Raw genomic sequence first — 120,594 nt, 5'->3', positions numbered from 1 at the left:
AATTATTCAATGTAATCGATTATCAGAAGGTTTACGCTGATGCGTTTTTCTTAAAACTCCTTGATATAGTGGCCATATTATAGTCGATTCTGTAAATTATCTGTGACTTGAAATTCGCCTACCTCCAGGGGCATAAAACACAAAACCCTTGTCACCCGACCTGACCCAGTGATCCACCGCAATAACTCCGGCCACAGGAACATTCCCGAGATTCTTTGACCACTTTTAGAAACTAGGTATGTTTACGAGTATACTGACGAAAAATAATTGAAATCCGTTAAGTATACGCTGAGCGGTGAAAATTTTAGTCATTTTTCTTTCACTCAAGCCTACACGGGTTAAAAGTTCACCTGCAATAATCCCATAAATCATTTTGAGCAGTGGCGCGGGAAGTGGGTAGGACAGGTAGGACGCACAAAAAAACCTGGGTAGGACAGTCAATAATCCTTCAACCAAATTCTCCAGTTGTTACTGCAGGAGATCTTACAAAGATTTCCACAGAATTTCTCCCGAAGAAATCCACAAAGGTTTAAACAAGAGTTTTAGGAATAATAGCTTAAGGATTTTTTTTTTCAAGAAATTCTGCAAAAAATTCTCCATTTGTCCATGTGGATTCCTTCAAAAATTTATCCATGTTTCCTCCCAAGGATTCCTGGAGGTTCTTCGAACATATCTTTTTATTTCTAGCAATTTTTCCTGCATTTTATTCATGTATTTTCCAGCATTCAATCCAAATATTAACCCCGCAGTTTTTCCAAAAATTTCTTAAATTGTTTCTTGAAACATTTCCATGCGATCTTCAAAAGTAAATTAAGGTTTTCTAACCAGTTAATACTACAGTAATTTTTCCAATAATTCCTCCAATCATTTCAGCAGAATTTCTTTCGAGATGCTGTCCAATGTAATTCCTTTAGAAAATCCTGCAAAATACTATCCCGAGATTTGATTGATGGTTTATTCCGATTATCTCAGACAGTTATCTATTAAATCTTCTTAAACTGCCAGGAATCTTGGAGGACATCCCAGGGAAATCTATGGATGAATCACTGGATAAAATCTTGGAGAAACTAAGACTTTGGAAAATTTCTCAAAGATTTTTTAGATGAATTTATATGAATTTGTAGAAATTCTATTTCTGTGGTACGTCTTGGAAAAATCCAGGCTGAATTCTTGAGATATCCTAAACTAAATTCTTGGAGAAATTCCCTAGGAATATTCGTGCAGGAATCCTTGTGCAATAATAACTAAACATACTCCTTTAGAAATTTCTGAAAATACCTGAAATAATTTCTGATGAAATTCCTAGAGAAGATCGTAAAAAAAAACACATACAGTAAATAGTACGAGCAGTAATACTTGCGGTAATGTCACGAGGAATTCACAAAAAGTCTTAGATCTTAGAGAAATATCTGATGGTGCAAAAGAATCAAACTCTTATTTCCTGGCTCATATTAGGTTTCGTTTTGTTTTCTTGCTTCCTGCTTGGTGTCTTTTTGGCCTTTTATGTGTCTTTTAGGTTTCTTTTTTTTTCAGGCCACAGATCTTAAATATCCTATTTTTAAGGTATTCAGTCGCCTTGTAAAGATGGAAAGCTTAGTCTTGTGGTAACGACTGACGCCCTTTGGGTTTGCGTGCCTTAAATTTAGTAACTTTCAATTTCCAGTTTATGAATCAATTGTTTATCTTAGTTTCACTGTGCACAAAATATTTGTCAAAGTTTGTCCTATCCATGGTTTGGAACGTGGACGCGCCTCTGATTTTGAGAGTAATCGTGAGGTTCATATCGAAACACCTGGATGACCTTTGTGAAAGTCTGAAATGCGTAATCGAATTGCTTGGTGTTTTATTCGAGTCGAGTGAAAAATAAGAGTATTATTTCGAATGATTGAATCTGGCAGCCATCTTGGATTTTGACGACATCTTGGTTTCAAGTAGTAGAATGAGTTTTCACCTTGTTAGCACTCAACATGTTGAATTTTAATGCTACCGTTACACTTTTCTTCTTATTTTTCTTTTTCCTAACTTTACGTCCCTACTGGAACAGAACTAGCCCCTCAGCTTAACTAGTTTTAGAAACAAATTATCAAATAGGATTTTTAACACTCATTTTCTACCTGAATGATTCTTCTGCATATCTTCGAGTTGAAAAATAGCATTAATTCTTTCATTTATTTGGTCTAAAACCATTGACACAAATGAACAATCAGTTTAACAGCTGAGATAAGATAAGAAAGATAAAATCTGATTGTTTTTTAAAAAAAGGTCTCATAATTTAACATGTTGAGCGCTGAGATGGTAAAAAATCATTCAACTGCTAAAAACCAGGATGGCGTCGAAATCCAAGATGGCCGCCAGATTTTCCAACCTCAAAATGATACATCTGCGTTTCGGCATTACGTCCACATTAGAACAAAGCCTGCTTCTCATTTTTCAATTTCGCTATTTTTCACATGCATGTTGTGTGGTACTTAGAACAAAAATCAAGGAAAATCAAGGATTTTTTTTACTTAAAAATTTAAGATTTCCATTCTAAATAAATGCACTTCTGTCAATGTTTTACTTTAAAACTACACATATTACCACAAGACTTAATAATGTCCCAGCGCGCAATCTATAAACTTCATTCAATGTACATGGTACCGCCGTGCGGGGTGACATTGGGCCTAGGGGGTGACTTTGACCGCCTCTTTCGATGCATGTCATGGCTAGTAGGAGCGCCAAAAAACTAATCTATGACCATCTATTGGCTATTTGTAACGTATTCTAGAAGCTTGATACACTGTTTTCATTATTTGGTTGTTAGCTTGCTGTAAAAATGTTGGCCCAAAGTCACCCTTATGGACCAATGTCACCCCGCACGACGGTAAAAAAATGTTTGTTTAATACAATCAATGTTTTTGGACGGTTTTCATTTATTGAATTTATTTATTTATGATTACTCAACTCAAAGATACGTCGAAGAATTATACTGTTGTCAAAAATCGCATTATAAAATAAAATTCCTGTTTAATACCCTGTATTTATAACTAATAAAGCTGAGTATCAGGCTCGGTTCCGATAGGGATATAACGTCAGGAAAATGAAGAATAATAAGGAGAAGACTATGCGTAACCTTTTTTTTTATTGATAGCCTCTAAATTCGCCATGCAGAGTGCTATCAAGCTAAAAATTCATTCAACATTCAGGATACCATCGGGTCCCGGTGCTCTGTTTGACGCGAATGATTTCACGACCTCTGCCAGCTCGTCACCCTTGCTACTTCTTCTCCTTCATCTGCCGCATACACCGCTGGGGGCCATGGACTTGTGAGATGATGCGGGAAAAGTACATCGATTATAGATCGCAGCAACTCGAGCGACTTCTCTATGGCACCTTTGGTCTTAGCCATTACCACTCTGTAGGCGCCACCAATAGAATTATTAGTAGTAGAACGCTAATGGCGTAGTTGTCACAAAACTGATTTCAATTTTTATTACCTTAAATTATGGTTTTTCATTGATTGTTCTATACCATGATGTTGTTTTGGTTCTTAAAATTAATCTGACACTTTGAAGCCCGGTACTTACGCTGTCAGGTCGTGGCAAACTAGATGTTGGTAACACGAACAGCAACGACATTAGCATTCTTAGGTTAATGCTTCTACTGCGCCACCCCCACTGACTCGAATTGGCACTCTCGCATAGGCTATCAAACATGCCCGTTTTCGACTTTTGATTCTCTTTTTGAGAGCCAACTTTGTCTCTCTGAATGCTTCACTGCGTTCTCCTCTCTGTGTTTCTATGTGTGCGCGTAGATTTGCAATGGATCATTGAAGGTAGTTTTTATTAGCGCTCACCGCTGTAGGAATTTCTCGGACTCCAAATAACTCGAACCACACATTTTCACAAAGCACAAAACACATTTATTATATTAGGTTTTTTTTTCACATCACCGCGTCAACAAAACACTACTATCTTCTAACTCGTCGTTCTTCAAACTGACTACCCACTCAATCCATCGGGAAGTCCACGATCTCTTTTCTCTTTCGCTCTTCGTCATTCATCTCCCATGCAAGCCACGCTTCTCGTCAAGCTCTGTTTTCGTTCCATTCGTTCCGAATGATGGAGTAGGATTTCCGTACGCATTTTATTCTTTAAGGCGGTAACTACACTGATGCAAGTTGTATAGATAAATTTGAGTCGAATATTTTTCCTTATACACCATCTTATTCCTATGGACTTACCTTATCTTATTCCATGGACGTACCAGCATTACAGCTGGACTTTCAATCTGCTCGACCCTCTCGAGCGGGACGCCCATACCATGGACGTACCAGCATTACAGCTGGACTTTCAATCTGCTCGACCCTCTCGAGCGGGACGCCCATACCATGGACGTACCAGCATTACAGCTGGGCTTTCTATCTGCTCGACCCTCTCGAGCGGGACGCCCATACCATGGACGTACCAGCATTACAGCTGGACTTTCAATCTGCTCAACCCTCTCGAGCGGGACGCCCATACCATGGACGTACCAGCATTACAGCTGGACTTTCAATCTGCTCGACCCTCTCGAGCGGGACGCCCATACCATGGACGTACCAGCATTACAGCTGGACTTTCAATCTGCTCGACCCTCTCGAGCGGGACGCCCATACCATGGACGTACCAGCATTACAGCTGGACTTTCAATCTGCTCGACCCTCTCGAGCGGGACGCCCATACCATGGACGTACCAGCATTACAGCTGGACTTTCAATCTGCTCGACCCTCTCGAGCGGGACGCCCATACCATGGACGTACCAGCATTACAGCTGGACTTTCAATCTGCTCGACCCTCTCGAGCGGGACGCCCATACCATGGACGTACCAGCATTGCAGCTGGACTTTCAATCTGCTCGACCCTCTCGAGCGGGACGCCCATACCATGGACGTACCAGCATTACAGCTGGACTTTCAATCTGCTCGACCCTCTCGAGCGGGACGCCCATACCATGGACGTACCAGCATTACAGCTGGACTTTCAATCTGCTCGACCCTCTCGAGCGGGACGCCCATACCATGGACGTACCAGCATTGCAGCTGGACTTTCAATCTGCTCGACCCTCTCGAGCGGGACGCCCATACCATGGACGTACCAGCATTACAGCTGGGCTTTCTATCTGCTCGACCCTCTCGAGCGGGACGCCCATAACATGGACGTACCAGCATTACAGCTGGACTTTCAATCTGCTCGACCCTCTCGAGCGGGACGCCCATACCATGGACGTACCAGCATTGCAGCTGGACTTTCAATCTGCTCGACCCTCTCGAGCGGGACGCCCATAACATGGACGTACCAGCATTACAGCTGGACTTTCAATCTGCTCGACCCTCTCGAGCGGGACGCCCATACCATGGACGTACCAGCATTACAGCTGGACTTTCAATCTGCTCGACCCTCTCGAGCGGGACGCATGGACGTACCAGCATTACAGCTGGACTTTCAATCTGCTCGACTCTCTCGAGTGGGACGCCCGTATACATGAACATGGCAGCGTTTCAGCTTCCGCACCATTCATTTTATCCATTTTATTCACTTTTCTCTACCAACAGGCAAACATTTGTACTGACATTTATTTTCAATTACGTACTGTGATCAAAGAATAATGCATTTCTTAACTATTTTTCTTAAAAAAAAAGGTGAATGCTTGTTGCAAATAGTGATTCGCTGCCAGTCCTGATACAACTTCTCCAATCTCAATTAATCAATGATTCGCTACCAGCCCTGATGTAACCTCTGCCAATTCTGCACCATTCATTCATTAAGTTTTCCATACCAAATAGGCAAACATTCGTACTAACATTATTTTTCATTTGCGTACTGAGATCAAAGAATAATGCTTTTCGTAACCACTTTTCTAAAAATAAGTGATTTTTTTTGCTGCAAATAGTGATTCGCTACCAGCCCTGATACAACTTCTCCAATTCCAAATCAAAAGTGATTCGATACCAGCCCTGTTGTGTACTCTTCCAATTCCGCATCATTTATTTTATCCATTTTACTCACTTTTCTCTACCACACAGGCAAACATTTGTACTGACTTTTTTTCAAATTGCGTACCGTGATCAATGAATAATGCTCTTCTTAACCATTTTTTTTTTAAATAAGAGAATTCTTGTTGCAAAATAGTGATTCGCTACCAACCCTGAAACAACTTATTCAATTCCAAATCAAAAGTGATTCGCTATCAGCCCTGATGTAACCTCTGCCAATTCTACACCATTCGTTTTATTCAGTTTTCCATACCAAATAGGCGAACATTTGTACTAACATTACTTTTCAATTGCGTACTGTGATCAAAACATAATGCTTTTCGTAACCACTTTTCTTAAAAAAAATCTTTTGTTGCTAATAGTGATTTTTTTGTTGTTGCAAATAGTGATTCGCTATCAGCCCTGGTACGACTTCTCCAATTCCAAACCAAAAGTAATTCGCTACCAGCCCTGATAAAACCTCTGCCAATTTCGCACCATTCAATTTATCCATTTAATTCATTTTTCTCTAACAAACAGGCAATCATTAGTTCTGACATTACTTTTCAATTGTGTACTGATTTCGCTCGAATCCACTTAATCACTCGCATAGGCATCCGATCGTAGCAATCGAAAGCAAACTTGTCGCATAACCTCGCCAAATTTTCCTCGACCAGAACCACATTAAATCACCATTCCGGAGCAATATTATGGTACTTACCGACTGCGCCATTGTAGGAATTTCTCGGACTCCAAATAACTCGAACCACACATTTTCACAAAGCACAAAACACATTTATTATATTAGGTTTTTTTTTCACATCACCGCGTCAACAAAACACTACTATCTTCTAACTCGTCATTCTTCAAACTGACTACCCACTCAATCCATCGGGAAGTCCACGATCTCTTTTCTCTTTCGCTCTTCGTCATTCATCTCCCATGCAAGCCACGCTTCTCGTCAAGCTCTGTTTTCGTTCCATTCGTTCCGAATGATGGAGTAGGATTTCCGTACGCATTTTATTCTTTAAGGCGGTAACTACACTGATGCAAGTTGTATAGATAAATTTGAGTCGAATATTTTTCCTTATACACCATCTTATTCCTACAACCGCTTCACAACAAAGGCGCCACTATATATGGGATTTAACATTGTGACAACATTGCTGTTCTGTCAAACACACAAAGTTACCGTGGCGCTATCTATGCTTTCCAAAGCGGCCGTTTTGGTTATTTTAATGATCCATTGATTTGCACCACCAGTACACCGGTGGCCTGTTCTCTCTAGGAGGAGCTCTTCTCGGCATGGAAGCATCATACACTCGTGATATCACGGCAACTACCTCTTCACCGTTTAGGTCTAGAGTGTTCCGTTCGCACCTCAGGGCTTCAGTGAATACTTCGCCGTCGAAGCGCGCTGTTTTCTATCCTCGGGCTTGGGTCGAGTTACATCGCGCCGCCTTCCGCCCGCATGGTATCATACTATAGCGAATCGATTGATGATCATTGTAAGTATAACCGTCATCAACGCGCCAGTTCATGGTACCTAAAAGGTTGGGACTACAAAGCGTCACGTCGATAATCGATTCTGCACCATTTCTGCGAAAGGTACTCACTGTACCCACATTTGCCAGCTCTACATTTAATACGGTCAGGGATTCCAACAATAGCTGGTCTCTCTGATTGGTGCAGCGGCTACCCCACTCCACTGCCCATGCATTAAAGTCGCCAGCTATCACTAATGGCTGCCGATTAGCTAGTTCGGCTATCATCCTGTCGACCATGTGGGAAAATTCCTCAATCGACCACCTTGGGGTGCGTAACAACTGCAATAGAACACGCCGTTGATTTTTGCTATCGCAAAACCGTCATTTGAGCTAGAGACTACTTCTTGGATTGGGTATCGTCCTGTCGTCCCTATAGCTGCTAGCTGTTGAGACCTATCCGCCACCCAGTTCCCGTTGTTGGCTGGTATGCGGTATGGGTCCGATAGTAACACCACGTCAGTCTTGGTTTCCGAAACTGACTGCCAAAGCAGCTGCTGGGCTGCATCACAGAGGTTTAAGTTTAACTGTGTTACTTCCCTTTTGGCTGCTTTGGTACTCCGCTTGTGCCCGGACATTTGCGTCCGCCCGTTAAGTGTCCGTTGTCTGCTCTGTTGACACATATTAGGCACTTAGCGATTTGCTTATGGCCTTCGGTGCCGCATTTTCTGCACATCTTACTTCTGTCGGGACCATTGCAATTCCACGACTTATGGCCTTTCCCGAAACACTTGAAGCAAACTTCAAGCGGCTGTTGAATTCTCAGCCGGCAAACCGACCAGCCTACCTTGAGTATGCCCAAGTTCTTCGCTTTGTTGGCTCTGCAACCGGCAGCCTGATCGCCGCCACCTGAATGCCCTGCGGGCCCTTTCTAAGGTGGAAGGCCTTACTGGCTACGTCGATGTCACACTGCTCTTTGACAGCAGCCGAGACCTCCGCTGCGTCGGTGACCTCATCCAGATTTGTACACTGGAGGGTCGCTTCAGCAGTAAGGGATCTTATATCAACCTGGTCACCAAGTACTTCTTGTGCCAGTTGCTTATAGACTGCACCCTTTTCCTTGGCGTCTTTTTTTAAGACTAGGATCATTTCACCAAGCCTAGTTCTCCTTATGCTCCGCACGTCTGCGCCCAATGGCGATAGCTTCTCCGTGCTTCGCATCCCCTTCAGAACCTCGGCGTATTTCGCTTCCTCCGTTTTGATAACGAGAGCTTCGCCTAAATTCCTACGTTTCGCTGTTTTCGGTTTAGCGCTCCCCTTGGGCTCTGGGCTCCGTTTTCAGTTTCCTCTGTTTTTTCTTATTTCCAACTCGTATCCACGGGTTGCTGTTGCCTTGCGCCCGTGGTTCCTGTGGATGCACTGCCTGGTTCGGGTTAACCCGTGGCTCCTTTTTCTTGGCTTTCTTGGCCTTAGGCTTGGTGTTGGCCTCTCCTTTGTTGCCATGTCCTCTTGATCGCGGGGCTTGGCTCGTGCCAGCTTTTCCGCACTGGAGGACGGCCGCGTAGGTCACTTTTCCCTTAGCAACCATACGTCTTTTCGCCACGTATTCATCCCCGGAAGGTCCCCTCGTCCGCATCGCGTATCGAATAATATCATTAGATATATTCGCATGCCTGTGAAGGAAGGCACTTCGGTCTGACACGACCTTTTTGGCTTTTTTGGCCTTCTACCTTGCCAAGTTGTTCCTTGGCTTTCTCGTAGTCCTGCTGTGCAGCTAAAACTGATTGTCGCAATTTCAGTAGACTTGTTTTCAAGTCTTTGCTGATATTGCTTTTGCTCTTAACAAATTCGTTGATGACATCAAGTTGCTCAGCAGCTACCTGCATTTTAGGGAGGTACTCCTTATTGCGATCCATGGCCTCGATTAGTTCCGGGCCATCGGTCACCTCACATGTTGCACTGGAGCGGCCAGTGCCTGCCAGTGTCACAGTATCTATTTTGCCCACACTGTTTTCACTAAAGTTGATGTTGGTCGCCTCCTTCCTTGGCGGGAACCTTAGCCGATTACTGATAGGTCCATAAGCCTCTCCTTCACATTCCGCTAGTTGTTTGTTTTGGTTGATAATCTCTTATGGGTCCCCCTAAGAGCCGCTATCCATCTCCGCTGGAATACTCGCCTTTATGATCCCATGGTTATCTATGCAAGCAGGGAGGCCATGCTAGGGTTGACATAGTCCTTTATGGGGTACTATGTTCAGAGCCGGATCGGCGGCAGGTCAGGTAATGGCATCTGAGCCTACTCCCGCCCAGTTGGAACAACCAGGCGACGGATTTGGAACGTACTCTAAGGTCTGCCACAGTTTTACGGGGGACGAAGGCAGCCTGCGCTATTAACCCACTCGCCGTTTTGGGCCAGTGTCACCCGACCCTACTAAGGTAGTAGAATGTCGCCGCTGTCAGCCTCAAAGCATATTATCCAGTACATATACTGTTACTTGTCCTTAGTCGAGCGCTGCCAGTATACATAATTGGGGCCCAATGGGCTCGAAGCACTCCTACTCGTAGTTCCATGCCTTGTCCGTTTGTATCGCGACCAGTATGCCATAATCAGGATCTCACTGGCATCAATCCTGATGTGCCGGTTGGCACTCCTGTTAGTTCGGGGCGCCTGTAAACCAAGAGTTATCCTCCAGGATTGCAGGACCGACTCTGGCCCTTGGCCGACCAACGTTGAGTAGGAGTAGGCTGAGTAATTTGCGAAACAGCATCGACAAATGACCTGTGAACCGGAATCAAGGAACGACATCGGCACTTCACCGGCTAGTATCGAAGCATGAAGAAACGCGTAGCGCAAACATCGGTTCGGGAGATATTGCTACGTTTGGGATTTCTGCCGCCGTAGTAGGCTACCTCCAACGTTGGAAACTAGGCCAAGGTTTCGACCAGCTTCCTGTTCAGGATTCAAACGGAATTCTCTGGAGGATTTGATCGGATTTTTATTCAGGATTCGAACGAAATTCCTTCGATGATTCAAACGTAATTTCATTAAAAATTCAGGATTTGCACGGAATACTTCCAAGTATCCAAACAGAATCTTGTTCTAAACTCAAACGGATTCGAACTGATCCCTATTCAAGATTCAAACGGAATACTTTTAAGAATACGGAGAATTCGAACGTAATTCTGTTCAAGATTCGAACAGAATCATGTTCAGAATTACCGTCAAGCTACCATTCACCGTGCATGTAAGAAAAATTTACACTTCAAAAAAATGTATAACTTTTCCAAATAATTTGAAGCGTACTAGAATACCACTACGTAGCGTGAAATTATATAATAATCCAGGGAAAAATCTAAAACTAGTGATGCATAACAAAAAATTACTCAAAAAATATGTTTGAAAATGTCATGTTAAGGTCGCCTCGTACCGTTCTATGTCACCATTCACCGTGCGTATGGTTTTCGTCATGATTTAATTTTGTATCTTGAAGAAACATTGTTGATAGAGAAACTATGTTGCTAGTAGTGTGCGCACTTATTTTTAAGAGTACTCAAATCTTCATTTACAATAAATATAAATAAAAATGGAATGATGTTTGTATGTCACGAAATGGCTAGAGAACGGGTGATTGGACTTACATGATTCTTTCACTGTTGAATTCGTCCAGAGCTCCGACGTGTTTGTGCGAAGAAAAAAAAGAAAGTCTCCGGAATAGTGGGGAAAACGGGAGAAAACTAATCTGACATTTTCATAGCGTTTTTCAACAGCCTACTTGATGTCGAGACGAAGTTTGCCGGGACCACTAGTTTACAATCGTTATTGGAGGTTTGACTGTCTTGTCCAAACCATTCCTTATTCACTCAAAAACTAATTATGAAGTAGTTCAATGACGACATAACAATAAATCTAATATTACCGAATAATTTCATGCCTTTTACACTAATGCACGGTAATAGGAACCATATATATTGAAAGGGATCCATTCACCGTGCATTTGGGTTTCGACTGAAACACAATAAAAAATTCTAATTTGCATAACATCTCATTGCTCATACATCTTACTAATACTATCCACAGTGAAAACTTGTTGGAATTTTAAAAAATTTCATACTCTGTCGATAAAATGAAAAATGTGAGTTTTTGGCGTTTCTACTAAGAGTGTTAAAAAATCTCATTATCAAATAGAATTTACATGATTTTGACTACATAAACTAGGTTTTTCAAAATGCTTTGTGACAAAAACTACTTCATTTCATCAGTTTTATCTTATTTTGCTGACAAAAGAATAATTTGTGAAAATTGTATGAATATTCTGTAGGAATTTGTATATGTGCACGCTGAATGGAGGCCGCACGGTGACTGGTGACTTAACGGTAGAACGGAATCATTCTGAAAATCTGAACGGAATCCTGTTCAAGATGCGTTTGGGATCGGAATTTTATTCAGAATTCGAATGGATTTCTGTTCAGGATTCAAACGGAGTTCTGTTGAGGATTCGAAAAAAATCTTGTTTAGGTATCGAGTGGAATCCTGTTAAAGATTCGCACGGAGTCCTGTTCTGGATTTAAATGTGATACTGTTTAGCATTCCAACGGAATTATATTCAAGATGAGAACGAAGTTCTGTGCAGTATTCGAATGAATTACTATTTAAGATTCGAACAGAATTCAGTTTAGAATTCGAATGGAATTCTATTCAGTATTCAAACATGTTCAAGATTCGAACGGAATCTCATCAAGGTTCGATTGAAAACATGATTCAAACGGAACTCTTTAATGGAGTGGAGCGGATTCCAGGCAAACGGAATTCTTTGAAAAATTCGAACGGAATTCTGTTCAGGATACGAATGGAATCTTGTTCAGGATTCGAATGGAATCTTGTTTACTTAGGATTGGAAACGATTTGTTTTCAGCAGTCTAGCGTAGGTAATCCAGTTTAGGATGCAAACAGAATCCTTTCGAGTATTCGAACGTAATTCGACAATCGAATACTTTCAATAATTTGAACAGAATTATGCTTACAGATTCGAACGGAACCTTGTTGCAGTATTCAAATGAATTCATGCACTAAATTCGAAAAAAAAATTCTTTTAGAATGTTTTAGAATTCGAACGGAATCCTGTTCATTATTCAAACAGAATCATGTTAAGGATTTGAACGAAATCCGGTTTAGGATACGATAGATTCGAGATTTGAATTCTGATGAAAATTCCGTCTGAAACCTGAACAGCATTCCATTCGAATCCCAAACAGCATTTCGTTGGAATCCTGCACATGATTCTGTCTGAATATTGAACAGGATTCGGTTCGCATTCTAAACCAAGGGGTCTATTTTGTAATTCGAGCGAATTCACGTGACTCGTCTGTAGTCATTGTCGATCAAAGTAAGCATGCGTATTTCAGATGTCACCCGTCGACTCCCATAGTAATCCAGTCACATAGAGTGACAACTGTCGATAAACTCGAGTGACAGAGCCAAGTCGAGCGAAATTTTTGGTCGACAGTGACTCCAGTCGAGTCGTTTTTGATCGACTCGACTTATAAAATAGGGCCTCAAATTTCGTTCGATTTTCAAACAATAATTCGTTCTTATCTTGAACAGGATTAAGTTCGTATCCTAAACAGGATTCAATTCAAATCCTAAATAACTTGGGTTTATTCTACGAGTGGCGTGAGGTGACAATTGTCGGTGTCGTATAGCGAGGTGACAATTCTCGACACGAGTGAAGTGACTCGCCGTGCAGATCAAATGGAGAGTCACTTCACTCGATTCGAGATTTGTCACCTCGCTATACGACACCGACAATTGTCACCTCAAGCCACTCGTAGAATAAACCCAAGTATTCAGTTCGAATCCTGCATGGATTCCGTTAAAATTCTGAGCAGGATTCAGTTAGAATCTTGAATAAAATTCCGTTTGAATCATTGGAAGGATTCCATTCCCATCCTGAAAATGATTCCGTTCGAAATTCTGTTCAGAATGCAAACGAAGAATATAATATAATATAATCTCCTAAAGCAATGCCTTGAAGTTTTTTACAGAACTTTTAACGTAAATCCAAGATGAATTATAAGTAGAACTTTTGTAGATGGTTTCCGTTTGGTTACCAAGCTCAAGCCTCATATCTACAAAAATCCTCAAGGACAAAATAAACCGAATATCACTGGAATAATCAATGTCCTTACCTTATTCAGAGATATTCCCATTCAAACATTTCATAAGAGAACATTGTTTTTCTCAGGCAAAATCAAAGACATAGACATAGGGCAAAAAGTTCTTTCAAATAATGAAAAAATGCCGCATTTTTCTTGCTATCGTTAAATCCCAAATCGGTTTGCTTAAAAGTTTATTCAGTAAAATACACAATCCACATAACTCTTTCCTGACGCTACTTTACCTGTCATCTTCACCTTTTTCTTCGTCCGCCGTATTCTTCTTTCCATCATTCTTACTTGGCTTACTCTAATCCAAAGTAAAGCAAACGCTTCTACTTTCAACGCTCCTATCCATCTTAGCTGTGCTCTTTTCAGGAAAATTTAAAATAGAATACCAAAATAACTTCACCAAAAGAACAAGAGAAAATTTTGGAAACGGGACAAAACAATTGCAACAAAAGCGAATGATCTCCATAAATAATTGAATTTGCTAAGGGTACTCTTTTTCGTCTGATTTATTTAAATGGTGTAAATGAGAAAAATCTTTTTTTAAAATGGCAAACTTAAGGTGAAACCGTTTGCTCCTATTTCGTGTATATATAAATTAAAAATATGTATAATTCATCAACTAAATATATATGTATTTTGCTCTAATCTTGACGAACACCGTTTTTTTTTATTCGATTGTTCTTTCGTGTTTGAATGTAAAAGTGAAAAATGTGCTTAAATAATGGTTCTTCTCGTGGGATCAGTGTTTTGCAAATTCTCATTTATTTCACAGATTAAAAATGAAACAGAGCGCGTAACTTTCTCTCATTTTTGTCTCCTACTCGATGGGAGATATTGCAATCATTTTAACATAACTAACACTAAAACAATAAAAAATGGTAGATGGTACATTCGTAATTTTCTCGAAAATAAAAGATAAATTTGGGAAAAACAATATCTCTCGATAGCAACGACCGCGAATGTTACTAAATTTAGCTTTTCGCATCCTCTGTCCATCTACATTGAATGATTAAAAATGGGTTTCTACTTCATTCTGCTTTAAATTCCATGAAACGTATTTCAAATTGGTTCGAAATAAAACCAAAAAAATAGAAAGTAGCATAACAAGTCCACCAATCGCCAATACTCCTACTAACGCTCACATCTACTTTTTGTCAATCTAAACCATTATCAGACAGCGTAAGACAAACATCAAACACACTTTGCTTCATCATCATCATCACCTTCAATCACATGATCGTTCACGGTTTCCACTTCTGGCTGTTTAAATATCAATATTGCAGAGCAAATAACTATTTGTTATTGTGTTTTTTGTTGCTGTTATCGGTTCTGTTTTTTGATTAGTTTGTTCTCTATTAGGTTTGGTTTTCCTTCTTATACAAGGTGGATGTGATTCTCTTACTTTTTTTTGTGTTGTTGTTGGTTGTATGCACTTTTACGAGGTGGTTCGATTATGATCGTTTTAGAGCATATTTCTTTTGCAGTTTTCATGTCGCTGTCTATGAGTGTGTTTGTGGTCTACTAATTTCATCCTGCGGATCTGATTTTATTGTTACGTTACAATATTGTGTTTCATTTTATCTTTCGTTTGAATTTTCTTACCTCTGCTCTCTTCATCGTTATATTACCGCTAAATTACTTTGCTAAATTTAGTGTTCACTTATATATTGTTGAACCGAATATAATAATAATGCTTAACACGTTCACTACTTGGGGAGGGGAAAAAAGCGGGTCCACGTGCTGCTGAATCTGAAAAGGGATATGAAACAAAATAAATTACACTATTAAACATTGATATATGCATGATTATTTCTGCTAATTAGAAAGTAGATTTCGCTTTCTGCACCATAGTAAAATCCCACTTGTTGGGGATCTTTTAGGATAGGAGTTTCTCGTGCTTGCCACAAGATATACACATGCAAATAGTTTTCAATGAATGAAAGTTCATAATTATGGAAAAGGCTCATAGAATACTAAGAAGCCGGCTTTGCCTCAAATGGGACGTAACGACAACAAGAAGAAGAACCATAGTGCAGTATCGATAGCCAAGTCGCTTTGGGAATTAGCACAGGGTAAAGTGGAGCAAAACTTCAAGTGAGTCAAGAGCTTTTTTTTAAGATTTCTAGCTCAAAATTATTATTATTTTGAAAATTGCTTTCCACAGAGTCAATGTTCCAAACATGTGGGTAAAATGAACATGTAACGGGGGTAATATGAACATAGACTTGGGGGTAAAATGAATATACAATGGGGGTAGTATGAACATATACTGGGGGTAAAATGAACATGTAGTGGGGGTAAAATGAACACCATTCAAATTGAACGGGTTGCGCGTGATTCTCGGCATCTGGTACATGATCAATGCATATCTCACAGACATTCCGGAATCGATGGAACGTTTAGCCGCGACTATTTGGATGGCTGTCCATGTCTGTTTTTCTATTTTCTGCGGAAAACTCTCGGCATCTGAAACAAAATCCGGTAGTATTCGCCCTGCCATGGTGTTCATATTACCCTCATCTTAAGTGGTTCATTTTACCCCCAAAGAATCAACATATTCAAATAATTTGTTATAAGAATTTATAAGATAAAAATACTTTCAATTTCCGTCTACTTATCATAAATACTTTAAAGATATGGTGTGCTACGAAGTTCAATAGATTTTTGATGATTTAAGTCATAAAAACCTTAAATTCCACAAGTGAAAATTTACATCATATAAGAAAATGGAGGGGCGTACTTTGTTTTTGTTTACTTATCCAGTTTTTGACAGTTCAAGATCGCTCTAGAGTTGTCGAAATAGTTCCTTAGTCTGAGGATTAGGGATGGTGCAATGTTTTGCATAGATTTATTGCATAATTACCGTAAAACACAAACCTGTTCATTTTACCCACAGTTCCCCTACTATCCCATACTGTCTAGTAGAAATGATTTTGAATAATTTATCATTTAAGTGTCCTTTTTAGTCAGGTTATTGTGATTACACATGTCTTTTAAGTAAGTCTTAAATTTTTATTGTCGTCAAGTCTTGATAAAAACAGCATAGATTTAGAAAAATTATGGCTATTTGTTGTGTTTGACGTGAAAATTCTAATTTTCAGTCAAACTTTTATTCCATTGAATAGGGTGCAAAGCTACTTGGGCACTTCCATGATTCACTTTGGCATGGGGGGTTTTTCTAGGCCGAATCGTCTGAAACTTTGCAATAATAAGCTCTTAAGTACGACGCATATTGTGGCGAAATATTAGCTTAGTGGCCTTAAAAAACCCCACTGCCGAAGTGAATCAAAAATGCCAAGAATAGGATGCGGCTCTCTACTTTCATTGGAACAAAATAAAATCTCATCTCATGAGAGCACTGTTGCTCGTAGGCACGCTTATGAGAGCCGGATTGGGCATCTCAGAAAACCGAAGGAGGTGTAGGCACTATGGGCGGTTTCCATATAGAATGGCGGCCAACAAAAAAATATGTTTGCCATCTCATGTCATATTTATGAGCTTTGTGATACAAATTTGATATTTTGTTTCCAATGAACAAGTTTTCGAGACCAACTTTTGAAAAGGGCTTATAGCGAAAAAATGCGTTTTTTTACTAATGATGCATATAGGCCACTAATGCAATTAACGATGTGAAAACCATTATAATTAATAAAGCTTACATAATAATGATGATATGAATCATTAAGCGATATTCAATTATCCCCTGAAATTATCTTAAGCTGAAAAAGGCAAAAATATTGAAAAAAGTCAATCAGCCCTAACTGAAAAAAATGCAAATATGTGCAGTTTGGTGGAATTCTCAGCGCAGCGGACACGGTAGACACCAGACCGAATTACCGTCGCGAGATTCGTGATACAGCGAAGAAAAATTATCAACACGGGATGCGGTTTTTCAACATGTTCATCTACAACGAACTAGTACGGACTAACAGAATACAATCAACTTTCTACACCTATCAGCGATTATGCTTCGTCTTATTTTATCAACACATACAAATACACGAACACCTGTCATCATCGACCAAGGAGGTGATACTACTGTCGTATTATTCGCTTGCAATGGGCTGTCACTACTATATTTCTACACTGTTAGCGGTAAACGCGCAGCTATTCAGCATGAACAAGCTGAGGGTCGTGGGTTCGAATCCCACCGGTCGAGGATCTTTTCGAGTTGGAAATTTTCTCGACTTCCCAGGGCACAGAGTATCGGCAGGTACAACGATACAAATGTAAAAATGGTCAATAGGATCCTAAAGCCCTGTTCCCATTTTTGTGCCAAACGCTTAAGTTTAGGCCAAAAACACATTTTTACTCAATTTTCTAATGTTTTCCGTTGGTTTAAGTCTAAAAAACATTTTTTTAATGTTTTTTAGATTTTGTCACACCCTTTGGCTTAAACTCAAATTTTGGGTGTGATTTGTTTTCCGTGTCCCTTCCAAAATGTCAGATAGGAACAACCCCAGTGTTAAAAATAAAAGCCCTGTGGTGTTTTTGTCGACTAAGCGAACGTCAAACATGCTCAAAAGTGTCAACGTTCATTTATGGACCCAATTTTTAAATTAAAGTTTAGACACGATATAGCCGTTATTTGAGCGGGAAAAATTGCTCAAGTAACATGCTCTTTCGTGTAATTAAATAAAAACAAGATTTTGTTTAAAATTTTAGGACCCAATTGGCAAAGAATATATACACTAGTAATCCTTTATATTAGAGATGAGCGGATGTAAAATGGAATGATTTGGCAAAAGACCAGCAGTGCTGAGTTTGCTCGGCGTCGAGAATAATATTGTAACACGGACACGACTTCCTCATTGCTAAAGAGTGTATTTTGTTTCGTTATAGATCTTTGAGCCTCATTTTCAAACAAAAAAACAGCAGAAAAAAATCAACTACTAAATATCGCATTGACAAAAACTCAAAAAAGAAAAATACCAATTACATATTATTTTTATCAATGCAAAAACAAAACAATTATCGAAATAATTTCAAGCGGATTACATTACTGCTCAAGAAAAGTTCAAAACAAACATAACGCATGTTCGTTTGGCTCACGCTTTGACAGTTCTCGCTGCTCGATTGGCTCACACTTTGACAGAAATGTCAGCTTCCGCATATCTCTCTTATAAAGGATCACTAAAGCTGTGATGTTAAAGTCACCAAAATAGCTTTGGTGAGCGAATTTGACGGATAGCGCCGACAATTTTTGTCGCATAGGATTCATCGAATGTAGCGCGGTTGTTGCACCATGGCCAGATTCATTTCCCGAGCGCGTGCACGGAAAGAAATAACAATTGTGATTTAAAAAAAAAAACAGTAGCGGAAAATCAACTGATGATCATTGTCAGCAATGGTAAATCGGTCTGATGTATTCTGCGCAGTTCATATGTATTTTCCACACGTTCTCCTATAATTGTTTTTAATCCACTTCGATACCGTCAATCCGCCCCCAAACTGGATGGCGTACACTCAGCTTAACGCAATTTATAATTAAGTATTGAGTTGTATATATTAGTATATATTAGTTGTGGTGCTAGAGGACATCTTGAAAATTCACTGAGATTCTTTCAGAAACCCTTCTGAAATTATTATATGTAGTTATTTCTCGCGAAACATTACTAAAGGACCTATGTACACCTATGTACACTACAGGTTGAATGGCAATTTCCTTGACTAGCGTTCCATACAAAAAACGCAACAAAAGAGGTTAATGTGACTCAGTTATTGATCAAAGAGAAAGTAAACAAAGAGAGCCTCTCATTTGTACATAGGTCCTTTAGTAATGTTTCGCGAGATTTCTTTAATCGCTCTGATTTTTCCAATAACCTCCTTGGGACTTCCTATTGGACTATCCCAGAAACCCATCTTGGGTTATTATGGAAATCCTTTCAGGATTCTGCTGTAAACTTCTGGAATTCTGCCGTAAAATTCTGGAATTCTGCCGAAAATGATTTAATGATTGCTTTCCAGTGTAATGGAATCTATTTTAAAAATCTGGGTTCGGGGATTCTCACAAAATTTCTCGGGATTTCTTCTGGAAATCCAATCGAAATTATTATTTAAATTCTGATATTTTCCTCGTAATTCTTCAGTATTTCTTCCGTGAAACTCTTTGAAAGTTCTTCAAAATCCCTTTGAGATTCTTTCCGAAAAATGTCTTAGATTATACCTATTATTCTAGAATACTTTCGGAAAGACGCCTGAGACTATAATCAAAAAAAATCTATTATTTCACTTCACTTTCTTCCGTGCAAATTCTTGGGATTCTTTCGGAAATTCCTCTGGAATTCTTTTGTAAATCCCAATGGAATTCTCCCAGAAATCCCTGTGGAATACTTCCGAAAATCCTGCTAAGAATCTTCCAGATGACGGGGATTTTTTTAAATCTTTATTTATGGAAATCATCCGAAAATTCCTCTGTAATTGTTTGTAAATCCTCCTTATATTCTTACAGAAATCCTTCTTATATTCTTACAGATTTATTGCTATTGATTTTATTGTTTCTGCCTGAGATAATTTTGTATATCCAGAATTTTTCCGAAAATTCCTTCGTGATTCTTTAGAATTTTTTTCTAAGATTTTTTGAGAAAAAAAAAAACTCTGAGATTCTTCTGGAAATTCATAAGGAAATGTTTTTGATTTTTTTCGTGATTTATCATTGATTTTCCTTGAAAATTTTCTTAAATCCTTGGCAGAATTTTCTGAAAATCCCTCTTGACTTCAAATGGAAATCCTCCAAGAAAACTACCGGACAGCCACTGGGACTTTAAAAAAAATACCTATGAGATTCTTTGATTACTGATTTCTTTTTCTGAGCATCTTTTGAAAGTGACTTTTAAATGGTTCTGGAAATTCCATTTGAAATTATTCCGTAAATCTTTCTGGAGCTCTTCTGGACATCGTAATTATTCTGGAAAATATTCATGAAATCGTCTGGATGTCTGTGACTTTTCATTGAATCTTCAGGGGTTCTTGCGAAATAACTTCTGGGATTCTTTTGGATATCACTTTAAAAAAAAAACATTCAAAATCCATTCGAAATTCTCCTGAGATTGTTTCAGGAATTTACGAGAATCCTTAAAATAATTCCTTTAGAAATCTCCCTGATTTCTCTGTGGTTCTTCTGTAAATCGACCTGGGGTTCTTCCGGAAACCCTCCTTTAATTCAAAGCAATTTCCAGAAAAATTTTCAGAAGGATATTTTTAGGAATCCTGTATATTTTTCCCTAAGAATCTCAATGTAATTAAACAAAATACCAGAACAATTTACGGTTGAATCCCACAAAAACTTCCGGTGGAATTCTTGAATGCTTATCATTCAAGCAGAATTCCAGTCGTATTTCCGGATGAATTTCGGCAGGTTTTACGGAAGAATCCCAGCGGAATTTCTTGAAAAATTCCAGTAAAATTTCTGGAAGAATATTTGAAAGATGTTTTGAAGTCCTCCAGCAGGATAACAGAAAGAAATCTGGGGGTATTGTAGAAGAATTTCCGAAAGAATCCTAGAGAGATAGTCGAAATAATAACAGTTTTCTTGAAAAATTCAGGAAACTCCCAGGGTCTAGAGGTAATTCGGGAAGAATTTCTGCAAGAATCCTTAACAGAAGCATTTGAAGGATCCTCAGAAAGATTTTCGAAAGTATCCCAGAAGGCTTCCCGAAAGAATGCTAGAATGATATATGGAAGATTTCCTACAGGATTTTTGGAAGAGTCCCAGACAAATTTGAAGAATATGGACGTAAAAATCTCAGTGGCATTTCTAGAACAATTTCAGAAAGATTTTCGGAAGCATCCTCGAAAGTATTCTAAAGGGATTCCGAAAGCATCTCAGGTGATTTCCGGAAGAATACCAGAGGTATTTTCATAATAATCCCAGAAGTATTTCCGGAAAAAGGCCAGAGTTATTTTCGGAGGAATTCTCGACGAATTTGTAGTAGAGTCGTAGTACATTTTTTGGCAAAATGATCTAAAAATATCCAGAAGAATTGCATCAGGATTTTTGTTAGAATCTTCCATTGAATTTCCGAATGAATCTTCGAAAATTTCGATTCGAATTTGATTTATAGGATTTCAAAAGTAATCCTTAAGGAGATAAACGCAAACTCACATACAGATTTATGCAAATATTCCAATAAAATGTCCAGAAGAATCACAAAGGATATCCGAAAGAATCTCAGATATAGTACCGGAATGCTAACGATTTTTTTTAGATGAGTCCAAAAGCGATATCTGGAAGTATTCTGTGATTTCCAGAAGAACTTAGAGAAAAATCAGAAATAATCTCAAGATTTCCAGAATAATCCCAGAGAGGTTTTGAAGGATTCATAAGTGATTTAAGGAAGAATCCCAGGAGGGAAATTCCATAGAATTCTGGAGTAATTTCTGGACCAATGTCTTTTTATATGCTGTATCAATATTTACAAGTAATTATAATAAACAAGTATTTATGGAACAGTAACAATTTTAATTTATCGCCATAATTGAACGACAATTTTAATTAGAATGTGCATCCACCACATCATCCCTCTCAGAAGGATTGTGATTCTCAATATTTTTTTTGCGGTGATTCAGAATTGTAATCACATACTAGTTTAATTGTATGTGGTGTCATTCAATATTTAAAATAAGATTCGTTAAGCCGACCATGTTGATCCTTCGACATGAACCAACGAGCATTGCTTGAAATAATGAGATTTTTTCGATTACTTTGATTACTGATTTCTTTTTCTGAGAATCTTCTAAAAGTTACTTTCAAATGATTCCGAAAATCCCGTTTGAAATTATTCTATGAATCTTTCTACAGTTCATCTGGACATCGGAATTATTCTGGAAAATATTCATGAAATCTTCTGGATGTCTGTGAATATCCTTTAAATCTTTCAGGGATTCTGGTGAAATAACTTCTGGGATTCTTTTGAATATCACTGTAATTTGGATTTAGAATTCTCATGGGATTATTTCAGATATTAACGAAAATCCTTCATACAGAAGTGATGTTTCTGTGAATCGCCTTGGAATTCTTCTGGAAATCCTTCTATAATCCCAAAACAATTCTCAGAAAATTTTTCAGAAGGATATTTTTAAGAATCTCAATGGAATTTCTGAAAAATACCAGAACGATTTACGGTTGAATCTCACGAAAACTTCCGGTGGAATTCTTGAATGATATCCGGAAGAATGACAGTCGTATTTTTGGATGAATCTTAGCAGGTTTTACAGCACAATCCCAGCAAAATTTATTGAAAAATTTAGAATAGAAAGATATCCGAAAAAAACTCCAACAGGATTCTTGTAAGAGTCCCAGGAGTATTTCAAAGATATTGGCGTAAAAATCTCAGTGGAATTTCTTGAAGAATTTCAGAAAGATTTCCGAAAGCATCTCAAGTCATTTTCGGAAGAATACCAGAGGCATTCTCATAAGAATACCAGAAGTATTTCCGGAAAAAAAAATCTAGAGTTATTTTCGGAGGAATTCTCGAAGAATTTCTAGTAGAGTCGTACATTTTTTGATAAAATCCTCTTTAAATATCCAAATGAATTGCATCAGGATTTATGGTAAAATCTTCCATAGTATTTCGAAAACAATTTTCAAGAATTTCAAAGAATTTAATTTCCTGGATTTCAAAAATAATCCTAAATCACATACAGAATTCTGCAAAAAAAATCCAAAAAGATGTCCAGAATAATCGCAATGGGATATCCGGAAGAATCTCAGAAGTAATACCGGAATGGTAACGTTTTTTTTGGATGAATCCCAAAGCGATATCTGGAAGAAAATTCGGAAATAATCTCTAGATTTTCAGAACAATCCCAGCGAGGATTTGAAGGATTCATGAGTGATTTAAGGAAGAATCCCGGGAGACGCTGCCAAAGAATTCTAGAGTAATTTCTGGAACAATTTTTTTTTCATATGATTTATATATAAAAATACTCTGATTCAAATATATTTCTTGTGTAGCATTAAGTTTCACTGCAGACACAGCTCGTAACATCAATAATACATTTAATTTATAAATCTTTTAAGCACATCCAAATTGAATAACAGTTCAAAGAGTACCATTCTCATGAGTTTTTGAGGATCATATGGTCGGTGTTTAGACAGACCAGACTAGATGAATTTTGGAGCTCTAAGGATACGTAAAAAACTCCATCAATTTTAAATCTGCCATGTTATTTTGATACAAATGTATCATCAAATAGATAAGTTTCATTATTACAGTAAATATCTATACTACTTTGATGTTTCACATGTTTGGGGTACATTTTTCTTACTCTATTAAAAAAAACACTTGATTCAGTCTGTCTGAACACTGACCATATCTATGTTTGCTATTTGATATTTAAATACTTGAAGTGTGCTGTATCAATATTTACAGGTAATTATAATAAGTAAGTATGTATAGAACAATAACAATTTTAATTTATCCCCATAATTGAACGACAATATTAATTAGAATAAGCCTCCACCACATCATCCTTCTCAGGAGAGTTTTGATTTCCAATATTTATTTTTGCGGTGGTTCAGAATTGAAAACATCAAAAGTCTATTGTAATCACATCCTTTTTGTTCAACTGCATGTGGTGTTATTCGATATTTAAAATAAGATTCGTTAAGCCGAACATGTTGATCCGTTCACAAGAACCAACAACGAGCATTGCTTATGTTAAGAGATTTTATCGTAATGCACAACCAGCCTAAACGTTCTTCCCCTTTTGTTTATGTACTTATTATAATTTCAAATTATTTTAATTAAATTAGTTGTGTTGTCTACTATTGTACACGGCAACATGTTTCAAAATAAGTGGAGCTGCTTTTAAAACAAACTTTAAAATCGATCAACCAAACCATAGAATATCCAAAAATAAAAATAATAATAATAATAACCGATCATTGCAAATCGAGCCGAACTGGCGCTTTTTCCGTGCGCACGCGCTTTCTGCAGAGCTGTCAAACAGACTTTTGTGCCTTCCTTCTTTCGCTCTCCTTCAACTCAACAACTCAGCACGATCCACCTCCTGGTGGATTGGTGAGCTGTCTGGTTGTTGCAGATGAACAATCATCGTGTAGCGCGACATCATCATTGACACTAAGCTTGCAACTCACCAGAAAATCGTGGTGCAATTAACAACGGCCCTTAATATACACGATATACACACATTAGCTGTGATGTTAAAGTCACCAAAATTGCTTTGGTGAGCGAATTTGACGGATAGCGCCGACAATTTTTGTCGCATAGGATTCATCGAATGTAGCGCGGTTGTTGCACCATGGCCAGATTCATTTCCCGAGCGCGTGCACGGAAAGAAATAACAATTGTGATTTAAAAAAAACAGTAGCGGAAAATCAGCTGATGATCATTGTCGTTCTACTATTATCAAACATTTTAATAAAAATAAAATGCTTTTAGAAGTGCGCAGCAATGCTAAATCGGTCTGATGTATTCTGCGCAGTTCATATGTATTTTCCACACGTTCTCCTATAATTGTTTTTAATCCACTTCGATACCGTCAATCCGCCCCCAAACTGGATGGCGTACACTCAGTTTAAGGTGATTATAAAACGAAGCCAAACAAGGGCACAAGACTGGAGAATCTGACAACAGTTTGCGTTGAAAACCAATCAATCTGCTTGCTTGCTGGTGGTGACTAATGGGATAAATTTTCAACGGTGAGAGCTGTTCGGTTCTCAAGTCTTGTGCTTTTGAAAATTTGAGGTGTGGCTTTGTTCTATAATCACCTTAACGCAATTTATAATTAAGTATTGAGTTGTAAATATTAGTATATATTAGTTGTGTTGCTAGAGGACATCTTGAAAATTCACTGAGATTCTTTCAGAAACCCTTCTGAAATTATTATATGTAGTTATTTCTTTGATCGCTCTGATTTTTCCAATAACCTCCTTGGGACTTCCTATTGGACTATCCCAGAAACCCATCTTGGGTTATTATGGAAATCCTTTCAGGATTCTGCTGTAAAATTCTGGAATTCTGCCGTAATTCTGGAATTCTGCCGAAAATGATTCAATGATTGCTTTCCAGTGTAATGGAATCTATTTTAAAAATCTGGGTTCGGGGATTCTCACAAAATTTCTCGGGATTTCTTCTGGAAATCCAATCGAAATTATTATTTAAATTCTGATATTTTCCTCGTAATTCTTCAGTATTTCTTCCGTGAAACTCTTTGAAAGTTCTTCAAAATCCCTTTGAGATTCTTTCCGAAAAATGTCTTAGATTATACCTATTATTCTAGAATACTCTCGGAAAGACGCCTGAGACTATAATCAAAAAAATCTATTATTTCACTTCACTTTCTTCCGTGCAAATTCTTGGGATTCTTTCGGAAATTCCTCTGGAATTCTTTTGTAAATCCCAATGGAATTCTCCCAGAAATCCATGTGGAATACTTCCGAAAATCCTGCTAAGAATCTTCCAGATGACGGGGATTTTTTTAAATCTTTATTTATGGAAATCATCCGAAAATTCCTCTGTAATTGTTTGTAAATCCTCCTTATATTCTTACAGAAATCCTTCTTATATTCTTACAGATTTATTGCTATTGATTTTATTGTTTCTGCCTGAGATAATTTTGTATATCCAGAATTATTCCGAAAATTCCTTCGTGATTCTTTAGAATTTTTTTCTAAGATTTTTTGAGAAAAAAAAAACTCTGTGATTCTTCTGGAAATTCATAAGGAAGTGTTTTTGATTTTTTTCGTGATTTATCATTGATTTTCCTTGAAAATGTTCTTAAATCCTTGGCAGAATTTTCTGAAAATCCCTCTTGAGTTCAAATGGAAATCCTTCAAGAAAACTACCGGACAGTCAGTGGGACTTTAAAAAAATATCTATGAGATTCTTTGATTACTGATTTCTTTTTCTGAGCATCTTTTGAAAGTGACTTTTAAATGGTTCTGGAAATTCCATTTTTTGAAATTATTCCGTAAATCTTTCTGGGGCTCTTCTGGACATCGTAATTATTCTGGAAAATATTCATGAAATCGTCTGGATGTCTGTGACTTTTCATTGAATCTTCAGGGGTTCTTGCGAAATAACTTCTGGGATTCTTTTGGATATCACTGTAAACAAACATTCAAAATCCATTCGAAATTCTCCTGAGATTTTTTCAGGAATTTACGAGAATCCTTAAAATAATTCCTTTAGAAATCTCCCAGATAATATTTTAGTGATTTCTCTGTGGTTCTTCTGTAAATCGACCTGGGATTCTTCCGGAAATCCTCCTTTAATTCCAAAGCAATTTCCAGAAGAATTTTCAGAAGGATATTTTTAAGAATCCTGTATATTTTTCCCTAAGAATCTCAATGTATTTAAACAAAATACCAGGACAATTTACGGTTGAATCCCACAAAAACTTCCGGTGGAATTCTTGAATGCTTATCATTCAAGCAGAATTCCAGTCGTATTTCCGGATGAATTTCGGCAGGTTTTACGGAAGAATCCCAGCAGAATTTCTTGAAAAATTCCACTAAATTTTCTGGAAGAATCTTTGAAAGATGTTTTGAAGTCCTCCAGCAGGATAACAAAAAGAAATCTGGGGATATTGTAGAAGAATTTCCGAAAGAATCCTAGAGAGATAGTCGAAATAATAACAGTTTTCTTGAAAAGTTCAGAAAACTCCCAGAGTCTAGAGGTAATTCGGGAAGAATTTCTGCAAGAATCCTTAACAGAAGGATTTGAAGGATCCTCAGAAAGATTTTCGAAAGTATCCCAGAAGGCTTCCCGAAAGAATGCTAGAAAGATATCTGGAAGATTTCCTACAGGATTTTTGGAAGAGTCCCAGACAAATTTCAAGAATATGGACGTAAAAATCTCAGTGGCATTTCTAGAATAATTTCAGAAAGATTTTCGGAAGCATCCTCGAAAGTATTCTAAAGGGATTCCGAAAGCATCTCAGGTGATTTCCGGAAGAATACCAGAGGTATTCTCATAATAATCCCAGAAATATTTCCGGAAAAAGGCCAGAGTTATTTTCGGAGGAATTCTCGACGAATTTGTAGTAGAGTCGTAGTACATTTTTTGGCAAAATCCTCTAAAAATATCCAGAAGAATTGCATCATTCCGAAAGAATCTTCGAGAATTTCGATTCAAATTTGATTTCCAGGATTTCAAAAGTAATCCTTAAGGAGATAAACGCAAACTCACATACACACGGGAAAAAATTCTGTGGTAAAAATTACTATTTTAGCTGACTACGCCCATTCTTGAAACTACCATGCCATTTCAGACCAATTTACTATGTTTACGGTACAACCCACCACATTACTGGTACATTTGACAGAAATAATTTACAACAATCTGATTTCGACTACAGACATGGTAAAATCAAGCGCATTTCTGGTCTGCTGAAAATTGCCGGTGCGAGCGCTTGAGTTAACCCCCTAAAATGGTAATTGTTACCGCACAATTTTTTTGCGTGCAGATTTATGCAAATATTCCAATAAGATGTCCAGAAGAATCACAAAGGATATCCGAAAGAATCTCAGATATAGTACCGGAATGCTAACGATGTTTTTTAGATGAGTTCAAAAGCGATATCTGTAAGTATTCTGTGATTTCCAGAAGAACTTAGAGAAAAATCAGAAATAATCTTTAGATTTCCAGAACAATCCCAGAGAGGTTTTGAAGGATTCATAAGTGATTTAAGGAAGAATCCCAGGAGGGAAATTCCATAGAATTCTGGAGTAATTTCTGGACCAATGTCTTTTTATATGCTGTATCAATATTTACAAGTAATTATAATAAACAAGTATTTATGGAACAATAACAATTTTAATTTATCGCCATAATTGAACGACAAATTTAATTAGAATGTGCATCCACGACATCATCCCTCTCAGAAGGATTGTGATTTTAAATATTTTTTTTGCGGTGATTCAGAATTGTAATCACATACTAGTTTAATTGTATGTGGTGTCATTCAATATTTAAAATAAGATTCGTTAAGCCGAACATGTTGATCCTTCGACATGAACCAACGAGCATTGCTTGAAATAATGAGATTTTTTCGATTACTTTGATTACTGATTTCTTTTTCTGAGGATCTTCTAAAAGTTACTTTCAAATGATTCCGAAAATCCCGTTTGAAATTATTCCATGAATCTTTCTGCAGTTCATCTGGACATCGGAATTATTCTGGAAAATATTCATGAAATCTTCTGGATGTCTGTGAATATCCTTTAAATCTTTCAGGGATTCTGGCGAAATAACTTCTGGGATTCTTTTGAATATCACTGTAATTTGGATTTAGATTTCTCATGGGATATTTCAGATATTAACGATAATCCTACATACAGAAGTGATGTTTCTGTGAATCGCCTTGGAATTCTTCTGGAAATCCTTCTATAATCCCAAAGCAATTCCCAGAAATTTTTTCAGAAGGATATTTTTAAGAATCTCAATGGAATTTCTGAAAAATACCAGAACGATTTACGGTTGAATCTCACGAAAACTTCCGGTGGAATTCTTGAATGATATCCGGAAGAATGACAGTCGTATTTTTGGATGAATCTTAGCAGGTTTTACAGCACAATCCCAGCAAAATTTATTGAAAATTTTAGAATAGAAAGAAATCCGAAAAAAAAACTCCAACAGGATTTTTGTAAGAGTCCCAGGAGTATTTCAAAGATATTGGCGTAAAAATCTCAGTGGAATTTCTTGAAGAATTTCAGAAAGATTTCCGAAAGCATCTCAAGTCATTTTTGGAAGAATACCAGAGGCATTCTCATAAGAATACCAGAAGTATTTCCGGATAAAAATCTAGAGTTATTTTCGGAGGAATTCTCGAAGAATTTCTAGTAGAGTCGTACATTTTTTGATAAAATCCTCTTTAAATATCCAAATGGATTGCATCAGGATTTATGGTAAAATCTTCCATAGTATTTCGAAAACAATTTTCAAGAATTTCAAAGAATTTAATTTCCTGGATTTCAAAAGTAATCCTTAAGGAGATACACGCAAAATCACATACAGAGTTCTGCAAAAAAATCCAAAAAGATGTCCAGAATAATGGCAATGGGATATCCGAAAGAATCTCAGAAGTAATACCGGAATGGTAACGTTTTTTTGGATGAATCCCAAAGCGATATCTGGAAGAAAATTCAGAAATAATCTCAAGATTTTCAGCAGAACAATATCAGAGAGGATTTGAAGGATTCATGAATGATTTAAGGAAGAATCCCGGGAGACGCTCCCAAAGAATTCTAGAGTACTTTCTGGAACATTTTTTTTTTCATATGATTTATATATAAAAATACTTTGATTCAAATATATTTCTTGTGTAGCATTAAGTTTAACTACAGACATAGCTCGTAACATCAATAATAAATTAAATTTATAAATCTTTTAAACACATCCAAATTAAATAACAGTTCAAAGAGTAAAATACCATTCTCATGAGTTTTTGAGAATCATATGGTCGGTGTTTAGACAGACCAGACTAGATGAATTTTGGAGCTCTAAGGATACGTAAAGAACTCCATCTATTTTAAATCTTCCATGTTATTTTGATACAAATGTATCATCAAATAGATAAGTTCCATTATTACAGTAAATATCTATAATATTTTGATGTTTCACATGTTTGGGGTACATTTTTCTTACTCGATTGAAAAAAACACTTGGTTCAGTCTGTCTGAACACCGACCCCATATCCCCATAATTGAACGACAATATTATTTAGAATGAACCTCCCCCACATCATCCCTCTCAGGAGAATTTTGATTCCCAATATTTTTTTTTTTGGGGTGGTTCAGAATTGAAAATATCAAAAGTCTATTGTAATCACATCCTTTTTGTTCAATTGCATGTGGTGTTATTCGATATTTAAAATAAGATTCGTTAAGCCGAACATGTTGATCCTTCCACAAGAACCAACAACAAGCATTGCTTATGTTAAGAGATTTTATCGTAATGCACAACCAGCCTAAACGTTCTTCCCCTTTTGTATATGTACTAATTATAATTTCAAATTATTTTAATTAAATTAGTTGTGTTGTCTACTATTGTACACGGCAATATGTTTCAAAATAAGTGGAGCTGCTTTTAAAACAAACTTTAACATCGATCAACCAAACCATAGAATATCCAATAGCGAAAAAATTATAATAATAACCGATCATTGCAAATCGAGCCGAACTGGCGCTCTTTCCGTGCGCACGCGCTCTTTCCGTGCGCACGCGCTCTGTCCGTGCGCACGCGCTCTGTCCGTGCGCACGCGCTTTCTGCAGAGCTGTCAAACAGACTTTTGTACCTTCCTTCTTTCGCTCTCCTTCAACTCAACAACTCAGCACGATCCACCTCGCGGTGGATTGGTGAGCTGTCTGGTTGTTGCAGATGAACACTTATCGTGTAGCGTGACATCATCATTGACAGTAAGCGTGCAACTCACCAGACAAACGATAGGTGTAATTAACAACTGGACTATTGGCAAAGTAAGCTCTCAGTAAATAACTGTGGAAATGCTCATAAGAACACTAAGCTGAGAAGCAGGCTCCTATCCTAGTGGGGACGTATCGCCAGAAAGAAGAAGAATGTGCAGCTAAATTCTTCACGATCCTCTAGTTTACATCTTTGAGTAACATTGGAAATGAATTTTAGCCTGGGACAATTTAAGACAAAAAAGTATGGGATGTGTTAAGTTTCGGTAAAAAATCGAATATGTTTTTTGCAGTGTAGTCCCCACATTTACCTAAACTAAATTACGAATTTTTATATGGTTTTATTTTTCTAAGATAGCTTTTTCAATTAGCTTTCGAACAGTGTACATATAAAGATATGTTATAAATATTACGATTCTTCAATATATTCCATCCATCCTTGTACCTTGTATTTGTACGGAATTCTTTGTGTTTGTGTTTACTATGTATTGATGTACCAGAAGAACCTATCAGAACAAGTCATTTTTTCGATTATTGGCCACCTGATCGTCCATAGTGGTAGGCTTGTCAAGGAGAATATGGGATCGTGACGGACTTTGATTTCAGGTTGGCCGATTGCGCTGCAGAATCGTTACCCGTTCTGTGGCGTAGGGTAACCAATATATTTTGGACCCCCTGGGCCATTTTCCTGCGAATTTCCCAGTTTAAATCGAAAGGCCAACTCAATTCGCATGCCATTTGGAAAGATAGGACTATTCCGCACTTGCATCAAACGTTTGTACATACAAAATGTGTTTATTTTATCTGAAATCAATTAAATGTAATCGGTTCATCCATGCAACCGTTACAACACGTTACACACAGAAGTTGAAGCCGTCAGAATTTTTTCAAATGTAAACAAAAACGTTTTTCAAATTTCTGCACTAAAAGCGTAGAATTTCTTCGGTTTTCCATTGTCAATCGATTGATTAGACTATGGGCAAGCATATTATACAACCAGTGTCGTGGACTTTGTCGCCAAACGATAAAAAATGCCGGTGGTCCAAGATATATACTTTGAGGGTCCAAAATGTGTTGGTGTGTCCAAAATAATGAAAAACAGTGTTTCACAATTCAATTATTTTCGACATTTTTTGGATCCTACATGATCGTAGGGGCATTTTTATCTCGTAGGGGAAGTTTTTCTCTACATTTTGGCATGTTCTTTGACTTGGTTGCGTTGTGCAATTAATTCATTGGGACAAAAAAATAAAATCACTTCCTTAGGGGGTCCAAAATACGACCGTTACCCTAGTTGGTTAACGCGCCTAGTCTAGCGTATTGGGAATCGTGGGATAGAAGCCCACCAGAACGATTTTTTTTATTGATGTGTGTGTTTGAAATGCAAATAGAACAAACAGAGAAGAACTAGCTCATATGTTAAAATTCTCGTTAATAAAGAAATAAAAAAAAAAAACAAGAACAAAATTTTTTAGTTGCCAAAATCGAAACCCAATTTTTTCATTAATTTTTATTTGTAGCTAATCATTTAAAAGGAAAATAAGCTGACTACACATAGTTTTTTAATGTTTTATTTCATATCATTCGATTTTATAAAATTAAATGTTGTGTATAAAAAAATCTTAATTATTTACACACTTGTCCAAAGCAATGCTTCTAATTTTACGTAAGTGTAAAATATCATTTAACTCAAATTCATTATCTTCGGCCCACTGGATAGCATAATTCAGACTATTTACAGCCTGGTGATGCTGAATATGCTAAGGACGCTCGGGCTCATTGACTGCATCAACCGTAGGGGTGTCTGATTGATTCAAATCCTCATCATCTTCATCACTATCGTCTTTATTTGGACTCTCTTCGTTATTAACGAAGGCCAAAATGTCTGCATCGGATTAGTCGTCGGTACACTGATCTTCTTCGGTTGAATTTGATGGTGCCACCGGTTGGGTGGCGCTGGATTTCCGGAACAACATGGATAACGGGACATCGTCTTCATGCATCAACTTTGAGCCCACAAATATACCAATATTCCTCCACGCCTGCCGCAGCACTTGTTCTGACACTTCTGTATATGCCTCGTGAAGCCAAAATGCACCATTTTTCAGGTTGATGGTCTTCAAATGTTTTGCACTATCCATAGACGAGGAATTTTTTCTCTATATTTCAGCTTAATCGTTTGGATTATATGCTGATCCATTGGCTGCATTACTGGTGTCACATTCGGCGGAAGAAATATTACAGATATCTGTCCATCGTCTGACATCAGCTCATCTTCAAAATGATGCGCTGTGCAATTGTCCAGCAGGAGCAAAGCTTTAGAATCAATTCCAACACGTGCTGAATATTGCCGAACACTTGGAACAAAAGTGTTATAGAACCATGATTCGAAAATGCCCCTGGTCATCTATGCATTCTTAGAAGAATCGTATTGCAATGGAAATTGAATATTCTTGAATGCCCTTGGATTTTTAGATTTTCCAATCATAAGCATAGGCAGTTTATGGGTCCCAGACGCATTAGCGCAAGGCATAAATGCGACTCTATCCTGGGCTACCTTATGTCCTGATGCCGAGGATTCGCTACTGTGCAACATTTTAAAAAACAGTCCGGATTCATCGGCATTGTAAAGCTGATCAATTGATAAGTTTTTTTTTCTTAACAAAGTCAAAAAACTGTTGCTTAAACGGCTCAATGTTGTCTCGATCACTTGACAGTTTCTCTCCGGATAATTTCAGCTTTCGGATGTTGAATCGCCTTTTGAAATTATGGATCCACTTCTTGCTGAACTTGAATGAGCTCGAAATTCGCAGCTTAGAAGCAAATTTCCGAGCTTGAAGCACAATCAAGCTTGATGTAACAGTTTCGTGGTTACTTCGCATTTTCAAAAACCAGTAAAATAGAGCCAGTTCAAGTTTTTTATGCTTGCCGGAAGAAACATATATTTTCTTGGAACATCTTCCCCCTATCGAAGACGACTTACGTAGAATTTTCGCTTCTTTGATTTCAATTTTCCTGATCATGGCTCTATCCACTCCAAATTCCCTCGCAAGTTCTGACTTGGTGCAGTTTTGCAACTTGAGGCGTTGCAAAATTTCAGTCCTTTGTTTTAGACTGAGGCTCCGTCTTTGCTTTTTCTTCGGAAAACTGTCCATTCTCGCGATAAGCTCTATAAATTGTTAGCCTAATTTGAGTTGAACGTGTTTAAAATAAAAACATTTATGTTATCTCTTGATACAATATCGAATAATTTCCTTTTCTTCACAAAATATTAATGCTTGTTTCCGAACTGCTCCATGTACATCCTTCCGTTTTGACGTTTAAAAGAGCTTTGAAGGTTTTATTTATGAACACTCAATATGAGTATGCAATGTGAGCATACATTGCCATGGCAACTAACCAAACAACTTGATCATTTTGAATCATTTTGGAAGGGTACGTACATTTTAGAAGTGCTTAAAAGGACAAAGGATAGACATACATTTTAATGTTATGTCGAAAGAACACATTCTCTTGGAAATCAAAATTGTTTTCTTTTCAAAAGTTTTGATAAAATAATAAGAATATATTTGATCTAATCACTGCTCTAACTTAAAAGCTTTTCCATATTACTTGTTGTCCTGTCTGCAGAGTACCTGATTCTAGAAAGCAATTATAGAGTAGTGATAGAACTTTCAAAGCTGCACGGCACGTCATCATAAACATCCTATTCATTTGAGGAAGCAAATCTCAAGTACCACTCCATATATCGATGCGAAAAATGTATCACTATAATTCTATAATGTAGTGCACAACCTATTCAATTTTCAGCATCGTCGGTTCATTTAAACTCGAGATTTGCTTCTGAAAAGTGTTGATGGTGATTGTTAGTGAGACAAAAGATAGGGACAATAACATGGTCTCCCGTGTCACCAAGGACATTATAAAGCAAGGCCAAAAATGGCGTCTAACATGACACCTACCGCACTTCCCCTCCTTTCCTCCCCTCATGCCATACATTTGGTTTGGACAAAAATATGCAAACTTGTGAATCGAATTTTACGGTTCTTACCTCTAGATTGTGATGCGAAACTGCTATAGCTGGCACACATGGTTATATTCTACCCACTGAAACTAAATTTGTTGCACAATTGTAGTTAGGAGACGTAACTCGTGCATTTTTCAAATTATGCAAAATTTCCATTTCTTTCAGCTTCTTCCTCCATTCTTGATGGCATCAATTTAGCAGCAAAGTTCTCACTGTATTTTTACGCATAATTTTAAGGTAAAAATCGATACAAATGTAATCACTACAACCGCGCACATCTAAATTTTCTATAACTTCGATTAAAATACTGAAAAAACCTTGCAAATCGCGTTGAACTGGCTTTTTTTTTTCAATTCCAATTTCACTTTTACGGAGAGTAAACACTCGCGACGGTAACTATAAGCAGTCATGTTGTGTGGTTGAATTGGTGACTTTTCCAGCAGTGGGGCCGGAATTGTTTCTAAACAATTTATACAAATTACATATTTTTGCCGTATTTCCGAGACATTGCGCTTCAAAATTAAAACAATGTGAAGAATGATTTTTTTTCCATTTCAATATATAGCAATAAATCCGGATAAAAATCAAGTTTGAATAACTTTCAAATAATTGAGAACATTCAGAATGAGCTTACCGCAACACTGCCATTTAGCTGGCTAATCAAAACAAACTTTGACAGTTTGTTCTTATGGTGGTATCTGTAACATGATTGTTGTTCTAACAAATACAATCAATATATGGAAAAAAGTTTACTTTACCAACACTCATGCATTTATTATGTGGCTTCCTTTTATAATGTCCTTAATGTGCAAGCATTGTATAGTTCTAATTCAAAAGACACGATATTACATGTACCTACGATCAACATGAAGCGTGCTACTGGGAAGGCTCCTGATATGCAACTGTCCATATAAATATAAATCGGTAAAGACATCATTTGCAGTCATCTTAAGTAATCTTTCTTTTAGTCGGTTGCCTTACTACTAAGCGAAGAAAAAAAACAGTAATCCCGTATAGTTGTTGCTAGTTCAAGTTTTACCGCACATTAGTGAGACATACTCTTAATTGTTTATAGCAATTTTATACTCAAAATTAAGTGTAAAAAAATTGTTGCCAAAAACGGATCCCTTTTGTTGCCAAAATCGGGGGGTGCCAAAAACGGAGCATGCGAAAAACGGAGCATGCCAAATACGGAATCCCACTGTATATACAACATAATACATAGATGACTCGATTTTGTCAGCCCCTTTTTGAAAACGTTTTTCAGCTCTTTTTAAAAATGTCAGTAATGTTTCAATATTTTTTCTTCTTTACTTGAAGCATATTCATGATAACTTCAACATGACTTGAAAAGATGTTGGAGAAAATTCTTTAATGAAATGACAGGAACAAAAAGTTTTCCTTCAAATGGGGCTGACAAATCGGGTCAGTACTGTATACCAATATATTTGCATACCAGTCCCATTTTGTTCGTCGGCTCGTTCGACAGCTAATAAAACACTGGTTGTTATTAAAACACAGGTTGTTCATTATTCTATTTATGTTATTTGGCCGTAAAAAATAGTTATTATAGTACAGTCAACTCTCGATATTAAGGCGACTATCGAGTCAGGGAAATAGCGTGTTAGTGAACACAAAATCAGGGCAACTTTGGTTCAAGGGACCATCGAAGTATCTATGAAAACCCACATTTACTACACATAACTCTATACCTGTATAACTGAATAACTCGATATCGAGATACGGATAGTTCACTGTATGTCCATGGATGAATCACCAGATAAAAAAAATCTTCGGGTTTAACGATTTCTCAAAACACACGTCATGATGTGGAATGCGCTTACAGTCATGAGTCTCAGTCATGAGAGACCTAGAAGGTCATCTTTTGGATAATGCGGAAATGGAATCCGACGGAAATGATTCAATGTTTCAGAACAACTGATTCAGGACGAAACATCCTAATCTGTGATATGGGAGATCCAGAATGATGAAACATTTTTTTAGGCAGCTTCTGTAAGCCTTGACCGTAGATCTAAAATACAGATGCCGAGCCAAAGTCTTTCTGTATTTTCCCAATAAGCAGATGAAGAAGACGATAACCGCTGATGGTTTTCATACGGAAATCTTGCTTTCGCGTTGAAAAGTTTGCATTTTCCACACTCCCAAGTAAGTCCATCAGTGCACCAGATTCCACTCATTTAAGGGAAGTTTTGTGTTCAAATGTTTATTATAAAACAACTATTGTGTCGATCAATAATATTTTTATGTCACAATGTAGCTCCAAGTATAGGTAGTCAGCGGCAAAGTAAATTGAATTTGAAAAACTTTCATAAAAAATATGTTAATGCATTGGTTACTGCATCTAAGTGTTCCTATTTCCGCTCTCCGTAAACAGATTTCGTAACGAACGTACTAAAAATATGCATTATTTCGAATTTCGTTACTTATCCTGATATTTTTTATGGTCAAACCATGGCTACTACTGCAATAAAGAAGGCTGTATACTAAAATCGACATTTCTTTAAAATTTTGTTTAATTTTTGATATGAGCGGTTATTGGAACATACAAAAATACCTAGTGGTCCAATAACCGCTCACGAGGTCTTGTGTTCTCAATATACAGAGTTATTTTATCAAATGAAAATAATGTCAGACGACTTCATTTGAAAGTTGTTAATATTGTTAGAATATATCCGTGCGAAAAATGTTGGTTTTTGACACGAAAAATCAATTTTTACACTAGTGAGCGGATATAGGGGCATGAGCACTGATGGTGCACTGATGGTACTCCGTGAGGCAATTTAACCAGTTACCGAAAAACACAAAATAAGTTTTAGTTCAATATTTCTGAGCCCCAGCAAAGTAGGTAGGTATACAAAATTTGAATACAAATTTGTAGAATTTTATTTTAATTTTGTTTGTTCCTCATTTATTTTCCCCCCTAGTGCCACCCAAATGGTTACGGATATAACAGAAGACATAGACCATCGACTCATGAAGGTTTCACTGTATAATTGATTTCTCTTTACTACGCTTCACGTCAGTGAATAACTAGTAGTACCGAGAGATTGAATGTAGTACTAGAAGTGGTTCCCATTCTGAGCCCGACCACTAAGTCTTTTTACGGACTTTGATGTGACTGTTGGGGCACACAAAGCTGAGAAGCAGGCTCTGTCCCAGTGGGGACGTAACGCCAGAAAGAAGAAGAAGATGTGACTGTTATGCGATTATTTCCAGGATGGGACAACACAAGTGGGGTTTGGTTTTGTACAAGTTAGGAACAAAGGCTATAATAAAGGCAGTATAATTCTGAGAATTATAAGTTTTATTATGTACTAGTGGTCCCGGCAAACTTCGTCTTGCCATCAGGTAGGCTGTTGAAAAGCGCCATGTGACGTCTCATACAAAAAGACAGTTATATTCACTCTCGTTTTTTCGACTTTCCCGGTGTATATTTTGAGTTTTTTAAACACACAAACACGTCGGAACACTTCAAGAACCTAACTGTGGAAGAATCAGGTAAATCCTTTGACTCGTTCTCAAGTTATTTCGTGATATACAAACACAATTCCATTTTTATTTATATAGATAGATATTTATACGGCCAGCAGCAATGATGTTTATTTAGAATGCAGTACGTTCCGGCTTCAGCACCACTGTTATAGTTAAAAGTTAGCTATAGCTCAAGTTGAAGCTTGAGTTGAGAAAGACAGCAATTAGTCGAGTTGTACAACTAGCCGCAATAGTTTTATAATATGTAATTTGTTCGATGAAAACAGAAAAGCTTAGTCTTTACTTACCTTCCCCTATCAAGTTATCAAACACCACTCACCTAATATTATGTGATATTCCACGAAGAGTTGGATATAAGATCGTTATTCGTGCCGGACGAGGCCGACGATGCCGTCGACGAGGACGAAGCCGTGGAGCTGGTGGACGCGATCGACGCGCTGTCTCCGTTGTTACTGCTGGCGGCCCAGGCCAGCTGGGGCTGCTTCGGTCCCCAAATGCGCACCGTACCGTCATCCGAGGCGGATGCCAACAAGGACGGATACACCGGGTTCCAACTCACGCAGTTCACGGTACGAGTGTGACCCACCAGTGTTGCCAGCGGTTCCTCCCGGCGGATGTGCCAGATATAGACTTTGTTGTCTTCACTGCCACTTGCCACGAAACTCTCGTTGACGCCTCCGAAGCAGGAATAGATGGTATAGTTGCCCTGGGTTACACCCTGGAAGCGACGGACCAAACACTTGTCCTGGAGATCCCATAAATGCAGTCCTTGAGAGGAAATGTTCAGCAGGGCAAGCCGATCCGCCGAGTTGACCGAGAACGTCATAATGGGACACTGCTCCTGGACGATGTTGTAGTCGGTTCGAGGATTGTCGAAACTGTAGCCTCGTATTCGGTAGTGTGTATCGGCAGCTAAAATAGTTTTGTTATCCGAACGGAACGCCAATCCGTTCACCCGAACGCCCTCCCAATTGTCGTGAACTGTCCCGTCGAGATCTACCAAATAGAACTGTCCACGGGTGCCTCCGGTTACGAATCGTGTTCCGTCCTTGTTAAAAGCGGCACACGTCAAACTATCATCCGTAGAGTGGGACACCTTTGTGATCAGCTTCTCCTGTTCGACATCCCAAATCCACAAATCCGGACAATCCTCCGGACCACATACGATGAAGTACTTAGAATCTGGGCTCCAGGCGATAAATGACACTCCGTAGGTGTGTCCGTCAAAGGTTCGCTTGTTCTTCAGGATCAACTTGACCGGATCCACTTCCCAAACGATGACTGTATTGTCCTTGGATCCCGTGGCCAACCGCAGGCCATTGGGTGAGAACTTACAGAACCAAACCTCGTCCGAGTGGTCATTCAGTACGTGCAGTGCCTGCATTGGGAAGCCCTCGGACGAGCAATTGTGATCGACCAGCAGCGACACGTTGTCTATGTTGGTACTCCAGGCCATATCGTGACATTGGCAGCGTTCGGTTTGCATCTCCACCGACTGGGCTAGGAGAGTGCGTAGGCGTCTTGGTGGCAGCATGACCGTTGCCGGGAGGTACGACTGAAGGCGATCCATCAGCCGGGTGCGGGACTTTACTCCCTTGCCGTCCCAGTTGGCGCGTTGATAGAGTTCCTGGAAGAGAGTAGATTGGACAATATGTATTGAAACTTTACAATATAACAAGTACAACAGCGTAACTCTCGTCGCCATTGGCACATATACAAAACCCACCTGATTGTTGGTACACATCATGTACGACGACAGCTGATGAACACGTGGCGTATTGTGCTGCAGCGGGGTCAGCTCGTTCCGGAGCACATGCAAAGCATCGATGGGACGTCCCTCCTCGAGAAACTCCAAGTACTTCTGCTCCAGCAGCAAAAACTTCATCTCACTCATCCCGGCACGGTCCGCTTTGGGATCGACCATAGTCTGCAGCTCTTGGAGATCGTGGTCAGCCTTAGTCCAATCGCCGGACAAAACGTGCTTGCGGAATTTCGTTGCCGACGGATGCTCCAGACAGCAACCAGATTCCTGCATCAGAGCCTCGGCGCTTCTCTCAAGTCCAATGTTTTTCAGGTGCTGTCCAATCAAGCGGACAATCTCCTGATTAGTCTTATCGAGTTTAACTACCTTACGGTGGGCAGAGGATTCCCCGTTGGTGGCCGCTACGACGTCATTGTTGACCTCACCGTCCTGTTGCTGGCCGTTGTTGTTGTGGCCATTCATGTCGTACGAGGTCGAATCCATTGGGGAGGCAGTGGACATTGTCCCGTTGAGATTATTGTTGTCGTTCAACATTTTTCGTCGTTTGCTCTGCGGACTAGCAAAGGATTCCTCCTCTTTGTCCTCGAGCCCTTCCCCTTTGTCGTCCCCTGGGCGGGTCTTGCCTGCTTCGTCCTCTGCGCTGAGAGACTGCTTCCTACGCCGCTGGGACTTTCTACGCTGCTGCTGGTGCTGGTGGTGAGATTTGTCCTTGTCTTGATCTTCTCGATGCTCTCGATGTCTCGGCCGCCGGCTCAGTTTGTCCTCTTTATGATCCACTTCCGAATCTGGTCTCACCACACCGGTCTGGGTACGGTGCTGAGTTACTCCAGCGGAAGAAGACGACGAGGACGACGATGGCGAAGAATGGGCACCGGATGAGGTCGAGGGCCGTAGACGCTTCGGAGATTGGTGGTGCCTGTCGGGTTGACGTTGACTCGGTTGATGCGGATGGTGCGGATGATGATTGTGGCTCGTGCTGCTCGTGCTCGTGCTCGGTACCGTTGCTCGTCGTTCATTGAGGTCTTCTTCTGAGGACGAGGAGGACCTTGCAGAAGAGCCGTGCTTCTCCCGAACGTAAGCAATTTTGAGTTCGTTTTAACATTCAAGCTGTTGAAAAGAAAAGCAATTAAAATAATTGATTAGTTTTCCTGTTGGTCTTATTAGGTTTGTGTTGGAATACATATAGGTACTGTGGTGGTTTGCGAGAAATTCAAATTAACAAAATCATAGCAGGCGTAGGGTGAAAAATGAGGACAAGAGTCAGTTAGTTTTTCTACCAGCAGTGGAATGCAATCAGTTTGTATTAGTGCAACATAAGTGATAATAAATTAATAACTACATTTAAATTGCATTGTGTTTTAAAGATTCGAGTAAAACACCACATATTGGCGACGAGAAATCCACGAGTGTACGAGAAAACAGCGTTAAAGTGAGTACTTTAAAAAAAAAAAAGAATCTCGCCTCGAAAGAGGGGGATGCCTTTGCGGTGGATGAAAATCCAACCGGTGCAGGCAAAAGAAAGTCTCGCCTCAAACGAGGAAGATGCCTTTGCGGAGGATGAAAGTCCTACCGGTGCAGGCAAGAATATCTCGCCTCGAAAGAGGGAGATGCTTTAGCGGTGGATAGAAATCCGACCGGTGCAAGCAAAAGAATTGGGTCGTGAAAAATAAAATGGAACTGCCGGCCAAATAAGAGATTCGTTATCTCAAGTGAAAATTTTCACTCGCCGAATTCGACCACCCCAAAAACGTGGTTGCTATGGCATCATTTGAAATTCGCGCAAAGATTGCTTTGCTTCAACTGAAAATAACACGGCGAGTGGTTACCATAGCAACAAAGGGTTGCATACCATAACATACCATACGTGTTAGTCAAAGGAATAATATAAGAAGAAATGTTTTGTGGATTTGTTTACAGAAAGGAAATTCAAAGCTAATTAAGTTATTTTTCTTTACAGTAGCAATGGAAGATCAACTATTCAAAATTCCACCATTCGAGTGCGAGACCGTTCCCCTATCTGAACTCCGGCAAGCATGGTTCGACTTTAAAAAGCAATTTGAATACGCTGCTGAGGCTGTCAGCAAAAAGAAGAGGAAGAAGCTGAAGAGTATCTTTCTTGCCGTGGGAGGCCGACAACTTCAACGAGTCTACGAAAGCCTTCCACCCACGATGTCGATGCCACAGAAGATGAGGACGAGTTCAGTACCGTGATCCGTAGGTTGGATGCATACTTCTCACCAAAGCGACATGACACGTTTGAGCGCTACTCATTTTGGAACTTACAACCATCGGCTGGTGAAACGCTCGATAAGTTCTTGTTGAGGGCAAAGACAATGGCCAACAAATGTCAGTTCGGGTCGACTGAACGCGAGAGTAAAGATGCTGCTGTGATTGATAAAGTGGTAATGTTGGCCCCACCAGATCTCCGGCGAAAAATTCTAGAGAAATCGAATATCAATCTGGATGATTTGACCAAGCTGGTAAACTCTCATTTGTCCATTCAACAACAAGTGCGTGAGCTGAACCAACATCCCCACGGTAACGTTATGAGTATTACCGGCGGAGGGACACTTGTGAACAAAATCAATGAGAAGTTCTCTAATGTGCAGACCATGCGTCAAACTCAGGGTCGGACGATCACCGAATGCGGCAGGTGTGGAAATAGTTTGCATAAAACAGAGGACCTTTGCCCAGCTAAGCATGAACAATGTCGGATTTGCAATTTCTTTGGTCATTTTGCGAAGAAGTGTAGGACAGATCCGAACAAATACAAGCCGTCATCATCAATTCCGAAGAAACGTAAAATTGGAGAATTTAACAAGCAACAAAATTCAAGTCGTCCGAAGATGCCCAGGACCTTCAATGACAAGGTGAAGAATGTGAACGAGATAACAAATGAACGCAAGATCGATTCTTTCGTCTACGCCATCAGCGACAACCACGATGAGATGATCTGGTGTAAGGTTGGTCAAGTACTTATTGAAATGATGATCGATTCAGGCTCGAAGTTTAACATTATTATCGAGTCCACATGGAACTATTTGAAAGGGAAAAATGCTGCTATAATCGATGTAAAACCATCCGATAAACAGTTATCCGCGTACGCTCAACGTGGCATGTTAGAAATTCTGTGCACTTTTGAGGCAGAAATTCGCATTGTCAATGGCACTCGTAAACCTTCGACTGCTCAGTTTTACGTCGTGAAGAGCAGCGAACAGAATCTTTTGGGACGCGAGTCTGCCAAAGAACTGGGAGTTCTCCTAATCGGTCTACCAAGCTCCATGGAAAAATCAGATACAATTCAGCACGTGGCTGACGGTTCGGTGGAGAAATTTCCTGTAATCAAAGGTATAGTTTAATATAAGAATTGTCATGATAATAAAGAACATTGGCTGAATTTATGTTTATCTAGGAGTTAAATTACGCATTGAAATCGACGACAGTGTGACTCCGGTGGTGCAACATGTCCGTCGCGTCCCTATTGCATTACGTAATCAAGTTGAAGATCAAATCAACCGTCTATTAAGGCGAAGTAGGCCGTCATTGCAATTTGTACGTGTCGTTGATGATTGTTGCTAATTCATCACTCGATTTCGAATCAAAGAAAAACAGTTGGTTTTGCACTGACACACCTGAAAAAGTATCAGCATACTTTATGCATGTTAGCGCGTACAGTGATACTTTTTCAAGTCAATATAAACTAACAAGGCTGAGTATTATCACTTTGAAATGCAAGCTAAAAAATCATCATTGTTGCCAAAACGAATGACGGGCTACTTTGCCTTAAGATTGGGTATAATCGAAAGGGTCGACCAACCGAGTCCGTGGGTGTCCCCAATGGTAATCGTTATTAAAGATGACGGCAATGTGCGGTTGTGTATCGACATGCGACGAGCGAACACAGCGATCAAACGACAATACCATGTGATTCCAACGTTAGATGACCTTCTGGCTAGATTAAATGGATCACAGTGGTTCTCCAGACTCGACATAAAAGATGCGTATTATCAAGTCGAGACCAGACTGCGAGATAGAGTGTGGTGGCCGGGAATCGATGGAGATGCACGAAAAACTGTAAAGAACTGTGAAGGATGTCGCTTGGTTAGTAAGCCTTCAGCTCCGGAACCGATGCAGCGTCGAAAGATGCCGAACGAACCATGGGTAGATGTCGCAATGGATTTCCTAGGTCCGTTACCATCCAATGAGTATCTGCTGGTAGTCGTGGACTATTACAGTCGATATAAGGAGATTTGTGTAATGAACAAAATCACATCAGAAGAAACCATCAAGCGTCTCGAGCCGATTTTTGTACGATTGGGGTATCCAAAATCAATAACACTGGATAATGGACGGTAGTTTATTAGTAAGGAATTTGAAGACTACTGTTTCACGAGAAACATTACTCTAAACCATACTTCCCCATACTGGCCACAAGCTAATGGAGAGGTGGAGCGACAAAACAGCTCACTGCTTAAGCGTCTCAAGATTAGCCACTCTCTCAATCGAGATAGGAAAGTAGACCTGCTCCAATATATGATGATGTACAACACCACCCCGCACTCGGTAACCGGGAAAGCTCCTACCGCACTTCTACAGAACCGAGTAATTCGCTCAAAGTTGCCATCTATAACCGACCTTGAAACAATGTTACCAGCAAGTACTGAGAGGAATGTGTCTCATGTTAAGAAAATTTCCACATCTGAAGAAATCTATCCTGAAACAGAAGAGCATCGTGCAGTCGAGGGTCAACAACCTGTTTCCAGATCTGATGCACCACGTCCAAGCCGTTGTGCAAATCGACCATCATGGCACCAAGACTACGTCATACATACCACTGATGATGCATAGATCCTCGCTTATGGAAAAAAAGAGATGTGGTGGTTTGCGAGAAATTCAAATTAACAAAATCATAGCAGGCGTAGGGTGAAAAATGAGGACGAGAGTCAGTTAGTTTTTCTACCAGCAGTGGAATGCAATCAGTTTGTATTAGTGCAACATAAGTGATAATAAATTAATAACTACCGTCAAACGGGGTGACTTGCAACGGCGGGGTGACTTGCAACACATTGTAATTTACAACTAAATTTCACTATAAAACACAATTTTCAATAGAAAATTCGTTTTAAATCGGTGCTTCAATACGTGTGACAGACAATTCAAGTAGGGGCCACGATTACAACTGTTATTATAAATATGTTTATACAATAAACATAATTTTTTTAAATGTCTAGAAAACTGATACTTGATGGAGGTTCAAAATCGTGACCTGAAAACATGAGATAGATTTAATGTACAAAAGTAATACTCTACATGTTGTTTCTATAACTAATAAGTGATAATATGACGAACTTTATTTTACGAAATTGTAGCAACAACTTTTTAATAAAAATAATGTTTATACACATGTACCTATGCGGGGTGACTTGCAACACTTTATTTCTAAGCAATTTAGAGTTTTATGAAAGTTAAAAACTTTTGTGTTAGGTCTACTTTATAATCAAAAGAGTAATAATTCATCAATCAACTACAAACACTCGTTAAAAATATTGTTCAGTTAAGATATTGGACCTTGATGATTTAACGCCTCTTTTTCCCATACAAAAATAGCTCAATTATTTTCTTACAAAAATGTATTCTAAATGTTCTTGTACTGGTTCGAATGCTTTAAATACATAAATAACAATACTTAACAAGTGTGACTAATAAAAAATATCAACATTTTGTTGGAAAAAAACTAAATTAGCAGTGAGTGTTGCAAGTCACCCCGCACAAGGACATTTAAAAAATTTCACCTTTTTGATGACTTTTGATATGACAAAATAATTTGATTCAATTTTCTATCATCTCATTCTGTAGGCGAGCCGGCCATTCAAGGTTCTACGAGGAATTTAGATTTTTTGATTACGTTTAGATCATGATTTTGGTTGATTGAAGTTGAAAAGTGTTGCAAGTCACCCCGTTTGACGGTACATTTAAATTGCATTGTGTTTTAAAGATTCGAGTAAAACACCACAGGTACAATATCCCACTTTACCAGGTAATAATTTTGTGATCAATTTGTTTACCTTTGTGTTCGTAGTTACAAAAATTATCCTGAATCTTGAATACATACAAAATTTATTCGTAGCACGTTTTAGGACAATTTTTTGTAAGATCCCTGACGAGATGTTTAATAGATTTCTAATGAGTTTATAGGTATTAACGGGGTTTGGTAGTCACATATTTATAAGCGGTAGACAATGGACTACCAAACTCCGTAGTATTTAACTATAAACTACCAAACTATAAAATTTAAACTATAATATATTTTGTGCCCGCTCAAAAATGTCACAATTCTTGGACCGCGTGAGCTCAGTTCATGGATGGATAAGTCAATTTGTCGGTTTTCCCGTTTTTCACTCTCTTCAAAATACCATCTTCTTCATTCGACGGCTAGAAAACATATATTTAGCTTTCAATAATCGGTGTCAAGGTTCATCTAAAAATGTAAGCAATACTCCAAAATAAGCTCGGTTTGGCTCGATAGTAAGTATCTATTGTTTTGATCTAGGCAGACCTATTCCTTATTGGTTGTTTTCTTGATGTTTCGCACATATAAGCAATTCTCAGCTAATAAGTTTTTTTTTTGGCAAAAATATCTCCTTTAGTTGATCATCTTTTTCTAAAGATACCATATTTTTCATCAGTGGACATCAATATAGACGTATAAAACATTTGCCGACTAGCGCCATCAAGAGAATCATTCCGAACTAAGAAGGTTCTAAGCGAAAAGCTTTCTTTCGATTTAATCAGTAGACTGATATATAAACGAATAAAATGTGTGCCCTCTAGTGCCATTTAGGCGATTCCCGAAAAGTTTCCAGGCGAGTAGGTCTCATTTAGTTCTCCAACTTTGTATTCAATCACTGGATTGCGATATAAGCAAATAAAATGTTTGTCTACTAGCGCCACCTTGGGAGAGTTTTCCAAACTGCTATGTTTTTGGGCGAATAGATCCTATTTAGTTAAACACTTTCGTCGAAGACACCAATTTCGAATCTCATCATTGGACTGATATATAAAAAAATGAAAATGTTTGACCATTAGCGCCATCTTGTGAGTGTTTTCCGAACTTCAATTTTGTCGAAAACAACTATTTTGTATCTCATAACTGGACTGAGATACAAGCAAATAAAAACTTCATAAATTCCCATATCAAGGCCAAAGAAGGGTACAGTACTGACCCGATTTTGTTAGCCCCCGATTTTGTTAGCCCCCGATTTTATCTGCCTCCGATTTTGTCAGCTTTTTGACCCGATTTTGTCAGCCTATTTTGAAGTTGTTAAAAAACTGTTTTCGTCATGTTTTACCACGTTTACATTAAGGCTAAGTAGCCCGTCATTCGTTTTGGCAACAATGATGACTTTTCAGCTTAGGTTTCAAAGTGATAAAACACAGCCTTGACATTTTATATTGGCTTGAAAAGGTATCACTGTACGCGCTAACATGCATAAAGTATGCTGATACTTTTTTAGGTGTGTCAGTGCGATTTTTAAGGCGACACGGGAGACCGTGTTATTTTCCCTATCTTTTGTCTCATTCTAACGATCATCATCAAAATTTTGTGGAAGCAAATCTCGAGTTTTAGTGATCCGATGGAGCTGAAAATTTATTGGGTTGTGCACTACATATATAGAATCATACTGATACATTTTTCACGTCGATGTATGGAGTGGTTCTTGGGATTTGCTTATTCAAATGGATAGGGTGATTATGACGACGTTTGTGCGGCCTTAACTGATTGTCTTCGATTCGAAATCGTGAGGTGAATTTGAAACAATCATCAACGATGCGTACAAATTTCAATGACGGCTTACTTCGCCTTAAAATTTATGATGATGTTTGATGTCATGGGCGTAGCCAGAGGGAGCAATGGCAATACCTCCTCCCCTCTAGAAGAAGAAAAAAAATACGGGAATTAATCTTGTTTTTGAATTATTCAAAGATTGTCTCTTGCGCTCGTATTTATACCATAATTACTTCATGATAGATTGGAATACCTATTGGGTTCACGAAACAATCAGTATTTTGAAAAACATGTTGCCATAAATTATTGGAAGGTTTTATCAAATCGGTTAGGAAACTCAAAAAGCTTCTGCCAAATATATTGTCAGCAAAATATTATCATTAAAGTAAATAGAGAAAGCTCCTCTTTTTTGGTAAGGAATACCTTTCGGGATTTGATTTTACTCATCTAGATATTTCATTAACGTGTTTCTCCAATTATTCCTGAAATTATTCCACAAATCATTCCTAGGCGTACATCTAATTTCTCCAGAAATTCCTCAACCAAATTTTAAGGTGTTTTTGGAGCTGCATCTTAGAATTCTTCCATAAAAACTTAATTTAGTATGCCAAATCTCGGCTTATATTAAACGAGATATGCACAGCGAATTACATGAGATCTTCAATATCATAAAATCGTGTTTCGTTACTAAGCAACCTGACAATTTGTTATTTAAATCATGCTTAAAATCGAAAACAAAAACTAGATTCACACAGCTGAGTTCATGACAAAAAAAATCAGGTTCATTCATGAATTCCTTCATTTTCTCTCAATAATATTTTCGAAATAAATCTTTGGAATCCTGCTGAATCTTTTTCTCAAAAATGTTCATGAAAAGATTTAATAAATTGTTCCAGAAACATACTGGGTACCAGTGCTGGGAATGGTAATAGTCTTCTTCTTTTCTGGCGTTACGTCCCCACTGGGACAGAGCCTGCTTCTCAGCTTAGTGTTCTTATGAGCACTTCCACAGTTATTAACTGAGAGCTTACTATGCCAATGACCATTTTTGCATGCGTATATCGTGTGGCAGGTACGAATATACTCTATGCCCTGGGAAGTCGAGAAAATTTCCAACCCGAAAAGATCCTCGACCGGTGGGATTCGAACCCACGACCCTCAACTTGGTCTTGCTGAATAGCTGCGCGTTTACCGCTACGGCTATCTGGGCCCCTGGGAATGGTAATAGTAGTAGGCTTGAATTTTCGAGAAAATCACGTGGCTCTCCCAGTACAGTAGTTCAAAAACGTGAATCTCATCAAGTAGCCTCTGTTAGGTGCACGAATTTTCTAAATCATGAGTGTCATTGAAGGCTCTAAATGCGGGAAATAGAACATTTTTCTACAGTAATTTTGGGTTGCCCTTAGCAATGGGTGTTTTGCAATTTTCAAGGCATTTTGCCTACAGCAGCGATGGGCGTGAGTTTCACTGGCTTCGCTGACTGTGATTGGCTTTGTTTGGCTACTGTAGAGTGAATTTCAGATTTTTTCCCAACCCTGCTGGGTACACTGACGGGGTTTTTCGTCTAAATTAAAATTTCTTCATACATTCTCCATTGAACTCGACCACAAACTACATCCAAAATTCGAATAGAATTACATATTTTATTTTTTGAATAATTATCTTCTTTTACACCTTGTTAAATTCAATTTGTTTCAGTATGTCTCGAGATATTCCTACAAAATTTGCTCCTTAAAATTTTATGGAGATTGTACCTACAATAACTTCATAAACTCTTTAATCCCTTCAAAAATACGTTTTGTTGAAGCTTTCTTACGATACTTTTTATAAAGTTTGACCTAGGACTAAAAAAAATCTATTCTTCTATAGTTCCGATATTCCTTTTGAAAATGTTATAAAGGTTCCGTCAGAAATTCATCCAATTTTCAATCTGAGTTTTTTTATGCTCTATCGAAGGATTTCTACAGAAATCATCTCACGAGATTTTCTGGAATTTGACCGGGAATTTTATCAAAAACATTTTGAAGCTTTTAATCATCCCATAGGAAAGGGAATAATTTCTGAGATTTATGCACGTCTTCATGTAATGTAATTTATGAATGTTTCTGCGCAAAGAACACACCAAAGGGAAATTTCTTGGTTTTCATTCTGTCAGAAATATTTCTACAAACATTCCAGATTAAATCCTTGACAAAATGTTCAAATCCCTTCTGGATGAGTTTTTAAATAATGTTTGGGATAATGTAAGTGGAAATCTCCGGATGAAACATTTTTGAATTATGCTTGTTGCAAATTGAACATTTCCCTTCCGTTAAAGTGCCCTACTTCCAGCAGCTTGACGTCCATGCACATCTATTCGTGCTCACATCTTCGACATACGAATTTTTCAAGCATGCGTAACCAAGCTGTAGATTCGATTCATCATCAAGCATCATCGTTAATCAAAACTGTATCAACGTTCCTCGAGCTACCGGGATGCACGCCTGCAAGTCGCAAGGAAGCCCTTAATCCTCTCGCCGCAGTCGAGCTTTTCCTGCCAGCGATCAACAGCCATCCCGGTCCTGTTGGCGAGTATGGAGAAGGGGTCTTCCGAACCTCAACCGCAGGCAAGTATACGTGCAATAAGGACATCTCTTCTCCGGTAACATCCATCGTTTCTAGCCAACCAATATCATCGTTCATGCGTACTACAAGCAACTTCTATGACTCACCGGTGCCAACCAGGACTATTTCAACATTTGACCAACTACCGGGATGCATGCCTGCAAGTCTGATGGAAGCCCCTGATCCTCTCATCACAGTCGAGAACTTCCCGCCAGCGTCCTGCAGTCATTCCGGTCCTGCGTATGAGTTCGGAGAGGGGGTCTTCCAGCCCGTTCTAGCAGGCAAGTACTTCCATGAATCAACAATTTCTCTGCCTGATGAGAATGCTTCTTCCAGCGTATTGATCCGAAATGACGACAACATATTGCTTCCCCGACCGACCGCCCACCCTGTTCCCGTTGGACCATCCCCCTCCAGCGTGTTCCCGATTGGAAACAGCACCGTACGAGTCCTCGAAGGTGCCGGTCATGAAAATGCAACAGAAACCTCGAAAATTCTGATGTACTATCAGAACCTTGGTGGAATGAACAGCTCTCTGGCTGAGTATCAGTTGGCCATTAGCGACGGGTGCTACGACATTTACGCCATTTCTGAGACTTGGCTTAATGGGAATACGTCATCAAATCAGCTGTTTGATAACCGCTACTCTGTTTTCCGTCAGGATCGATCGCCTTCTAACAGCGATAAGAGTTCTGGCGGCGGTGTACTGCTTGCTGTCCGTTCGAAATTTAAATCACGTAGGCTTGTTCATCCCAATATCGCGTCTGTCGAGCAACTTTGGGTCGCAGTTACCACTACTGATGCAACACTCTATTTGTGCGTTATAAAGCCTGTCCACGATAAATTTCGGACACGGATGGCGGGTGTACCACAGAAAGTTCGAGAATTTTACAGAAAGAAGGATTAACATCCTTGTCAACTGTTTATTTTGTAGATATAACTCTTTTATTCTGAAATAAACAATTGTTTTTGTTGAATTATGAGTAACTTTTTTTTGCTGCCATTTTTTGGGTGTCCGAAATTTAACGTGGACAGGCTTTATACTTCCCACCAGACCGAGTAAACGATAACCTGTTAATCGAGAATCATATTGATTCGCTTAACTGGATTGTTTCACAATTGGGACCAAGAGACAATATAATCGTTTTAGGCGATTTCAACTTGAGCGCAATTTCGTGGCAGCAGGACTCCAATGGTTCCTTTTTCCCGACAACCTCTCGGTCGTCCATTGGCTCGGCCTCTCGGGCCCTGCTTGATTCATACAGCACTGCTGGACTTAAGCAGAAAGTCGGAGTCGTAAACGAAAATAACCGCATGCTTGACCTGTGCTTTGTTAGCGAGGAACTTCAAAATGACTGCAAAATCATGCAAGCTCCATCACCGCTCATCAAAACCTGCAAACACCATCCAGCGTTACTAATGGAAATTGCAGTCAATCCACAATTATGTTTCCGCAACACTCTGGAAGATGTTCGATACAATTTCGGCAAAGCTGACTTCAATGGCATGAACAACTTTCTCACAAGCTTGGACTGGGATGACATTCTCCATAATAGCGATGCCAATCTCGCTGCTTCGACGTTGTCCGGTATCTTGTTGTATGCCATCGGCCAATTTGTCCCTATCAAGCCTAGTTTCAAGCCTCCGAAACCGATATGGTCAAATCCTGAACTTAAGCAACTAAAAAGGGCCAAACAGGCAGCTCTCCGGCGTCACAGCAAATATCGTACGGACTCTACAAGAGAAATGTACGTTCAAGCTAACACCGAATATAAACGGCTCAACGATCATCTGTATAATGCCCATCAGGACAATCTGCAAAGACGGCCCAAGCATAATCCCAAAAGTTTCTGGAATTATGTCAATGATCAACGGAAGGAATCCGGTTTGCCATCAACGATGTCCAACGAAACTTTTGAAGCAGATTCTACCGCGGGTATTGCCGATTTGTTCCGAACTCAATTTAGTAGCGTTTTTACAGACGAACTAGTTGACCCATGTGTAGTAGACGAAGCAACCAGGATTGTACCTCAACTTCCGATTTCCGTTCAGCGGTTCTACGTCACCGATGGCATGGTAAAATCAGCAGGAAAGAAATTGAAATCATCCACCGGAAGTGGGCCGGATGGAATCCCATCGCTTGTTTTAAAACGCTGCGTGGATTCACTAGCCTCACCTTTAGCATTGATATTTAACTTATCGTTATCTACTGGTATTTTTCCGAACTGCTGGAAAGAATCGTACGTCTTTCCAGTTTTTAAGAAAGGATGCAAGCGATTGGTTTCAAATTATCGTGGCATATAGCTGCACTCAGCGCCACCTCGAAACTGTTTGAGTTAATCGTATTGCGCGAGCTGGTTCACAGTTACGCGCATTATATTTCGCCACAACAGCATGGATTTATGGCCAAACGATCGACTACAACTAATTTGGCGTCATTCACCTCGTTCGTAATTCGGCAGATAGAAGATGGCCAACAGGTTGACGCTATATATACTGACCTTTCCGCTGCGTTTGACAAAATGAACCATCAAATCGCACTGGCAAAATTTGACAAGCTTGGAATGGATACTCAAATCCTTAGTTGGCTCCATTCTTATCTGGTCGATCGAAGCATGTCCGTCAAAATTGGAGACCATGTATCGCTACCATTTTCTGTTTGTTCCGGCGTTCCTCAAGGCAGCCATATCGGCCCATTTTTATTCTTGCTGTACATGAACGATGTTAATTTCGTGCTAAATTGCTTAAAACTCTCGTATGCCGATGACCTGAAGCTTTACTATACGATCAAGAAGGCCGAAGATGCCCTTTTCTTACAACAAGAACTGGAAGTTTTCGCTGAGTGGTGCCGCATTAATCGTATGGTACTCAATGTAACTAAATGCTCAGTAATCTCGTTCGGCCGCAAGCATGCACTCCATCATTTTGGCTATAATTTGAATGGTGTGCAGCTTCAGCGCGAAACAACAATCAAGGATTTGGGTATCCTGATTGATTCCAAATTAACATTTAAAGATCATGTCGCATATGTCGTTAGTAAAGCTTCGTCGCAACTGGGATTCTTGTTCCGATTTGCAAAAAAATTTAAAGACATATATTGCCTCAAAGCTCTTTACTGCTCCATTGTGCGACCCATTCTGGAGTATTCCTCTGCTGTCTGGTCGCCTTACTATCAGAACGAAATTCAACGGATCGAGGCTATCCAGCGCAAATTCATCCGCTTTTCGTTGCGTCATCTCAGATGGAACAATCCGCTCAACTTACCCAGCTACAGGAGCCGTTGCAAGCTGATAAATTTGGATTTACTGGAAGATAGACGCAATGTTGCAAAGTGCTGCTTTATTGGAGACCTCCTGCAAGGCAACATTGATTGTCCAACGCTGCTTAGTCTGGTGAATATCAACATACCCAGCCGCAACCTACGCTCGCACTCGTTTTTGACCATTTCTCCAGCCAGGACGAACTACGGATTGCATGAACCTATGCGTAGCATGTGCCGTATTTTCAATCAATGTTATCGTGTCTTTGACTTCAATATGTCCCGCGTAGCAAATAAGTGTAACTTCCGTAGAATTTTGTGTTAATTTTTTTTTCTCCTGTTCGTAATTTTATTATTTTACTTTTAATGTCGTGCTAAACTAGTCACTGGGGTAAATATTTTACCTGTTGGCATAAATAAATAAATAAATAAATAAATAAATAAGAATTCCAAGAGGCCTTCGGTGCAATTGTTCATGATATTTCGAAGGAGTTTCTACAAACATTAGATGAATTTCAATGTGATAAATTTCGGTTTTCTGAGAGAAATTTTTCGATAATTCAACGATCATATATAACTAGAAACTCAGGTTGATTCCGTTTGTCCTACTGGCCAGAGCAAATTGCCGATAAAGGGGACCACGACGAAACGATTCTTCAGAGTTTTTCCAATAGGTAAATTTCCAAGACTCATCCATCCATCCAAGACCCGTCATTCAAGACTGAAACGCGTTTAGGAATTCACTTTGCCCACTATGAAAAAATAGAATGGATATCTTGCATAGTTTTATGTTTCATGTAAAAAGGATGCGGAGGTAGTGTATAATGATCGTTTTGAGGTGAAAATCGTTATTGATATATTAAGAACCGATACTTTCCCCACCCTGATAAAAATTTTGGCTACGCCCATGTCCAAAGCCCCCTTTAAAGTTCATGTAGGTTATTGACGGGGTTCACAAGCAATTATTAACAGATCAAAATTAAAAAAAAAAAACAACAGGAACAAAATAAAATGACCCGATTTTGTCAGGTTCCCCATTTCGTCAGCCTAAAATTCATCGAGGGGCTGACAAAATCGGGTCCTCACTGTAATTCAAACGTTTTTGGATGGTTCTGAGTTAAATATTTACTCCGCAGAATAACCTTAAACTCGCAGATGAGTTTCTGTCAAGCCTGCAGATGGAAGAGTCAATATAGGAATTTATTAAATCTTAGGGGTCTATTTTGTAATTCGAGCGAATTGACGTGACTCGTCTGTAGTCATTGTCGATCAAAGCAGGCATGCATATTTTAGATGTCACCCGTCGACTCCCATAGTAATCCAGTCACATAGGGTGACAACTGTCGATAAACTCGAGTGGCAGAGCCAAGTCGAGCGAAATTTTTGTTCGACAGTGACTCCAGTCGAGTCTTTTTTGATCGCCTCGACTTATAAAATAGGGCCCTTAAAACTATATAATCTAACTTACTCATTCACTCTTTCTTTCACTAACTCATACATTTTCTCATTATCACACATACAGAAAACTTTGCTTTCCATAAATTGAAGCTTATATTGAGCTATTCGGTAATCCAATCCGCATGGTTATTAAATTAATTAACTCATTACGCGTGGTAAAGATGGACAAATTATAGGTAAAATTATGAAAAAAATCTACGTGCTCGGCTGGGATTTGAACCCAGGACTCTTGTATGCTAGACGAGCGCTTTACCAACTAAGCTACCGAGCCACTTGGTGACCCAATAACTGAGTTGGTTACAAGTTTAGAATGCAAATCCCTACAGACCACGCGGACCCCTTTCATAACCCATATCTATCCATCTCATGTTAACTACACACGCGGGAAGAGCGAGTGCGATTTATTTACACAGCAAAAAATTCTCAAATTTACATGGCACGTATTTTTTTCTAATAATCATGTAAAACGAGGTGCAACTAAACATTTAACGATAATTAATGTAAACTGTCTCATTGCATTCGATAATGCTTGCAAGCTTGAGTGAAACTGAAACATTTCATGATCTTCCATCCAACATTCGCCAATGTTGCATGCTTTTTTGCATCTTGAATGTGAAATTGCAAACAAGAATCCTCGGTTTACATGATTCTACGATGAATATTCTGTCAAAAATAATGCACATGGATGGATCGACGGCTTGTCATTCCATGTGCATTATTTATGATTGAATTTTCAGTGTGAAAATCATGTAAACCGTGCCGTTTTGCATGCAACATTCTTCGAGAGAAGACGTTTCGCGTTCAATATTAAGGATTTTGGTAACAATGTTGTATATAATAGATGTGTTTATAGGTTTTATCATTGAATAATACATGAGAAATGGCTTTGCATGATTGAGGCTAATATTACGTTACGTGTAAATCTAAGATTTTTTTGGTGTGTAGTGTTGAAACTGTTTGTCTATCGTACCTACATCGCTTCCACAACAACTGTAGTGTGGAAGAGTAAAGACGTGGAAAGGCTATCAACGTGTCGTTCTCACTCAAGTGAGGCATTAATATAAATTGACGCCAGGGTTGAGAAGAAATCTGAAATTCATTTAACAGTAGCCAAACAAAGCCAATCGCAGTCAGCGAAGCCAGTGAAACTCACGCCTATCGCTGCTGTATGCAAAGAGCCTTGAAAATAGCAAAAAACCCGTGGCTAAGGGCAACCCAAAATTACTGTAGAAAAATGTTCTATTTCCCGCATTTAGAGCCTTCAATGACACTAACGATTTAGGAAATTCATGCACCCAACATAGGCTACTAGATGAGATTCACGTTTTTGAACTACTGTACTGGGGAAGCCACGTGATTTTCGCGAAATTCAAGCCTACTACTATTACCATTCCCAGCACTGATTGACGCTTATATTGAGCTTTTCGGTAATCCAATCCGCATGGTTATTCAATTAACTAACTCATTACGCGTGGTAAAGATGGACAAATTATGGGTGAAATTATGAAAAAAAAGTTATTGGGCCACCAAGTGGCTCGGTAGCTTAGTTGGTAAAGCGCTCGTCTAGCATGCAAGAGTCCTGGGTTCAAATCTCAGCCGAGCACGTGGATTTTTTTCATAATTTCACCCATAATTTGTCCATCTTTACCACGTGTAATGAGTTAATAAATTTTGCTTTCCATCTTAAACTTCTTCTTCTCCTTCTTCTTCTTGGCATTACGTCCTCACTGAGACAGAGCCTGCTTCTCAGCTCAGTGTCCTTATGAGCACTTACACAGTTATTAACTGAGAGCTTTACTTCTCATAACTGCATATTTGTAACATTCGACAAAAGTAGGCACTGAGTAAAGGGAGTACCAAGTGTGAATTTTTCATCAGTATGGGAAGGCCCCGAAATTTCAAAAAATTCCCGATTACTCAACAATGCTTATATGAAGCTAAAATTTTGAACAGCTCCTCTTGCATATTAGGTGAATAGTCAGGAAATAATTCTGATAGAAATTTGTTTGCCACAACATTGCGAGGCCCATTTATAATCTCAATGTGACTGTTATGCGATTATATTTAGCAATGTGACAAAACAACTTGGTAATTTTACGTACTTTCTAGAACAATCTCACAGATCTTATTGAGAGTAGTGTTTGATCCGTTGAATCTTTTGCATGCTCTTTTGAGGGCGAGCGACGGGATTCGGATCAATTGTGCCCGGTTCGTGTTTTTCGGAAGAAAAAAAAACGAAACAAAGTGTGCGGGTGAAAAAAAAAGTATCGACGCGTCTATAGTGTTCGATCCGTTGAATCTGTTGCATGCTCTTTTGTGGGTGAGCGACGGAATTCGGATCGTGTCCGGTTCGCATTGTAATCGCACTATCGGTATCGATCATTCGTGTATATGATCACGTAATCATTTAAAAATATATCTTTATCGTTTACCAAAACGAATCCTTTTCCATATCCAAACTCCCAGTGTTTTTTTGTGGAAGTACAGAAAACTCCTCGGCTTCCATAAAGCAAGTAACACGTCAACATTTCCCTCCCATTCCCAAATTGACCTGCATTCGGACGCAGCCAGCGCCGGTATTGTTTGCTATAATAATGAGAGCACCAGTACTTACACATTGAAGATGTTACTGATCCTGAGTAGTATCTGTTGGTTCCCTGTGTAAGTACAGCTGTTCTTGCAATAACGGAGTAGCAACTGCGGGCGGTCAATCATGCTCATGCTCAATCTCACAGATCTTATTGAGTCAGCAGTCGAAAGTATTGATGATTTGATGACGTTCCCCGGTATTAACTCGAAACCGTCAAAAATGTCGAATGTGACAACTATGCGGTTATGGGCAGTTTATTTGCCTAAGTTTCCATTTTCGCATTCATATAACTGCCGTGAATCGCAAGTCAGTCCCATCTGCATTTTCGTCAAAATTGAGTTGACTTCAGTTTTCAACATATCTTCTAATGCTCTTTAGGCTGCAATAATGAGTTAATATGATTTGTTCTGAAAAATTACAGAAGGGACTGACTTGCGATTCACGGCAGATAACGTGTGGTAAGTACGATGATACTGGACCGACCGGGAATGGAACCCAGACACCTTCAACATGACTTTGCTTGTAGCAGCGAACTCTAACCACTCGCTTAAGGAAGGCCCCTCAAACTATAAAATCGTATTTCTTCACTTCCCCACATGTGGCTCTGTTTGGTGTTCGGAATTTAAAGCTGTTCGTAATATGAATCAAAACGGTAGTTGGAACCGTTTTTCGCATATATTTTGCCGACTTTCTCCATACAAACCTGGAGCACGTTTAGCCCCGTCTTCTTGGAATTGGCGCTCAAATTTTCACAGTAGCTTCTGGAGATCCAAATGAACAAATTTGTGGAGTGTATCTTAAAATTTTTGTGGTTTGATCAATGACGGCCATCGTAATTAACATACACACTCATACAACAGACAACGCTTTAATGATCTTATTGATAAAAAATGTAATTTAGATTGTGCTTGTATTTGTCATGGTGATGCTACTAAAAGGTGTAAAGAAGAAACCGATGGGTTATGGATTATATATTGACACTTCAGAAATTCACCCGAATGGACCGATGCACGAGTTCACTAATTTGACGTTAAAGCGGTGCCGAAGTCACTCGTTGCCATGGTCACGTAAATAACACGGCACCGGTCGAACGTCAAACAGTGAACTCGTGCATCGGTCCATAACGAATTTTATTAAAAAAAAATCCATAAAAAGTTAAGAGACATGACTTTTTGCTTGATTCGTTTCTGTTATCGCGAAATGTTTCTTCATATGCATCGTATGTAATTCCATGGAATAACAAGAACAGTGAATCCAAAAAAGAGACGAAATGTGTGATTAAAACTCTGTTTGAATCATATACTTTCTTGGTCCTCTTGTGTGAAAACTTGTGGTTTGTTCAAACAAGTTGCTCCAAATCTGAAAAAAAGTGGTTTTTATTAACTATTTCGCCTACTGGCAGATTCATGTGGGCTAGTCACAAATTGTGAATGCCTGAGGAAAAAAATTGAAACTCTAGTGGAGATACTTAATGGTTCACTCTTAAATAGACACTCTGAGTTCGGTAATCTTTTTTACCGTTCTGAATCGGTAATCTGATAAAATACAAATTGCTCGGTGATTAGCTGCCTATTTGCCGAAAACTGTAAAGAATATTACTGATTATCGGTGATTTTTTCTAGATTTACCGAGTACGGTGATTAATTTCACCAACGATTCAGCAATTAAGCATAAGTACTGATGCCGGTAAAACAGACAGCTGAAATTTCGGTAAACAATGTCGTTAATTACCGAATTCGGTAATGTAGCAGTTAGAAACGTCACATTCGCCATGATCTTCTTTTTCCCATCTGGTGGAGGATGTTGATTGAAGTGAGATCAATCAATTTCGAGTGATAAGTATAATTAAAGAATAAACAAAAATTGAAACAAGTGCTAGAACTACGCAATGCGAGATTGTGGAGATTTTCCGTAAGAAATACAAGTTTCTCGTCTTAAAATTCATGTATTGACGGTTGTTGTTGTTTTTTTTTGTCGTAGGTACCCCATTAAACATTTGACAGTTCAACAGCCGACTAAATTTGTTGAAAAATCGGTCGATTGTTGCACCGACGCTTATGGAAGATTAACACAGGGATCAACCGAATATCACCCGATTTGATAGGGTGGGCCGACGTAATCCTACTAAATAGGTGGATAAATCGGTATTTTAAGTAAAATCCAAGCAAGTTGACCTACTAAACACCAGATTTCGTCGGCCACCCGATTTAATCTGGTGATTAGTCAGTTGATCGCTGTGTTAAACTTCCATAAGCGTCGGTGCAACAATCGACCGATTTTTCAACCAATTTAGTCGGCTGTTAACTGTCAAAATGTTTAATGGGGTAATGTTACTCGACTGTTGTGGACCAAGCAATAATCACGCCAAAACCAGAGCTCACTCTCTGAACAACAAAACTATCCCCTTGTAAGCTTCAAAGCAGCCGGCAATGCAAAGAACTGCGATGACCCACCGCGCCGTGTTTTTTTTTTTGCGCCGATCGAAAACAGGAGCATCAACAGTTCTAAACCTGTGTTTGATTAAAAACAACAGCATGACGGTTCAGATGAAAAATAAATAATTCACTTTCAAAATTCAATTCTGTGGTCAGTTTATAATATCAAAATAGTGAATTTTACTGTAAACATAAATATCACAGATTATTCAGTGGCCAGAAGTCTAGTTCCAATTTACAGATCTCCGGTAAACTGGATTACAATGCAGGCTCATTTACTTCGGTAAATTTTACCGATCAATCGGTAATTTTGACAGTTGTTTTTGCTTATCCAAATTACCGACTGATTGGTAAAATTCTGGTTTACCGAACGCATTACCGACCGTTCAGCTGTTGAGATTTCGGTAAATAAATTACCGAAGTCGGTAATTTGTTCTAAGTGTGTTTCAAGAAACGTTGCGAGCATATGAACGTCTAGAATTAAATAAGCGCGCCCTAGCAGTTGGTGCGATTAGGGTGAATATCGACGAAGATGGAGCTCTGGAATGCGGTAGGAGTGAAGCTAAATCGTGGGGTGCCAAAAATGGAGCATGCTAAAAACGGAACCCCACAGTACTGCAAAGATTTTAATTTAATTTATCACAAACCTGGCCAATACGAGGCCTAAATGAGTTAAAATCTTTAAACGCGCTTTTCTCGATTGCATATTTTGGAACATGGGACAATTATGCGTATAACAGCAGTTCATCGAGTTAGGGGTATGAAGATTCTACTATATCAAGATGAGTTTTAACATTTGTTTAAATTAATTGATTATTTTTGTGTATAATACTAGTTGATTATTTTTATAATAAAGCAATGATGTCATACACAATTAAATTTCTTCCGTAATCATGTTGGTAAATAATAAGTAATTCACAAATTAAGCCTTCTCGGTGACTGACTGTAGAGCAGAGCCTATAATGTCTATTTAATCACTGAACAAACTACCATTCCGATAGATAGACGGCGGAGGAGTATTGCCCTTGCACCGCAGACACTGTACGAGACAAAGAAGAGCTTCCAAACACGGGCTTCACGTTAGACGACTACACGACGAAGACGACGACGTCGCAACGCATCGCTTCAAGGATGACGGGAATAGGAGAGCAGATGATGATAAGGCTAGCAACACAACAGTTGCAGCAAAAATTATGCACTCCGTTAAATGCACCTCTAATGGGGATTTGGGGAGACGAAAAAAAAAATAAAATAAATTCCAACTCATGCCTTGCCCAGCACAAATGAGTGAGCACAAATCTAGCTCAAAATCGATTTCCACAGGTCGATTATGTGTGCGAGACCTTCGCGGATAGACAATGTAAAAGCAAAGGCGAAAAAATTGCAACAGAGCATAATAATAATGCAAAAATGGCCCCCCTTTCTCGGTTTCGATTTCCGGGGTTTGGCCTTTTTGGATATGGTGCAGATATAGCAGTCTAGAAGTTTATTATCCCTAAGGGATAGATGGTAACAAATGAAAATGACTTACCTCAACAGCAAATAAGAAGAAATCCCAGTCCGTAGTCCCCGTTTTTTCCCCGTGGATATGCGTAGCAAGCTGGTTTTGCTCGATCCGTCCGTAACTTTCTAAAACGTCGCAACGACGATCAAAACAACGAAAATAAGTTTAAGAGACAGTACTGTATCAATTGCTACTGCAGCCATATGCAATAATATTTTTGCTCTGTTACTAATACTATACCTCTATTGCCTAGTTGTTTGCTGCTACTGCTCTCTGTGCTAAACTGCTGCTGCTGGCTTACTCGTTTACTCCTCCTATTCCTTCGCTACTGCCTGATTGGCTCTGTGTATTGAAAATACTACGTTTCTGATGACAGAAATTGCGACCACGGTTACTGCGATCTAGTGACTGCTGACTGGTAGCTAGAAAAATATACACACTCTACTACTTCACAGCTGATCAGTGCTTGGTAGTATTGGTGCTTGCTCCAAACTGCACCACAAGTTACGCACGAATACGCGCGTACGTAACTGTACTAGTAGTAACTTCGCACTGTCTTTACGAATGGTGCTTCTTCTTCCTTCCTTCCTGTAGTTCTGATTGGTTCTACTCACGAGATGCACTTTCTAGCTCGCACACACGCACTATGAGCTGCACATGAATCCTAAATGTTCACTGATTGCTTTCCAGAATTGAACGACCTTGCGCGCCTGCCGGATGTGTTCGTGTGTTGAAACGTCAAAGACTTCTCTGATGGAACACCATCAAAACTCCACTAGCAGTGATGATAAAAATGTGATAATGTTTGAAATCCACTGCCTACTAGATGGCACCGTTGTAGCTTTGTGCCACTGAGTCACCAGGGGTGCCGGATGATTTTTTGTTCAATGTCTTCCAATGCAAAATCCGAGCCATAATCGAACTTGTTTCGTGCCGCTGGGATCAAAAGTTGTGAAGTAGCTATGTTTAAGTAACCACTAGCCACCGAAAGTACCTCATTTTACCCTGTTATCCCCTTTTTGACGAGTTTATATGCTCCTATCGATATCATTTAATTATATTGTCGATTACCAGTCTTCCGAGCAAAGATATCAATCATAAACACTATTTAGATTATTATACTTGTTTAATTATTGAATTTTACCCTACTATACCTACTATACTATAATTGACTATCTTCATAAATAGTTTCAAAATGTTAATCGATACTGCCGCTGGATTTTCAGCTCAGAGCTTTGAATTTCTGATCTTGAAATGGCAGAAAATATATGTAAAATGCATGATTCATATACAGGGCTGGTAGCAAGTCACTTTTTAGTGACTTGGTCACTTTTTTGAAGCCAGTCACTTTAAAGTCTCTTTTTTGAAGCCATTTCAACTAAAGTCACTTTTTTCAACTATTTTGAGCAAAAATTTTGGAATAAAATTGAGTTTTATTTTTCAATTCAGACTAATTTTTAAGGTAGGTCATCACAAGTACAACGTAATTTCAGTATCAAATTATTGCTTCATAGCTTTCTTGTGAAAAAAGTTAATCTCCCATTGAGTTCCATGTAGTTTGTATTAGTATCTAAGTTATTATTAGTATGGTGTAAGCTCGTTGTTGCAAAACTAAATGTTTACTATCCTTTTTGAATATCTTGTGCAATTTAATTTAACCTTCCAGTCGTCGCGAGGTTGACCATCGTCAGAACCACCACGCTGCTGCTGTAATCGTAAAGCGAGGTTTTTTCACCAGTGTTGTACAAAATACAATAGCGCGACGACTGAAGGGTTAGTAGGAATTTTTATATGTTGTGGTGGATAATTAAATGCTTATCTTCTATTTTCCAATACTACGTTTTCAAATATGCATTCCAATGATTTTCTTTGTTTTCGAAACTCGTAACCAATCCATCCAATTATGAAGCACATTGGCTCCTAAAAATTTCACAATATCTATAATATAGCTGAAAATCAATAAATCGTAAAACAAAGAATAACTATTGAATGTTCTGTTTAAGAATAAAGATTTATCATACTTCTAAGGACAGACTTTAATTGCAAACCAAACCTTTCAAAATGGCTTTGACTAAAGTATACATCCATTTTTCTTATATATGAATATATTTTATCAATTGTTTCTAGGAATACATTTTTATTGAGCCTCTTTCGAAACTCGTTTAAAAACAGATATTCATGGATTAATATACAGAAATATATTCATGGATTAATATACAGAAATATAATACAGAAATGCTTCACAGAATTTATCGTTTCCATTGAATCGCTTATGGAATCATGCATGCTTTCTTCAAAAAAATGTGGCACTTCTGTTTTCGAGGGTCACTGAGATTAATTTGACAAGAATATGCATAGTTGAATTGAATTACTTTTTTATTGAAGGGATTTTCTGCCGTAGGCAGGTTCATCCCCAAATAATATGCATAGTGTTAAAGTGATTTTTATGGCGTCGTTTAAGACAATTTGACCGACTATAACCCCCCAATGTCAAGTAAAGAAGAAATGTAATCGCCTATCTCGATGCGTGTAAAATTTCTTCCAAGAAATTGTCAAAAAATCACATTTCTTTGATCCCAGTACGCAGTTGAGAAGAAATGTCTTTTTAAATGGGTCTCTTTGTAAGAAATTTCTTGACCCATTCAGCCAAGAAATGTCTTTACTTTTCTTGAATAAAACAGCATACTTAGCTTAAATCATGAAAGTGTTCAAGTATTTTTTATTGAAATATGAGAAGCTTAGTGCTATCAACTACTTTAACAGTATAACTCAGAAGAACAAGCTATAAAGCATATATTTTTATGCTAAAGATCTATTCGGTTAAACGTACAGCCCATTGAACTTACTCAAAAAAAAAATTAATTTCACGCAGGCTTAAGTAAACCATTTGGTCTCCCTTTTATCATTTTTTTAATTGGAAATATTGACTAATGGTAAAATATTCAATTCTCATGGATCTAAGTGCACAAAATATTGACTTATTAGATAGAAGCGTTAGTTGTGAAACATATAGACCGCGCCTTTTTAAGGGAATCTTATGAAGTGAAATAGAAATGTTTATTCTGTGAATATTGTAATTGATCGAATTTCACCTGTATGCTTATAATTTTTCTAAACTAAATCTTAAATTCTTATCAACTTGAAGTCATGGAAAAGTTTCAGAATCTACACAATTTACAATAAATTCAATTGTAGCTGTTTTTAAAATGACATTTTTTGGAAGTTTGAATAAAAATCTTAAATTACAAAATTTTTATTTAATAAAATACGCTAAATTCTTATTCAAATTTACATTACAAAACAAAATTCTTTGGTAATATCGTTTCGATTCGTATTACGGACAGTTTTAAATTCCGGACACTCTACTTGGTATGGGAAACATTTCACACGAAATGGTTCAATTTTTGCGGTTCAAATGTTCTCACTTTCTCGTTTTAATAAGCATTTACCATAGATAGGGAGCCGGATCCTATTCTTGGCTCTTTTGATTCACTTCGGCAGTGAGGTTTTACAGATCTCATATTTGGCCACAATATGCGCCGTACTACCTATGAAAATTTGTAATGCCCAACTAACTTAGCCGTCTCTCTAGTGATTTGACAATTTCAATTGATGATTTTATTTTTCTATTAATGATTTGTTTGACCTGTACGTTTTGATTTTCATGTCACTTTTAGTCACTTTTTCGAGAATCGGAAGTCACCTTTTAGTCACTTATTTCTCAAATCGGGTCACTTAAATAACTTTTTTCGGTGCCACTTTTCACTACCAGCCCTGTTCATATAACAAACTTGGCAGATCACATCGAATAGATCATTTATCCTATAATCAGTTACTTATGCAGGTACTTATACTACAATATTTTACAAGATTGCCGTTATCATGTTGCTTTAAAATGAAAACAAATAATTCCTTGGGTGGAAAATTTAGGAAAATCGACAGACTATTGTGATTTTTTCTTATGACAGTTTTTTGCTTTGAATGGGTTCATTACTTGAAGCTGCTGGGAAAATGTTTCACAAGTACCTACTTGAAAACGTATAGATTGATTTTTTTTTTCAGAAAACTTGAGAATTTTCCAGAAATGGGTTATAACCTATAGATTATCGTTTTCTAATCTTGTGTTTCGCGACCCACCCAGCCTGTCAGCGCCTCGCTTCGTCTGTACTATGATTTCAAAGGCACTAATCTGCAAAAAATAAAGAACGTACGCTAGTGCATAAAGCTGAAATAGAAATTCCACACTCATTTAAAGCTTCTTTCGCGAGATTTGTGCCTTCAAACTTTTGGTACATTGTGGAATTCGGACTCAACAACTGCTTTGCTCATGTTCACAGTTGATCGGGCTTCTTTGTAACTACAATTTTTGATGAATAACATTTTTTTCGAAAAAAAATGTCATAGGCATGATGCATCAACGCCAAATTTTCTTTGTTGAGTAGTGAATCGGGCTATGTATCTATGTAACCCAATGAAAATAATTTTAAAAACACATGATCATGGTACGAACATGCATTCCGGATCTCTTAAGATTTTTTTAAATGCTTCTAGAATCGTTCTAGAATGATTAGAGAAATCAACGATAGATCAAAATTTTTCTATGATGCTTCAAAAACCCTTCAATGATGCATCGTTAATTCTGCCAGGACGTTACGAGAATCCTTCCAGGATACTTCGATAATCCTTCAAGGATGGATCTAGAATACTTCGAGAACCCACCCAAGATGCTTGAAGAATCCTCCCAGGATGCCTAAAAAATCTTTCGGAAATCCTTCCTGGATACTTTGAAAATTATTCTAGGATGCTTCGGAAATCTTTTCAGGATGCTTCGAGAATCCTTTCAGGATGCTTCAAAAATCTTTCCAGGTAAGGTTCAAGAATGCCTTCAGGCGAGACATCTTCCCAAATGCTTTGCAAATTTTTCTATGATGCTTTGAGTATCCTTCCAAGATGCTTCGATAATCTTTTGCAGCATGCTTTGGGATATCTTTCACGATGCTTCAAGAGTCCTCCCGAGATACTTCGACAATCCTTCCAGGCTTCGAGAATACTTTCACAATGCTTCGGGAATTTTTCCAAGATGCTTCACGAATCCTTCCAGGATGCCTAAAAAATTTTTTCAAGATGCTTCGGAAATCCTTCCTGGATACTTCCAGGAAGAATGAATGTTTCGAGAATGCTTCAAAAATGTTTCGAGAATGCTACAACGATGTTTGGAGAATCCTTCCAGGAAGCTTCGAATCCTTTCAGAATGTTCCAAAAATCTTTCCAGGATGAGGTTCAAGAATGCCTTCAGGCGAGTAACCTTCCAAAAATGCTTCGAAAATCTTTCCATGATGCTTCGAGATACATTCCAGGATGTCCTTTCTTAGATAATCTTTCAAGGATGCTTCGAAAATCTTTCCCCGACGCTTCGAGAATACTTCCAGGATGCTTCGAGAATCCTCCGAAGATGCGAATCCTTCCAGGATGCCTTAAATTTTTTTCCGGAAATCCTTCTTGAATACTTCGAAAATTCATTCAGGATGCTTCGAGAATGCTACCAGGATGCTTAAAGAATCCTTCCAGAAAGCTTCGAAAATGCTTTCAGGATGCTCCAAAAATCTTTCCAATATGCTATGAGAATTCTTCAAAGATGCTTCTAGAATCCTTTCAGTATGCTTTGAGATACATTCCTAGATGCTTCAAGAATGCTTCCCGGATGAATCAAGAATCCAGCTAAGTCGAAGTTTAACCGAGAATTGAGGAATCTTTGAAAATAGACGGAGATTTGAAGAAATATCAATTTCAGAAATGGAAATATCTCAGGATTTTGTATAGTAACTATTAGTCAAACTAGAAGGTAAAGGAAATGTTAAATAGAAGATTTTCTTCATAAAAATCACCAGAATTCTTTTAAAGTTTTCTGTAGGATTTTTCAGGAATCCCCTGAAAGTTATAATCGTAATTTTCGCAGTTTCCTCTTGATTTTTTTTAAGAATACGTCGATGGAGCGTTTCACAAAATTATCCACAGTTACCAAAAAGAAAGTCGGTAATTCCTCCAAGATTTTTTTATAGTTTTAGTTATTTTTTCCCAGTAGCTTACTCAAAAGTTTATTGGGTTTTTATTTTAACCTTTCGGTCGTCACGCGAATTTTTGTAACGCGAGTAGTCGCGAGTTGTACTTTGTACAACACCCTTGGTTTTGCGAATATCTTAGGGTTCTGACCACTTAGGAAGATGACGTCTTCGGCAAAATTGTTGAGTAGCTCAAAGGCAATCATTGTTTTAGCCAAGAAATTCGGGATTTTGCCACTAGGTGGCGCTAGTGAGCATGAAACTTTTATTTTCGCAGATCTCAGGATCCTGACCACTTAGAAAGATGGCGTCTTCGGCAAAGTTGTACGATAATTCAAGTATTATCATTGTTTAAGCTAGTTGATTCAAAATTCTGCCACTAGGCGGCCCTAGTGGGCATATAACGTTTGTTTCGCAAATATCTCAGGAGCCTGATCACTTAGAAATATGGCTCAAACTATTTCTTTGTTTAATCCTTAAAGTTCAAGTTTTTTTTTTTAAATAATTATAGTCGGTCTAAGATCCTGCAGTATCCACAAAACAAATATTTCATGTTCATTAGCGCCACTTGGTGGCAAACTATCCTATTTATTGGCTCAAATGATAGCTCTTGAGCTACTGAACTACTTTGCCGAAGACACTATCTTTCAAAATTTTGAATCAACTAGCTCGAACAATCATCGTCCTTTACTTACTAAACAACTTTGCTGAAGACGCCATCCTTCTAAATGGTCAGGATCCTGAAATATGTGTAAAACAATATCTGATATCTGTAAAATTTCCATGCTCTCTAGTGCCACCTTGCGGTCGAATTCCGAATTAAATGAGGTACCATAAGATAGCGCTTCACTTTCAGAACAACTTTACTAAAGACCCCAAGTTTCTATATTATCTGGATTTTGAGATATACCGATTTCAAACTGTGGTTTACTCGAACCATATATAGTGCGTTCATTATTATGCGACTTCCATGTACATTTGTTAATTTTACCGTATTATAAAGGGCCATACTGTAAATAAAAACTGTCGAGTATTGTTCTTAAGCAGATTCTTGAGGAATACATTTTGGTTTGGTGTCGATAGATATCTTTGTTGCAAAATGATAGCATATAAATCACAACTGTTGTACAAAGTAGGAAATTTTCCATCAATTCTGAGGATTCCTCTAACCTCAAGTATGTCTTATTCGTGTGTCTATTTTCCGGGATAGATTAATATCTTGATTTAAGAGATTTGCAGCCCGAGGCTGGATTATCTCTAATTACTTCAAGAATTTCTTCAAGATTTCCTAAATAATCAATCAAAAGATACCTCGAGAAATTTCTTTGAAATTCCATAAAAAAACTCGGAATGTATCTTCTCAAACATCCATTGCATTTCTGTGAGATTTCTTGGAGATATTCTAATTCAAGCATCCTTGAAGGAGTTCCTTCAATCATTGTTGGAGGCACGACGAATACAAGAGAAACATTTGAAAAAACCCTTTTTTTTATTACTTTTTTGTACAACCTTGGAGGTGTTTTTAGTGACTTCTGTGAAAAAATATTTGGAGGAATCCCTGCATGGATGCCATTAAGAATCATCGGATAAGTTCCTTAAAGCCTGATTCGCTGCTGACAAGTAATTTCTTGGCCTATCTTGATGCATGAGAAATTCCTGCAAGGAATCGATCAAGGAAGCGCTTTTTTCTTATCGCAGTACGCAAATGAAAAGAAATGTCAGTTCAAACGGGAGCAGCTGTAGAAAATTTCTGCAAGGAATCGGCGAGAAATTTCTTTAGCGATTCCTGTTCAGCAGCAAATCAGGCTTAAGAAAGCAAACCAGGATGGCAAATTCAAATAAAAATGTCCGGAATATGAAGCAAAAGTGTCCGGAATAAGCATCATGAAAAGTTCACACATTTCTATTTATTTAAAATTATTCATGTTTGTAATCAAAATCGTCACTCACCATTTGAAAGAAAAGTGTTTTGATAGCTTGATAGCGTGGAGGAATCATAAAAAAAATTTAATTTATATGCTTTTTGATGGGATATACTTCACTGGAGCCTTAAGTATCCGTAATATGTACCAAAACGATACTATTTACAGAAATGAAATCCACTGATATATCCAAGTTTTTTCCAGGTTTTACAAAATAATTCCAGGTTCAAGAAATACTCTACTTTCAAATGGACAAAAAAACTAGTTACAATTAGTTTGATTCAATAGTGTTTCAAGCGTCCAGAATTGTTTCAATGTATTTTGAAGCTATTTCAAGGTGGAACAATGTCAAAGCTTAAGTTATATTCAAATTAATCGTTTTTGATAATAAGAAATTGTTAAAAATGACAAACGCTTGTGGAGCATTCAAAATCATCAGTATGCTTCATCGATGTATAATCCTTGAAGTTTATTGAAAGTTGCGAAAAAAGAAGCAATTTGACTAGTTTGTGATAATATCTTCAACATATATAAAAATGGAGTGTTGTTTGTATGTCACTAAATGGCTTTAGAACAGATGAACCGATTGACGTAATTTTTTCACAGTTGCACTCGACAAGGGATGCAACGTGATAGTACGAGGAAAAAGTTTGGGAAAATTTCCGGAATAATCGAGACTAATGTGTGATTTTGTATGGGGGATTACATGACGTTTTACAACAGCCTACTTGTTGGCAAGAAAACGTTTGCCGGGATAAAAAAAATACGTTTAAGCTAAGTATGCTGTTTCGCTCAAGAAAAGTAAACAAATTTCTTGACTTAATTGGTCAAGAAATTTCCTACAGAGAGCCATCTTTAAAATGACATTTCTTTCCAACTGCGTACTGCGATTAGAAAAAAGTGATTTTCTGGACTATTTCTGGGAAGAAATTTTCCAGGCATCGAGGTAGGCGATTCCTTTTCTTGTCAGTAGCAAACCAGCCGTTACCGCTGTTTTCTAAAAAGGATTGAATCATATGACTCACAAAAGAGTCAGGTTATTTAAAATATGTCTTGTCACTTCATTGAATTGTGATAATGTTACAAAAGAAAGTTGCAAGTATATTCTCAACTAAGTCGACAAAAATAATCCTTAAAACTTTTGAATCCGCGAACGATTATTGTTTCCCTGAAAATAGAACTACAAATAATCGAACATTTGTATAACATTTTTTTAATATGATGAGTTGTTTGCTATTCATTCGAAACCGTTAAAATTTTCTAAATTGCAGGGCTAGTAGCGACTGAGTGTCTTGGAAACAGGAACTTTTTGTCTGAAAAAAAGAGACAAAATAGAGACCAAACTGGAATCCAAAGGAGACCAAACAGAAATAAAAAAAAAAACAAAAAAAAAACGAAACCTTACCGGAATCAGGTGCTCTTACCTCCTCAAGGAATCAGACCAGAGAATTTTCTGAGAATATTTCTATTTTTTTTAATTCCTCGTGACATTGCGACAAATAGTACTGCTTGTATTACTGTATGCATATCAAATGATTTTCTCGAGGAATTATTTCAGATATTTGCCCAAAAATTCAAATATTACACCGAAAATTTCCTCAGGTTAGGATAGATGAATACATTTATTTATTTGAGAGATTTGCAGTCCGAGGATAGCTCATCTTTTAAATTTCTTAAAGAGTTCATTTAGTGATTATGGAATCCCTTCAAGAACTTTCCCGAGAAATTTTGTTTCAAATATATCAGGAATACAACCTGGTTTTTGCCAAACATAATTACAGTGAAAGCTCTCAGTCAATAACTGTGGAAGTGCTCATAAGAACACTAAGCTGAGAAGCAGGCTCTGTCCCATTGAGGACGTTATAATGCCAAGAAGAAGAAGAAGAAGAATCAAAGAGATTACTTCAGAGATCATCCTAAATTCCTATAAAGATCCTTTCAGACATTTTTCAAGAAAGCCCTAAGTCCTCCAGGATTTTTCCATGTGATTCTTTCATCGATTTCCCTACGCCATCTTCCAAGACTTCTGTTTTTTTTCTAATTCAACCAGAAATTTCTTCAAATATACCTCCAGGGAATTCTCACAAAATTGTCCTTCACATTTTCTTTAAGATTGTAACTACGAATTTCTCTAAGTATATCACCAGGAATCACTTATAGATTTCTTTAGGAATTTCTACAGCCATTTCTCAAGAAAATCTTCAAAGGTTTGTCCACGTATTTTTCCAGGAATCTCTCTATGAAATTTTCCCAGGCATTTCTCAATGCAAATGAAATTTATTGAGTTTAATTGTTAGGATGATTGAAAAACAGACAAATCAATCGAAACTCTGGAACTGCTTGAAAAACATTGCCGGAATACTTTAAAAAGTATGTAGAGCATTCGGAGGATTTTCTGAAAAAAAAAAAAATGCTGCAATGTTAACAAGTATGGAATTTTAAATAAGCTTTAGTAGATTCCGTGGGTTATTTTTTTAAATAATTCATTGAGAAAAAAAAAGAACTGCAGTTGTAAACCTTCGATGAAATTCTGGAGAATTTACTAGAAAAAAACTAGAGAAACTCAATGATGTAACACGAATTTAAGGAATTCTTTTAAAAGTTCATAATGAATTTCCTCGACTAACCCTTCGTTGAATTTTTGAAGAAATTATTTGGAGTTACCGTGAATGAAATTTGTCGGTTTCTTGGAATAAAAACTAAGCAAATTATTGGAGATAGTAACTCAAGATATCCCGACCAGTGGAGTACATCAAAATTGTATCACAATTATATCAAGATTTGTTCCAAAAATACCAAATTTTGTTTCGTTTTTGTAGGAAGTACTTTGAGTTGATGGAGGAAATGATAATATAATAAAAACAAAATCAATTATAATAACAAAGGCTGTTGCAAATTTGTTTCGATTTAAAACATAATTATAACACAATTTGTTATTAAAATTCTGATAGCAATTGCTCATTCATGTGCGTTTTTATTTATGATAATAATAGCAAAATTCTGTTATAATCCCGTTATGAAAACTAACAAAAAACATTTTTTTGTTCGATAATGATTTACATTTTTGTTTAAATTATCACAAATTTTGTTTAAATTTCATTCAATAAAGAAGAAATTGTGTAATGTTTTTTGTTATTCGAACTACTAACCAGCCAAAATCATAACACATTTGGTTAGAAAAAATGCGCTGTGTAACAAATTCTGTTGTAATCCACAGCTTGGGATTCTTGAAACATCGCAGAAAAAATGGAAGAGGAATCTCCAGCAGAATATCTGAAGAGATCCCTGTAGGAGTCTCAAAAAGTATTTCAGATGAAATCTCTAGGGATATCACTACGATAATTCCTGAAGCCTTTCCTCGAAAAATCTGAGATGAAATGCTCGAAGAATCAGTTGAATAGTCTCGTAACAGTCTCTGAAGGTTTCTCTGAAGCCTGCAGAATTTTGCATGAGATTCCACTACTGCAAGCAAGATGAGCAAAAAAAATGACTTAAGAAATCATTTTTATTGAAAAATAAAGACTTCGAAGAACTTTAATCACAATTAGAGACTTTTTAGAGACTTGCATTGAAATAGAGACAAAATTTTCAAAAAAGACTAGCTATCAGCCCCGCAATTGTTTGTTTCGAAATTTTAAATTGAATGTTGTTACAAATTTCAAATAATTTTAAGAATCGTGCATGAAGATATGTGAATCCATTACTGATCAAATTTAGAGATATTCATATAAGTCTATAGAGTATGTATTTTTGCCTGACATTTATGAAATTATTCAGTATCTGAATACATTCTTCTATTTTACTAATTTAATGTAACTTACGTGTTTGAAGTTTTCAACTGAGAATGATCAGTAGGTGACTCAGAATTTTCTGAGCTTTTATAACTTTATTCTTAAGAATTTCCATGTTCAAAAAATAAATGCTGAAGTGCTCAGTCTTGCCAGTATTTGCTTGGAAGCAAATAAATACTCAAGAAAATAATCTCAAAGGTGGGTTTGAGTAAAATAAAAGCTTATGTTTAGTTTACTCATATGACCTATTATTCCGTGGAAGACATTGAAAAAATCACCTGGCATCGCTGGATGAAACACCATCAAAACTCCACCAGTGTTGAAGACTATGGAATAATACCACCCCCACCGCCTACTAGATGGCACTGTTGTAGTTTCGTTCCACTAAGTCACTAACACCACGATTTTTCGTTCTCTCACCTCTCCGTTTGTAGATTCTCCTCTATTTTTGCTGTTGTTGTTGTTTGCTTTTTCGTAGACGCATAAAAACACAGATTTAGACCCTTTCTTTGTGTTTTTTTCCTCTGTATGATTTTTATGTTTTTGTTTACGTTCTACTTTTTCTTCCTTGCTGTGTTGTTGGTCTCTTTCGGTTTCGCACTTCTTTCTCTTCTTCTTCTCCGACTGCTGCCCCGCACTCTGTTCCTGATAGAAAGTTTTCTCTTGCGCTCTGCACTTTGCTTTTCCTGCTTCTTGCACAATCACCCGAAGGGTACACACCTCTTCCTTTATCCGTAGACTCTCTATTGTTCTTTGGCACAAACAAACACGATTCGATGGAAAACAGAATGAAAAATGAATTAAACAGCAATTTCCACCCCTGTCTGACCCGGATCGATAAAATCACCAATTGTTGTCCCACAATCGAAAAGAGGAGACAAGACAAGACAAAGTGACAACACTGCCACAGAGTTGGAAAATTCGATTTTCACGCTCCGTGATCTCCCATTTTTCACACAAAGGAAGTGCGAAGCAGCGAACATTATTACGCATTCCGAATCATTTCGCTTTTTTTCGTTGCACTTCTGGCTATTTTTTCACGCAGACAGATCACCAGACAGAGAAAATCGAATCACCCATTCCGTGGCAGAAGAATATCGCTCTGATTTGGCTGTGACGGAGTCACCAACTCAGCATTCCAGACAAGATCCGTTTCCTACTTTCGAAAGTTTGCGCAAAATTTGCGAATAAACGAATATCCAACCGCACACTACAGTTTTCTTTGCAGTGAAAAAGTTCGACTTCAATCAGAGGCGCAAGGGCTGTGATATGGACGACGACGACGACGACAATAGTCTTCGTCTTCGAACTCGAACCTACTAAAAACTGAATTGAAGATGTTGGTGTGGCTGAAGAGAAAAAAAAAGCTCTTTGCTGCGAACGTTTCGAGGAAGTTACCAATACAAGGCATCCATATCTCATCGCCAGCTATCCAAACCAATGTCCAATATTAGGTACGATATGCCATGGGGTGCACCAATGTAGAGAATGTTGAGCGAAAAGCATAGATGGCAAGTTTGTAAATAAAACTGCGAGTGGATTCGGAGGTTTTTCCGTGAGCGATGGAAAACATGAGCGAGCATATGGCTATGCATGTGTGCGTGTGGCCTGATAATCGTGAAAACTGTGACGCACGAGTGTTCAGAAATGGGGTAGTTTAACCAGCAACGAATTTGATCTGACTACCTCCGAATTGGGCAACAACAATAAATTCCTTGATGTTAATCGCTATCCTGTGTAGAGTGATCCGAAGCAAATGGGATGTGGGGCTAATTGATTCCATCATGGTAATGTATCACGCGTCCTTCATAAGGTTCAAAAAGATATCAATCTAATGGAGACGCATGTTTACGCACAATGTTACGGAGAAATTCGAAATAAAGACGTAGTAGTCGGGTTCAGACTAGATACCTTCCCTCATGGCACACGCTATGTCCAAAGGGGTTTTATGCAACTTTTATGTACCCCCAGTTACGGATAAATTAGTGTCGAATCCAACCTATTCAATTCAATAGACTCAACATAGTTAGGTTGATACGGGAAGTCCAACATATTTTCCACGCCTAGTAAATCTTAAGGCTGCACGGGACGTCATCATAATCACCTTATCCATTTGAAGAAGCAAATCCCAAGAACAACTCCATATATCGACCTGAAAAATGTATCACTATGAATGTTTTTCTACACGCTTACAAAACAATTTTGATATCAAATATATTCTGTACCATTACAACAATTTTTCTGTATTATCTGCCAGCTTATAAAAGCCATTCATTGTTTCAATAACTGATAGTGAGTTAGCTTAAAAATATTTATTGTTGAATTTGACAGCTGAACATAACGCGGTTCAACAAAATTAATATTTGATTTAATACGTTTCTCTTTCGAAAGAACAATATTTTTGCATTAAAATAAATAATACTGTTTTAATACAATGCATAGCTGTTTTTTTGATTTTATAATATTTATATTTGAAATAATAACATCTTTTTATTGGCCGCAGTCCCCTCTCTCTTCATATTGTTTGTATTTTAGAATGAAGAAAAAAGATTATGGCTTTGAAAGGCTTAATTTATTCACATTTTTCATAAATATGTTCTAAATGCTGTAAGTATCTGAGCCACTTCCCAAAGTATAATCATTGGATTCCTACTCCACAAGTGACGCGGTGAAGTTAGTAGTTCAACTTCCTTCTACTTAATTAGTATCAGTGTTTCAATCTTGAGCAATTCTCGCTGAAACCAGGCCGCCATCGGCACCCATCGTTAGAATTACAATTTTATATCACTGATCGCTAGTTTTTCGATAACACTTAAGGGTGGTCCTTTTTGTTTACTCAAATTGGTGGACCCCTCGTACGTCAGCTAGCTATACAGTTTGCGAAAAAGCCATTTTTTTTATAAATATAGGGTATTTCTTCACGTGGTATGTCTCATATTTCGCTTGGAACACATAGCAAACTTAGTGGCATCGTATAGAGAAAGGATATAGCTTTCATTTAAAGTTAAAAAAATTTTGGCGGCCATTACGCTCGACAACGGACCGAATCTGTGCGGCAAATCCTCCAGAAATGCCGTGAGTACCAGGTCCCTACGCACCATTTGTTCATCGATTTCAAGGCGGCATACGACAGTATTGACCGTGTAGAGCTATGGAAAATAATGGACGGTAACAGCTGTCCCGGGAAGCTTACAAGATTGATTAGAACAACGATGAATGGTGTGCAAAACTGCGTGAAGATCTCGGGCGAACACTCCAGTTTGTTCGAGTTTCGGCGGTGGCTACGACAGGGCGATGGACTTTCGTGCCTGTTGTTCAATATTGCGCTTGAAGGTGTCATGCGGAGAGCCGGACTTAACAGTCGAGGCAAGATTTTCACGAGATCCGGACAATTTGTTTGCTTCGCGGACGACATGGATATTATTGGGAGAAATTTTGAAACGGTGGTAGATTTGCTCACCCACCTCAAACGCGAAGCAACAAGAGTCGGGCTAATGGTGAATGAGTCGAAAACAAAGTACATGCTGGTTGGCGGAACTGAGCGCGACAGAGTTCGCCTAAGAAGCAGTGTCACGATAGATGGGTATTAGAGTGTTCATCCCGGGATTTGACAATTTTCGGGATTTCCCGTTTCCCGTGATATTAGTTCTGACATCCCGGGAATCCCGGGATTCCCGAAATGTACGTAGAATGAAAACCACTAAATTTCAATTAAAAACAATGAAATTTTTCTTATTTGATAAAATAAAAAAGCATCATTGAAAAGAGTAATTATTTTCAAGATAAGACCAATGTACCAAGTAAGAAACACATATTGCTGTGTGCGTTTTAAATGCAAATATCAAATGCGGGAACACCAAACGCGGTAAGATTTCCCACAAGAAATGCGTTGTCAGAGATAGATTTTCTTTGCTAGGTTGGCGATAATATGCTTGATAGTTGCTAGGTGTCCTTTGATTGTTTTATGTTAGCGCATTCGACGCACAAGTTGGACAAAGTTTGCACCTCAAACGCAAGCCGCAATATTTTTATTCGTCTAGTTGCAAAGTTTTAATGCGAAGTAGACCGTCATTGAAATTTGTACTGGGCATCGATGATTTGTGATTCATGATGATTCATCTCACGATTGCAAATTAAAGAAAACCGCTTGATTTTGCACTGACATAACTGAAAAAGTATCAGCATATTTTCTGCATGTTAGCGCAAGTAGTGATACTTTTTCGAATCAATGTTACTTATGTTGACTGAGTTTTATCACTTTGAAATTGGGAGCTGCAAAACCAACATGGCTGCCGAAACGAATGACGAGCTACTTCCCAGACAACCAGAAATCGCATGAAAGTTCACGTTTCAACTCGTTTATTCATACTAATTACATCAAACCCGCAAAACACCGTGGATAAACTCGTCAGTTTGATGAGTTTCCTCGCATAAAACACTTCTTTTCTGAGTTCATTTATACATTTTGTTTCGTCTCGTACACTCGTACAAAGTAATTCGTAGCAGCTGTCAAATCAACATTTGTTATCATAAGTTAAGTCGCATAAGATCACAGGTTGGTTCGGTAGAATATTTATACACTCGCATTGTATGTTATTATTTATCACATAATATATGCACCCATATCGCCTCCACTTTTGTACGTAGAAGGCCTTTTCGCAACATCTTATAAATGAAAATTTGCACATACAAAGCCTCCAGATGATTTCGTTACACGTACATTTTGGTTGTCTGGGTTAGCCTTAATGCTATTTTCTTCAACATAAACCATTTTTATAAGCCAATTGGGTCCTAAAATGTTTAATGAAATCTTGTTTTTATTTAATAACACGAAAGAGCATGCATTTTTTAGACTTAATCAAATTAAAAACATTAAAAATTGAGTAAACATTTGTTTTTGGCCTAAACTTAAGCGTTTGGCACTAAGATTGGGACTGGCATTTAGGACCCTATTCTGAGAAAGCAAATTTGAAGTATATCTAAACTACAGTTAATAACTTTCAGTAATTAACTTTTAGCATCATATTCTACAATACCTTCAATTGTTTCAATTAATTCTTTCTTGAGTTTCCCGGAATCCCGGGATTTCCCGGGAAAAACTAAATTTTCTGTCTCGAATCCAGGGACGAGTAAAATGGTCGGGAAATGGACACTCTAACTATTCTCTACTAACTCTAACAATTCGTACCTACTATGGGCTCCAGAAGAAACTGCGATCAAGAAAGATTCACCCCGCACCAAATGCGGGATGTACAAAACGCTCATAAGTCCGTAGACATGAAACATGGACTATGCTCGAGGAGGACTTGCAAGCTCTTGGGGTTTTCGAACGCCGAGTGCTAAGGACGATCTTCGGCGGCGTGCAGGAAGACAGCGTGAGGCGGCGAAGGATGAATCACGAGCTCGCTCAACCCTACGGTGAACCCAGTATCCTGAAGGTAGCTAAAGCTGGAAGGATACTCTGGGCAGGGCATGTTGCAAGAATGCTGGACAACAGCCCTGTAAAGATGGTTTTTGCTACGAATCCGGTCGGAACAAGAAAGCGTGGGGCGCAGCGAGCTAGGTGGATTGACCGGTTGCACCAGGACCTGGAGAGCGTGGGTCGCGGTCGAGGATGGAGAGAAGCGGTCATGAACCGAGTGAATAGGGCGATATTCAAAATTCAAAAGGCAATAGATGGCATTTTCAATGGTAGTAAAAATGAAATCCTGAAGCAAAGGAAGCACCACGGAAGATGAACTAAACACATTATGTATTCACTTTACACTTGATTTCTAATCACTACTTTTTTGATTCAGTTTCCTAATTGCAAGCAATTTACAATTTTAATTATTTTCCATACGTTTTGACGGTTCTCCGACTACCATTCTTCCATGCGCTTGTGTTGAAATTTTGAGAAATTTGAGAATCCAGCGTAGCGCGATCAATGAGCGGAATACAAACAACAGTGTCGCCGCTCGGCGGCCGGTAAGAGAAACTGAATGTTCGAAAGGTTGTTGTCTGTAATTTTTGCCGCTGGCGCCAACTGTTAGCGTTTAAGAACGAAATAAACAGTCGTTACCCTATTGGCGAAATATTGTTGATGAGGTTTTTTCAAGCTAATTGATGTAAAACCAAATAAATCAATTTCTAAGCATTTAATTTTCATTCTTCGAAGATTAATTCAGGAATTTGACTAGAGATGCTAGACAACTCCCTAAAAAAAATCCTGCAAAAATCCTGGGGATTCCTTTAGGAAACTCACAAGTTTTTCTTTAGTAAATATCCCAATGATCCCTTCAGAAATTTTCCCAAGCATTCTTTCCGGAAATTTCCCAAGGATTTCTTATGAATTTTCACAGGGCTTCCTACAGAAATGCTTGCTAAGTTACCTTCAAAAATTCCTACTCGAAAAATTTACCTGAAATACCTTTCATTGAGGTAAATCTTTCAGGAATTCTTGCAGAATTTGTTTCTAGAATAGCTCCATTATTTTGGAAGTCTTTCAGGTTTTTCTTCAAAAATTCAATTATAGCTCTTTTTCAATACTTTCAGGCATTCTTTCAGTTTTGCTTTTGAACTTCCTTCAGAAAAAAGTCCATAAATTTAGAACAATTTACGATGATACTCCATGCCCAGTAGAGTGATGCAAATTTTGAAATGATTGCTCCCCTATGCTTAAACGATTTTAATTATGGTAAATAGCATCCTCCCAAAGTTTGAAGTGATTCGGAAGAAATTTGGTTGTGCACACGCTATTTGTAGTTTATATTGAGATTACTATGGAAAACGCCAATCTTTTGTGTTCAGCCTTCTAACACGTTATCATAATATTTTAGGTAAAAGTGAACACACTCATCTTATGTGAAAACTTCCCAGCTACAACTTTGCCAAAGACCACTTTTTGATTGGACCTCACGATAAATTGTTATTCTTAATCATAAAGTTGGTTTGCATGTAGCATGCTTCACCAACTGTTCGGCAGGCAACAGAGGTGCTCCTGGCGGGAAGCATAGATCAAAGTAATCCAGGCTACTATGTTCTACAGCAAAAAAGCAGTGTTGCTCTGAAAGTAATTGAATGATCATCCCAGCACGATTTGGACTTTGTTATCAATAATAACAAATAATCCTTACGTCCCATCGGAATGAGGTCTTCGGCAAAGTTGTAGCTGGGAAGTTTTCACATAAGATGAGTGTGTTCACTTTTACCTAAAATATTATGATAACGTGTTAGAGGGCTGAACACAAAAGATTGGGGTTTTCCATAGTAATCTCCATATAAACTTCAAATAGCGTGTGCACAACCAAATTTCTTCCGAATCACTTCAAATTTTGGGAGGATCATTTTCATCATAATTGACATCGTTTAAGCATAGGGGAGCAAAAACTTCAAAATTTGCATCAGTCTAATGCCCAGGGAAGTCAAAGAAATTTCCTTTATGAACCTGGACCGACCGGAAATCTAACCCAGACACCTTCAGCATGGCTTTGCTTTGTAGCCGCGGACTCTAACTACTCGGTTAAGGGAAGAGCCCTTCACAACTACGACCCACAAAGTTCCAGATGAATTCCAATAATGAAACTCTTCTTGCTTCGAACAACTTTCTCAAAGAAAAAAATATTTTGTTAGGATCCTGAAATCGATGATTCTATCATCGCTCTCTCTTTGGAGCTCCGTTCGCTGCTCCTATTTATCAGACTTGTAACAACTTGTGATACATTGCCGCTCACAGACCGCAACACATGGGATGTTTTTCTTCGTTTGCTTTGATCGTGCTTCAAAATCAAAAGAAAGCGAACTCTGCAATGCCTATACAAGAAGTATTTATACACTAGCGCCACATAGTAGATAAATTTACAACTTTGCAGGGTTCCTCGGTAAGGCTCCTCATAAGAACACTAAGCTGAGAAGCAGGCTCTGTCCCAGTGGGGACGTTGATGCCAAGAAGAAGAAGGGTTCCTCGGTGAAGCTCTGCTAATTCTGATCAACTTTCTCAAAGGCATGAAGTTTAGTTTCATTGATATGCCGATATACGATTGCATCACGTTGTGGATGAATTTGGAGTCTTGCAGGGTCCCTTAGGTCCCTCCTCCACAAACGTGAACGGAAACATCTTTAAAGAAAGAAACGGAAAGAAATTCTTACGGCTGACGCATGGTGGCGCACAAAACTTCGATTAAAATTAATATTAAGAGGTAGTAGGTGGGCGACATAGTCGTAACGATAAACGCGCAGACCAATCTGAGTGTCATGGGGTCGAATCCCGCAAGTCGACCATCTTTTTGTAAAGGAAATTTTCTCGACTTTCTATTGTGGGTAGTTTTTATGTACAGTACTGGACAGAATAAAGTACGCATTGGCCGTTTTTCCATACAAAATGGTCGAGTTTGGAGATCTGAATCTCAGCTTCTAGAGGTCCGATTGATCTGAAATTTTCACCACAGCCTAGATATAATATAGATTTTACTCAATTGAAATATCACTGTATTTGAAACACAATCTTTTAAATTGTTGAAAATCTCTCAATTTGCGAAAAATTGCATAATTTTATTTTGAGAATATTTTGAAAACAATCAGTTTTACCGAAAAATAATGTTCTGCAAACTTGTGTGTCTTATCAAATTGCATTTTTTTGCAGAAGGACATATTGCTCTAAATATTACCGTTTAAAAATTATTTCTTTTTCAAAGTTTTGTCATTTTTATCAAAATTTGAGATTTGCGATAACTTAAAAGTTTGTTTTTGAAAAACTATGAATTTATAGCCTAGCAAATTTGAGGTTATTTTCAAGCTGCGGTGAAAATTTCAGGTCAATCGGACATCTAGAAACCGAGATATAAGCCTCCAAACTTGACCATTTTGTATGTAAAAACGGCCAATGCGTACTTTATTCTGTCCAGTACTGTAGACTAGTGGCCATAAATATGTTTTTTACAGGCTAGACAATCGTCACCGTCAAATGGAAAAAGTCGGTGACGAAACTGAAAGAAGCATCGTCATCGTCACTCAACCAGCGTCCGATGACGATTTGCCGCAGAGATCCGATCACTTAGGCTCGGCGTCATCAGTGTTGACCAGACTCATTTCCCCGAAATTGGAATTGTGAAGCCATGAACTGTTATAACTGTGCGTTGTATTCCTGCGATGGAGGGGGAGGTTGTTGGGCTTGAGTGTTGCACATGGGATCCGACAGTTTCGATCTCGGTGGGCCGCAATTCAAGTTTCGGTGAAATGATTCGCACTCACTCACTCACTCATTTCATTTCTCCGAATCTTGAATTGTGTCTCTTTGGCAGTGTTGTGAAAAACTCAATTTCTCACAACTCACGCTTAAGATTTTTCATGCCTGAGTTGTCAATCATGCAAATCAGCAGTCATAAAATCATGGATGAGTTGGCTCACCTTTTTAACTCATTGTCTCGTATTTCCATAGTTTACTCGCACACGGCAATAATTTCTTGTTAGTCTGGTAAAATCATGTCAATCCTTTCTAACGTAAACAACAACATTCGGGTTTCACGAGTTTTTGCCGGGTTTTGCGACTGAATCATTTTTTACGGTTTGAGTTGATTGAGTTTATTTTGTATCAAAATCTGAAGCGTGAGATTTGCGAAGCAGATCTCTAATGAGTTTGCTCTCACGGGAGAACGTATTGTTTGAGATTTTGAGTGTGAGTCTATCAACACTGCTCTTTGGGATCAAAATTGATCGATTTTGTGTGCAGTACTCAAGCTTAACCATCTGCTTTTCTATCTTAGGAGGATAGACCATGGTTGTAGTAGTTCGTGGCTTCGTAGTTCGGAAAATGTTATTTTCGGGGAAATGAGTCTGAGCAACACTGGGCGTCATGGCGAATAAATACGATTCCTTTGATAGGGCACTGAACCGACTAAAAGAATGAATCGTGTCTTCGACAGAGTAAGAGCATTTTCTGAAAAAAAAAAACAAAAAAAACAACAAAACACGTCCAAACAGAACCTACGATCTTCGAATCGTAAACTTCACGCGCTTACCAACAGAGCTACACAGTTAAAAATAATGATGATTACACGTCATGTAAACTTCATTTACGCGATGTAAACATGAAGTCATGTTAATTTCAGTTTGAAATCATGACAAAATGTGTTATATGTCATGTAATCACTCAGACTCCATCACTAGATTACATGACATATAATTGAAGTTTACATGACATAACATGTAAATATCCATGATATTCCACGCTACAATTATGTGCATTATACAGTACTGGACAGAATAAAGTACGCATTGGCCGTTTTTTCCATACAAAATGGTCAAGTTTGGAGATCTGAATCTCAGCTTCTAGTGTTCCAATTGGTCTGAAATTTTCACCACAGCCTAGATTTAGCAAAGATTTTACTCAATTGGAATATCACTGTGTTTGAAACACAATCTTTTGAATTATTTCAAATATCTCAATTTGCGCGAAATTGCATAATTTTATTTTGAAAATATTTTGAAAACAATCAGTTTTACCGAAAAATTATGCTCTGCACACTTTTGTGTCTCATCAAATTGCAAATTTTTGCCGAAGGACATATTGCTCTAAATAGTTGCATATAAAAATTATTTCTATTTAAAAATTTTGTAATTTTTATAAAAATTTGAGATTAGCGATAAAATAAAAGTTTGTTAATGAAAAACTATGAATTTCTAGCCTAGAAAATTTGAGGTTATTTTCAAGCTGCGGAGAAAATTTCAGGTTAATCGGACATCTAGAAACCGAGATATATGCCTCCAAACTTGACTATTTCGTATGGAAAAACGGCCAATGCGTACTTTATTCTGTCCAGTACTGTGTATCTCAGAAATTTACACGTTCCGTTCGATCTGTGTATTGTAGAATCATGAGGTGAGCGGATTCATTTGCCAATACAAGCAATTATATGATGACATTCGTTGGTTGGTGCGAAGCAAGCCTAAAAGCCTACAGTAAAAGCCTTCTTCTTGTGAGTAAGGGTACCAAGCGGAAGTAGCAATATAAGTATTGTGGTACACATTTTATGTTTTGTTTACAGAAGTCGTGTTTCTGAAGCAAAATTTTGAATAATAATAATGAGTTTTGTTATTAATAATGCATATAGGCCACTTATGCGATTAACGTTGCGAAAACCATTATAATTATTAGAACATACATAGTAATGATTACATGGATCATTTTGCGATATTCAATCATCCACTGAAATATTCTTTAGATATTCTTAAAGGGAAATCGTTATTGAAAAAAAGCCTTAAATAAAAAAGGTGCAAATGTGTGCAGCTTAATTCTCCGGATCGCTCATAGTGCTCTGGACATAGTGTATTCCTATCTTGTTCATAGCCATAGACACTTCAACAGGACTTAAAAGATTTCAAGAAAATGAGACGGTGAGAACGAATTGTATTCCACTAAAACAGTTGACAAAATGGGGTCAGTACTACCTAAAGATTCTCTAAAAGAATTGTAATGTTGGTTGAGAATCAGAATTTTGTTGAAAATATCGTTATGTAAGAAAAATCTTATTTTATTCTAGTCACATGTTATAGTAAAACTCACTCATTTAAAACTTTCAGTCAGTAGCACAACTGAGGGGAAATCTTCTAGGTATTCTTCAACCAAAACTGTTGTACAAGTAAAAAGATATTTCAATAGACTGCATTAAGAATTTTACCAGAAACCGACATATGGAACTCCTCTTCCTTTCCGGGAATAAAATTAAACAAATTACAACTAGAATTTTCTCTCAGACATTACTCTTGATGATTCTACCATGAATCACTAACATGATTCTACAATGAAGTATTCCATGAATCCCTCCTCCCTTTTTGAATTCTTATGAGGTTCTTAATGAAATACATCTAAAGGTTTATTTAATAACTTGTCCAGTGATGTCTTCGAGATTTTTCTAGTTCACTAATTCTTCCTACCACATTCATTTTTTTTTTGGAACTTATTCAAACTACTAACAGTAGTTTACTTGAAAGCTTATCTTGAAATTCCTTGATGTTGAATGTTGAAAAAATTGATATAAATCTTAGAAGAATTTCTTAACCATGCTGAGGGTCGTGGGTTCGAATGCCGTTGGTCGAGGTATGATCAAAACCCAGGAGCCATACAAATTTTAAAATTTTACGGAAGGTTACAATAAGGAAAGTGGATCTGTGGTATCTTATTAGTGGATGAACTCTTGTAAGTTGTAGATTTCAATTTTTACCCATTAACAGTTTCCTCCCCTTAGAATCTTTGTTGATTCCAAACAAATTGGGATTATTAAATGTTGAACCCCTGCGCGATTTGAGACTTTGCACACTTTGACAATCACTGCCCTAGATGAATTCCTGCAGAAACTTTAACTGAACTTCAAAATCTTAGATGCAAACCAGGGAGAGTTGAAAAAACACACCTGTGATATGTTCAAAAAACATTCCTTAAAAAATTACTATATATGAATTCCTGAAGAAATTAAAAAATAGTTAAAAAATCCAAGGAGAATCAATTTTAAAACCAATTCTTGGAGAAATTCAAAAAAGAATAGGTATTGAAAAAAAAAAATCCAGATGGTATCTTTTAGGAAATTACTGCTCAGAGAAATGCTTGTAAATAAAAAAATAAAAATATTTGCAGTCACCGATTTTTTGGAAGTTTTACATTTTTGTTAATATTTTAATCGTTCGATCATTCAAAAGTCTATGGCTCATTCGGAGGTTCTCGTTAATAAATATAAAAAAAAGAAATCTTCTGTGTTTCTATTTTTTTTTGTCTGATGTCACCTGCTCCATACCGTTATCCCTAATTAAACATCAATGTAAAAATCAACGAAATGTTTATCTAAGGAAATGTTGATTTTATGATTTGACCCGAATGTTGGACTTACTTTAGATAGCTAGGGTGAAGAGTGAAGTTTCTCCGATAGTAGTAACATTATGAAGTGGTGGATGACATTTTCCGTTTGATTGGATGACATCGAGAAAATCACTTGGCATCTGCGATTCAAAGCGATACAAACCACCATGCGTTCTCCATCAACATTAGCGACACAATCGAGTTCATGGAGGTGCATGGTAGATCGGGCAAAAGGCCAATGAATGTACAGTTAGGTCTCCTATTAGTAGCTGCCACTGCTTACCGCTATTCCTCATCAGTCGTTCAATTTATTCTAGTGAAATTTGATAGGCAATAAGCCCATAGGGTGCAGAGCTACTTGGGCAGTTCCATGATGCACTTTGGCATGGGGGGCTTATCTCGGCCGAATTGTCTGACACTTTGTAATAAGAAGCACTTCGATACAACGCATATGTGCCAAAGAATAGTATCTGGTTCCCTAATATGCCTCGGAAAATCAGCATCATCCGGAAGTTGGTGGCAGCTTCTTATAGGAGACCTGACTGTATGAAGATGAACCGCAAAACGTGTTTTGTACCATTATTTAATAATTTATTGAATATCAAAAATAATATCTAAATATGTCAAAATTAGTTCCGTGTTCGTATACTTCAACCACGTACTTCGAGTATAGCGTTGATCATACCTACATCATTCTGTCCCAGGTTGGACGGAACGGACCGCATCAACACAACTGCATGTCAGTGAAAATAAAACCGGAGTCAGCCAAAATAAACATTCCAGCGATAAACTGAAGCAAAAGCGAAAAAGATATGAGAAATCCTCACACCACTACCGTACTGGCAACGGCTAGAGTTGAAAAGCGAGTGCGTGCCCATTATCAACCTTCAATCTCTGCATGTAAACCATAGAGGCGACAGACATACAGGGTGCCCCAGAAAGTATGGGCACGACTATGTTAACGAAAATCATTGAACTTTGCACCATTTTTTAACAAGATCTCAAAAAGCTCTTCTAGTTTGAGAATACGTGTCGATATCGATCATTGGTAATCTAGTTTTGAAGATATTCCGATGTTCCTTTGGTGGCCATTTTGTTTATGGTCAATTTATCAAAAAAAAAAAAAAAATGTGTACTAGGGTGCCGGTGCCATTAGTGGACTACCTAAGCTATAAAAAATCATAACAAAATAACGAAAAGCCTTAGCAGAGATCTTTTGGCGTCAACAGAAAGATTTCAACCTCTACTATATAGAAAAAATATAAAAAGAGTGATATAACTAATTTTTTAACATAAAATCGCTTGAGCCACTATTGGTACACGTGTTCCAGTAGTTGCGCTAGTGCTCCAGTAGTAGACGTTTGGGAATTATACAAGGAATTTTAAACAAAAAGGCAAACTTTTACACAGGTTTAACATTTTTCCCTTCGAACAGCAACTAATATCTTTCGAATGAAGCATTAAGAACATCTCTGGGACTTTTCTTCATTTTTATACATCCATTTTAAAAACTTCTTCCATCCGTTGATCCACTACTGGAACACGACGGCAACTATTGGTGCAAGAGAGCAAATTTTTTGCGTAAACTTAATTATTTATATGACTTTTTGATGAAATAAAAAGCTGAAATTTGACAAATCGACTAAACTAGAGACGATCTATCCACCAAAAATAGCACATGTCGTTTTTATCAAAAAATGTAGAGTAAGGTGGGGCAAAAGTTCGACCTTAGTGGTATAATCAAAGTTTCCAGGAAAACAATAGCAGTTAAAACAAAACAAATACCATACAGTGAACATTCAACATATTGGCTATGATTTTACTGAACAAACTTGTGTCAAAATATTTACTCATTTTTAGTTAAAACAGTTTCAAAATTGATTGTCTTATTCGAACTTTTGCCCCACCGGTGGGGCAAGAGTTCGAATCTAGTGTGGGGCAAAAGTTCGTTGGCTAAAACTCAAAATATCGATCCTTTTATGACAGGCATGCCTTACACCAGCCGTAAACTTAAGTTTAACGAAAAATACACACTAAATTTTCATCAAAAAATTGCCCAAAACCGAGTTAATTGTAATATACTCAAAAATAGCAGTTTTTCGCAAAACTAAGTGGAAATGTAAAATTTTGGTGACAATTTTCACACGATCAGACAAATTTAACAAAATTTGAAGATAATATGTGGATTTTAGGCAATTAGTAAATTTTTCCGTGATTTTATACATGGGTCGAACTTTTGCCCCGCTGATTCGAACTTTTGCCCCACTATGGGCCAAAAATTGTTTTCAAGCATTTATGCAAAAACTAATACACCTCAAAGCAACCTTATGACTGGCCTAGAAACGCCCCTACATAAAATATTGAAAAAGATTTTATCTTCAATTGGTTCCATGCAACGAAAGTTTGACCAAAAATTACAATATTCACGTCGAAAAACAACAAATAGCCATAACTTTTTCAAATCTCAATCGATTTTTATGATATTTGGAGTGAAAGTCTCTTACTTGAATAGCATTCAAACCACCATGACATTTATAAGATTTGTTTTGAATTGAGCTAGAAATCTTAAAAAGAAACTTTTACCCCACTCGAACTTTTGCCCCACTTTACTCTACGTTTTATTCCATAGTCCAATCTACTGGTACATTACAACCATTGGTACCGGCACCCTATACAATGCCAGATAATAAGGAGCTACTCTGAAAAAATCATACAAATCGGTTCAGTATTCTTGGAAAAATCTGAAAACGACGATACGCGGTTTTAAGAGTTTTCAAGATCTTTATTTGTCCAGCGTGGTACCAGAAACATAAATGCTCATAACTCAAAGACGGCTGCTCCAAATTGATTCATTTTTTTCACATCATACTCGCATTAATGTATCGTTCCGTGGAATAAATATCAGAATACGATAAAAAAAATTTAGCCTGAGATATTTACGTGGGTTATGGCTACGCATCGTGGGGGACCGATGCGTAACCATAACCCACGTAAATATCTCAGGCTACAGGCATTTTGGAATATCTCGAGATCCAGATAACCAATTATCAATATCGACACATATTCTCAAACTAGAAGAGTTTTTTTAGGGTGTCTGAAAAAAAATGTGCAAAAACAACAAGAAACAAAAAAGTTATCGTGATTTGAATATTTTTGTAGCGGTCAAAAATAAAGCTGCCGGTAGAGGGGTTAAAATGATGAAACTGAACTGAATTAGCTTAGCTTAGCTGACTACACATATCAATGGATTAACCGAAGTCAGTGAAGATGCACGAGGAATCGACTAGAAGTTTGGCTGGGATTGGCCATAATCTTGTTCAGTGTGCATAATTCAGTGCCTCTGTACCGTGGTGAATCAAAATCCGGACGGTATCGATATCCGGACACTCTAATTAAATTGACTAATTAGAGTTAAAATTAAGTTGTTATATGTTTGGTTTTTATTTTATCCCTTTATTTTTGACGATGCTGATAATTTTACATTCATTTTTAATCTAGTAGCCACTGTAAAATAATTATTAAAAATAAAAACAAATAATTCGTTCATGCTGGACGTCATTTCGTCGCGGTCCAACCCAAACTCAAGTTCAACGATCGATGAACGCGCGAACAAATTTTGGTTGAAGAAAAAGTTTGTGAACTATATTTCTCTAGAAAGTTTTATCCATAAGTGTTTTGGAAGATATATTTGAAGGTTCTGTAACTCCAATGTTGTTTTATATGTTTGAAATGTGATTTTATTTTATTAGAGACTGTCCGGGATTACGAGCCAGTGTTTTAAGATCCGGACATCGTTGAAAAGATCCAAGTTTGACTAGTGTAGAAAAGCTTCGTGGAGGAAGAAACATGAGAAAACTTAAAAATAAAAATGTAAAGTGTAGTAAATTATCAGAATTCAAAAGAGTGTTAAATAAATTGAGTATATCTTCCGTAATGACAGATCGAGCCGCATCAACTGCAATTCAAATCACATGAACTTCAGCTCAGGTAATCAAATCACTAATATTGCAAACCTGCTATTATTTTTGATATTGTATGGTTAACACAGACATCATATTTATTAAAGAGTGATATTTAATTGTGTGTTGATATGATTTTCATTAAAATTAAACAAAAAATACATGCTTTTGAACAGTTGTCCGGATTTCGATCCAAAAGTGTCCGGATTTAAAGACACCACTTGCATCAGATGTCCGGATTTATAGACAAGACATGCTTTAATATTTGAATGATTTTCTAGTTAAGATCATGGTTTTTACCAAAAAGTTCATCACTCTTGAAAAGATCTGGGTTCAAACAATGTTCAAAACACTATAACGTTAAGGATTTTCTGAAACAACACATTCATATTGGAATTTGAACATGTGTGTCGACTTAAGCGTCCGGGTATTGATGCACCACTGTATATACATGGTCAATAACGGCGCCGGCCACGTCCTTGCAGTCAGGTGGGATTGGGGGAAGAAATGTTAGTGTGGTGGTTATTTAGTTTTATTTTTTCGTTAAAAAATGTACCTACTGAATTGATTCGAATTCCCAGAAGCTTCTAGTTCCGGACACAGACGCCAATTTACCCAAAACATTATTTCGTCAAAAACATTATTATGGATCTCAAGCGAATACAGCGGAATTGAGTTAAAAAAAAACCTTTTGGAGGCGAGTATTTGCTTCCTTTGTCTCAGGCATCTAAGGGGCCATCTATAAACCACTTAATTATCTACGGTTTGGCGAAGGCCACGGCCTATACTAATTCCAAATGTTTGTACGGATAAAAAATCTCGAAGGGGGAAGGAGGTGGTTTTGAAAATCCAAAATAAATGGCTACGTGGTTCATGGGCACACCCAACCAAAATCTAAAATGATGTTTAACAATTTTACATTTGCTTAACATTATTGTGCTACTGTCATTTCCTCTAATGCCAGCTCTCCGAATGACCCGTCCCCAAAAGATATTTCCCCGAATGACTCGTTTCCCCGAAAAGTGATGCAGTTCAAACAGGTCCAGGTCTGTAAGGACTGGATGCAGAACTAGAGAGAATGATAATCAATTAAAAATAAGAAGATTTTATAGATTATAACGTCATCCTCGACCAAATACATCTTGCCGAAATGCCGATGATGGTTAAACTCGAAAGAACCGCCAATCTAGTAAAGAAGTGTGCATATCACGGAGAATCGGGGTGTTCGGGGCACTGGCATTCGAGGATCTGATGTTCGGGGAAACGACATTTGTGGAACCAACATTTGGGGGAAAATAGCACAACCGTTTAAGATAAGCTGCTCCTACATATGTCATACTATGCTTTATGATCAAACTTGACCCATGGTTTCATGGTTATTCCTCCTTCTTTTGAAATTGGATGTTCTTTCTAATTGTATTTTCGAAGGGTGATTTGTATAGTGTTATATTCCTTATATGTACAAAATAAATTGATGGAATTATTTTTTCTGCTCTCATAGCATATTCTCCCTTCTTTTGAACATATGCTGTTCTTCCTAGATTTGTTGTCTTTGTAATTATGTAGATGGATAAAACACAATTACACTAGAAAATTTCTCTTATCTTCGATAATTTCCTTTTACAGCAAAACTTAATAGCTACAAAATAACGTAGTCTCCGTGCAGTAGTGTGGCCCATATTTATCAGACTACAATCAAATACTGTAGAAATTGGAACAGAATCCATTAACTCTAAAGAGGGGCTAAACGAGGTTGAAGTAACAACAAGTAACAAGAAAATCGTCAAAATACAGTCGCCTCTCCACATCTCGATATCGAAGGGACCATCAAGGTAGAGAGAGATGGAGACATAGAACAACATTTTAACGAATACTAGAGTGAAAATCACTAGGTTACCAGAAAAATTAAAAACAAACAAATGTCATTTCTTCTTCGCAAATTGTTTTGAATCTCTAAAATCTAGTCTAGTAGCCTGTGATAATGGGCATATCGACAAATGGAGAGAACATTGGGAACGAAAATCACATCGAGATAGGGAGATATCGAGATATGGGGAGTCAAAATGTATGCAGAATGAAGGGACCGAAAAAACCATCGACATAGGGAGAGATATCGAGATGTGGAGAGTCGACTGTATATCAAAATCGTCCAAACGGTTCGAATTACATTTCCAACCATAGGAGGCGCTATATTTGATTGATTTCTTGTTTTTTTTTATTTATTTAAAGATTCTCCAGTCAATAAATAAAAGACTGCAACAGACCGAAAGCCCTGTCGAAAATATTTTACCTATGAAAACTGTAATATGGTTTTCCTCGAATTGTCAAATGTGTGCATTATTTACTATTTATCGTTTACCTGGATTTTAGCACCCCAGAAATCTCTTGTTATTTCTTTTCTGGGGAATGGTTTTCTGAGGAATGTCCCATTTTGGAGAATGGATTTCTGGGGATTGTCATTCTGGGGATCGTCATTCTGGGAAATGTCGTACAATCGTTAAAATCGACAAATCGTAAAAAATTAAAAACGTACAGCTGTTCTAATTGCAAAATAAAAGGGCAGTGTGTTTTTATTTTTCCCGATTTGTTGATTTCAAAGGTGAAAACTGCTTTTTCATTTTTGGCATTTGCTTTGCTTTGCATTGCGCCTTAAATGATAATGATCTTAGAGTAGTCATGGCATACTGTGAAAGATAAATCACCACAGTGCGCATCGTACCTTCGTGCCGTGCGTACACGAATTCTCTCTGCTCTTGGAAGTTTTCTTAAAAACTACCTAAAGCAATAAAACAGTACTTTTCAGTGCTACTAAAACAGTACTTTTCAGTACTATTTTTTCTACTATTGATCCCTTTACGATCCTTGTTTGGACCCGTGCCTTCGATTTTTCGTTGGACCCGTTAGCGAAAGCTAGCGGTGGTAATCCTTCTTGGACACCGTCTTGGGAAAAAACCTCTCGAAGGTCACGTCTTCTATCGTTTATTAACTAAACATGGTATCAACAACAAACAAAAGGAAGGGTGAATCTCTGAATTCACTACTTCCTTCCAAAAAAGTGGGTTTTAAAACTGTCACTACACGTGGCAAGAATGGAAGAAAGGACGTTTCTCCGGAATGCGAACTTTCTTCCAAGGGTGAAATGAATAATTGTATCGAAATGAGCAATCAGTTCGATGCTCTAAACAAATTTTCCGAACACCAAATCGAAGCAGCCTCTAGCCCAGGCTCTTTGATTCAAGTGAGGAAGCAAAGAGTGCCGCCTATCGTGGTCAGTTGTTCCGAATTTGGGGGATTTAGGCAGGAGATCTTGAACTCCATTAGGGGAATCAAGGTTTCCTTCCAAATCGCAAAGAAAGGAGACTGTCGCGTTTTGCCGGAAACTCTTAAAGATCGTGAACTTCTTATCAGACATCTTGAAGAGAAGAAGCACAAGTTTTTTACTTATGACGACAAAACTGAACGTTTGTTCAAAGTTGTCTTTGAAAGGTCTCTCAAGTGACTATAAATCACCTGAAGAGATCAAAAATGGAATAAATGATTTACTTGGATTTTCCCCTGTTCAAGTAATCATTATGAAAAAGAGAACCCAATCTGGCATTGTTCGGAAAGGGCTTTCTCAAGAATTTTATTTAGTTCACTTTAACAAAAAAGAACTAAATAATATTAAAGCTTTAGAAAAAGCTAAACTTATGTTCGATGTCCGTGTGACGTGGGAACATTTCCAGAAACCTGGAGGAAATTACCAGAACCCCACTCAGTGCCGTCGGTGCCAAAAGTGGAGTCATGGTACAAAAAATTGTCGCATGGATGCTAAATGCATGATTTGCGGAGGTTCTTCTCACGCCAAAGACGTCTGTCCAGTGAAGGAAGATACCACCAAATTCATATGCTGTAATTGCGGGGCTAACCATAAGTCCAATTTTTGGAATTGTCCTTCTCGCAAAAAGGTCATTGAGGCTCGTGCCAGGCAGATGAAAGATAATATCCGTTACGATAACGGTCGTTTCCGGAATTTGCCTGGTAGAGTATCGAACAATGCTCATTTTTCAGTTAACGATCGCTTGATCATGAATCATACCCATCAGGAAGATCATAATCATGCTCATTCACAAACTAATTTTAATCCGTCGGGTAGCCGTTCGAATCTTTCAATTTCGAATGTATCTACCCACGGTAAATCCTTTGCCGATATCGTAGCAGGAAATTCGAACTCCTCCCCTGTTCGATCCATGGGTACCAATTCTACTTGTTTCAAATCAAATGGAAAAAACACTACCGCCACAGGTAACTCCGCTTCTTCGTCTACCGGAAATTCTAATGGGAAATCACATGACATGTTTGCCTCTGATTTTAATTTTCTAACTGAACAATTGAATCTAATGATTGATGCAATGTTCAAAGCCACCACTATGACTGAAGCAGTCCAAGTAGGTGTAAAATTTACAAATCAAATTGTTATTGGATTACGTTTTTCTAATGGATCCAAATAATAATTTAAATATTTTAAATTGGAATGCTCGTTCTCTGAATGGTAAAGAGGACGAGCTGTTTAATTTTCTTACGGTTAATAACGTGCATATAGCAGTTATTACCGAAACGTATTTAAAACCTGGATCTAAACTCAAAAGAGATCCTAACTTTTTTGTTTATCGTAATGATCGACTTGATGGGGCATGTGGGGGAGTTGCAATCATCATTCATAGGCGTATAAAACATCAACTGTTTTCATCATTTGAAACTAAAGTTTTTGAAACTTAAGGTGTTTCTGTTGAAACACAGTTTGGTAAATATACTTTCATAGCTGCCTATTTGCCTTTTCAATGCTCTGGACAGCAAGTTAATTTGCTCCAAACTGACTTGCGTAAATTGACTCGCAATAAGTCAAAATTTTTTGTCATTGGTGACTTTAATGCCAAACATCGATCATGGAATAATTCTCAAAGTAATTCCAACGGCAGAATTTTATTTGATGAGTGCTCTTCAGGATATTTCTCAATTCAATACCCTGATAGCCCTAACCGACTCTAGTCATCTTTGTAGCCAATTAGTTACTCATGCTGATTTTGATTCTGATCATGTCCCTGTTACATTTCAAATATCCCAAGAAGCGATTCTAAATCCTATCAGCTCCACTTTAAATTATTTACGAGCCGACTGGAATATATATAAAACGTATGTTGACTCTAATCTTGATGTTAACTTTTCTTTAGAAACTAAACTTGATATTGACAATGCTCTTGAAACTTTAACAAATTCCATTGTTGAAGCCAGAAGCATTGCAATTCCAAAATGTGAAAAAAAATTTGAATCCGTGATTATAGACGATGATCTTAAACTCTTGATCCGTCTTAAAAACGTGAGGAGAAGGCAATTTCAACGCACTCGCGATCCTGCTATGAAAATTATATGGCAGAATTTGCAGAAAGAAATCAAAAAGGGTTTTGCTCAATTAAGAAACAAAAATTTTGAAAATAAAATTTCTCAATTGGACCCTGGCTCTAAGCCCTTTTGGAAATTATCTAAAATCTTGAAAAAACCTCAGAAGCCAATACCGGCATTGAAAGAGGAAAATATATTACAGTCGACTCTCCACATCTCGATGTTCTATATCTCGATATCTCTCCCTATGTCGATGATTTCTTCGGTCCCTTCAGTCTGCATACATTTTCTCTCTCCATATCTCGATATCCTCTATATCTCGATATCTCTTTATCTCGATGTATTTCTGATTAATTTTCGTTCTCGATTTCCTCTCCGTATGTCGATATGCCCATTATCAAAGGTTACTAGACCCGATTTTATTTAATCAAAACAGTTCTGGAACACGAGGTAACGTCTGCTTGTTTGTTATTTTCCTGGCGAAGGAGTGGATTTCAATCTAGTATTCACTAAAAGTGCATTCTTTGTCTCGATCTCTCCCTATCTCGATGGTCCCTTCGATATCGAGATGTGGAGAGGCGACTGTATTACTAACTAATTGCGAAAAAGCTCAAAAACTTGCTATGCAGTTTGAAAGTGCGCACAATTTTAATTTAGGACTTACTAGTCCAATTGAAAATGAAGTTACTCAGGAGTTCGAACATATTCTCAATCAAGAGAACGTTTTCGAAAATGCCTGGGAGACTGATTTGGAAGAAGTGAGAACTATTATTAAAAAATTCAAAAATATGAAAGCTCCTGGCGATGATGGAATTTTCTACATCCTCATCAAGAAACTTCCATAAAGTAGCTTATCATTTCTAGTTGATATATTTAACAAATGTTTTCAATTAGCATATTTTCCTGACAAATGGAAAAATGCTAAGGTTGTTCCAATTTTAAAACCAGACAAAAATCCTGCAGAAGCTTCTAGCTATCGTCCAATCAGTTTGCTTTCCTCCATCAGTAAACTTTTTGAAAAGGTTATTTTGAACAGATAGATGGCCCACATCAACGAAAATTCAATTTTTGCCAATGAACAGTTCGGATTCCGCCATGGACATTCGACCACTCATCAACTTTTACGTGTAACAAATTTGATCCGTTCCAACAAATCTGAAGGCTATTCTACTGGTCTTGCTCTTCTAGACATAGAAAAAGCATTCGACAGTGTTTGGCATGAAGGTTTGATTGTAAAATTGAAAAACTTTAATTTTCCAACATACATTGTTAGAATAATTCAAAGTTATCTGTCAAATCGTACACTTCAGGTTAATTATCAGAACTCCAGATCTGAAAGACTTCCTGTAAGAGCTGGTGTTCCCCAAGGCAGCATTTTGGGACCAATATTATACAATATTTTCACATCTGACTTACCTGAGTTACCTCAGGGATGTCAAAAATCTTTGTTTGCGGATGACACAGGCCTCTCCGCCAAAGGACGAAGCCTGCGTGTCATCTGTAGTCGATTGCAAAAAGGTTTGGATATATTTTCTTCATACTTGCAAAAATGGAAGATTTCTTCTAATGCTTCCAAAACTCAACTAATAATATTCCCACATAAACCAAAAGCTCTTTATTTGAAACCTTCAAGTAGACATGTTGTCACGATGAGAGGGATTCCAATAAATTGGTCAGATGAAGTTAAGTATCTAGGGCTCATGCTTGATAAGAATTTAACTTTCAAAAATCACATTGAGGGCATTCAAGCCAAATGTAATAAATATGTAAAATGTCTTTATCCCCTTATTAATAGAAAATCAAAACTTTGTCTTAAGAACAAGCTTTTGATATTCAAACAAATTTTCAGGCCAGCCATGTTGTATGCTGTACCAATATGGACTAGCTGTTGTAATACCAGAAAGAAAGCTCTGCAGAGAATTCAAAATAAAATTTTGAAAATGATTCTGAGGCTTCCTCCCTGGTATAGTACCAATGAGTTACATAGAATATCCAATGTTGAAACATTGGAACAAATGTCAAATGAAATAATAAATAATTTCAGGCAAAAATCGTTACAATCTTCTATTGCCACGATTAATGCGTTATATGTTTAGGTTAAGTTAGGTTAAGTATATTTAAAGCGTTTTTTTCTCTTATAAGCAGGTGAAATCAACTCACCAGTAAAAAATCTGAACTGCTTCGGCAAATGAAATGTTATATGTTGTTAACAAAAATGTTAATAAAATCTTAAATTTGTTTTACCAAATTAGGATGATAGTGTTGTCTAATAACACAGAACACCTAGATATAAGAAATGAATGTAATGTTTGAAATGATACTAATAAAGAAATTAAAAAAAAAATAAAAAATAAATAAATAAATCACCACAACTCTCTTTCTTCCAAGAGTTTTGTTGGCATCAATGCCATCATATTACAGTTCTAATTGAATCCTATTGTTTTAGGAATGGTACCTGTAGTCCAAAAGATGATCATGAAATTTCAATAAAAGCTGTCGCTCAAAGCTTTTCAATAAAAGCTGCGGGTCGCTCAATTTCATACTGTCCTGACTTAATCACATTCATATTGGTTTCCTATCTTCTGTTTTTCCTGGACGTCTCTCAGAAAAACATCTATGCAAATTTGTACACCCAGACGTTGTATAGAAGATAGTCTTTGAAATCTTCGTACTTCCTCTATGCCAGCAGACCATACATTTTCTTCTTTTGCGGCACTCGACAATCTGTCGCATTTATTCTGAGGTGAGCATTTTCCACCAAACACAACATATCAAATTTATCAAATTTCCCGATCCCTTGTGAGGGAAACATTATTATACATTCGCTGAACCCAACGGATCGAATCCGTAGCTGCTACTTTCTAAAGTGAGCATTTCGAAACTTCCACCGGACCCGATAGATCGAATCTATCGCTTCAGTACTCGTTTTGAAACGAGTTTTTATACTTCCGCTGGACCCAACGGACCGTATCCGTTGATACGACAGCTCCCTTCTAAAACGAGCATTTGTTATCCCTCTCGTTTCCTTCACAGGCGAACCTTTTTTTTATTAAAACAGCCTGACCCGACTGATCGAATCCGCCGCTAAGGTATCATCCCTTCTAAGGTGAAGTTTTTTTTATACCTTACGTACTTCTTAGTAGTTGTAATTTTACTATTATTGCAAAAACAGTGGCTTCAAAAATTTCGGTTACGGCTACTTCTTGGGTTACAGTTTTCCGGAAAAACAAATCTTCAGACAGCTGTTAAACGCTTCAAATATTTGATTTTTTGATGGCCATCGTAGACGTATGTGGTCCTTTCGTCGCCAATGTGGAGTTTCTTGTTCATCTGACTGGACAACTTAAATGATAATGATCTTAGATTAGTCATGTACACAGTAGTCATAAACACACTAGGCAATGACGCAGGCTAGACATGAAATAAGTTGTAATGATAGACAGTCAATAAATTATTGACAAACTGATTGGATGTGTTTCCTTCAAATCATGAAAATTAAATGGCAGTTTTGTGAAGTTGTGCCCATACTTTCTGAGACACCCTGTAGCACGAAAGTATAAGACTTGTACCTTATTGAGTGAAGTCTACGCCGCTCCAGACACAACAGTATAGGTAAAATCGGGTGAAAGGAGCACCAGTTGAGTTGCGTTGAGTCGGTGTCCAGTAAATATAGTAATAGTGTTCAGTAGCCAACAGCAAGTGCGAGACAGACGACTATCGAAAGTGAAACTGCTTTTGGGCTCGGGTGAAATCATGGTAGCATCGAAATCCTTTACGTGGCACACTACGATATGCGGTGCGTTGCTTGCGTTCGGCCTACTAGGTGGATATCTTCTGCAGTTGGTGGGATCACAGGAGGCGGAACAAGAACGGCCCTGGTATGAGGCCCTGCCGGCCGTGGCCATGGACTACAAAGTGCACATCGAAGCAGGCAAAGAGGACTGCTACTACCAATACGTTCAACCGGGCAGCACTTTCTACGTTAGCTTCCAGGTGGGTCTTCAGGGGGATATGCAACCACCATTAGGAAGGAGCATTTTCATGGGACAACTTTCGATTTCAGGTGATCCGCGGGGGAGACGGCATGGCCGGATTCGCGGTGCGAAACCCTCGCGGGGAAATCGTACACCCATACCAGTGGCAGGCGTCCAGTGATTACACAGATGGTTCCTCGATGGGAGGCTACTATGCCGTCTGTATCGACAATCAGTTTGCCAAGTTCGCCAGCAAGATGGTCAACCTGTACCTGACGGTCATTCGGTACGACGAATGGGAGAAGTACACGAAGGAGATCGAAGACCTCAACGTCAACATGAACAACTTTACGGTATGTATGTAAAACGGAAGTGTGTGGGTTCGTTGTTGTTGTTTTTATCGGCTGACAGTGGCGGTTGAAATGATATGAACTTTGACAAATGTTTGTATTATAGAGTCATGTAAAGTAAAATTCTTATCTAATTGAAAGTTATAGAAAAACAAACAGCTTATGAAAATGTTAAAAGCACCATAATGGATCATTTGATAGGCCAGTTTTGGTTTATACAAAATGCCTCCATATATGGATTAAAGTTTGTATGGAATAAGTTGACCAAATAAGCCCAACTAATCCAATAAAACGAACTAAACAAAATGCTTCAGATCTATCTGCCGTAATGTACTATGGTGGATTATGATCCAGCGCAGTTAAGAAATAAAATGACTCAAACGGTTAATTAAAAATAAATATTGCAACAACAAAAGAGTTTTATGAGTGGATCGCTATCATATCACTTATAGATTATGGGAAGAATCTAAACTAAAATGAATTCGTAATTTACATTAGTGGTTTTTGAGAAAAAGTTCACTCGTTGAAATTGCCTGATTTCGCGCCTTTTTTGAACGCTTTTCCATTTTCCGCGCAGAAGAAAGCCTAATTCTGCTAACTCGCGAAGCAATCAAAATAACATGAATTGTAATGTAATGTAAGGGCCCTATTTTATAAGTCGAATCGATCAAAATGACTCGACCTGAGTCACTGTCGACCGAAAAATTCGCTCGACACGGCTCTGTCACTCGATTTTTTCGACAGTTGTCACTTAATGTGACTAGATTACTATGGCAGTCGACGGGTGACATCTAAAATATGCATGCTTACTTTGATCGATAATGACTACAGACGAGTCACATGAATCTGCTCGATTTACAAAATAGACCCCTAAATTTCAATGTAAATTGTATTACGTACACAAGAAACCATATTAGTGGATCATTGTTTTAAAAGTCCATATCAAAGTGTTTATTAGCAAAGTTTTTCTGAAAATGTTTTTTATGTCACTAAAATTTCAACTAGAATTGTTTTTGTTTGGTTGATTCCGTATTTGTTTTATGAACTGTTTATGCAATACAAGAATCAGCTCGCATTATTACTTGAAATTAGAGTGTTCATCCCGGGACAACAAATCCCAGGATTTGATAAATTTGAGGATTTCCCGGGATATAAGTCATATAATCCCGGAGATCTCGGAATTCTCGAAATGAACGTAAAATTTGATAAAAACCACTACATTTTTAATTCGCTAAAATAGAAAAGTCGTAAGTAGTCGTAAACGAGAGAGACTAAATAGGGGATAGTTTTTATGAAATACTACCGAAAAAGTAAAAAAAAAAATTAAGGTGAAACATCTCGGAATCCAAAGATGGCCGACTTCTCCCCCTACTCACGTTTTCGAAGGCACAAAACTGGAGAAATAGTTTGCAAACGCTCCTGATCTTCTTATTTTAAGCTTTCTGCTAGTGCACAAAGCCAAAATAGCCAAAGTGCACTGTCGTGGGATGCTTTCTTCGCAAGATTTGTGCCTTTGAAGTTATAGTGCAATCCAAACTGTTTCACTTAATATCTCTAGATGTAAAGGTTATTTTTTGCGTTTCTCTTCAACATTGGTCGTTTCTATAACCTCATGCTGAGAAAGCCCATCTGGGAGTATATTTTAAATCAATAAATTTCAGTGATAAAACCTTCAATAATCTTAAAAGTTCGATAGTTCTTCAAAATTTTGACGAATTGTAAAATATCTGAAGCAAGTTGTTTTTTATATAATAACTTGAATATTTATCACACTTTCATTTTTACTATGAAAAATTTGAAAGAAATAAACAGAAAATTTGTAATAAGGTAAGCTCTGATTTTTGTTCAGTTACTTCATCTAAACAAAACCGTCATATAAAAAACTATATATTGAAATTCACTTTTAATATTGGAAAGTTACTTTATCGTCATATTTTATTGTAAATACATGGTATTGTTGAAGTTTCACTTTGATTTCAACGAAAAACACTTGTTTTATTGAAAATCTCAGTAATCCCGGAAGTTCCCGGGATTTGCTACAATTTTTGTCCCGAATCCCAGGACAACCAAAATGTCCGGGAAATGGACACTCTACTTGAAATCGATATTTTTTGAACAAGCGTCAGAAAAGCTATAAGCGATCATCACTAAATTACGACACACACAATAGACGGCATCCACAAATTACGTAACGCTTTAAGGGGAGGGGGGAGTAGGCTCAAGCGTATCATACACAAATTTGAAATTTTTCGTTCAAAACAGCGTTACGTAGAGGGGGGGAGGGTAGGGATCAAAAATTTCCTATTTTAGCGTTACGTAATAAATGGACGCTGCCATATGGTCGTGTTCAACCTCCTTCCCAGTATACAGTGCCGGAATTGGGCTTTGGGGGGCCAGGTCAGATATCTAGACGCGAGCCCTTGGTACAAAACGAATCCGAAACGCTAAGCATATGAAAATTTAATACTTAAAAAATCAAAGTCTAGAAAATTGTAATACTTCTCTAATTCGACTATAATCACTTCGTAAATGTTGCGTAACATGAATCATCTTTGAATACTTGCAAAGTCGTACATAATGGATGATGAGATAAAATTTAGACTGAATTGTTCTCAATCAAGTCCAAAATAAAAATTAGTTCGATTAGTTGAAATCAAGACTAGATGGCCCCATGAAAATTAGATAACAATAGGCTTGCTTTATAATTTTGATGTTCCAGATATAGACAACAGTTAGAACGGATCCCATGTCAAATCGGTTAGTCACAGAACTCGCCCATATTCGATTTGGATTAAATTTTGCACATGTTTTTGGTATGGTAGAATAAGTGCTTTCCATAGAAAAATTGATCATTTTGACTCAAGTGTATCTTTTGAAAATGGCCTATAAATTTTTGCATGCAACTTTTTTGAAAAATTCTAACTCCGAAACTGTTGATTTTAGAGAAAAATGTTCTATGAAGAAATTGTAGCGAACCGATAGGACTATAAGAAAAAAATAAACACTGAAAAAATATTTTATTTATTTTCATAGAAAAATCAAAAATAAAACTTGAATTTTAAAATACACAAAAACCCCATTTTTAATATTTTTTTAAATTTTCACCATAGAATCTTAATAGCAAAAAAATGTTTATGACAAAGTTTCAAGATGGAGAAATTTTTAATAAAAAAGTTTTTCTAAGAACAACTTTTGGTGGATTTTAAAAATTTTAATTTTTTGTCAAAATAAATACGTTTTGATGATACAGTAAGCATCTTGAAATGATTCTAAGTCATAATGATTATAATATTATGAATAATTTCTCTAGAAGTAGCCATTTTCGAATTATATCGAGTTGAATGCAAAAAATAGTGTTTAAATATTAAAATAGGCCTTTTTCATTATTTATTCGCGCTGCCCCCTTGGCACCCCCCCCCCAATCCGGGCCTGCCTGTATATCGAACTTTAAATATGGATTTTTTTGCAGATTGTCAAGATTCTGTGAATCATTCCCCTGAGCGCGTGACGTAATTAACGGAAGACCCCTCATTTTTATTTTATCAAAGAAGTTATGATATCAATAAGAGTCACAATCGAATGTACATTGGCAATGCTATTTCTGGCTCCCAATGTCAACTAAGGGATGATTCAAATATGACATCGCTCATTTTTTGGGATTACTAGAACCCCCTTCTCTACTCTATCACGCTTTTTCCCAATACCTAATACATGCACTGCCATACTTTCATAGACTCTTCACCCAAATGATGGACGCCATTTTTAGATGACCCCTAAGTTTTGTGTCTACAGATGTACAGAATTATCCTTTGCTGCTGTTGATAAGCAACGTGTTTTTTTTTTCGGATTTCAGAACCACCCTTGTAATCTTCTGTTCATACAAAATGTATATGAACTCCCCTCATTAATGACCAAGTGGTTTCTGATGGTTACAGATAGTTTCCTCTAAGGAATCGTTCAAACGCACTACGTAACGCAACAGGAGGAGGGAGGAGCTCTTCCGTAGTTTTACGGTTCATACAAAAAATTTAAAATTTCTATCCCAGGATGTTACGGGGGGGTGAGGGTGTGTAAATTGTTAATAATATTTCAGACCTAAGTGTGCTTTTCCGACATCACGCTTGTACATGATACGTATTGACGCATGAAGATACTTTTCAGAGAAGCAGTCAGATGTGAAGACGAATATTGAATGGTATACTTGTTTGTTGTTCTGCAAAGAACAGTGCGCGAAAATAAGACATAAAAAAAAGACGCAACCTAATTTCGCGCAATACTTTTTTCTTGATAAATCTGAATATTTATGATAATATTTGATAGGAATTCATAAAACAACATGAAGCATACCTGTGACAAGCAGTTCCATTGAATTTTGCTTGAAATACAAAACGATTTCAAAAAACAAATCACGTTTGTTTTTCTCCTACAGTCTTAGCACGGACGCTAAGGAAATTCGAAAAACTGGAGTCTATTTAGACGGGTTTCTGATGATTATTTTCTTACGTTGCGAAAAAATGCCTCATTTGCTTTTATTTGTGATTCAAACTTATTCTAAATCGTAGTAGCGTCAAATGGCATAAAAAGATGCTGCAATATTAATCTGTATCATCCATGAATCTCTGGCGTGATAAATGGCTGGACATGGCGTACCATTGCTACTTCGCGTACCTGCAGGAATAAAATAGACCCCTTTGTGCGGTCCCTAGCCTCTTGCCCAGCAACTCTTATCCCTACCTCCTCGTGGTACTGGCCGGGGTACTAGTAACCTAGGAGAAGATCGGGTAACCAACCCTCGGTGGGAACTTTGGTCGTATGCTGACAGGGAAGGGGGGTTTGCTTTTGCTTTTGCAAACCTGGAGCGTCTGTACTCCATGTTAGGAGCGGCTCACAACAGCGTCTGTTCCCCATGTCAGGGGCGGCTGATCATCGTCCGAGTGCCAGAAAAAGACACTAAGCTAAACTGCGCACTATGGCCCTCCGAACATTTAGGGGGAATGGCCCTCCGGGAATCTAGGGGGTTGGTGTCAAGCCCTGCAAGCCAACCGTAAAAACACATCAGCACAGGAACGTCAACGAGAGAATACGGACCGGAACAATCGGCAAAGACCACAGCGACGAAAATGGACTAGCGATTGGAAACTCGGTACGTGGAACTGCAAATCTCAACTTCATTGGAAGTACTCGCATACTCTCCGATGTACTGAAGACCCGCGGTTTCAACATCGTAGCGCTGCAGGAGGTGTGTTGGACAGAAGCATTGGTGCGAACGTTTGGAGGTAATCATACCATCTACCAGAGCTGCGGCAACACACGCGAGCTGGGAACAGCTTTCATAGTGATGGGTGATATGCAAAGGCGCGTGATCGGGTGGTGGCCGATCAATGAACGAATGTGCAAGTTAAGAATCAAAGGTCGATTCTTTAACTTCAGCATAATCAACGTGCATAGCCCACACTCCGGAAGCACTGATGATGACAAGGACGCATTTTACGCGCAGCTCGAACGCGAGTACGACCGCTGCCCAAGCCACGACGTCAAGATCATCAAGGAGATACGCTCAGGTTGGCCAGGAGGAGGAGTTCAGACCGACGATTGGAAAGTTCAGCGCCCACCGGCTGACGAACGAGAACGGCCTACGACTCATAGATTTTGCCGCCTCCAAGAACATGGCCATTCGTAGCACCTATTTCCAGCACAGCCTCCCGTATCGGTACACCTGGAGATCACCTCAGCAGACAGAATCGCAAATCGACCACGTTTTGATCGATGGACTGCACTTCTCCGACATAACCGACGTCAGAACCTATCGTGGCGCTAACATTGACTCCGACCACTACCTGGTGATGATGAAACTGCGCCCAAAACTATCCGTCATCAATAATGTACGGTACCGACGCCCGCCCCGGTACAATCTCGAGCGACTGAAACAACCGGATGTCGTCAATGCGTACGCGCAGCATCTTGAAGCAGCGTTGCCGGATGAGGGTGAGCTCGATAGGGCCCCTCTTGAGGACTGCTGGAGGACAGTCAAAGCAGCCAATAACGACGCTGCCGAAAGCATTGTCGGATATGTGGAACGGAGCTCAAGAAACGATTGGTTTGACGAGGGGTGTCAGGAGGTTTTAGAGGAGAAGAATGCAGCACGGGCTGACCATGCTGCAGCATTGCAGCCCGCGCTACAAAACGTGGAACGATACAGACTGAAGCGGAAACAGCAAACCCGCCTATTGCGGGACAAAAAGCACCGCCTGGAAGAGGTGGAATGCCAAGAGATGGAGTTGCCGTACCATTCTCAAGAAACGCGGAAGTTCTATCAGAAGCTAAACACATCCCGCAAAGGCTTCGTGCCACGAGCTGAAATGTGCCGGGATAGGGATGGGAGCATCTTGATGGACGGACGCGAGGTGATCGAAAGGTGGAAGCAGCACTATGATGAGCACCTGAATGGCGCAGAGAACACAGGCACAGAAGGTCAGGACAGCGAAGGCGATGGCTACGTCAGCACAGCGGACATTGTAAACCAACCAGCTCCCACGATGGGGGAAGTTAAGGAGCCATTCAGCAGCTCAAGAACAACAAGGCCATTGGTAAGGATGGTATCGGAGCCGAACTCATCAAGATAGGCCCGGACAGGATGGTCGCTTGTCTGCATCGACTGATAGTCAGAATCTGGGAAACGAAACAACTACCGAAGGAGTGGAAACAAGGCGTTATATGCCCTATCTACAAAAAGGGCGACAAATGGAGTGTGAAAATTATTAAAGTGCTATCCCAGATTCTCTTCTGTCGTCTATAATCTATAGCAAACGAGTTCGTGGGAAGTTATCAAGCAGGTTTCATCGACGGCCGCTCGACCAGATCTTTTCCGTGAGGAAAATCGTCCAGAAATGTGAGTACCAGGTCCCTACGCACCATTTGTTCATCGATTTCAAGGCGGCATACGATAGAATCAATTGCGTAGAGCTATGAAAAATCATGGACGAGAACAGCTTTCCCGGGAAGCTCACAAGATTGATTAGAGCAACGATGGACGGTGTGCAAAACTGCGTGAAGATCTCGGGCGAACACTCCAGTTCGTTCGAGTCTCGGCGGAGACTACGACAGGGAGACGGACTTTCGGGCCTGTTATTCAATATTGTGCTTGAAGGTGTCATGCGGAGAGCCGGACTTAACAGTCGAGGCACGATTTTCACGAGATCCGGACAATTTGTTTGTTTCGCGGACGATATGGATATTATTGGGAGAAAATTTGAAACGGTGGCAGATTTGTCCACCCACCTAAAACGCAAAGCAACAAAAGTCGGGCTAATAGTGAATGCGTCGAAAACAAAGTACATGCTGGTTGGCGGAACTGAGCGCGACAGGGCTCGCCTAGGAAGCAGTGTCACGATAAACGGAGATACCTTCGAGGTGGTGGACGAGTTCGTCTACCTCGGATCCTTGTTGACGGCTGACAACAACGTTAATCAGGAAATACGATGGCGCATCATCAGTGGAAGTCGTGCCCACTATGGGCTCCAGAAGAAACTGCGGTCAAGAAAGATTCACCCCCGCACCAAATGCACGATGTACAAAACGCTCATAAGACCGGTAGTTCTCTATGAGCATGAAACGTGGACTATGCTCGAGGAGGATTTGCTTGGGATTTTCGAACGCCGAGTGCTAAGGACGATCTGCGGCGGTATGCAGAAGAACGGCGTGTGGCGGCGAAGGATGAACCACGAGGACGCTCAATTCTACGGCGAACCCAGTATCGTGAAGGTAGCTAAAGCTGGAAGGATACGCTGGGCAGGGCATGTTGCAAGAATGCCGGACAACAACCCTGTAAAGATGGTGTTCACTACGAATCCGGTCGGAACAAGAAGGCGTGGGGTGCAGCAAGCTAGGTGGATTGACCAGGTACACCAGGACCTGGAGAGCGTGGGTCACAGTCGAGGATAGAGAAAAGCGGCCATGAACCGAGTGATTTGGCGAAATATTGTTGGCGAGGCTTTGTCAAGATAATTGATGGAAAACCAAATAAGTAAGTAAGTAAGGGAAGCCATTTTTATACTACAAATATACCAAATGCAAGCTTTCAATCCGTATTATGTGTGTCAAATATCGAAACTGAGCTAAAATCATCGTTACGCTTCGAAAATATCGTTGGTCAATATAGGCCACCAGAACCAGTTTTGGCCAGACACTTAACTTCTGTTCCTGAATTGGCCAGTTACATTGATTTCTTATAAGAGTGGTCAAATTAGAAGTACCCTGGCCAAATTAGGTGTATGGGAGTTAAAATTATAAGGAAAATGGATTGTTTTTCTTATGTTTTGAATCAATTTGGACGAGTAAATAAATGTAGCTCTATCGTGTGAATGTGATGTACTGAACACAAAAGGTTCCATGCTGATTGTCCATGTAAAACGGTGTATAATCAACTATGGGTTCAACTGGCGTATGGACAAAACCGGTGCATCTACCCTACTACAACACACAAAACCTTTCAAAATGTGAAGGCACTCAAGTAATCGCGTATAGCGAAATAGGGAACCACTATGTCCATAACTGGTACACCTACTCTATGTGAAGAAATTCTTGAAAAATTAGTTTAATAGTCTCGTAACAGTCTCTGAAAGCTTCTCGAGACACTAAGATTTTTTTATCAGAATGCATTGCAAGCAAAATAAAGAAAATAGATCGTTTAGAGACAATTTTGTTTAAAATAGAGACATTAGAAACCTTTCATCAAAAATAGAGACTTTTTAGAGATTTGCATAAAAATAGAGATAAAGACTCTAAAGAGAAACCTGCTACGAGCCCTAGATATGTGAATCCTTTACTGATAAAATATATCTATAGATATTAAAAACCAATAATATTTCGATAAGTCGATTAAGTTCCATACCCGAAACGAGAGCTCGATTTCTCTAAATGAATTCCAGAAAAAATACCAAGAACTATTTTTAAAAGAATATCTCGAAAAAATACTGAAAGCAAAAAAAAATGAATCAGTTTCGGTGGATGGATGTATTTAAGGCGAAGATGTATCGAAGCCAAACCTTGAATTTTCAAGAGCACAAATCTAGAGAACCTGACAACCGCTTGTATTGAAAATTTAGCTCACTGATCACTCGCTGGTGGTGACCAATCCATCAAATTTCAGCTTGAACGGTTGTCAGGTTATCTAGATTTGTGCTCTTGAAAATACGTGGTTTGGTTTCGATGTATATTCACCCTAAGGAGAAACATGAGGAGGCTAGAATAGAAAAGTCCTTAAAGAAATAGTTGGAAAAATCACATGAGAGACGCCTGGAGGAATTTCTAGGAGTCTAGAAGAATCGTGGTATTAATTCTACGAAGAATTCTGGGATATGTCGATTTTCAGATAATCTGATGTTTTACTGTCAAGATCTGATCTCTGTGAGATATAGAGGCTAATTGACTCCAAGATTTCTACAGCTAGTTTCTTATGACACAATCGATTTATCAAATAGGGAGCCATAGATTTTTTTCAATTTCAAAATTCGATTCCTTAGCAACAAAGTAGTTCACTCAATTAATGCAGATCAGTGTCAGCACACCTTCCCGAATTCTTTGAAACAACAATGCTTTAGTGAAATGGTAGAAGAAGACATTTACCGGGATGTTTAGTAGAATTCCATTACAGAGAGTTGTACAAGTTCTACACCAAAGGAATGTCGAAAAAATTTCGTTCGATACTGCCATTAACACACTTATCACCGAAGAAAACCCAAGATAACGAAACAACAACTAATCAGCGTCACCGCTTCTCGCTTATCATTGACGTACCATAACTAATTTTCCCGCTTGTCACACCGCCCCCCTTCGTTCCAGAACACGATATCGACCGTGGAGCGTAACCTGAATGCCATGTTCCAGCACCAGGCGTACTCGCGCAACCAGGAAGCCCGCGACTACGCTCTGATTGTCGATAACAATTCCTACGTGCAGAAGTGGTCCCTGCTGCAGATCGTGGTCATCATCCTGACGACCTCGGTCCAGGTGTACTTCGTGCGGAAACTGTTCGACGTCAAAACCGGCAACAGCAAGATGGGAATCTAGAATATCTGGGATACGTGTAGAAGGTCGTCGAAGGTTGTGAAGATATAAAACTTTTCATATACCACCACCATTCCAAGCTTCGGAAAGCGAGCACAACGAGAGAGGGGAGTTATAATAGGCTACTAAAAAGTCTCGAAGCGGATTCGAGAAATCATAAAAGGACAAAGGAGAAGCGATTTCGTTCAAATTAGGTTTGTTATTTTGAGATTTTCAACTGTATTAGTTTATTGTTAGTCGATTTTGTACGAATCGCGGAACGTGTCCTGTGGATTGTACTTTGTCTTAATCACTTTGGAAGTGAACCAGTTATTAGAGGAGAATATTGTTCGTCCATTTCTTTTGGAGGGAGGCTGATCAAATCAAATAAATAACGACTGAAAACAAAAAAAAAACTAGTGAGTGATGTAGGAAGTTGTTCGAAGAATCCTAGTGAAATCCGAAACTCCGTAGCGCCGAAACGCAAAGACGACACCAACACATATGAAACTTAACTTTGCATTGTAGTCTCCTTTGCATTCGAACCGCCCATATTCAATGAAAATGTAATGATATATTTGACGCATGGCAACCTTTCTGGAGTTTGTATTGACTTTCTTTAAAAAATTTCAACCAGCACATTCCATTATAAAATGCATAAGCATGCCAAGGTTCTAACAACGGGTTTCAATTGGATTTACTCGTAGTTTGTTGTGTTCCGTTTTTCTTTCTTCGGTACTCAAGTTTTGTTACTGTATCATATCGTATTGAGTGTTGCTGTTTGTATAAATTTGCCCTTTAAATATACTAATTAGCTTTGTAGGCTTTCCTGTGTTTATGTTTTACAATTCTTTGTTTCTCTTAAACCTGGATTTGCTATGAGGTCCACCTTTTCTTATTTACTTTGCCTGATTTTTACTTGTTTGTAACTTGATATTTTTATTATTAGTGTCAAAATTCAGGTTATTTTTTATTTTATTTGTTTAGAATAGTCTAGGAAGGTTGATGCACTCAAATGGCTTATGGCGATGTCAGATCCAACAAGATGTGATTAACGGATAAGTTAGAACTTGAAAACTAGATGTTCTTGATGGTGGCAGGCTCGCTGAATCCACTCGCAAGCGTAGCCAGTAGAATGGTTCAAAATATCGTTTTTGCTCCACACCGCTCATTCGATCCTAGATCAGTCCTCCCAAAATTTGAGTTCATTCGGATGAAAACTGAGACTGCACAAGCCCTTTGAAGTTTATATGGGAATTACTATGGGAAAAGCAAGCAGTTCATACAATCGGTCATAGTGTTTGCCCATGTGCTCTTGGGGATTAGAACTACCTTGATACTGTGAGATACAATAGTCAGCTACAACTTTGCTGAAGACCGTTCTTAAATCGGACACCCCAGTAATTAGTTATTGATTTTTGAATGAGTTGTAAAACTTTGGCTATAATTATTGAGCTGTTCTGCGGGCATCACTGGATATATGGAGTAAAACATAGTAGCCATGATTTGTGCGTGCTATCTTTCGCGCCAAGTGCAGCAATGTTGCCTGTTCAGAAGTTAAATGAGCACTGCTGAAGAATTTGTGACTGGATATAAATCAATAACTAATTACTGATGCGTCCGATTTGAAAACGGTCTTCAGCAAAGTTATAGCTGATGAATGTATCTCACAGTATCAATGTAGCTCTAATCCTCAAGAGCACATGGGCAAAAACTATGACGGATTGAATGAATTGCTTGCTTTTCCCATAGTAATTCCCATATAAACTTCAATGGACTTGTGCAGTCTCAGTTTTCATCCAAATGAGTTCAAATTTCGGGAGGCCACTCAGAATTTGATCTAGAATCGAATGAGCAGTGTGGAACAAAAACGATTTTTTGAACCACTCTAGTAGCCAGGGTTTCAATGAGAGAAAGGTAAACGATTTCAAAGGCATCATCCATTTTTTCACATAACGACAATTTTTTATACTTTCGCAACCTTTTTGTGTGATTAATCTAAAATTTTCCATAGAACGTAACACTACAAGGGATGAAAACCATCCTTGTTTTATTACTGAAGGCGAAGTGGAATTTGAAGAATTTCTTCTAAGAATCGTTCAAAAATTCATGAAAATTTCAACCAAGGATTCATGTACAGATTTCTTAAGAAGATATTTCAAATATTTCTCTCAAAGGTTTCGTGTACGTACCTAACTATTCGCAGCGTCAAACATTGCGTATTGGGCTGAAGACGTGAACACTATATTGTAATACGTTCTTCGTTTGATGTTTTCACATTTGCTCTCGATCGTAATATGTTCTCCCATTAAATTTAAACCAAAATAAAAACAATCACTTTTTACAGGATTTTCTAAAAAGTGCGCAAAGTATGGTGTGTACATGGTGTTAAGCATAAGCATTGATGTTCGTACAATTCGTAGTTGCTACTCCATGATTGACCAGAACAATCAAAATTGTAAAAGGAATCAAGCAGAAGCTTGGGACAAGCTTACCATCCTCAGTCTACACTTCTGAGAGTCTGAGAAATTGTGAAGTCAATAATGGCGCCGGCCACGTCCTTACGGTCATCGGGGAAGGGAAGGAATGTTAGTGTAACGTCCGTTGTTACTAGAGACCGAGATCACCTCTGCATCTCCACGGTTGTCACGGGAAGGGTTTTGTGTTAGTGGAAAGGGATATAAAGCTACATGATCAGGATTCCCTTTGGTAAGTCACGCAACCTCAATTTAAAAACATCTTATTTCTGGCGCCAATGTAAACCACAAATATGTTGTCACTTCTGGTAACAAACCTTGCAAAATTTTTTACACATACATATAAAATAAATGTGAGTGTTTTATTTATTATGAAAATCATGAGTTAATGTTAATGCCGACACATATAGTGACGAACTACAGACAAACAGACGTCACACTCTCATCATTGTCCATCGACCACCGCCATCTGTTGGCCCGTCGGCCAAACACACCGATTTTAGCATGGGGCGTACATGTCATCGTGACTATGGGTTGGATCGAGATTTGTTCTAAGTGTTACGTCTGTTTGTCTGTGGACGAACCATTCAAAGTGTGTGTTATTAAATTCAATAACAAAAAATATGTACTTATGAAATTACTAATAAATAATTCAGAAAAATATGTAAAAATGTCACAATTTTAATAAAAATAACGTGGAACGAATTCACCAATTTAGCGCTAGCGTAGTTACGGTATACTTCGTAGATTGGATACTACAATATTCATGTGTCATTTGATAATTTCATCCAGACTGCTTTCAGGAACAATGCTGGTGATTAAACCTTGGCCCAATCTTGAACAATATTACCAAAAGTATGAGTACTGCTATTCCTGGCCACGTCCATCTTTACCGTAACTTGGGATAGGGGAAGGAAATGTTGATGCAGCACTTACTCAATGAGAGGCCACCGACTCAGCGACACCCTCATAAGTGCTACGGACGTGGGGGTTGGGAAGGGTATGAGGTTACGCGAGGATTCGCCTGAAAAGCTGGCGATGGTGGTAATTCTTTAGTCTTTTGAATGCCGGCATTCAAAAGAGGGAAACAAATGTTTTATTAACAGTTTAGTTGATTCCATTTAGAACGGTTGTGATTTTCTACTCAGCAATTAATAAAAAGCAGAATCGATCCCTCTTGGCACGAACCAAAAAAAAAAGAAATTCCGATATTGAATACAAGACACGTCACGTGAGTAACGCAAAAGACCCGCGTGAGTAACAATCGCAAAAATAAGAAAAAAAAACAAAAAAAAACGCGTAAATTGAACACCATACGGTACCTCGGTACTTCGGTAAACGAGAAATAAAAATCGAATTGCAACTCAAAGCCAGCTCCAAGGCCAGCTCCGTACCGACGGTTATTCAAGCATACACGAAATCCGATAAAACCGATAAAACATACCGCGATCCGGAAACTTTCATTTGATTGAAATGAAAACTCTTCGTATTAGAATCCGTTCTTAACTACGTATGTAATCCCGTTCATAAAGGAACAAACTCACCGAATACACCTGCAAGCCTGGAAGATAACACTGTGTCGGTCAAAACGATTTGACTTGAACGTCGGCACAAAAACTCTCCCGAAATGATGGATGAAACATTAACTGCAACTGCACAATCCACTTTATAATAACAGTCCCTCCAAATAAATTGAGTGAGTTTTGCAAAGAAAATAAACATACACTTGCATTTTTCAACTTCCATTTCAATAACTAAGGACAACGCGAACCGGACACAAATTGATCCGGATTCCGTCGCTCGCCCACAAGGAGCAAGCAGCAGATTCAACGGACATAACACTGCTTCCTCGCCTAAACCTTGTTTTATTGAACAAAATGCGTCAAACGAATATTGTCCCTTCACAAAATGTTTTCTTCAAATCATTAGCCGGGTGGCATAGCGCCATCAGCCGTTTCAATGTCTCTCCGGCCGAATCGAGAAAAATAATTAAATCACGGAACCGAGGCAAAAGCGACAGAAAATTTGAAACACAGCTACTCGCGCGCACGGATTGCTGCGATCTCCCATGGAACGAACTCACCAATTTATGGGCTAAAAGTGTAATGTAAATAAAATGTCACATTCCGAAATCACATGAAAAAAAAAAACGAACGTTTCCATCCAAGTAGCTACAGCACACTCAGTATGGTGCGTATACGGTATTGCTTTCAAAGTCATTTGAAAATACTTCATTTGTATTTCCAAAAATGAATAATTCCCTCATAACGATTTTTAGATGAATTTTCAGGAAGTAAATCCGTTTTTTTAGATATACTACCTATTATTTCTGGACAAACATTAGAAAAGAGCATATTGACATTATTAAAAAATGGCTTTGCAAGAAAATTATAACCTATTAACTTTTTTTGATACCATGCACCCCCGCTAATTTGAACGGTATCTCATGCAAACCATCGGGGTACATTTTTAATTTGAAAATAAAGACACCCTAGAATCGTGTTTCTGGTAACCTTGTTCAACGTTTTGTTTTGATTTTGCGTTCTGTTCCATAGCGTTCCATTTCACTTTACTCCGTTGCATGAGCTAAATGGCGTTTAAATCATTTTTAATCTGAACGATGTGCAAATTGGCGGGGTAAAAATTGAGGATATGGATCATTTGTCGCTCAAAAATTTTAAAGTTAACATCAGATCGAAGGCTGAAGACTATATGTTTTCAAATGAGGCCTATTGAGCTCAAATCGGTTATGATTTCGTTGAGATATAGCTGTTTAAAGTATGGTAGGTAAACTATAGTTGATGAATTTCAAGCAGTCCACTTTTCACTTTGCAAGGTGATGCCGTTATACGTACATTCTGGTTGTCTGGGCTTTTTCACAACGAAAGTATTGCAAACTTCGTCGTGCAATGTCGGTAATTAGCACATCAATTTGTCCATTTAATCCAATTGAAAAATATATGTAATGTTTAGCTTTTCGGCAGTTGTCAAACTTCCACTCGGCTGGTTAGCCGTGAACCACGATTCATAATTAAAAAACAAGCACGAAGTGTAATTTTCGCAAACGTAAAGTGTACCACCAGAGTGTAGGGGGAGATCCCCCAGTACCGGACACTTAAGTCGCTAAATTCATTATTCAAAAACTATTGATTTTATGCAGTCTTGGTGCCCGAGCAGAAGAAAATAACTACTGAATACCAAATTGAGGTATTCCATACCAGATAATTTCCAATACTTACAACCTGAATGACCATTTTTGCATGTGTATATCGTGTGGCAGGTACGAAGATACTCTATGCCCTGGGAAGTCGAGAAAATTTCCAACCCGAAAAGATCCTCGACCGGTGGGATTCGAACCCACGACCCTCAGCTTGGTCATGCTGAATAGCTGCGCGTTTACCGCTACGGCTATCTGGGCCCCTTTGAATGAGCCTTGCATAAGAGGTAAAATACCTCAAATAATACCTTCTGCATATTCTACAAATACCAAGCTGATAACTAGATCAGGTATTGTAATACCCAAACAATACTTGAAGAATTTTCATATAAAAGTTAAATTTTTCAATACCTCCAGCAGTCCTCAATAGCTATCGAATACCAAAATGAAGTATTTTTAATTGTTTTAAACATTTTTTCAAATACCATCATAATACCAAAATGAGGTATTGACAACTGAACAATATCTAATTATGGTATGATACCAAAATATGGTATGCATAAGTTATTGCGAGTAATTCTTTCCTCCTTGGGTGCTCATTTATGGCAAATATTACCATTTTTGTAGCGTACAAAAATAAATTTGAAAACTTAAATATGAATTTTAACATTGCATTTTGATGATGTATATTAGTACCAAATTGACCTGTCATAAAAGGTGGCTCCCAATACCGGACACGATCTGGAAATGCCTCGAAATCTGTAAAGTTGTATATCATTGAACGTTTTTGCTCCATGAAAAATTTTCCATTGCCAATTCAATGCATTTGCAACATGCACAAGATTAATTTAGTTTTACTTAGTCTGCAAGTTGGTCATCTCAAAACCTTATTCATAAAAAACCTCACATTTTATGTGTTGATCTGAATTTTCATTCTTCTGATTTTTTATTGCATCTTTGATACCGTGATCGATGAAATACATGAAAAATGAATGTAATTTGAGTCACTGGTGCGAAAGTTAAAAAGACATCTTGAAACCAATCAAGCTGTCCGAAACTGGGGGATAGGAGATGATGGACCAAAATTGTAGTTTGACCATATTTAGTTCAAATATGGTACAAAATACATTCATACTTTCAAATTATGATTATATTCGATCATGCTGGCGTGATCCAAATTATTTTGCCATATTAGGTTCAAATTTAGGGCGATACGTCAAATTTTCAACAATTTTCAAACATCTCAACTATTTAAAAAGGCAGGCATATTTTAAGGATATGCTATTCTGTGCAAACATTACAGAGCTTTCTTTTCTTCTAATACACCATTTTGATTGGATCATGATTTCTCAATTTTTCGACTTTGTCCGGTATTTTTTTTTTTCTAATTTTGAGCGTGCAAAACCTTTGAACTTCTTTTCTTTATTTATCAAAAATTGTCCTACATAACGAAGTTATGTCAAATTGAACTACAGTAAGAAGAAATTACATTCACTCACAAAAACAATGAAAGTATTGCTTGTGGATGCTTAATTCACGTCCAAACAATTTTCGCATTTCTATGGGCCATACTGCAACTGTCTGAAGTTGACCATTTTGTATGGGAAAACGGCTTTGATACATTTTATATGTACTGTAGTTTGTTAAAAGAATGAAAATTTCAAAAATTGGAAAAATTTTGTTTTGTATCTCGATTCCGCCCTAGCTCGATGGTCCCAACCAGAGCTGTTAAATGTCATGAATTTCACGCGACTTTGACATTTGAATATTGCTAATATCATCGATCCCCGTGGAAAAAGTCATCGGAAAAGCATTTTTCCGGTGACGTTTTTCAGACTACTAACGGTTGGCTTTATGTGCCGATGTGATATTTCGCATAGGAGGGTGCTATGAGCATTCTAATTTTTCCAAAATTTTGACATTTAACAGCACTGGTCCCAACAATATCGAGTTAGGGAAAGTTTACTCTATCAGAAAACTAAATACACCTTGAACTGTGAAATACGCCTAAAGGTAGGCAATTTTCTGATGAGATTATACATTTTTAATAGACATTCGTTAATGTTGCCTAATTTAACATACTCATGAAAGTGTTGGTAACTGGATCGTTTTCGGCGATGCCGTTTTAGTAAAAGCCGCATTTTCCTTGCTTATATTGTATGCAGTTATTATATTCCAATAGCAATGTGATGCATGAATCTTTGCTAGTGTCACGAAACGAAAAGCACCAATCACGCTTTGAAAATGTATCATTAATAAAATTTATTCAAACTATTTACGAGATGAGTTATTTTCATCAATGTTACTCCACTGATCAATGTCACCCCGGATTACGGTACATAAATCAGCATAATAGCCGATAAGCTTGCATGCAAGTTTACTTAAATCGATAAAAATATCAATATCTAAAAAACTAGACGGGCTATAACAATTTTGGATTCAATCTCACATCTCAGTAAATAGTGATATTTTGGTGCTTGAGACAAAACTGTGTTATAAGATTCCAGTCACAATTTTGAGATATCGATGGGAAATCTGAAATTCCGATCAGCATCCCGTGGCCTTGGAAGGGGCCCTAGGATTCCGTAGCGAATCCAAGGATTTTCTGTGATTTGAGGAGGGAACCCTGGAATTCCGATAGATATCCTGAGTGCTCAAAAGGGATCTTGGTATGCTCAAAGAAAACCAGCGATTTTGACAGGAACTCTTTTGATTCTTGTTGTATTTTGATATTGATGAAAATTCTTGTATTTCGGCATAGATCTAGACGGAAGTTTATTAATTCTAGCACGATAAAAAACACGGACACGTTAACAATCCAGTGGGCATTTTGCCCTTTGAAGGAAGCACCACACTAGACTAGGCGGGAATCGAACCCACACTCCTTAGCACGATGCGGCTGAATGCTTGGTTATGATGCACGGATACGAAGCTCACATTCCTGGGATTTCTGGCTCTGGTTGATGGTGTATGTTTAAGGCATTTCGGACATTTGGATAATGGATGTTCCTGTTTCTTTTAGCGATTTGTAAAAGAATCGGTTCTCGTGGAAATTGAAATTTTCTTATTAGAAGCTCTGGAACAATCTAAACCCATGTCTATAGTGCTGGCTACATTCCATTGGTATCTATCAATGCGTCGACATCTCAAACATCGAACTATTCAAAGATTTGAATCTCGAAATTTTATAAAACATGAATAAGCGCTTATGTCAACTCTTAAAGTGACGAACTATTCATAGTTTGTTCAATGAATTCATTAAAAATATACATGTTATGATACAAATATGTTATTACAAGCATGAAACGAGCTCACCAATTGGTAATCCATCCTCGACTGAACAGTTCAAACGCAGCGTCAACACGTATAAGCAGGAATATAAAATAACTCCGATGGCGCGCGAATGAAGTGCTAACGAAAAAATAAACAACTCCGAGCGCGCGAAAATGAATCGGACGGCTTGGGTCTTCGCAGAGCACTCGTTCCGGGATTCACGTACAAGGTAGGAAAAAAGCGGGATTCACGTACAAAGAAAGTAGAAAAACACGGACTACGTTTCTTTACGACGTCTATTTAACAATGGTATGGTACGGACTCTCAACGACCGCGTAAAATTGAGAATGTAAACAAAGTTCAATCCTGTCCTGAAAAAAAGCCTGTCTGGAAAATTTCTTCCCAGAAATGGTCCAAAAAATCACATTTTTCTGATCGCAGTTGAGAAGAAATGCTTTTTAAAAGGGGGCTCTCTGTAGGAAATTTCTTGACCCATTCAGTCAAGGAATTTCTTTACTTTTCTTGAGCGAATTAGCATACTTAGCTTTAACGAGAGTATTCGTGTACCGGAAAACCCAGGAGGCCTTCATGAAAAAAATGCACCAAAACAATTTTACGAGTGGCGTGAGGTGACAATTGTCGGTGTCGTATAGCGAGGTGACAATTCTTGACTCGAGTGAAGTGACTCGCTGTGCAAATCAAATGGAGAGTCACTTCACTCGAGTCGAGAATTGTCACCTCGCTATACGACACCGACAATTGTCACCTCACGCCACTCGTAGAATAAACCCAACATTCTCTAGAAAAAAAAACGACAAACTAAATTGTACCTTTATGATAACAAAATGTGATACATATAATAGATTTTGTTTCATTTTTGTTAAAACCATTCTGAGTTGGGAGAGCAAATTTGAACACAATTGCAACAAAAACAGTTGCAACATTAATTTAATTTAATTTGATTTAAGGTGAAGATGAATCAAAGCCACTTCTCAAAATTTCAAAAGCATCAATCTTGAGAACCAGACAGCGATATGAACCGACAACTTGATCGATTAGTCACTCACTGGCAGTGCCGGTAATGGTAATAGAAGTAGGCTTGAATTTCGTGAAATCACGTGGCTCTTCCCAGTACAGTAGTTAAAAAACGTGAATCTCATCAAGTAGCCTTTGTTGGGTGCATGAATTTTCTAAATCAGTAGTTTGAAAGCTCTAAATGCGGGAAATAGAACATTTTTCTACAGTAATTTTGGGTTGCCCTTAGCGACGAGTGTTTTGCTATTTTTAAGGCTTTTTGCCTACATCAGCGATGGGAGTGAATTTCACTGCACATTGGACCGAATCGACAATTTAGCCGGAAAAAGTGTTATCTCTGTTCTCGCCGATTTTAGACGTTCGATGTCTTCAGAGAAGT

General features: G+C 38.1%; 2 protein-coding genes across 6 annotated transcripts; one reads left to right on the top strand and one right to left on the bottom strand.

Moving 5' to 3' along the window:
• Positions 1–13,786: 13,786 nt before the first annotated feature.
• On the bottom strand, positions 13,787–75,054 carry LOC5568099 (WD repeat-containing protein 26 homolog). Of its 5 annotated transcripts, none has more exons than XM_021840932.1 (7): positions 74,872–75,054; positions 74,162–74,492; positions 62,210–62,744; positions 61,997–62,094; positions 40,298–41,440; positions 38,891–40,198; positions 13,787–15,391 (listed from the first exon to the last, which is right to left on the bottom strand). In XM_021840932.1, the coding sequence occupies exons 5-6, from the start codon at positions 40,865–40,867 to the stop codon at positions 38,897–38,899; spliced, it is 1,872 nt and encodes a 623-aa protein (XP_021696624.1). In that variant the 5' UTR covers positions 40,868–41,440; positions 61,997–62,094; positions 62,210–62,744; positions 74,162–74,492; positions 74,872–75,054; the 3' UTR covers positions 13,787–15,391; positions 38,891–38,896. The 5 variants fall into 5 exon arrangements, with proteins under 5 accessions (XP_021696624.1, XP_021696622.1, XP_021696623.1 ...); XM_021840930.1 differs by having other exon boundaries at positions 74,902–75,054; XM_021840931.1 differs by having other exon boundaries at positions 62,210–62,679; positions 74,902–75,054.
• A 24,456-nt stretch (positions 75,055–99,510) lies between these two features.
• Positions 99,511–110,694, top strand: LOC5568098 (transmembrane emp24 domain-containing protein 5). Its single transcript, XM_001651985.2, has 3 exons — positions 99,511–99,898; positions 99,969–100,232; positions 110,070–110,694. The coding sequence occupies exons 1-3, from the start codon at positions 99,659–99,661 to the stop codon at positions 110,295–110,297; spliced, it is 732 nt and encodes a 243-aa protein (XP_001652035.1). The 5' UTR covers positions 99,511–99,658; the 3' UTR covers positions 110,298–110,694.
• The last annotated feature ends 9,900 nt before the right edge of the window (positions 110,695–120,594 follow it).

The sequence above is a fragment of the Aedes aegypti genome, chromosome 2, assembly GCF_002204515.2.
Source record: "Aedes aegypti strain LVP_AGWG chromosome 2, AaegL5.0 Primary Assembly, whole genome shotgun sequence".
In the NCBI taxonomy this organism is placed as follows: domain Eukaryota; kingdom Metazoa; phylum Arthropoda; class Insecta; order Diptera; family Culicidae; genus Aedes; species Aedes aegypti.
Note: the sequence above shows the minus strand (reverse complement) of the source record. Positions and strands in the feature narration are given on the sequence as shown.

Excerpts from the sequence above, each read along its gene's own strand:
- LOC5568099 (XM_021840932.1), bottom strand. The coding sequence starts at position 40,867 with ATGTTGAACGACAACAATAATCTCAACGGGACAATGTCCACTGCCTCC. Across the intron at positions 40,199-40,297 it reads TGATGTGTACCAACAATCAG|GAACTCTATCAACGCGCCAA; the intron begins GTGGGTTTTGTA and ends ACTCTCTTCCAG.
- LOC5568098 (XM_001651985.2), top strand. The coding sequence starts at position 99,659 with ATGGTAGCATCGAAATCCTTTACGTGGCACACTACGATATGCGGTGCG. Across the intron at positions 99,899-99,968 it reads CTTTCTACGTTAGCTTCCAG|GTGATCCGCGGGGGAGACGG; the intron begins GTGGGTCTTCAG and ends TTTCGATTTCAG. Across the intron at positions 100,233-110,069 it reads TCAACATGAACAACTTTACG|AACACGATATCGACCGTGGA; the intron begins GTATGTATGTAA and ends CCTTCGTTCCAG.